Genomic DNA, 125,908 nt, shown 5'->3' on the forward strand with positions numbered 1-125,908 from the left:
TGCTAACTTGCTGACCCTATTTGTATTTATTAGGGATCCCCATTAGCTGCTGCCAAGGCAGCACCTACTCTTCCTGAGGTCCAAACATATTAAAGCACGTACATTACATATAAAACAAAATATAAAACAATACATCATATAACATTTTTTCACCACTACATATCTACAATACAAAATGTATAAAACCACAATACAAAAATATCACAATGTATGTGTCTGTACCTTTATGGGGGTGTCTCTTCACAGTCCCCGTTGTTCCATAATGTGTTTTTTACCTGTTTTTTTTTTAAATCGGATTCTACTGTTTCAATCAGTTACCTGATGTGGAATAGAGTTTCATGTAGTCATGGCTCTATGTAGTACTGTGCACCTCCCATAGTCTGTTCTGGACTTGGGGACGGTGAAGAGACCTCTGGTGGCTTGTCTTGTGGCGTATGCATGGGTGTCTGAGCTGTGTGCAAGTATTTTAAACAGACAGCTCGGTACATTCAACTTGTCAACACCGCTTACAAAAAGAAGTAGTGATGTAGTCAACCTCTCTTCCACTGTGAGCCATGAGAGATTGACATGCATGTCATTAATGTTATCTCTCTATGCACTTTTCAGGGCCAGCCTTGCTGCCCTGTTCTGAGCCAACTGCAGTTTTCCTAAATCCCTCTTTGTGGCACCTGACCACAATACTGAACAGTAGTCTAGGTGTGACAAAACTAGGGCCTGTAGCGCCTGCCTTGTTGATAGTGTTGTTAAGGTTATGTAGCTGTGTCAGTGATTGTCACTATGCCAGTTATTCTGTAGCTAGCAAGTATTCTGGGCTTCAAAATCAAATCAAATCAAATCCAATCAAATGTTATTTGTCACATACACATGGTTAGCAGATGTTAATGCGAGTGTAGCGAAATGCTTGTGCTTCAAGTTCCGACAATGCAGTAATAACATAAGGATATATGAATGAGTGATGGTACAGAGCAGCATAGGCAAGATACAGTAGATGGTATCGAGTACAGTATATACATATGAGATGGGTATGTAAACAAAGTGGCATAGTTAAAGTGGCTAGTGATACATGTATTACATAAGGATACAGTCGATGATATAGAGTACAGTATATACGTATGCATATGAGATGAATAATGTAGGGTAAGTAACATTATATAAGGTAGCATTGTTTAAAGTGGCTAGTGATATATTTACATAATTTCCCATCAATTCCCATTATTAAAGTGGCTGGAGTTGAGTCAGTGTCAGTGTGTTGGCAGCAGCCACTCAATGTTAGTGGTGGCTGTTTAACAGTCTGATGGCCTTGAGATAGAAGCTGTTTTTCAGTCTCTCGGTCCCAGCTTTGATGCACCTGTACTGACCTCGCCTTCTGGATGATAGCGGGGTGAACAGGCAGTGGCTCGGGTGGTTGATGTCCTTGATGATCTTTATGGCCTTCCTGTGACATTGGGTGGTGTAGGTGTCCTGGAGGGCAGGTAGTTTGCCCCCGGTGATGCGTTATGCAGACCTCACTACCCTCTGGAGAGCCTTACGGTTGAGGGCGGAGCAGTTGCCGTACCAGGCGGTGATACAGCCCAACAGGATGCTCTCGATTGTGCATCTGTAGAAGTTTGTGAGTGCTTTTGGTGACAAGCCAAATTTCTTCAGCCTCCTGAGGTTGAAGAGGCGCTGCTGCACGTTCTTCACGATGCTGTCTGTGTGAGTGGACCAATTCAGTTTGTCTGTGATGTGTATGCCGAGGAACTTAAAACTTGCTACCCTCTCCACTACTGTTCCATCGATGTGGATAGGGGGGTGTTCCCTCTGCTGTTTCCTGAAGTCCACAATCATCTCCTTAGTTTTGTTGACGTTGAGTGTGAGGTTATTTTCCTGACACCACACTCCGAGGGCCCTCACCTCCTCCCTGTAGGCCGTCTCGTCGTTGTTGGTAATCAAGCCTACCACTGTTGTGTCGTCCGCAAACTTGATGATTGAGTTGGAGGCGTGCGTGGCCACGCAGTCGTGGGTGAACAGGGAGTACAGGAGAGGGCTCAGAACGCACCCTTGTGGGGTCCCGGTGTTGAGGATCAGCGGGGAGGAGATGTTGTTGCCTACCCTCACCCCCTGGGGGCGGCCCGTCAGGAAGTCCAGTACCCAGTTGCACAGGGCGGGGTCGAGACCCAGGGTCTCGAGCTTGATGACGAGCTTGGAGGGTACTATGGTGTTGAATGCCGAGCTGTAGTCAATGAACAGCATTCTCACATAGGTATTCCTCTTGTCCAGATGGGTTAGGGCAGTGTGCAGTGTGGTTGAGATTGCATCGTCTGTGGACCTATTTGGGCGGTAAGCAAATTGGAGTGGGTCTAGGGTGTCAGGTAGGGTGGAGGTGATATGGTCCTTGACTAGTCTCTCAAAGCACTTCATGATGACGGAAGTGAGTGCTACGGGGCGGTAGTCGTTTAGCTCAGTTACCTTAGCTTTCTTGGGAACAGGAACAATGGTGGCCCTCTTGAAGCATGTGGGAACAGCAGACTGGTATAGGGATTGATTGAATATGTCCGTAAACACACCGGCCAGCTGGTCTGCGCATGCTCTGAGGGCGCGGCTGGGGATGCCGTCTGGGCCTGCAGCCTTGCGAGGGTTAACACGTTTAAATGTCTTACTCACCTCGGCTGCAGTGAAGGAGAGACCGCATGTTTTCGAAGGAGAGACCGCCTGTTTTCGTTGCAGGCCGTGTCAGTGGCACTGTATTGTCCTCAAAGCGGGCAAAAAAGTTATTTAGTCTGCCTGGGAGCAGGACATCCTGGTCCGTGACTGGGCTGGATTTCTTCCTGTAATCCGTGATTGACTGTAGACCCTACCACATGCCTCTTGTGTCTGAGCCGTTGAATTGAGATTCTACTTTGTCTCTGTACTGACGCTTAAACATTCACTATCAGTTTTCACACAGCCAGAAAGTAGCTAGTTATATAAAACATAGCGTTAACTAGTTAGATAAAAACTGACACAGCTACAAATAACTTAAACCGTAAAGCTACTAGTCCGGAGAAAACTCACGTCCGTTCTAACATATCAAAGTTTATTCACATTCATACATTTTTTATTTTAACTTACTTTGTTCTTGCCAACTTTCCTCGGTGTGGTGCGAAATGATGGTGATGCTGCACAGTACTTTTTCTCTTACTCACACACTGCTTGTAACAACCGAGAGTGAGAATGAAGCAGTCAGTGGAGGTGGGGGTAGTGACTCACATTCCAGCAGCAGAGACCTTTACAAAACAAAAGTTCCTCAATGAGTCTGAGGACTCGTTTTTAAAAAAAAGAGTCTAGTGAAATAAAAATTAAAATATTATTATTGTGGCAGGGGGGAGGGTATTTTAACTGCTTCTAACATTGGGGGACTCCCCTCCTACGTCCATGCGCACACACACACACACACACACACACACACACACACACACACACACACACACACACACACACACACACACACACACACACACACTGGACACTGGACACAAAAGCTAGCTCGCTGTTGCTAAATAATTTGACCTGGGATATAAAGTTCATCTCTAAAAGCGTGCATCTTTTCCTTTAAGGCTCTGATATTGGCAGTCTCTGTGTCAAGTGAGATTTTTCCTGTCTGGAGAATCACATTCCTGTCCTCAATGCATTGCAGTACCTGCAATTATGGCAACTGGCATGTAATTCAACACAATGCTGCTCACCTCCTTCTTCAGTTGGGAGTAGGGCTGGTTCAGGGGCATGAGGATGGGGATGGGTAGACAGGGCTGCTGAGCCTGAAGCTGCGACTGTTGGGCCTGGCACCAGGCAGGGGCAGGGACAACTGATTTAGTATGAAAAGCTTGCTAAAAGTTTGCCTGCATTGATTAAATGTCAGCTAAAAGAGGAGCGAAATGTAAACACAGAATATTCTGTGAAGATATTCAGTAACTAATGCCTATTTCACTATGGACTAAGCTAACAGGTTAATTTCCACCACTCACGGACTACACCCACCTTCCTTTGTGAAAAATTGTGTGACATACTGTCGCCCTTTCTTTTCTCTCTCATGTCTTTCTTTTCTTTCTTTTCATTTTTGGAAGCCAGGTTTTTCAATAGGAAGCTGAGACATGATGCTTCACCGGCACTCCTCACTCGCAATTCACTGCTAGCAATACAGAGGCTCACTGGATTTTAACTTTTGGCCAAAAACAAGAAAATAAAAAGAAACGTTAGTTTTATTTGTACATTGTGATTTAAATATTATATTAATTATGATAGGTTAATCATTTAATATTTTTTTAAATGTACCTAATGTTCTAATAATATTTTAGGGCCCCTGTCAGTACCTCATCCCCATACTGTTTTTATTTATTTATTTTTCTGCTCTTTTGCACACCAATATGTCTATCTCTACCTTTACATAACCATCTGATCATTTATCACTCCAGTGTTAATCTGCATAATTGTAATTATTTGCCTACCTTCTCATGCCTTTTGCACACAATGTATATATAGACTCCCCTTTTTTCTACTGTGTTATTGACTTGTTAATTGTTTACTCCATGTGTAACTCTGTGTTGTCTGTTCACACTGCTATGCCTTATCTTGGCCAGGTCGCAGTTGCAAATGAGAACTTGTTCTCAACTAGCCTACCTGGTTAAATAAAGGTGAAATAAAAAATAAATAAAAAAGTCACAGGCCCTTAGAATCATCCTAACTTTCCCCCCATACGGCGCCCCTGACCATGCTGTTTAATCAGCTTCTTGATATGCCACACCTGTCAGGTGGATGGATTATCTTGTTTACAAAATTTGAGAGAAATTAGCTTGTTGTGCATATGTAATATTTCTGGGATCTTTTATTTCAGCTCATGAAACAAGTATACAGTGCCTTCGGAAAGTATTCAGACCCCTTGACTTTTTCCACATTTTGTTAGCTGTATTATAACATTTATTGAATTGTTTTTCCCCCCTCATCAATCTACGCACATTAACCCACAATGACAAAGCAAAAACTGTTAATCAATTTTAGCAAATTTATTACAAATAAAAAACAGAAATGTCACAATTTCAGGGCTCTCCAGAGATGTTCGATTGGGTTCAAGTCCGGGCTCTTGCCGGGCCACTCAAGGACATTCAGAGACTTGTTCTGAAGCCACTCCTGTGTTGTCTTGGCTGTGTGCTTATGGGAGTTGTCCTGTTGGAAGGTGAACCTTTGCCCCAGTCGGAGGTCATGAGTGCTCGGAAGCAGGTTTTTATCAAGTATCTTTCTGTACTTTGCGCCATTCATCTTTGCCTCATCCTGACTAGTCACCCAGTCCCTGTCGCAGAAAAACATCCCCACAGCATGATGCTGCCAACATCCTTTAATTTATTTACAATTGAACCTTTATTTAACTAGACAAGTCCGTTAAGAACAAATTCTTATTTACAATGATAGCCTACACCGGCCAAACCCGGACGGCGCAGGGACATTTGTGCGCTGCCCTATGGGACTGCCAATCACAGCCTGGAATTGAACCAGGGTCCATAGTAATGCCTTAGACCGCTGCGCCACTCGGGAGCCCAATGCTTCACCGTAAGCATGGTGCCAGGTTTCCTCCGGATGTGACGCTTGGCATTCAGGCCAAAGAGTTCAATTTTGGTTTCATCAGACCAGAGAATCTTGTTTGTCATGGTCTGAGAGTCTTAATTTGCCTTTTCGCAAACTCCAAGCAGGCTGTCATGTGCCTTTTACTAAGGAGTGGCAGAGATGGTTGTTCTTCTGGAACGTTCTCCCATTTCCACAGAGGAATTTTGGAGCTCTGTCAGAGTGACTATCGGGTTCTTGGTCACCTCCCTGACCAGGTCCCTTCTCCCCTGACAGCTCAGTTTGGCCGGGCGGCCAGCTCTCGGAAGAGTCTTAGTGGTTCCAAACTTCTTCCATTTAAGAATGATGGAGGCAACCAGGGACCTTCAATCTGCAGAAATTGTTTGTACCCTTCCCCGGATATGTGCCTCGACACAATCATGTCTCGGAGCTCTACAGAAAAATCCTTCAACTTCATGGTTTGGTTTTTGCTCTGCCAACTGTGGGACCTTATATACTATTGCCAGGTCTAAGTCTTTCCTTCCCAAATGTGTAAAAAAGGTGCAGTTTACAGAAAACACTTCTGCTCGTAAGGCTTTTATGTTCTTCTTTAACTTCAGGCTTTAGTCGAGTCGACCAAAAGCAAGAGTGTTTCCTGGTCCATCTCTTCCGCTGCAAAAGAAAGGGTAAATGGGAAAGGGTGTACCTAATCAGATGCACAACTGAATGCATTAAACTGAAATGTTTCTTCCGATTTAACCCAAATGCTCTGAATCTGATGTGCAGGGGGCTGTCTTAAATCGACATCTTCAGTGCCCGGGGAGCAGTTGTTTTTGGGGGTTAACTGCTTTGCTCAAGGGCAGAATGGCTGATTTTTCCACCTTGCCGGATCAGGGATTCGAACAAGCGACCTATCAGTTACTGGCCCAATGCTCTTAACAGCTAGGCCTAAACAGTAGGGGTAAGGTTTTAAGGGATAGTTTCACCCACATTTCTAAATTAAATACTGTGGCAAAGAAGGGTGATGAAGAGTGATAAATGGCAGATATGTGAGAGCAGAACTAATAAACGGGCTCTGCCCGATCACTAAAATGGCCACCCCTGTCAGAACTACAGATCACAAATTGGCCGACCGCCAAAACTACAAGTCCCAGAAGCAAGGGGAACCCTCAGAAGGTGGAGCCGACCCACAGATAAACGGTCAAGAAAAACCAGGAAGAGAGAGAGAGAGTGCTGGAAGGATCTATGAACAATAGAGAAAAAGACAATAGAGATTGGCTGGATGTACCGTGTATGAGCTGGATTGTTTTGGACTTACCTGTTGGCGTTTGGACCTGGACCTACCGAGAACCCGATTCGTGTACCGAACCCTGCTATCCTTGACCTCGCCTACGGCCTGGGTGGACCAGGACGGAGAAACAAACACACAGGTACTGTCCTGTTCGAAATAACTTTCATTCTTGGGTGATTTGGTGACAGTTTACCACTTAATTTGTGACAAACGCTCCTAACCTTGAAGAGGTTTGCCACAATTCTTTGAGAGAGGGTTGTAACACTCGGCCAAATGGTTGAACAAAGGCAAGGGAGTGAAAATGAATAGGGGCGGCAGTGACTTCAAGGTTAGAAAGGCCGGACAATATTTAAACTCCCAAGCTGCCTCAGGGGAAATTTACAGGGAGTGATCCGTCAGCCAGAAGAGGGAGTGAACCACCCTACTGCTGTTGTGTCCTTGAGCATGGCACTTTACCCCTGAGTGTCCATGAACTGTTCCCTGCCTGTGATGTGTGTGTTGTGTGTCAGGTTGGTCACCGTGACAGAATATCTGTGCAAATAACCAATAAAGCAAGTAACATGCTGTCAAGACTGGGCACACAAGTGCACCATTGTGTGCATGTTGATTTTGTACATCCACACCAGATTCGCATCTGACATGCAGGTTGAAATATCAAAACAAACTCTGAACCAACTATATTAACTTGGGGACAGATTGTAACACATGAAAGATTCATGGACATTTAGCTAGCTAGCTCGCTGTTGCTAAATAATTTGTCCTGGGATATAAACAGTGGGTTGTTATTTTACCTGAAATGCACAAGGCCCTTTTTTTTTGATCTTTGTGTCATTTTGACCCATTTTGAGTCACACAAAATCGTGTTTTCTCTACTCCGACATTTAATCCACAGATAAAAGGGAAAACTAATAGTTTCTAGTAATCTCTCCTCCTTCAGTAGCAGTTCTTCTTCTGTGGACTTTATATCTCAACCAACTTTAAGGTGTATTACTAACACCAACTAGACTGGAGTGTGGACCTCAATTCATCTTTCAATCACCCACATGGTTATATGCTCCTAAAAACCAATGAGGACATGAGAGTCTTGCAATGCGTCAAGTGTCAAAAATAGAACCAAATTCTATTTTAGCGGTTGGCTACACAGACGCGCGAGAGCAGTGTCAATGAAATTATTGAATAACACGTACGTGTACATTTATTTTGCAACACTCGAGCACGTAAAGTGAGCGGTGTGGTCAACATGTAAGGTAAAATTAAGGCCTATCTCTGGTGGCTGTGTATGTAATGTATCTAGTCCCAAAGTGGCTGCATGGTTCTAAGAGGCTCTAGTGAAGCTAAGTCTTTCAAGTTTCCATTAAGGTTGTACTAATGGTTATTGATGAAAATGTGTAAGACGTAGATGCTGTCAACCAAAATCTGTGTTTTTTACCCCCAAAGCTCTGTCCTGATTCAGTCAGCTGGCGTCACGAGCGTGGTCGCGAAGCTAACGCTAGCTAGCTAATGTTACCACAGCCAGAGATATTAGCAAACAATGGCTAGATAGCTCATGTTCAAGCTAACATTAGCTAGCTACTTAATTATGATAGTACAACCTATTTAAAACCTGATTGACCATCAAATTAATAATTCATAACATTTGTTACTTACAATTCTCATGGTTTTCAGTCAGCCAAAACACCCGTAGTCTGTCAAAATAACGTTAGCCGTTCGTCAGCCACTCAGTTGCAATAAAACTAGAATACTATTCTGGCGGACTTCACGCGCTGGTGGCGGGAGAATTAACCCACTAGCTGGGTTAAATGTCCATAGCCCAACCTTAATAACCTAGCACCAACAACCCAACCTTGCTGTATTTATAGAAAACAACCCAACTATTGACTCATTGCCTGCAACCCAGCATTTGGGTCATTCAAACAACCCAGCATGTTCTATAGTGTAACTTACATCTCACAGCCATGCATGCAAGAAGCCATGACCTGTCTTTTGCACACTCATTTCTCAATCCTCAGTTTGATTGAAGACCTCAAATTTGTATTTTTGCCCTGAAACTGATTGCTTCTAGAAAGAGAGAAGGAACAACAAATCAAATCAAATTTGATTGGTCACGTACACATGGCTAGCAGATGTTATTGTGAGCGTAGCGAAATGCTTGTGCTTCAAGTTCCGATAATGCAGCAATATCTTACTGAGGTCCTTTGTTACTTGTGTCCCCGCTCTCCGCTATAGTCCCAGCAAGATGTGCTTCTTTCTACAGCTTAGTCAGCTGAGGGACAGCAGTAGACTAGCCCATTCACTGATCCAGGAGACTGTAGCTGGCTGTTACATCCTGTGGTCATGCATTTGTGTAAAGGGAAGGGACGAAGTGTGTCCGAGTCCACGTCCACCCCGTTCTCACACTTAGGGAGGGAAGCCCTAAGTGTGAGAATGGGCTTCCCGGAATCACCTCTTCACTGTTGACGTTGAGATTGGTGTTTTGCGGATACTATTTAATGAAGCTGCCAGTTGAGGACTTGCGAGGAGTCTGTTTCTCAAACTAGACATTCTAATGTACTTGCACAGTTGTGCACCGGGGCCTCCCACTCCTCTTTCTATTCTGGTTAGGGCCAATTTGTGCTGTTTGGTGGAAGGGAGTAGTACACAGCGTTGTATGAGATCTTCACTTTCTTGGCAATTTCTCACATGGAATAGCCTTAATTTCTCAGAAGAATATACTGACGATTTTCAGAAGAAAAATTGAGCCTGTAAAATCGAACCCACAAATGCTGATGCTCCAGATACTCAACTAGTCCTAAGAAGGCCAGTTTTATTGCTTCTTTAATCGCACAACAGTTTCCAGCTGTGCTAACATAATTGCAAAAGGGTTTTGTAATGATCAATTAGCCTTTTAAAATGATAAACTTGGATTAGCTAACACAATGTGCCATTGCAACACAGGAGTGATGGTTGCTGATAATGGGACTCTGTACGCCTATGTAGATATTCCATAAAAAATCTGCTGTTTCCAGCTACAATAGTCATTTACAACATTAACCATGTCTACACTGTATTTTTGATCAATTTGATGTTATTTTACTGGACAATAAAATGTGTTTCTCTTTCAAAAACAAGGACATTTCTAAGTGACCCCAAACGTTTGAACGGTAGTGTAAAATATAATTTATAAGTCCAAAAATGTATGTAGTAACTACAGATAGACTTCATGGGAAAATCAAAAGTGTGCAAGTTTGAGTCCATTAGGCCTATGGATTTTTATCATTATAACCAGCGGGAATTAGATTGAGCAATAAAAGCCCCACTTTTATTCCATAGGCTGGGATATGCACTATGCAGCTGTTGCAAGAGCGCATTTTCTTTACACTGGCTGTCCACTGGTTTCAAAAACAATGATTGATAGGAAGCTTACACTTCTTGGATTCAACCATTATTGGGTTCAAATATATATTTAGATTTGTGAACAGCCATCCACAACAACCACAATCTGTAAGGTGCAAATTTCTAAATGAAAGAGCAGCAGTGTGATTCACATCAATGCGCTATGTAGATATCAGTGATATCCGTATCGCCATAGACTACCCCACTGCTGCCGTCCCCTCCGCTCTGAAATCGGAGTAGATGGCCAGACTGAATTTACGAACGTAACCAAAATGGCTACTTGCATTGTGGAGTCTTTTGTTAACACATGTAGCTAGCTAGCTAAAAAATTAACCATAATCCCAGTTACTACCCTGCATGAATCTGCAGGTATTTAACCAACTAGGTTCAATGTTAGCTAGCTAACATTAGGCTATAACTAGCAAAGCAAATGGCTCTGAGATACGAATAATAAAGTCATACACGAAACGTTAGCTAGCCAGCAATACACTAACTTGAAATGAATGAATGAATTTTCTGTCAAAATTAGAAACTTGTAATATCTGAAAATGTAGCTAGCTAGACTATCTTACCCATAGACATCATGGATGGACGCATCTCCTGTCAGATGCCATTGTTGCCCTTAGTTAGAAGATGTTATCCGGAGACAGGTGTTTTCTCCATCTCCTTAGACATCATACTCGAATTCAGTTGATTTCAAAACTAGGTCCTCCAGAAAGTGGAGAGCAACATCTATGCAGTTTTTTTACCCAATAAAAAAATTAAAGCTGCATTAACAGGATTACCTAGACATTCTGACCAGCTCAAATAGACAGAAGCATGATATATGGCAGACAAATCCAAACTCATCTCTCAGCCAATCATGGCTAGCGGGAAGGTTGCTGACTTTTTCTGAGGCTAAACCAACTAGGCTTGTAATTTACCTCTTAAGGATCATACCCTTTTTTTTTTTTTTTTTTTTTTTCACCTAAAATGACATACCCAAATCTAACTACCTGTAGCTGAGGACCTGAAGCAAGGATATGCATATTCTTGGTACCATTTGAAAGGAAACACTTTGAAGTGTGTGGAAATGTGAAATAAATGTAGGGGAATATAACACATGAGATCTGGCAAAAGATAATACAAAGAAAAAAACATACATTTCAAAAAAACATTTGTTCCATCATCTTGGAAATGCAAGAGAAATGCCATTATATGACTTAGGAGTCTAGGCACAATTTAGATTTTGGCCACTAGATGGCAGCAGTATATATGCAAAGGTTTAGACTGATCCAATGAACCATTGCATTACTGTTCAAAATGTTGTATCAAGTCTGCCCAAATGTGCCGAATTGGTCAATTGATACATTTTCCAGTAGATAACTGCAGAGAACATACAAAAATGATATGGTAATAAAACATTTAAGTTTACACACTCCCAGGAATGTCATAAATGATGAATAATTAGCTTTCCTTCAGAAAACACACTAACCTTCTAGCCAGACACAGCAGGGGTTTAAACTGTAGAACCCAGTTCCTAGATCTGAATATAAAAAGTTATTTATCAAACAAAACTATGCTTCATTTTTTCTCTGGGACCCTCAGGAGGACACATCAGAGCAAGATTACTGAATGTAAGTACGTTATTTACCTTCAGAGGTGAATGTATCAAACCAGTTGCCATTATACGTTTTTGTTGGTGTGCACTCTCCTCAAACAATAGCATGGTGTTTTTGGACAGTGCAGTAAATTGGACAGTGCAGTTAGATTAACAATAATTTGAGCTTTCTGCCCATATAAGACATGTCTATGTCCTGGGAAATGTTCTTGTTACTTACAACGTCATGCTAATCACATTAGCGCACGTTAGCTCAACCTTCCCGCAGGGGGGGACACCGATCCCATTGAGGTGCTAACAATTGTATTCATCGATGGCATACAAGTTTGTTATTAAGGCACATGAAAGTACACATGTTTTTTGAAGGCATTTCTGCCAAAACACGCATTCTGATGATTTTTTTTTTTAAAGCTTACGTTTAAACGGCTCTCCTGTGAAGTAGTGACCCGCGATGTACGCCTAGTTTCCTGAAATGGGTCACAAATAAGCATCAATCAGTGGGTCTTGCAACGGCTATACAGAGATGAACAGTTTACAGATGAGTATAGTGATGTGTCCTATAAGAAGAATTGGTGGCAAATCTGATGGCCGAATTGTAAAGAACATCTTGCAGTTTGAGAGCACCCTTACCTGCCGATCTATAAATTACGTCTCCGTAATCTAGCATGGGTAGCATGGCCATCTTAATCAGGGTTAGTTTGGCAGCTGGGGTGAAAGAGGAGCTATTATGATAGAGGAAACCAAGTCTAGATTTAACAGGTTTGATATGTGCTGAGAGGAGGACAGTGTACCGTCTAGCCATACTCCCAAGTACTTGTATGAGGTGACTACCTCAAGCTCTAAACCCTCAGAGGTAGTAATCATGCCAAACCACATGACCTTTGTTTTGCAGGTGTTCAGAACAGGGTCAAGGGCAGAGTTTATTTTATCTTATTTAACGTTTATTTAACTAGGCAAGTCAGTTAAGAACAAATTCTTATTTACAATGACTACCCAAGCCAAACCCTAACCTGGACGAAACTGGGCCAAATTTGTGCTGCCCTATGGGACTCCCAATCATGGCTGGTCGTGATACAGCCTGGAATCAAACCGGGGTCTGTGGTGATGCCTCTAGCACTGAGATGCAGTGTCTTAGACCACTGCATACCTCGGGAGTTCGACTAAATCTTGCAAAATCTGTTGTGAATGCATTGTAATGTTTTTAAAATTGTATAACTGCCTTAATTTTTATGGACCCCAGGAAGAGTAGCTTCTGCCTTGGCAGCAACTAATGGGGATCCATAATAAATACAAATAGTCAGGCAAGAGCAAGGACAGACTGGTATCAACAATGTTGTGTCTAAATGGCACCCTATATTATAGGGAATAGGGTGCAATTTGGGACACATCCAGCTGGATCCAGGTATTACAAGGATTAGCTCACCACCGCATGCCTCAAGGTCTTCAAAACGTCATGCTAGGAGACTGACTGACTGACAGTGTTTACAGATTAGAAATCACTATCACTAGAAACTCTATTGAAAAATGTATCATTTAATCTACTGACGAAGGGATAATATGTCAAAGGGGTACCAACTGAATGGACCTCCAGTTACAAACAAAGTGTAATCACATAATCGCAAAGTGTAATCGCATAATTGATATCTTTGATAAGCGCTTCACAGTTACACAGTGAACATTAAAGGAGAACATAAAACACAGGTGACATTTTCTGCATCCAAATGGCACATTCATTCTTAAATATAATGCACTACTTTTGACCAGGGTCAAAGTAAGTGCACAATGTAGGGAATAGGGTGCCATTAGGGATGTAGCAATGGACTGGAGATAGACACTTGACGACAGGTTAAACAGGAGGTAAAAACAGTGTTGTCTTACTAATCCGATCATTCTCATCTTTATAAGTTGTTCTGCCCACTCTTATACACCCCATACTTGCTTTGTTTACATTGCTGTAACACCCCTCATGAAAATATAATTTTAATACAATTTCCATATCATTTATGGCCCACTATAATCGTTTATGGCCCACTAACACCTTGCGTGTGGGCTGATCTATTTGTGACCAACTGGGTATTGAACCCGCGTTGTCTGGAGTGATTTAAGACTGTTATCCCACTGAGCTAAGGCCTACCGTTTTTACAAAAAAAATACTGCAACTTTGCTGTCTCCATTGACCACACTGTCTTCTATAACGCTGGCTGCAACACAGTCATCCACAAGGAGTGTCTGTTGAAACGACCCCTTGGGAAAAACACGTTTCGACACCTCTTGGTGCAGAATCTGACTCAAGCAGATATTACGATATCTTGTTACATTCAATCAGTAAACCTGATTGACTATTTTTTTTCATGATTTCTAGCCAGCTGTCTCTGTGAGTGAGAAACTTCCCTCCTCTTTGGAGTCATGTGATACTGTAGCTAAGATTAACTTCTCTTGTCCTTCTCAAAACGAAAGCATCTATGTGCAGAGTAGACTCTACATCCGATGATACATTTTCCGCTTTGAGAGGGACTGAAACCCCTTACACCGAAACTAACGGAGTCAATTCCACCACTGACCCGATGACTCCCACTGAAACACTGTGCAATATTGCAGAAAGATATCCTCATCTCAGTTCGCAGGGCCTGGAATGGATGCCATATGTGGACACTGTGGTGACTGGCAGGCCACGACAGCCACAGAGTTTTGAAGCACAAACACCAGGAGATTTGGTTGAAATGTTAGTCAGAAAGGTTAGCGGCTGCTGACAACTCACACAAAGTGTCCGACCTTTTCGCTTGTGCCTTGGACACCAACTGCTGGTGGGGGAGTCCCGAGACACATGATGAGCCAGTGGGGGGAGGGGGGGGGGGGTCTAGACTACGTGCAACACTAAGGCCGCCCGATAAGGAAACAAATCAAGTTGTAAATGTCCCCACGAGATCGGAGAGGAGCCGACAAGCCCCTCAAAGGGGATAAGCTTAGAATACAGTTGAAGTCGGAAGTTTGCATACACTTAACCTATTTTTGGGTAGGTGGAGGGAGTCTAGAAGTGCATCTAGGAATCTTTGGGTTGCCCGAGAATTTATAACACAGCTTTTGATGATCCTTGGTTGGGGTCGAAGCAGATTATTTGTTGTAATTGCAAACGTAATAAAATGGTGGTCTGCGAGTCCAGGATTATGAGGAAAAACGTTAAGATCCACAATATTTATTCCACGGGACAAAACTAGGTCCAGGATATGACTGTGGCAGTGAGTAGGTCCTGAGACATGTTGGACAAAACCCTCTGAGTCAAGGATGGCTCCGAAAGCCTTTTGGAGTGGGTTTTCCATGTGAATATTAACTTCTTGACGCGGTGATCCCTTCTTGACGCGGTCATCCCTGTCGCGGGATCATTTTCGTCAGCAACCACTGAATAGCATAGCGCAACAGTCAAATAATATTACTAAAACATTTTCATATTCATGAAATCACAAGTGCAATATTGCAAAACACAGCTTAGCCTTTTGTTAATCCACCTGTCGTCTCAGATTTTGAAATTATGTTTACAGCGAAAGCAATCCAAGCATTTGAGTAAGTTTATCGATAGCCTAGCATAGCATTATGTACACTTAGCATCAGGAAGCTTGGTCACGAAAATCAGAAAAGCAATCAAATGAACCGTTTACCTTTGATGATCTTCGGATGTTTTCACTCACGAGACTCCCACTTACTCAACAAATGTTCCTTTTGTTCCATAAAGATTATTTTTATACCCCAAAATACCGATGTTTGTTTGTCGCGTTATGTTCAGAAATCCACAGGAAAGAGCGGTCACGACAATGCAGACGGAAATTCCAAATAGTCTTCATAATGTCCACATAAACATGTCAAATGTTTTTTTAATCAGGTAGTTTTTAAAATATATATTCGATAATATAGCAACCGAGTGTGTAGGTTTTTCAATAACAGTGGGAGGAACAATGGCGGCTTTACTCTGTAGCACAAAAACTTACTCTGAGAGCCCCCACCTATCCACTTACGCAATGTGATCTTTCACGTTAATTTTTCAAAATAAAAGCCTGACACTATGTCTAAAGACTGTTGACACCTTAGTGAAGCCAGAGAAAAGGAATATGGTTGATATCCCTTTAAATGGAGGATAGGCATGCAAAGGAACAGAAGGGTTTCAAAATAAGAGGCACTTCCTGATTGGATTTTCCTCAGGGTTTCCCCTGCAATATCAGTTCTGTTATACTCACAGACAATATTTTGACAGTTTTGGAAACTGTTTTCTATCCTAACCTGTCAATTATATGCGTATTCTAGCATCTGGTCCTGAGAAATAGGCCGTTTACTTTGGAACGTTATTTTTCCAAACATAAAAATAGTGGCCCCTAGCTTCAAGAGGTTAAAGTCAAAAACGTGAAAAAAAAAATGTGAATATTATCTGACTACAAGGTCAGATTAGAAATTCATGTAACTCAGTGAAGAACGCTGTATACGGCCCAGGAGGCCTGTAAACAGTAGCTATAAAATGTGATTGAGTAGGTTGCAGAGATTTCATGACTATAAGTTTTTTTGTAAATTGAATTATGCTATATGCAAATGTTAGCAACACCTCTGCCTTTGAGGTATGCGCGGGTGATATATGGTCACTAGTGTAACCAGGAGGAGGGGCCTCATTTAACAAAGTAAATTCATCAGGCTTAAGCCATGTTTCAGTCAGGCCAATCAAATCAAGATTATGATCAGTGATTGGTTCATTGACTATAACTGCCTTGGAAGTGAGGGATCTAACATGAAGTAGCCCTATTTTGAGATGTGAGATATCACAATCTTTTTCAATAATGTCAGGAATGGAGAGGTCTTTATTCCAGTGAGATTGCTTAAGCTAACACCTCCATGTTAAGTTTTGCCCAACCTAGATCGAGGCATATACACGGTCTAAATGGCGATATCTGAGCTGATTAAGTTTTAGGCAGACTCCACTAAGCTGTCAGCCTGGCCTGCACCGTGCTGCCTGGCCTGCACCCTATCTTATTATAAGATGAGATCACCCCCTCCCAGTTAGGATGGAGTCCGCCACTCCTCAGCAGGCCAGGCTTGGTCCTGCTTGTAGATGAGTCATATTTCGGGAGGGCAGGAAACAGTCTTCAACCAACAATTAAGTTGTGAGACTCTGCTGTAGAGCTCATCACTCCCCGTAACTGGGAGGAGGCCAGAGACAATTACTCGATGCTGACACATCTGTCTAGTTAATTTACACACTGAAGCTATGTTGTGCTTGGTGACCTCTGACTGTTTCATCCGAACATTGTTGGTGCCGACGTGGATAACAATATCCCTATTCTCTCTACATTTGCCAGTTTTAGCCTTAGCCAGCACCCTCTTTAGATTAGCCTTTACGTTGGTAGCCCTGCCCCCTGATAAACAGTGTATGATCGCTGGATTAATTTTTAAAAGTCTAATACTGGCGGTATTGGAGTCGCCAATGACTAGGGTTTTCAATTTGTCAGAGCTAATGGTGGGAGGCTTCGGCGGCTCAGACCCCGTAACGGGTGGAGGAGAGACTGGAGAAGGCTCGGAACCGGTTGAACGTTTCTGTCAGCTGAATGAGCGACACCGGTTGAGCAATCCGACAGCATTTCCTTCCAGAAGTCTTGAGAAAATTGTCCAGCTGCGGGGACTGTGCGACGGGATTTATACTACTATCTGTACTTACTGGTGGCAACGATGCTGTTTCATCCTTTCCTACTCTTAAATCACCACTGCCTAACAATTGCGTCTGAAGCTGGGCTTGCAGCACGGCTATCCTCACCATAAGGAAATAGGTTTCCTGTGTATTATGAGTACAGCGACTGCAACTAGATGGCATAGTGTTAATGTTCATGTTACTACTTAGCTTCGGCTGTTGGAGGTAGAACCATGTCCAGATGAAGTGTTCAAAAGTTGTATGAAAAAAGTTGAGCGAGGGGGAAAAAAAAACTTAAGACATTGGTAAAATGTGTAAAATAAAGATTTAGATTAAATGGTTATTAAAAATGAAAAAGTAAAACCGTAAAGTAGGCAGGAGGCAAAGTACCAACAAAGTATCCAAACAATGTATACATTTTTTTTAATTGAGTTAACAAAAACTCTCTTTTTTGCTATCTTGAGTAAGCCAGCTCAAAAATGCAGGTGTTTCAGGTTAGCTCAGTGCTTTCTGTGGTGGTGGGGCAGCAGGCGGAAAATACAGAGTGTAGGGCCACGAAAGACTGCCACGCCGCCTTCCAGTTCAAGTGAGCACAGCATAACAAGGTGAGTCCAAAAATGTCTTGAATTCTGCTGCATAAATGATGTAATATGCCAGGAAGACATGTACAGTTGAAGTCAGAAGTTTACATATACCTTAGCGAAATACATTTAAACTCAGTTTTTCACAATTCCTGACATTTAATCAGAGTAAAATGTCCCTGTCTTAGGTCAGTTAGGATAACCACTTTATTTTAAGAATGTGAAATGTCAGAATAATGGTAGAGAGAATGAAAGAATCCACAAGATTCCCACAATAAGTTGGGTGAATTTTGACCCATTCCTCCTGACAGAGCTGGTGTAACTGAGTCAGGTTTGTAGGCCTCCTTGCTCGCACACGCCATTACCTTGAACAGGAAAGTTCAGGAAAGTTGTTGAACTGCCATGTAGGCGAGTGAGTGTTCCTATCGACTGGCTCGGAGTGGGCCGTCTACCTAGCAGCTGTTAACTTATAACATTGGGCCATGTGACCTGACCAGGAACAACTCTGGGCCCTAATGATGGGCTATAAGGAGGAGCAGGTTACAAGGTCAGGAAAAACATGTTAATTCTTATAAATAGTGTAGCTACAAATAACTCCACAGTGGATCAGGCCAGAAATAACTTATTCCCACAACAATGTTTAGAAGACATGAAATTGAATACCAATTAATGTAATCTATGTCTATTTTTTTTTCTAAATCCGCAGGGGATCCCACCACAGGTAGAAGATGCATGGCAAGCACATAAACACCCCACGACCACCCCTCTTGCCCTACCAACCCCCACCTCACCCCCAAACATACACTATGGCACAAATCACTTCCTCATTATAGTTCTGATGTAATGTAAGCTACTACCCCCCCCTTCCTCCCCACTGGTAATGGCCTTGACATTAAAAACTGATAAGACAACAACTGACTTAAATGTTTTCCTCTCATGGTATAGGTCTTCATTGGTGTTGTGATTGCTAACTGCTGACAATACAGTTTACACACATACTTACAGAAGACTAAGAGTAAAGTTGAATTGATTATATTTTAATTCACAATTGACTAGATTTTAATCCACAATGTCGAAAGCACATGGACATGGTTAAATTGTCAATTCCCCTGCAGAAACATTTAATCTGACACCAATGCTGGTAGCTATGGTCTGAGAGGGATCAAGAAGAACAGAACCTCAGTAACACAACAGCATTTCAATGCCTTCTCAAAAAATGTGGTTATTTCATTATCAATTTTACCATCCATGATAATGTCAAGGAAATACAAAATAATACTGGTCAATGCCATGTGCAAATTATAAAACATCATTAGATGACATGTGCAGTATGTCCCTACTCTTATATGTTAGGGGTAACTTGTCAGATATAAATGGCTACAGCATTATATGGGTTTAGGAGTACAGTTTGTATCTGAGAGCACATGAATGATACATTGGAGTTTATCATATAAGAATGCACAAGGATTTCAAGTCGAGTTTGACATGGAATTGCTTGTCATCGGGACGTAATTGACACGATCATATAAAATATAAGGGCTTATGAGTGTGATAAGATGAGGTTGGAGTGTATTGTTGGAGTACAATAATTAATGATCAGCTTTTCAGGTATCATGTGTGGAGATAATTGGAGATAATCTTTTGAATTCATAATAGAAAATAAAAATATAATGTTGGGTGGTGTCAATTTAAAGGTTTTAAAGAATTATATTATTTCATCATCCAACTCATCTCCTAATTATAGCTGAATTTAAATGAACTTGATCCCCAACCCTGAAGAGAGGAGTTATGAAGGGGAAAGGGGACGAGGGTGCACAGGAGACCGAGGACATGAGACGTGGATAGGGGACAGGTTGAACAGAGGGGAATGATACATTGGAGTTCATCATATAAGAATGCACAAGGATTTCAAGTCGAGTTTGACATGGAAATTGCTTGTCATCGGGATGTGACTGAGCCCCCTTATTCCCTCTCACCACCACGGCCCCGTCCCCAGTTGGCTCTGCAACCAATCGGCGTAGTTGGCCACCCGGGTGTAAACTCCATAAACCCTCTGGCTCCCACACTCCTCCGGGCCCCCCCATGACACCAGGCCTTGGGCCACCCAGCGCCCGCTTCCGGGCTCCTCCATCACGAACGCCCCCCCGCTGTCCCCCAGGCACGTGTCGCGCCCACCCTCGTAGAAGCCGGCACAGAACATGTTGTCAGTGATGTTGTAGTTGATGGAGCGTGATGCATAGCTGGCCTTACACTCCTCCTGTGCCACCACAGGCAGCTTGACATACTGCAGCACGTCCGACACCATGCCCAGGTCAGAGGAGAGTGCGGTGATGTCGGCGGCCACAGAGGCATTGGGGTTGGAGATGCCCCAGCCGGCCACCAGGCCCAGGGTGTTGAGCTGGGGGCTCTGGGGCCTGTCTTTGCCCTGGGGAGGGGGCAGGCAGATGGGCCGCACCAGCTCCCCCACTGGCACCGCCTGACTCAGCTTGACCAAGGCGATGTCGTTGTTGTAGTTGCGAGGGTCGAAGTGAGGGTGGAGGATGACTTGTTCCACAGAGCGGTTGGTGGCGTTTTGCTTGGCACGGACATCGTGCAGGCCTAGGTAGACTCGGACGTGTTCGGGCGCCACAGGCACTACGGTGGCGCCGCGGCGTTGGGAGCGCAGGACGTGAGCGGCGGTGAGGACCCAAGACTCAGAGAGCAGGGCACCGCTCCCGAACCAGCGGTCCTCCGGGACACGGGACATGTCTTCCACGGTGAGGAGAACCTGCCAGGGGAAGAGACCTGGCACAGTGCTGCGCCCCCCGACGATACGCTTAATCTGTGCTGGGAAGGGCTGGGACGGCTCCCCACATGCTGAAACACACAGACATAGACACACAGTGTGTGATTTGGACTCATGCTCTCGTGATGAGGTAGCCCTGTTTGCAACTTAAAACCAGTGGCACGCTCGGTCCAAGAAAGAATTTTGAAATAGTTTAGACGATGGTTTCCCGAACAGGAGACCGGAACTCGGATCCCTACAGATCGGATCCATACACGCTTACTGTACAAATTCAACAGTTAGGCCTGCAGTTGTGAAGCTTACCTGGCAAACAGGTAGGAGTTTTAGTCCCATGTTCTGAGTTGGTCCACTCTCCCTTCTCTCCACAGGTGTACATACCTGCACAGACAGTCAATAAATGACATACAGTTGAAGTCGGAAGTTTACATACACCTTAGCCAAATACATTTAAACTCAGTTTTTCACAATTCCTGACCTTTAATCCTAGTAAACATTCCCTGTCTTAGGTCAGTTAGGATCACCACTTTATTTTAAGAAGTGAAATGTCAGAATAACATTTCACAGCTTTTATTTCTTCTGACCCACATTCCCAGTGGGTCAGAAGTTTACATACACTCAATTAGTATTTGGTAGCATTGCATTTTAATTATTTATCTTGGGTCAAACGTTTTGGGAAGCCTTCCACAAGCTTCCCACAATAAGTTGGGTGAATTTGGCCCATTCCTCCTGAAAGAGCTGGTGTAACTGAGTCAGGTTTGTAGGCTTCCTTGCACGCACACGCTTTTTCAGTTCTGACCACACATTTTCTAAAGGATTGAGGTCAGGGCTTTGTGATGGCCACTCCAATACCTTGACTTTGTTGTCCTTAAATAATTTTGCCACAACATTGGAAGTATGCTTGGGGTCATTGTCCATTTGGAAGACCCACTTGCGACCAAGCTTTAACTTCCGGACTGATGTCTTGAGATGTTGCTTCGATTTAATCTTAATCTGTATTGACGTTTTGCTTGTTTGATGGTTCGTCTGAGGACATAGTGGGATTTCCTATAAGCACCCTGATTAGTCTCCCGCCCCTTGAAAGCGGCAGCTCTAGCCTTTAGCTTGATGCGGATGTTGCCTGTAATCCATGGATTCTGTTTGGGATATGTACGTTGTATGTACAGTCACGGTGGGGATGATGTCATCCATGCACTTATTGATGAAGCCAATGACTGAGTTGGTGTATTCCTGAATGCCATTGGATTAATCCCGGAACATATTCCAGTCTGTGATAGCAAAACAGTCCTGTAGTGTAGCATCCGTGTCATCTGACCAATTCCGTATTGAGTACCGGTACTTCCTGCTTTAGTTTAGCTTGTAAGCAGGAATCAGGAGGATAGAATTGTGATCAGATTTGCCAAATGGAGGGTGGGGGAGAGTTTTGTATGCATCTCTGTGTGTGGAGTAAAGGTGGTCTAGGATTTTTTTTCCCCTAGTTGCATATGTGACATGCTGGTAAAAATTTGGTAAAACTGATTTAAGTTTGCGGTCACTAGGAGCTCCACTTCTGGGTGAGCCTTTTCTTCTTTGCTAATGGCCTTATAGAGTTGGTTGAGAGCGGTCTTAGCGCCATCTTCGCTTTGTGGTGGTAAATAGATTGCAACGAGTAATACAGATGAGAACTCTTGGTTGATAGTGTGGACGACAACTTATCATAAGGTACTCTACCTCAGGCGAGCAATACCTCGACACTTCTTTAATATTAGACATCGCACACCAGCTGTTATTGACAAAAAGACACACACCCCCTCCCCTCGTCTTACCAGAGGTAGCGTCCCTGTTCTGCCGGTGCATGGAAAATCCCTCCAGCTCTATATTGTCTGGTTATTCATTCAGCCACGTCTCAGTGAAACATGAGATACTACAGTTTTTAATGTCCCTTTGGTAGGATAATCTTAATAATAGGTCATCAATTTTGATTTCTCACGATTGCACGTTAGCAAGGAGAATGGAAGGAATTGGGAGTTTACTCGCTCGCCTCCAGCTTCTCAGAAGGATCCCCGATCTGTGTCCCCCTTTCCCAGCATATTTTCTTCACGCAAAAGGCGTGGATCTGGGCCTGTTCCAGTGAAAGCAGGATATCCTTCTCATCGGACTCGTTAAAGGAAAAAGTTTCTTCCAGTCCGTGGTGAGTAATCTCTTTTCTGATGTCCAGAAGTTATTTTCGGTCATAAGAGACGGTAGTAGCAACATTATGTACACAATAAGTAAGCTTGTTGGCGCCTGCGAGCAGTGTGGGTGCAATAATTGAATAACATAGATTTCTAAATTTATTTTGCAACGCTCGCTCACACGACGCGAGCTGTGTGGTCAGCCTGTAAGTGGTTTCTCATGGTTTTTGTATGCAATGTTCGATTATGTCAATTCTACATTTCTTCAATTTGTGTAAACTGTGAGCAAGAATAAATAAAGTCAAAGCTGCTCGTTCCCTCAATTGCCATTTAGAAAATATCAACGTGACCTAAAAATAGCATATGATGATAATGATTTTCGTAATTGCTCAACAAATCAATGTAGCCTAATGGCAGGCAGGAATTGAGTTTCAAGTAGGCCTACAGATATTCCACAATTTGTATTTGTATTTATTAAGGATCCCCATTAGCTGCTACCGAGGCAGCAGCTACTCTTCTTGCGGTCCAGCAACATTAACACAGTTATATACCGTTTAAAATAATACATTTCATAACACTATACCCAATACATTAAGTGTGTTCCCTCAGGCCACTACTCAACGATCACATATTTACAATACAACATACATGTGTACGTGTGTAGAGTGCAGGTCTTATCATGTGTGCCTGTGTGTGTGTCTCTTCACAGTCCCATAAGGTGTATTTTTATCAGTTTATCTGATTCTACTGCTTGCATCAGTTACCTGATGTGGAATAGAGTTCCATGTAGCCATGGCTCTATGTAGTACTGAGAACCTCCCATAGTCTGTCCTTGACTTGGTGATTGTTAAGAGAACTTTGGTCGCATGTTCTGTGGGGTATGCATGGGTGTCCGTACTATGTGCTAGTTGTTTAAACCCCTTGGTGCATTCAGCATGTCAACACTTCTTACAAAAACAAACACTGAAGTCAAGCTCTCCTCCACTTTGAGCAATGAGAGATTTACATGCATATTAATAATGTTAGCTCTCCATGTGCATTTAAGGGCCAGCCATGCTGACCTGTTCTGAGCCAATTGTAATTTTCCGAGGTCCCTCTTTGTGCTACCTGACCACACAACTGAACAGTAGTCCAGGTGCGACAAAACTAGAGCCTGTAGGACCAGCCTTGTTGTTAGTGTTGTTAAAAGTGCAGAGCAGTGCTTTATATGAAAGTGTTAATTATTTGAAGTGAAGTTTTTAAACTCGTTTTAATTGTTAACTTAACTATTATTCATGATGAACTAGTGTCAATGTTGATTAATCCCAGGTCACAATCCTGCAATAAAGAGCAGAAGGGAATCTGTCTCTAATTTGTATTTTTCTGTGTTTTATTCTCAAATGAACACTACCTTTTTGTTCAGTTGTAAGCTCTCCAATTAGTTTAATTTGATTATCACTCTTTTTTCAGAATATCAGCCATGTGAACCCATTAAGCAAATGATATTGGCATGCAACGGCAATTCAGCCATAGGCCTACAGCAGTGGTTACCAACACCAGTCCTTGAGTAACCCCAACAGCACACTTTTGTTGTAGCCCCGGACAAACATACCTGATTCAACTCATTGAGGGGCTGATGAGTAGTTGACAAGTTGAATCAGGTGTGCTTGTCTGGGGGTACAATAAAAATGTGTACTGTCAGGGATACTCATGGATCGGAGTTTGGAACAACTGGCCTACAGTATGATGGCATTTGCCTTATGGCCATTTGCAATGCACCCATTGACATTGTGCATCTGAAGCAAAGAATAGCTTAACTCACACATTGTTTACATAGTGTTGAGCTATATGTTCTCAATTTAAAAATGATACCAGTAAACAATGCATATGAGGCTAATCACTATACTCGTTTTTGTACATGCATTGTGCTGACATGAAATTGTTTAGTGCAAATCCAACCCCTAGGTAGTGAAATGTCTGGAATCAGATGATAGGCTGTTTAGTTTAAAACATACACACAACTACTACAACCACCAAGTTCAATGACAGATACTTTTCTCCCAGAAGGTCTCATTGGCACTTGGAGTTGCCACTATGATAATGAATATGGTTTGCCTAAAGTGTTTAAACTGTAAAGAAAGAATAGTTAGGCTATAAGAAATATATTTTATTCAATGGGGCAAGAAAAAGCAGAGATGACACACAAAATACTTTTCATTTCACCCATACAACAATATAGACTATTATTGAAATAAAGTATGTTCACAAACATATATCCAAATGACATGTTATATAGTCATACAGTATAAGGGGCATGAGGACAAGGTGAAGGTACTTTGTACTCAAATGGCACAACAGAATCATTTAGATTGACCAAAGCACAGCATAATACAACCATCTTGTACCATCTTGTATTGTATTGAGGGATGTCTCCTTTCATATCTGGAAAAGGACAAAGTAGTAAACTGCTGCAGCATTGCTCAGCTTCACAGTGGGAATCAAGTCGATGGGTGTCTTGATAGAGGTCAACTGGTGAACCTACAGTACATAAACAAATGAAAAGCACACCTGATGTTAGAATATCCTGTAAATTCATTAGGTAATCTATATCATCAGGGCTCTTGATTGTTTAGTTGTGTTTAATTCATTCAGGTGTTTTAGTGTTATATAAAGATTCAATCTATTGTTGGAACAACCAATAGTCAACACAGCAGGTTGTCCTACCCCATTGAGGCCTTTTTCCTATGACTGTAATGTCCATACATTTCCCCTCTTATGAATAAAGTGCTCAACAAATTATCATTGGGTCAGTACCACTGGAGTCTTTCTAGACAATAATATCCTCTTCTAGGCTATTTGGATGTCATATTGTAGAATTTGTTTATCCCCTTTTCATGGTCATGGCTAGAAGGATCCAGCTTTTGTCAAATTAACATCAAATTTGACTTTTTTAGCAGGTTAGTAGTAATTACACAGCAGGTTACGATAATTAGGTTAAGGTTAGGAAAAGGTTCAGCTAAAATGCAAAAAAATATATACTTAACATTAATTTGACAAAAGCTGGATCCCTTCTAGCCATTACCCCTTCTCATAAGTCTAGATTGCATGGTTGCATCTAAGAAAAGGTTGTTTTATTGTTCTGTCATCAGAGTAGGCTTAGGCTACCGTCATCTTAAAAAAGATTCTGCTAATGTCTCCAGTCATATAAAGTGTAGTAGAATTTCATTAAATGTTTATCAAAGGCCACATTTTTCCTGTGCAAAGGAAATAAACCTGTAGGCCTATTCCACTACACACTCATTAATAGCCTAAATTATGACTATCCAATCTACTCATCACATTAGGAATAGTAGGCTTACATTAGTTTGCAAATGCGATGATAGATGCATACAATCCTTCGTTATAATACAGCATTTTTATGGTAAAAAAAAATTGCTTCCTGAAATACTTGAAACTCACTCGCCGCCTATGTAAGAGACATGGTAATCGCTAGACTAAAAGCTATATAGCTAGCTAATGTTGGCTAACTTAGTCTTGTTCTTAACGCCTGTTTAGCATAACAGCCAAACTAAAAATAAAAAAAACTATCATACTTACCAGTGGGTTCAGGTCTTCACGAGCAAAAAGGTTTCTTTGCTTTTCTGACAGTTCTTGAGTCTTGTCTCGTTGGTGTTTCATGATTGCAGGTCATCTGTAAAAAAAAAAAATCCTGTTGTCTTTCCTGCTTTGTTAGAGCAGCTAAATACTGCACAGAAATTGACCGTGATAATTAATCAACTTATTTTAGGCACTGTTAACATGCAGCATGGGGTAGCCACTTGGCTGTAGTTGTCCATATAATTGATGTGGTGGGCTTCCAACATGGCCATCAGGATGTGTCATACATCAACTGGCAACCCTCTATGTTGACCTTGAGATTATTGGTTAGGCTACAGTGAAATGTATGAGCTTTCAGGCCTATAGGCCTAATATACGAATATTGAAGCGGCTCAGGTGTAGCTCAATGGTTTAATACTCGGTAGGTTTATTGATTGTACATACATATGAAAGTAATGTCAATATGTAGCCCAATCTAGCTATCATATAATTTGGTGCATTTTACAATTTGGTGCATCTCGTTTTCATAAAAATAAAATTGAATCCTTGCTTCCCTTGTATACAACATTGCAAACTTTTTAGGCTATTTATATTTAACAATTACGTTTTCAGCGTTCACAGAGAGACAGAAACATCGTCATTCTATGTTTAGCGGAAATCTAACGACGCACTTTGCTGTTCTAAATCAACTAAAATTTTATTTGTCACATACACATGGTTAGCAGATGTTAATGCGAGTGTAGTGAAATGCTTGTGCTTCTAGTTCCGACAATGCAGTAATAACCAACAAGTAATCTAGCTAACAATTCAAAAACTACTACCTTATAGACACAAGTGTAAGGGAATAAAGAATGTGTACATAAGATATGAATGAGAGATGGTACAGAGCGGCATAGGCAAGATACAGTAGATGGTATTGAGTTCCGTATATACATATGAGATGAGTATGTAAACAAAGTGGCATAGTTAAAGTGGCTAGTGACACATGTATTACATAAATATGCAGTAGATGATAGAGTACAGTATATACATATACATATGAGATGAATAATGTAGGGTATGTAAACATTATATTAGGTAGCATTGTTTAAAGTGGCTAGTGATATATTTTACATCAATTCCCATTATTAAAGTGGCTGGAGTTGAGTCAGTGTTTTGGCAGCAGCCACTCAATGTTAGTGGTGGCTGTTTAACAGTCTGATGGCCTTGAGATAGAAGCTGTTTTTCAGTCTCTCGGTCCCAGCTTTGATGCACCTGTACTGACCTCGCCTTCTGGATGATAGCGGGGTGAACAGGCAGTGGCTCGGGTGGTTGATGTCCTTGATGATCTTTATGGCCTTCCTGTGACATCGGGTGGTGTAGGTGTCCTGGAGGGCAGGTAGTTTGCCCCCGGTGATGCGTTGTGCAGACCTCACTACCCTCTGGAGAACCTTATGGTTGTGGGCGGAGCAGTTGCCGTACCAGGCGGTGATACAGCCCAACAGGATGCTCTCGATTATGCATCTGTAGAAGTTTGTGAGTGCTTTTGGTGACAAGCCAAATTTCTTCAGCCTCCTGAGGTTGAAGAGGCGCTGCTGCGCCTTCTTCACGATGCTGTCTGTGTGGGTGGACCAATTCAGTTTGTCTGTGATGTGTATGCCGAGGAACTTAAAACTTACTACCCTCTCCACTACTGTTCCATCGATGTGGATAGGGGGGTGTTCCCTCTGCTGTTTCCTGAAGTCCACAATCATCTCCTTAGTTTTGTTGACGTTGAGTGTGAGGTTATTTTCCTGACACCACACTCCGAGGGCCCTCACCTCCTCCCTGTAGGCCGTCTCGTCGTTGTTGGTAATCAAGCCTACCACTGTTGTGTCGTCCGCAAACTTGATGATTGAGTTGGAGGCGTGCGTGGCCACACAGTCGTGGGTGAACAGGGAGTACAGGAGAGGGCTCAGAACGCACCCTTGTGGGGTCCCAGTGTTGAGGATCAGTGGGGTGGAGATGTTGTTGCCTACCCTCACCACCTGGGGGCGGCCCGTCAGGAAGTCCAGTACCCAGTTGCACAGGGCGGGGTCGAGACTTGTTTGGAGACGAGCTTGGAGGGCACTATGGTGTTAAATGCCGAGCTGTAGTCGATGAACAGCATTCTCACATAGGTATTCCTCTTGTCCAGATGGGTTAGGGCAGTGTGGAGTGTGGTTGAGATTGCATCGTCTGTGGACCTATTTGGGCGGTAAGCAAATTGGAGTGGGTCTAGGGTGTCAGGTAGGGTGGAGGTGATATGGTCCTTGACTAGTCTCTCAAAGCACTTCATGATGACGGAAGTGAGTGTTACGGGGCGGTAGTCATTTAGCTCAGTTACCTTAGCTTTCTTGGGAACAGGAACAATGGTGGCCCTCTTGAAGCATGTGGGAACAACAGACTGGTATAGGGATTGTTTGAATATGTCCGTAAACACACCAGCCAGCTGGTCTGCGCATGCTCTGAGGGCGCGGCTGGGGATGCCGTCTGGGCCTGCAGCCTTGCGAGGGTTAACACGTTTAAATGTTTTCCTCACGTCGGCTGCAGTGAAGGAGAGTCCGCATGTTTTGGTTGCAGGCCGTGGCAGTGGCACTGTATTGTCCTCAAAGCGGGCAAAAAAGTTATTTAGTCTGCCTGGGAGCAAGACATCCTGGTCCGTGACGGGCTGGTTTTCTTTTTGTAATCCGTGATTGACTGTAGACCCTGCCACATACCTCTTGTGTCTGAGCCGTTGAATTGAGATTCTACTTTGTCTCTATACTGACGCTTAGCTTGTTTGATTGCCTTGCGGAGGGAATAGCTACACTGTTTGTATTCGGTCATGTTTCCGGTCAGCTTGCCCTGATTAAAAGCAGTGGTTCGCGCTTTCAGCTTCACGCGAATGCTGCCATCAATCCACGGTTTCTGGTTTGGGAATGTTTTAATCATTGCTATGGGCATCTTCAACGCACGTTCTAATGAACTCGCTCACCGAATCAGCATATTCGTCAATGTTGTTGTTTGATGCAATACAAAACATATCCCAGTCCACGTGATGGAAGCAGTCTTGGAGTGTGGAATCAGATTGTTCAACGCTGGTCCGACCAGACCTCAGCGCGGGAGCTTCTTGTTTTAGTTTCTGTCTGTAGGCAGGGATCAACAAAATGGAGTCGTGGTCAGCTTTTCCGAAAGGAGGGCGGGGCAGGGCCTTATAAGCGTCGCGGAAGTTAGAATAGCAATGATCCAAGGTTTTTCCAGCCCTGTTGCACAATCGATATGCTGATACAATTTAGGGAGTCTTGTTTTCAGATTAGCCTTGTTAAAATCCCCAGCTACAATGAATGGATTCCAGTTCCATATGGATTCCAGTTTGCAAAGAGTCAAATAAAGTTTGTTCAGAGCCATCGATGTGTCTGCTTGGGGGGGGATATATATACGGCTGTGATTATAATCGAAGAGAATTCCCTTGGTAGATAATGCGGTCGACATTTGATTGTGAGGAATTCTAAATCAGGTGAACAGAAGGACTTGAGTTCCTGTATGTTGTTGTGGCCACACCACGTCTCGTTAACCATGAAGCATACGCCCCCGCCCCTCTTCTTACCAGAAAGATGTTTGTTTCTGTTGGCGCGATGCGTGGAGAAACCAGCTGGCTGCACCGACTCCGATAGCGTCTCTCCAGTGAGCCATGTTTCCGTGAAGCAAAGAACGTTACAGTCTCTGATGTCCCTCTGGAATGCTACCCTTGCTCGGATTTCATCAACCTTGTTGTCAAGAGACTGGACATTGGCGAGTAGAATGCTAGGGAGTGGCGCGCGATGTGCCCGTCTCCGGAGCCTGACCAGAAGATCGCTTCGTTTCCCCCTTTTACGAAGTCGTTTTTTTGGGTTGCCGGCTGGGATCCATTCCGTTGTCCTGGGTGAAAGGCAGAACACAGGATCCGCTTCGCGAAAGTCATATTCTTGGTCGTACTGATGGTGAGTTGACGCTGCTCTTATATTCAGTAGTTCTTCTCGACTGTATGTAATGAAACCTAAGATGACCTGGGGTACCAATGTAAGAAATAACACGTAAAAAAACAAAACTGCATAGTTTCCTAGGAATGCGAAGCGAGGCGGCCATCTCTGTCGGCGCCCGAAGTTCTGAATTAGATAAGAGTGCTCTGAGGCAGGCGTTATAGTACGAGCGTTTTCAAGTGCAACGTTAATAAAGACGATTTTGGGAAGCCGCTCGGAAATTTTAAGATTACCTTATGAAGGTTATATCGATGAATTTAGCCTTAAAATGCTTTTTGGAAACCGGGCCCTGGCTCTTATAGGAACCAGAGTTTTTCCTGGTCAGGTTGCATGGTCAAGAACACTTTGGGCCCTAAGATGGGAACATACTGTTGATCTTGGGGTGAATCTGGTACATGGACTCCCTGCAGATGTACTGGATTATAGAACCGAACAGGGTGCTGTTGCTAGAGCTCTCGAAGATGACGTCACCCATGGCAACCTCCCCAGGAGTCCCACAATCCACAACTGAGAGAGGAAGGAGAGGAAAAAGAGTATTAGCAAATACTGTATGGTTTGAAGAAATGGATCGAGAACTGGACAAGGGTTAAAGAGGAAACATGGGACATGAGCAGCACAAACATGTCATTAGATCGGCAGATATAATTTATTCTCCATGTACTTGATAATATTAATAATTTTTTTAATGACTTCAGGGTTCTCCACAGGATTTTTTAAAACACAATCAGTCCCACCGCGACGCCGGCGCGATTTGGACTTCTAACCCCAAATCTAACCCTTGTGTGTTTGAGCTAAAGACTTCTGGTTTATACCATTGGATCTTTTATTCTGCATCTGTTGGTACCAACCATTAGTCTGTGTGATTAAGGGGGGCTGAGCTAGAGTGGTGTTTGTGAGACAAGGAAAATGACGGATCCCGAAAATGACATACCCAAACTGCCTGTAGCTCAGGACCTGAAGCAAAGATATGCATATTCCTGAAACCATTTGATTGAAACACTTTGAAGTTTGTGGAAATGTGAAATTAATGTAGGAGAATATAACACATTAGATCTGGGAAAAAAATAAAATAATTGTACCATCATCTTTGAAATACAAGAAAAAGGCCATAATGTATTATTCCAAACCAGGCACAATTTAGATTTTTCCCACTAGATGGCAGCAGTGTATGTGCAACGTTTTAGACTGATCCAATGAACCATTGCATTTATGTTCAAAAGTTTGTATCAAAACTGCCCAAATGTTCCTAATTGGTTAATTAATAACTTTTTATGTTCATAACTGTGCACTCTCCTCAAACAATAGCATGGTATCCTTTCACTATAATAGCTACTCTTTATTGGACAGTCAGTTAGATTAACAAGAATTTAAGCTTTCTGTCAATATCAGATATGTCTATGTCCTGGGAAATGTTCGTATTATTTACAACCTCATGCTAATCGCATTAGCCTACGTTAGCTCAACCATCCCGCTGAGGACACACCGATCCTGTTTGAGTTTAAAAAAAAACATCAGTAGAGTCCGAAATGGTTTGTGCTACAAACTATTAATGAAAAGCAGACTCTCACGAACATGCACATGTAACTTTTAACAAGAAACACCTGTTAATTGAAATGAATTCCATGAACCTCATGAAGCTGGTTGAGATAATGCCAACAGTGTGCAAAGCTATCATCAGGGGAAAGGGTGGCTACTTTGAAGAATCTCAAATATAAAATATATTTTGATTTGTTTAACACTTTTTGGATACTACATGATTCCATATGTGTAATTTCATAGTTTTGATGTCTTCACTATTATTCTACAATGTAGAAAATAGTAAAAATAAAGAAAAACACTTGAATGATTAGATGTGTCCAAACCTTTGACTTGTACTGTAAATTCATTTTTATTAGGTTTTTGCTTTGACTGACCTATTTCAGTCAAAATTCATAAATGTAACTGTTTATGTAAAAACTTTGAGGCTAAATATAATGGCTGGAAATGCAGATAAATTAAAAGCGCAAAGATTTTTGCATTTTTGAACACCTGTAACTGCCATTTCCTTCTTTCAATTTTGACATAGTGGTGCAGCCAGTCCACAAGGTGACGCAGCGCCTTTCTTACATTCTTTGGGGAAAACCCAGACTATTATAGACTACCGAATGGATGGGAGTCTGATGATCACCAATAACATGACTGATAGAAGAGAGATGAGCCAATGGGAGAAAGCATATTGTAGTGGAACTGTACCTCTCGTCATGTGCTCATGACGCTAAAGAATTCAGTCCTCCATAGTGCTAAATATGGCATGCTTCTCTTTCTGCTCTGAGATTCTATTTTCTAGGCTGTGGTTATTCAATTGAATTTGTATTGGGCTCCCGAGTGGCGCACCAGTCTAAGGCACTGCATCTCAGTGTAAAAGGGATCACTACAGTCCCTGGTTCAAATCCAGGCTGTTTCACATCTGGCTGTGATTGGGAGTCCCATAGGGCGGCGCACAATTGGCCCAGCGTTGGTCAGGGTAGGCTGTCATTGTAAATAAGAATTTGTTCTTAACTGGCTTGCCTAGTTAACTCAATTAATTATTACAGTGAAATAAACACAAACACACTGAATAAGAAAGATTCCAGAGTTTATTGCAGTGTGTGATGTCACACTCCAGAGTCAACAGTACAGTGTGATGTGGGAGACAAGGGGAAAAGATTCCTTATGACTTCCTACAATTGCTTTTCTCTCCTTGTCAATGCCATAACCTTGTGATCTAGAGAAGCACTGAACTTGAAGACAACAAGTCTGTACAGGGACACTGGTTAGATGTCACTGCATGGCTTTAGTACAGTATCTGATTTCTTAGAATGCTGGGCAGAGATCGACGGCTCCTCCGAGATTCAATTTCTGGATGGCGGTGGATGAGAGGAGTAAGGAAAGAGGGAGAGGGAGAATATGGAGAGAGGGAAAGAGGAGACAGAGTACTGTACAATGGAAATATATACACAGAAGGCAGAATACAATGAAAGGACCAGGAAGTTCCTATGTGATATAGAGGCCTCATTAAACATTACATTAATATGATACTCAGATTGAAATCCAATCTACACTGAACCAAATTCTATGCCATACAACACACAAACACATGCAGGCGCACACACACATTACATTATCACTTACTTTCACAAAGTGGGACAAAACTGTTCCATGAGCCATCTTTCTGACACTCGATCTGAAAGTGCTCCAGTTCCTCTCCATCCTTTCAGAAAGAGAGAGAGAGGAAAAATACAATTGATCAACAAAATGTAGCATTTTTCAAACAGCTAAAACAGCTTTTTCCTGCATCACTATGCATAATTCTATGTAAAAAAAAGTTTTATATATATATATATATAGTGGGGAGAGCAAGTATTTGATACACTGCCGATTTAGCAGGTTTTCCTACTTACAAAGCATGTAGAGTGTCACGGTCGTCCTCCTCTTCATCTGAAGAGGAGAGGCGAGAAGGATCAGAGGACCAAAACGCAGCGTTGTATGTGTTCATAGTGAATATTTAATTAAAGAAAGTACTGAACACTGCATACAAAAACAATAAACAAATAACAACCGTGAAGCTACAAATGAGACCTGTGCTGACACAAGCCACTAACATAGACAATCACCCACAAACAAACAGTGCAACCCAGGCTACCTAAGTATGATTCTCAATCAGAGACACCTAATGACACCTGCCTCTGATTGAGAACAATACTAGGCCGAAACATACAACTCCCCAAATCATAGAAAAACAAACAGACTGCCCACCCAACTCACGCCCTGACCATACTAAATAAATACAAAACAAAGGAAATAAAGGTCAGAACGTGACAGTACCCCCCCCCACCCCCCCCAAAGGTGCGGACTCCGGCCGCAAAACCTTAACCTATAGGGGAGGGTCTGGGTGGGCGACTGTCCGCGGTGGCGGCTCTGGCGCGGGATGCAGACCCCACTTCACCATCGTCTTAGTCCGCCTCATTGTCCGCCTCCGTGGCTTCCTAACCACGGCAACCCTTCCAAATGACCCCACTGGACAGAGGGGCGGCAGCTCGGGACAGAGGGGCGGAAGCTCAGGACAGAGGGGCGGAAGCTTGGGCACCTCTGGGCTGAGGGGCTCTGGCGCCTCTGGGCTGAGGGGCTCTGGCGCCTCAGACTCCGGCAGCGCCGGACAGGCGGGAGGCTCCGGCAGCGCCGGACAGGCGGGACCACCTGTAGGGAGACAACAGAGAAACAGCCTGGTGCGTGGGGCTGCCCCAGGACCCACCAGGCTGGGGAGACCTCCAGGAGGCCTGGTGTAAGGAGGCACCTGAAGGACCGGGCGGTGGGGGAGCACTGGAGCTCTGGTGCGCAGCCTTGGTGCCAAGGCTCCACTCCCCCAGGCTGGATCCCTACTCTAGCCCGGACCCTCCAGAGTGCAGGCACAGGTTGAACCGGGCTGTGGGTAAGCCCGGGAGATCTAGTGCCTACTACGCGCACCTCTCCCTTAGGCTCCACTCCCACATTTGTCCAGCACGAGCGGAGCACAGGCATAGGACGCACTGCACCCTCCCAGCGCCCCGGAGACACAGCACGCAGAGCCGGCGCAGGATACCCTGGCCCGAAACGGCGTACCGGCGACCAGACACGCTGAGCAGGCACCATACGCCCTGGCTGGATACCCACACTCGCATGACACTCTCGGGGGGCTACCCTATAGCGCACCGGGCTATAGGCACGTACTGGCGACACCGTCCCTCTCCGTTCAATATCTCCTGCCATGTCCAGGAGTCCTGTGATGCTGGCTGCTGTTGTTGCTGCTGCCGCTGCTGCCGCTGCTGCCGTCGCTGTCCTTTACCACGCCGCTTGGTCCTTGGTTGGTGGGTGATTCTGTCATTGTGTTTGTGGCACCAGATAGGACTGTTTCGTTTTTTTCACGTTTCTTGTTTTGTAGATTGTTGTACTTTCATCTTTATTAAAGATGTACAAAACTAACCACGCTGCATTTTGGTCCGCCTCTCTTTCCCCAGAAGAAAACCATGACAGAGTTCTTCAATTTTTATCATAGGTACACTTCAACTGTGAGAGACGGAATCTAAAACAAAAATGCAAATGAATTACTTAAAAATCATACAATGTGTTTTTCTGGATTTTTGTTTTAGATTCCATCTCTCACAGTTGAAGTGTACCTATGATAAAAATTACAGACCTCTACATGCTTTAGTAGGAAAAGTAGGAAAACCTGCAAAATCGGCAGTGTATCAAATACTTGTTCTCCCCACTGTATATATACACACATGTCTTTTTTTCTGCATATCTAAGCATATCTCTTGAGCTGTCAGTGTCCTCCTGACAGGTTATTTTTTTAAAGAAACAAAATATGCATCTCTATTAAAATCTGGGTAAAATACTGAAAGGAATGTGAGTCTTATTCAGTACATTCAGTACTAAAGTCTACCAACCTTGTCAGCAGGCATGCCAGCTAAGATAGTTAGACAAGCTTGCTACTCTAACTTGATTGATAGCCTGAATTGCTTCTTGATAGCTAGTTATGAGCTGGGAACCTATCTGGGCTAGCTAAAGCCGACTAGCTAAAATTGCTAAGTGGCTAACAGTATTACATACTGTAAGTCAAATCTGAGGGGGCCCCTGTGCACACCTCTGGTCATGGGGTCGATTCCTACTGGAGCCACCCATACGAAAATGTGTGCAAGCATGACTGTAAATCACTTTGATAAAAATGTGTGCTAAGTGGCATTCATATACAGTTGGTTCCAAAATAATTATCACCCTTGATAAAGATGAGCAAAAAAGACTGTACAAAATAAATCATACAAATACTGAGCTATATTAAATGCTCAAAGAAATGTGGGATTTTTAAAATTATTTATACTAATACAATTGCTCAGAGAAGGAGACAAGTAATAGAAAAATACATAAAAAAGAAAGGGACCCATATTTTCAATACTACACCACCTTCCCCGTGTGAGGACAAGGGCACTGAGCCTTTTTCTAAAATGTTTTATGAGATTGGAGAACACATTGGGAGGGATCTTAGACAATTCCTCCATACAGAATACTTCCAGATCCTTGATATTCTTTGGCATGCGCTTATGGACTGTCCTCTTTAATTCAAACCCCAGGTTTTCAATGGGGTTGATGTACGGAGACAGCCCAAAGGCTGGCAGATAGCGATATTAAGTCATTTAATCTAAACCTCCAAAGGGAATGTGTGCAACCACTCAAGGTCCTAAACGATATCATAACTGCCATCGATAAAAGACAGTACTGTGCAGCCGTCTTCATCGACCTGGGCAAGGCTTTCGACTCTGTCAATCACCGTATTCTAATCAGCAGACTCAACAGCCTTGGTTTCTCTAATGACTGCCTCGCCTGGTTCACCAACTACTTCTCAGATATAGTTCAGTGTGTCAAAATGGAGGGCCTGTTGTCAGGACCTCTGGCAGTCTCTATATGGGAGACACAGGGTTCAATTCTCGGGCCGAATCTTTTCTCTGTATATATCAATGATGTCGCTCTTGCTGCAGGTGACTCTTTGATCCACCTCTATGCAGACAACGCCATTCTGTGTACATATGGCCCTTCTTTGGACACTGTTAACAAACCTCCAAACGAGCCTCAATGCCATACAACACTCCTTCCGTGGTCTCCAACTGCTCTTAAATGCTAGTAAAACGAAATGCATGCTCTTCAACCGATCGCTGCCCGCACCCGCCCGCCCGGCTAGAATCACTGCTATGGACGGTTCTGACTCAGAATATGTGGACAACTTTAAATACCTAGGTGTCTGGCTAGATTGTAAACTCTCCTTCCAGACTCATATTAAGCATCTCCAATCCAAAATGACATCTAGAATCGGCTTCCTATATTGCAACAAAGCCTCCTTCACTCATGCCAAACATAACCTCGTAAAACTGACTATCCTACCGATCCTTGACCTGTATGCTCTCGTTGGCTGATCCTCGCTACATAATCCTCGCTACATATTCGTCGCCAAACCCACTGGCTCCAGGTCATCTATAAGTCTTTGCTAGGTAAAGCTCTGCCTTATCTCAGCTCACTGGTCACCATAGCAACACCACCCGCGCTCCAACGGGAATATTTCACTGGTCATCCCCGAAGTCAACACCTAATTTCGCCGCCTTTCCTTCCAGTTCTCTGCTGCCAATGACTGGAACGAATTGCAAAAATCTATGAATTTGGAGACTAACTTTAAAGCATCAGTTGTTAGAGCAGCTTACCGATCGCTGCAGCTGTACACAGCCCATCTGTAAATAGCCCATTCAACCAACTACTTACCTCATCCCATATGTTTTTTTTCTGCTCTTTTGCACACAAGTATTTCTACTTGCACATCTATCACTCCAGTGTTAATTGCAATTACTTCACCACTATGGCCAATTTATTGCCTTACCTCCTTACTTAATTTGCACACAGTGTATACAGATTTTTCTATTGTGTTATTGACTGTACGTTTGTTTATCCCATGTGTAACTCTGTGTTGTTGTTTTTGTCACACTGCTTTGCTTTATCTTGGCCAGGTCGCAGTTGTAAATGAGAACTTGTTCTCAACTGGCCAACCTAGTTAAATCAAGGTGAAATAAAAAATAAATAAATAAATACACTCGTATCCATGGACCGGTTTGTAAATAAAACATTCTCCATTCAGACTGCAAAGGCTATAGTTTCCTCCTTAACCTGATTTAAAAGCAAGAAGTCCAGTGTGTTGTGTACCGTGTTTAGCCAATCAGGTTTTCCCCCTGGCTTGATAAAAGATGTCCTTATTGAACAGTTTTTAATGACACGTATTGGATTTGTTGGCATGAACTCATTTACAGAACATTATTGATAGTTTCACAGAAAGTGAAATTATAAAGTAGAATTCATATATTCTTTCACTCCAGATGCAATTCATGTAATGATTATTTGAACAGGTCTCTCTCTCTCTGTCTTAACTATGCAAGGATAATAAACAGAGTAGCAGCAGCGTAAAAATGGGGGTGGGGTGGGGACAATGCAAAGAGTCCAGGACGCCATTTGATAAATTGTTCAGGAGTCTTATGGCTTGGGAATAGAAGCTGTTAAGAAACCTTTTGGACCTAGACTTGTGCTCCCGTTACCGCTTGCCGTGCAGTAGCAGAGAGAACAGTCTATGACTAGGGCGGCTGGAGTCTTTGGCAAATTGTTGGGCCTTCCTCTGACACCACCTGGTATAGAGTTTCTGGACGGCAGGAAGCTTGGCCCTAGTGATGTACTGGGCCGTATGCACTACCCTCTGTAGTGCCTTGCGGTCAGAGGCCGAGTAGTTGCCATACCAGGCGGTGACACTCTCGATGGATTGTATCGAACACGTTCGATTGGAGAACCATCTAATGAGTGAACATGTAGCTCATCTGAAACATTCTTACAAGAGATTAAAAACATGTATTTAGTTTTGCCAGTATAAAGAAAAAGTTTTAAATCTGCAAGGGATTCCTGTATAGCTATAAAATCTAACTAATTTTGACAAAGCCAGATCAACAGTCGGGGTAATAGCATGTATAGCATGTATAATAGTATCATAAAAAAAGATACGTCCCTTTATCAGAACCCTGTTTCTGTGTTATATTCATATGCTTTTCTAATAATCCATTTCTGTGTTCATGAAATGACTGACTGAGCGAATCCTCACTATCAGTATCTGCAATTTGGCAGTATGCCCAGAACCTTGTTTTGAGAAAGGGATATCTCAGTTTCAAGGTCTCAGCTTAGAGAGAAGAAGCCTTGTGAGGTATTGGTCTGTCACACGCATGACCCTGTATGGGTCGGTCACTTGAATGAAGCAAATGTTAATGATGAATTAATTATGAATCATGAATATGCTAAATCCTGGAAATATAACTTGTCTGTATATAAGGGAACTAATGGGACTGCCCCGGGAATTGCTCCTGATCGACATGTGTACTTGGTGCATTGAGTTGGTTGGAACCTCCCCACCATGCTGATAATAAAGAATTATTCATTTAAGATTGACTTCGAATGTCCCTATGTAGAATTTCCACAACAATAGTCTTAAAGAAAAGCTTTGACTGTGATTTCTCTGATCATTCAGCAGGTTTCCCCTATCAGCATCCAGCCCAATATCATTGTGAATAAGCTTAGAAGTTCTTTCAAAGAGATAGCCCGCTGAAATAAAATGGTGATTAAATGCATCAATGATGGCATTTTTTCCCATAATGAGACCAGTGTCTGAATTAATTTGTTGTGGCAGAGAGGAGGAAGTCAATCCCTTCAGGGTTTAGCCAGGTTCCCATTACAATCCGAAAGAGCGCTTACATAATAATCAGATTTAGCCTTTTTGATTTGTGACTCACCATCCGGATTCAGTCTCATGTAGCAAAATGTGAAGTTGTGTTTTTGACAATGGATAAAAGTAGAGACTCAGAGGTACAAAATGGTAAAACATACACTGCATTTGAGGAACAATGGGAAAGTTGATCACCTTGTAAACTCACTTTTGAGAAAATCGCATTTGAATGTTTTGCTATCGAGTGAAGAGATCTTCTTTGTCTATACACATTCAGCATTGTTCACACCCTCTTAAGCTTTAGCCCCACCCATCTCAGAGCACTCTCTGAGTGCACACTTGATGCTCTGGCCGATGATTTGTTTACCTCTGGACAACATGAAAACAGCCTAAACAGCTCAGCTGGCAACTTTTTTGCAGATGTTTACTGACACCAGACATATTTAACGGGTGTTGTACACAAGTCATGTAACGTTAGCTAACGAGCCAGCCAGATAACGTTAGATAGTTAAACAACAATGAACAAAGTGCCAACAATGCCTAACATTAGGCTCTAACTAGAAAAGCAAACAGCTCTGGGAAACTAATAATAACATCCGCTAGGGAGCCAGCCAGCTAAAGTTAGCCAGCTAGCTAACAGTTCACATTAGCTTAAGATATATAGCTAGCTGGATAGCTAGTAAGCTAAACAATGAATCAGAAGGCTTCAGATAATAACTACAGAACGAAGCCAACCTCAGTGTAAGCTTTGGTTGCGATTGGTATGAACTTTGAACTCTTATTCGCTACAGAAGTGATACCTCCTAGCCGTTGAGTTAGCAACAAAAAAAAACGCGGGCTAGGAAAGAATAGACAGAGTATTCCGTCTACCACACAACGATGTTACTACAACGTATTTAATTTACCACACCACCAGAGACATTCTTCCGAGGACAGGAAGATCTGTTGGCCAACATGACCAGCATCTACGGCCAACAGCTCAGAGTAAATATTTATTGCATTTTCCTTTTCCAAATGGGCGGGAATTTAGAAAGCATAAGATTCTGTATTTACAATAAAGTAGCTGCCTAGACATCGCTTCTCCCTTTGTTCTTCAGTCTTCCTGCTCTTTCACTCAAACGCAGCCCCCTTTTCTTTGTGTAACCAGCTGTCATATCTGTTCCATCCGCTAAGGACGTTTTCCTTTATGACATAATTTGTAATCAAGGTATGATTCATTCTGTGTATATGTAATTCTGTATGATTAGTTAGGTATTTAGTAAATAAATAATTAAACCCAATTTTGTATTGCTGACTCAACTTGTTAGCCAGGGTTCGTGAAGATAACCAAGAATTTACAAATTTCAGATGAGGCTAAAATAAGGTGACAAATAATATTGACTGCTATTGATGTAAAATATTACTAGGTCTTTAAGAGTTTATTCGGAAGATAAAAGCTCTATAAATATTATTTTGTGGTGCCCCGACTTTCCAGTTAACTACATTTACATGATTAGCTCAATCAGGTAATATTAATTACAGATAAAGGATAGCCAAAGACACGACATATATGAAAGGTTTTATTTTAACAAATCTTTGGGCTAATCCAGAGACTGAGGTGGCCTTTTCAAATCTTGACGTTATGGTCAATGAACTATTTCTGTGGATTTCGATGTGTGTTGGGGCTATTGTTTTACAAGAAGATCCACTTGGGGCAAAGTTTCAGCCTCCTGGCAGAGGTAACCAGGTATTTGGCTAAAATGTCTTGGTACTTGGTGAAGTTCCTGATGCCATTTACCTTAACAATGGCCCTAGGACCAGTGGAAGCTAAATATCCCCACGACATAAAAGATGCACCACCATATTTTACAGTAGAGTTATGAGGTTATTTTCTGCATAGCAGCGTTCTTTTGACACCAAACCCACCACTGGCATGCGTCGCCAAATAAATGTATTTTCATGTCATCTGATCTGTCACGCCTTAGAGATCCTTTTTATGTCTCTATTTTGGTTTGGTCAGGGCGTGAGTTGGGGTGGGCATACTATATTTTGTGTTCTATGTTTTCTATTTCTTTGTGGTTGGCTGGGTATGGTTCTCAATCAGGGACAGCTATCTATCGTGGTCTCTGATTGGGAACCATACTTAGGTACCCTTTTTCCCACCTGTGTTTGTGGGAGGTTGACTCTGTTTAGAGCACTTTGCTTTTGAGCTTCACGGTTTATTTTTGTAGTGTTTAGTGTTTTTTTTGGCGTCATTTTGATTAAAATAAAGAAAATGCACGCTCACCACGCTGCACCTTGGTCCTCTCCTTCCAACAGCCGTGACATGATCATAGGACCGATTCCTATTGAAGTGCCAATGGCATTCAGCAAACTCCTGGTGTTTACATTTGTTGGTTGCGCTCAATAAAGTATTTTTCTTTCTTTCTGGCAACCCTTACAAAGAGCCTATTGGCATGGAGGGGGTGTCGAATTGTACATTTAGAGACTTGGTGACCTGAAGATGCGACCAAATTCTGTAAAGCTCAACAGTGGCCCTTGGACTTTTCTTTGACTCCCGAACGATCTTCCTCATTGTTGTGCGTGGGGACAAGAAACGCATACGTCCAATACCAGGAAGATGTGGTGTGTGTGACCCGAGATAGAGATAGCCTGGAAGAGTTATGAATAATGCCTCATTGTCTCATCTTCCTGGCATCTGGGAAACTAAGCCGGGTTGGGGGTAAAACATGTGTAGATAACCAAGGTGGCTTATGGGAAATGGAACCAGTCTAACTAAACATTTTTAGGTCCTATATCATATCAGTTTTTAAAATTTCAGTTAGGCTGCTCAGCTCAACAGTCGAGACTGTGACCAATGACCAAGTCTCTCTCAGTACTGAATTTCCACGACACACATCCAGCCATGATTGGGAATCCCATAGGGTGGCGAACAATGGGCGCAGCGTCGTCTGGGATTGGCCAGGGGTAGGCCGTCATTGTAAATAAGAATGTGTTCTTAACTGACTTGCCTCTTGTAACTACCCATCCCGGATCCGGGAGCGTAATCATCAACTGACACTAATTAGCATAACACAACGGACATAAATATTACTAGAAAATATTAATATTCATGAATTCACAAGTGAAATATATTGAAACACAGCTTAGCCTTTTGTTAATCACCCTGTCATCTCAGATTTTGAAAATATGCTTTACAGCCAAAGCAAGACAAGCATTTGTTGTGTAAGTTTATCGATAGCCTAGCATAGCATTATGCCTAGCTAGCAGCAGGCAACCTGGTCACGAAAATCAGAAAAGCAATCAAATTAAATAGTTTACCTTTGATGCGCTTCGGATGTTTTCACTCACAAGACTCCCAGTTAGATAGCAAATGTTCCTTTTTTCCAAAAATATTATTTTTGTAGCCGAAATAACTCCGTTAGTTCTTCACGTTTGGCTGAGAATTCGACCGGAAATTGCGGTCACGACGCCGAAAAATACTCCATAATATCGACAGAAACATGGCAAACGTGGTTTATAATCAATCCTCAAGGTGTTTTTCAAATATCTATTCGATAATATATCAACCGGGACAGATGGCTTCTTAGTAGGAAAGAGAGAAACAATGGCCACATTTGTCCTTTACGCACAAAACACTCTGAGAGACTTCAGCTGACCACTGATGCAATGTTGACGTTCAGGCTAATTTTTCAAAATAAATGCCTGAAACTATGTATTGTGACACTAGACACATTAGGGAAGCCATAGAAAAAGGAATCTGGCTGATATCTCATTCACTGCTCAATAGGGACGCATAGGAACGCAGAGGTTTCTAAATAAGAGTCACTTCCTTATTGGATTTTTCTCAGGCTTTCGCCTGCAATATCAGTTCTGTTATACTCAGATAATATTTTTACAGTTTTGGAAACTTTAGAGTGTTTTCTATCCTAAGCTGTCAATTATATGCATATTCTAGCATCTTGTCCTGACAAAATAGCCCGTTTACTTAGGGAACGTTATTTTTCCAAAAATGAAAATAGTGCCCCCTAGATTCAAGAAGTTAAATAAAGGTTAAGTAAAAATATATCAAATAAATAAGACAGGGCCTTTAACTGCCTATTGAACGTATTGCGTTTGAGTTGTGGACTCCATGTGACTTTAAAAATCACAAAGGACTTAGGTTGATGCATCTGATAATGAGGACCTTACTTCCTAGACTAGATCCCATCAAGATCTGGTTTATGCAGATGAATCCGAACATTGACTGAAACTTGGATCTCTGGGGACATTCTGGATTGATAATAATATTGATGGTTATAATGTGTTCATAACTGACAGACGGGGTACAGTTGGTGGAGTGGCCATTCTTATAAAACATTATTTATTTGTCTTATTACTGAAATTCATTTCCTTTACCAAAATAGTTTATCTACTATCTTTAAGTCTTTGTCTGGGGAACAATGTATCCATAACTGTTACAGGAATCTACCGTCCTCCCTCAGCTAACCTTTGTGCACCAGAGGAGTTAACTAGTTTGTCATCTTCTTTTACTAAATCCAAGTTATTATCCTTGGTGACCGCTTTTTGACATCTCACACCTGGTCATAAATGTTATGCAGCAAAGGACTGTCTGGCTCTCTAGTATGAACCAAAGGAATATCTTTGTTCAGACTTTTGCCAGCCAAAAACTCTAACGTCCAAAAAGTTAACTTTGGAACAATATTTCTAACATCCAAATGTGGGAAATGGTCAGTGAGTAGATGTAGAAATATAATGTCATATTGTGAGGTCATTAGAAAGGTTAGAAAGGAAATATTGTCATTTGAAAAGTATTTATAGGTATGAAGTCTCCATCCAATACGTTGTGTAGACAATGTGAAAAATGACGAAGACATTTGTGTTAATATGGGAATGTGATTTTAGGAGCCATAAGAGAATATGCCAAAGATATGATTAGATGTTAAGTAGCCACACCCTGAGTGTGTCAGAAGGACGTAGCCGTCCCCTTTTGCCAGAGTGCTTAAAAGGACTGGCAAAGAATAAACATCAGACCAGAAAGACTTAAACGTGTGGACCACAGTCTCACATGGTTAGAAGAACTTAATCTCAACACGAGGTGAAGAAAATTAATTTGCCAGACCACCGCCAGGCTGCAGTTTCGTGTGAAAAGTGGTTTGGAACTTTGACCATCTACCCGAGGAAGAGGAGAAGAAAACTCCCCTCTCAGACAATCACTGTACAGCTAATTAGCTGTTCTTAGGAAACAGCCCATTGGAGACCGGACAACTAAGAAGAAGGACATTGTGACCTCTGGTGGACAATCAGAGCATGTACTAGTGGCCCACAGGAATGGCTCACCAAACCAACATTCTTCCGGAGGCGGGCTAGTTCCGACAGAGAAACGGCGAACGGCATTCACACGTAAATACATTCATTATATTTTCCAAACGTATATCCACAATCATGTCCCTTTCTCTCACTCTTTTCCCCACCCTCTCTCCATAAGCCGTCATATCTTGTCAGTCCACTAGGGACCTTTGTCTCATGTAAGTGTATTCTGTGTTATTATTTAGTTAGTTAGTAAATAAATAATTAAACCAATGTGTGTAGGACTGAATGATGAGCAAAGCTGGGGTTCTTGCAGATCCAAGAAGATTACAACTGTTCAGAATGAGATTGATATGAGGTAATGATTAATAAGTGACTTATTGATATAACTTATACATCTTCTAGAGTTTAATTCAGGAGATGGTAACTCGTTTAACTTCTTATGGATAGGGGGCAGCATTTTCAAATTTGGATGAAAAGCGTGACCAGAGTAAACTGCCGCCTACTCAGTCCCAGGTGCTAATATATGCATGTTATTAGTAGTATCGGATAGAAAACACTCTGAAGTTTATAAAACTGTTTGAATGATGTCTGAGTATAACAGAACTCATATGCCAGGCAAAAACCTGAGAAAAAAAATCCAACCAGGAAGTGGGAAATCTGAGGTTTGTAGGTTTTCAACTCAGCCCCTATTTCAAATACAGTGGGATATGGGTCATCTTGCACTTCCTAAGGTTTCCACTAGATTTCAACAGTCTTTAGAACATTGAAAGTTACCTCTCGTTCCATTGCTTATCTACAGACAAATGAATTCTCCGGTTGGGACATTATTGAACATTTATGATAAAAACATCCTAGAGATTGATTCTATACATCGTTTGATTTGTTTCTACGACCAGTAATAACTTTTTGGAATTTTCATCCGACATTTCCGCTGGACTTGCCCGCGCCTCGTGAGTTTCGATTTGTTTACTAAACGCCCTAACAAAAGGAGGAATTTGGACACAAATTATGGACTTTATGGAACAAATCAAACTTTTATTGTGGAACTGGGCTTCCTGGGAGTGCATTCTAATGAAGATCATCAAAGGTAAGTGAATATTTATAATGCTATTTCTGACTTATGCTGACTCCAACATGGCGGATATATTCTTGGGTTGTGTATGTCGTCTGAGCACCGTACTCAGATTATTGCATGGTTTGCTTTTTCCGTAAAGTTTTTTTGAAATCTGACACAGCGGTTGCATTAAGGAGAAGTATATCTTTAAATCTGTGAATAACACTTGCATCTTTGATTAATGTTTATTTTGAGTATTTCTGTGATTTGATGTGGCTCTGTGCAAATTCACAGGATGTTTTGGAGGCAAAGCCAACGCCAGTAGGGATGACAAAGCGTTATATTTACAGGTGCCATAATTCTGTCCTACTCGAGCATACTAAATGTAACGAGTACTTGTGTGTCAGGGAAAATGTAAGGAGTAAAAAGTACATACATTTTCTTCAGGAATGTAGTGGAGTAAAAGTAAAAGTTGTCAAAAAATATAAATAGCAAAGTACAGATACCCCAAAAAACTACTTAAGTAGTACTTAAAAGTATTTTTACTTCAGTACTTAATACAACTGGAAATCAGCTCTTGCACTGCCACTCCATAATGGCGTGGATAGTAGTGATATTAATAATTATCACCCCATATGAAGGCAATTACGGACTACAAAATGAAAACCAGCCACGTCATGGACATCGACATCTTGCTTCCAGACAAATCACACAACTTCTTTGCCAGGGATAATACAGTGCAACCGACGCCACCCCCTACCAAGGAGTGCAGGCTACCCAGACACGAGTAAGACATTTAAACGTGTTTAACCTCGCAAGGTTCCCGGCCCAGACGGCATCCCAAAGCCAACGCCAGTAGGGATGACAAAGCGTTATATTTACAGGTGCCATAATTCTGTCCTACTCGAGCATACTAAATGTAACGAGTACTTGTGTGTCAGGGAAAATGTAAGGAGTAAAAAGTACATACATTTTCTTCAGGAATGTAGTGGAGTAAAAGTAAAAGTTGTCAAAAAATATAAATAGCAAAGTACAGATACCCCAAAAAACTACTTAAGTAGTACTTAAAAGTATTTTTACTTCAGTACTTAATACAACTGGAAATCAGCTCTTGCACTGCCACTCCATAATGGCGTGGATAGTAGTGATATTAATAATTATCACCCCATATGAAGGCAATTACGGACTACAAAATGAAAACCAGCCACGTCATGGACATCGACATCTTGCTTCCAGACAAATCACACAACTTCTTTGCCAGGGATAATACAGTGCAACCGACGCCACCCCCTACCAAGGAGTGCAGGCTACCCAGACACGAGTAAGACATTTAAACGTGTTTAACCTCGCAAGGTTCCCGGCCCAGACGGCATCCCTAGCCGCTTCCTCCGAGCATGTGCTGACCAGCTGGCTGGTGTGTTTACGAACATATTCAATCTCTCCCTGCTATACCCACATGCTTCAAGATGGCCACCATTGATCCTGTAACCAAGAAGACAAAGATAACTGAACTAAATGACTATCGCCCCGTAGCACTCACTTCTGTCATCATGAAGTGCTTTGAGAGACTAGTCAAGGATAATATTCCCTCAACCTTACCTGCCACCCTAGACCCACTTCAATATGCATAACGCCCAAAAAGGTCCCCAGACGATGCAATAGCCATCACACTGCACACCGCTCTATCCCATCTGGACAAGAGGAATACCTATGTAAGAATGCTGTTCATTGACTAAGGCTCATTCATAGTACACTCCAAGCTCATCATTAAGCTTGAGGCCCTGGGTGTCAATCCCGCTCTGTGCAATTGGGTCCTGGACTTTCTGATGGGATAACTCTTTCTGAGTTGGCCATCTCCACTTCGCTGATCCTCAACACTGGGGCCCCACAAGGGTGCGTGCTCAGCCCCCTCCTGTACTCCCTGTTCACCCATGACTGCGTGGCCATCCAACTCAATCATCACGTTAGCCGACGACACAACAGAAGTGGGCTTGATTACCAACAATGACGAGACAGCCTCTCACTCAACATCAACAAAACAAAGGAGATGAACGTGGATTTTAGGACACAGCAGAGGGAGCACCCCCCTATCCACATCGACGGGACAGCAGTGGAGAAGGTGGAAAGTTAAGTTCTTCGGCGTACACATCACGGCCAAACTGAAATGGTCCATCCACACAGACAGTGTGGTGAAGAATGCGGAAAGGTGCCTCTTCAACCTCATGAGGCTGAAGAAATATGGCTTGTCACCTAAAACCCTCACAAACTTTTACAGATGAACAATTGAGAGAATCCTGTCAGGCTGTACCACCGCCTGGTACGGCAACTGCACCACCCACAACTGCAAGGCACTCCAGAGGGTGGTGCGGTCTGCACAAAGCATCACCAGTGGCAAACTACCTGCCATCCAGGACACCTACAGCACCGGATGTCAAAGGAAGGCCAAAAAGGACAACAACCACCCGAGCATTGTCTGTTCACCCTGCTACCATCCATAAGGCGAGGTCAGTACTTAACTGACTTGCCTAGTTCAATAAAGGTATAAAAAAAACGAGAGATTGAAAAACAGCTTCTATCTCAAGGCCATCAGACTGTTAAACAGCCATCACTAACACAGAGAGGCTGCAGCCTATATACAGACTCGAAATCACTGGCCACTTTTATAAATGGATCACTAGTCACTTTAATAATATTTACATATCTTACATTACTCATCTCATACGTACAGTCATGGCCAACAGTTTTGAGAATGACACAAATATTAATTTCCACAAAGTTTGCTGCTTCAGTGTCTTTAGATATTTTTGTCAGATGTTACTATGGAATACTGAAGTTTATTTACAAGCATTTCAAAAGTGTCAAAGGCTTTTATTGATAATTGCATGAAGTTGATGCAAAGATTCAATATTTGCAATGTTGACCCTTCTTTTTCAAGACCTCTGCAATACCGCAGGGGCATGCTGTCAATTAATTTCTGGGCCACATCCTGACTGATGGTAGCCCATTCTTGCATAATCAATGCTTGGAGTTTGTCAGAATTCGTGGGTTTTTGTTTGTCCACCCGCCTCTTGAGGATTGACCACAAGTTCTCAATGGGATTAAGGTCTGGGGAGTTTCCTGGCCATGGACCCAAAATATTGATGTTTTTTTCCCCGAGCCACTTAGTTATCACTCTTTCCTTATGGCAAGGTGCTCCATCATGCTGGAAAAGGCATTGTTCGTCACCAAACTGTTCCTGGATGGTTAGGAGAAGTTGCTCTCGGAGGATGTGTTGGTACCATTCTTTATTCATGGCTGTGTTCTTAGGCAAAATTGTGAGTGAGCCCACTCCCTTGGCTGAGAAGCAACCCCACACGAATGAGCTCAGGATGCTTTACTGTTGGCACGACACAGTACTGATGGTAGCGCTCACCTTGTCTTCTCCGGACAAGCTTTTTCCCCGATGCCCCAAACAATCGGAAAGTGGATTCATCAGAGAAAATGACTTTACCCCAGTCCTCAGCAGTTCAATTCCTGTACCTTTTGCAGAATATTAGTCTGTCCCTGATGTTTTTACTGGAGAGAAGTGGCTTCTTTGCTGCCCTTCTTGACACCAGGCCATCCTCCAAAAGTCTTTGCCTCACTGTGCGTGCAGATGCACTCACACCTGCCTGCTGCCATTCCTGGGCAAGCTCTGTACTGCTGGTGCCCCGATCCCACAGCTGAATCAACTTTAGGAGACGGTCCTGGACTTTCTTGGGCGCACTGAAGCCTTCTTCACAACAATTGAACTGCTCTGCTTAAAGTTCATGATGATCCGATAAATGGTTGATTTAGGTGCAATCTTACTGGCAGCAATATCCTTGCCTGTGAAGCCCTTTTAGTGCAAAGCAATAAAGGCATATGTTTCCTTGCAGGTAACCATGGTTGACAGAGGAAGAACAATAATTCCAAGCTCCACCCTCCTTTTGAAGCTTCCAGTCTGTTTTTCAAACTCAAACAGCATGACAGAGTGATCTCCAGCCTTGTCATCATCAACACTCACACCTGTGTTAACGAGAGATTACTGACATGATGTCAGCTGGTCCTTTTGTGGCAGGGCTGAAATGCAGTGGAAATGTTTTTTGGGGGATTCAGTTAATTTGCATGGCAAAGAGGGACTTTTAAATTAATTGCAATTCATCTGATCACTCTTCATAACATTCTGGAGTATATGCAAATTGCCATCATACAAAACTGAGGCAGCAGACTTGAAAATTGTGAAAGTTAATATTTGTGTCCTTCTCAAAACTTTTGGCCAAGACTGTATACTGTATTTTATACCATCTATTACATCTTGACTATGCAGCTCAGCTTTAGCATAGCACTATGACAGCAACCACTATAGTTGTTAGTGATCTTGTCAATGCTTTAGACACTAAAATCAAATGTATTGCTTTGTTTTTGGACCTGTCAAAAGTTGTTGATACTGTTGATCATGCTAATTTATTGTCCTGAGATGGTTTGGGATGAGTTGGACCACAGAGTGAAGGAAAAGCAGCCAACAAGTGCTCAGCATATGTGGGAACTGCTTCAAGACTGTTGGAAAAGCATTTCAGGTGAAGCTGGTTGAGAGAATGCCAAGAGTGTACAAAGCTGTCATCAAGGCAAAGGCTACTTTGAAGAATCTTGAATATTGTTTTACACTTTTTTGGTTACTACATGATTCCATAGTTTTGATGTATTCACTATTATTCTATAATGTAGAAAATAGTACAAATAAAGAAAATCCCTTGAATGAGTAGGTGTGTCCAAACTTTTGACTGGTACTGTCAAACATGCAGATTGATATCTTCAAGAGTATAGTTTTTCTCAACATGGTGACTGGGTGGTTGCCAGATGGTCATTCCTTCATATAAATAAAGAGCATTGTTACAGTGGAGAACAAGACTTTAACAAGAGTGTTTTGTCCCAACCTGTCTGTCAGTCTCACCCTTATCAGTCTGTATCCTGGGTCACAGGATACCAGGACGTGGTCTTTGAAGGAGTACTGGATCTGGACCGGATCCAGCTTGCCATAGAGGGGCTTCACAGGGACTGGACACGGACTCCTTCCTGAAAACAAACAGGATACAGGCTAGATAATTAGACCAGGAAACGATTTATTTGCTTACAACGGACTTCATTAACTCATTGATTATTTAAGATATTACAGTTTTATAATTTCCATTGTTGTATTCTACTTGTATTGCGTGTGTGTTCATTTCCACATGTTTTGTTGGGGTGGCTAGACCAAAACCATCAGTGAAGTGGTATTTTTTTTCAGAAATCCTGGTTGGACGACTCTGAATTTTCTGCTTATTCTCTGTAGTGTTCTAGGAATGTTCTGGAAAACCATGGAATTTTGTGAAAGTTACAAGAATTTTAGAAAACACAGAGGAAAACACAAAACACAGGCTAGAACGATAAAATGTTCCCCTATGGTAAGGCTGCCCAATTCCAGTCCTGGAGAGCAGAAAAATACTTCTGGTTCTTGTTTCTACCTGGTAGTCAATTGCACTCACCTGCTGTCCCAGGTCTGAATCAGTCCCTGATTAGAAGGAGAGGATGAAAACCAGAAGTGTTTCGGCCCTCCAGGATCGGAATTGGGCAGCCTTGCCCTATGGGGACAAGCCGAAAAACCCTCTGAGTGTACCGAATGTACGTAATGCCTATCCCAACCCTTTTAGATGTACATGGTTGGGAGAAGTCATGGGCCCTGGTCAAAAATAGAGCACTAAATAGTGATTAGGGTGCAATTTGATACGCAACTAATGTTTCCCCTTCTTCCTTCACACAAATGAAGACATTCAACAGAGTTCCAAAAATGCAACGTTTTTAAAAGTGGACACAATGACATATGAATATTTAGAGTGAGGCTGACCTGAAGAGGTGTAGGAGAGCCTCCAGCCGATGTTCTCTCCAGAGTTATCACTGTGGAAGAACACCTGGACCTTGTTGCTCTCTGTCTGGATCTTGCCTGGTGGCCGGTCACCACAGAACGGACCGTACACCTTCTCTCCAGCCTGGATCTGCAGGTCAAAACACACCACCACTTCATCATCATCATCATAATTTATACAGTGCTTTTCAAAGAATCTCAAAGCACTTCAAAGCACAAAACAATACACGTAATTTAGAAAAACAACACCACAACATCATGAGATGGACAGTCATTAGAAGGTTCATGCCTTGAGTGGTCATCTGAGGGAGGTGGTCAAGCGGGGAGAGAAAGTCCGGATGCAGGCAGGAAAGTCCGGATGCAGGTCTCATCAAGGTGTCTCACTTTTATCATGACCATCATCATAGTCGTCATCACTACAATCATCACTGTCATGGTCATCGATCCTCCTCTTCATCTCATTATCATCATTACTACACAACCCCATGACCAAATACCCTACCCAAACCCTTCCAAAGAAACACTAATACAGTAATTCAATCAGCTTTGGCTTGCAGTCACTCCCTCCCAAGTCTCCTTCAGTGTAAGTTGATTAATTGTGTGCAGGTTGTGAGGCGACATTGACTGGCTCGGTTGTAAAATCTAAGCGTTCCAGATTTTCCAAAGCTGTGGCTGAGGGTGATGGTGGGAAAGCCCAATGTGACCCTGTCTGACTTGGCCATGGTCTGGCCTGGGCTAGCCTGGTCTGGTTGGTTATTCTTGGCGAATGGTATAACAGCTTTTAGGAGCAGAGGCTAAGCCAGCTGTGTGTGTGTGTGTGTGTGCTGCCCACTGATGCTGAAACATTGGCCGGGATTGTATCACCTACATTTTTTTTAATGGTTTGGCTAAATTGGCTCACATATACTGTATACAGATCAGTGGGTCAACAAATGTATGTTAATTGCCTTCACATGGTAATTAAATGATAAACTGTGGTAGTGAATGGCTGTTGTTTACAGATAAATGATGTACCTAAATCTTAGTTTGAACGTTTGGTATGACCAGTTCAGTTCAGTATATCTTCACTGCCCCAGAAGTGCAATTTGAGTTAAATATACACTGCTCAAAAAAATAAAAGGGACACTAAAACAACACAATGTAACTCCAAGTCAATCACACTTCTGTGAAATCAAACTGTCCACTTAGGAAGCAACACTGATTGACAATACATTTCACATGCTGCTGTGCAAATGGAATAGACAACAGGTGGAAATTATAGGCAATTAGCAAGACACCCCCAATAAAGGAGTGGTTCTGCAGGTGGTGACCACAGACCACTTCTCAGTTCCTATGCTTCCTGGCTGATGTTTTGGTCACTTTTGAATGCTGGCGGTGCTTTCACTCTAGTGGAAGCATGAGACGGAGTCTACAACCCACACAAGTGGCTCAGGTAGTGCAGCTCATCCAGGATGGCACATCAATGCGAGCTGTGGCAAGACGGTTTGCTGTCTCTGTCAGCGTAGTGTCCAGAGCATGGAGGCGCTACCAGAGACAGGCCAGTACATCAGGAGACGTGGAGGAGGCCGTAGGAGGGCAACAACCCAGCAGCAGGACCGCTACCTCCGCCTTTGTGCAAGAGGAGCAGGAGGAGCACTGCCAGAGCCCTACAAAATTACCTCCAGCAGGCCACAAATGTGCATGTGTCTGCTCAAACTGTCAGAAACAGACTCCATGAGGGTGGTATGAAGGCCCGACGTCCACAGGTGGGGGTTGTGCTTACAGCCCAACACCGTGCAGGACGTTTTTAATTTGCCAGAGAACACCAAGATTGGCAAATTCGCCACTGGCGCCCTGTGCTCTTCACAGATGAAAGCAGGTTCACACTGAGCACATGTGACAGATGTGACAGAGTCTGGAGACGCCGTGGAGAACGTTCTGCTGCCTGCAACATCCTCCAGCATGACCGGTTTGGCGGTGGGTCAGTCATGGTGTGGGGTGGCATTTCTTTGGGGGGGCCGCACAGCCCTCCATGTGCTCGCCAGAGGTATCCTGATAGCCATTAGGTACCGAGATGAGATCCTCAGACCCCTTGTGAGACCATATGCTGGTGCGGTTGGCCCTGGGTTCCTCCTAATGCAAGACAATGCTAGACCTCATGTGGCTGGAGTGTGTCAGCAGTTCCTGCAAGAGGAAGGCATTGATGCTATGGACCGCCCGTTCCCCAGACCTGAATCCAATTGAGCACATCTGGGAAATCATGTCTCGCTCCATCCGCTCCATTTCACCACAGGCTGTCCAGGAGTTGGCGGATGCTTTAGTCCAGGTCTGGGAGGAGATCCCTCAGGAGACCATCCGCCACCTCATCAGGAGCATGCCCAGGCGTTGTAGGGAGGTCATACAGGCACGTGGAGGCCACACACACTACTGAGCCTAATTTTGACTTGTTTTAAAGACAATACATCAAAGTTGGATCAGCCTGTAGTGTGGTTTTTCACTTTAATTTTGAGTGTGACTCCAAATCCAGACCTCCATGGGTTGTTAAATTTGATTTCCATTTATAATTTTTCTGTGATTTTGTATTTAAGAAAAAGTATTTAATAAGAATATTTCATTCATTCAGATCTAGGATGTGTTATTTTAGTGTTCCCTTTATTTTTTGAGCAGTGTATAAAGGCAGGTATAAATAACACATTATAAAACCATATAATGCTACAACATTGGAAAGGTGCGATAAGTACGATAAGCAGTGGTGTAAAGTACTTAAGTCGTCTTTTGGGGTATCTGTACTTTACCATTTAGATTTTGACAATTTTTATTTTTACTTCACAAGATTTCTAAAGAAAATTATGTACTTTTTACTCCAAACATTTTTCCTGACACCCAAAAGTACTTTTTACATTTTTAATGCCTAGCAGGACAGGGAAATTGTGCAATTCACGCACTAATCAAGAGAACATAGCTGGTAATCCCAATTGCCACTGATCTGGAGAACTAACAGACCCACAAAACATACATTCTTTGCTGGTGAACTATGTCTGAGTGTTGGAGTGTGCACCTGGCTATCCATAAATTAAAAAGCTTTGCTTAATATAAGGAATTTGAAATGATTTATACTTTTACTTTTCATACTTAAGTATATTTAAAACTAAATACTTTTAGAATTTTAGTCAAATTGTACTTTACTGGGTGACTTTCACTTGAGTCATTTTCTACTAAGGTATCTTTACTTTTACTCAAGTATGACAATTGGGTACTTTTTCCACCACTGACGATAAGTGCAAAATGCAAGTGGTGCAAATGTACAAAGGCCAAAAATCAATCAAGCAAGGTTAATCACACTTTAGAATTCACTGCAGCTATTGCCTTGGGGATCAAAGATGCTTGCACAGTCCACGTGCGGCAAAACTTGTGCCTGTGGGACCTGCCTTGTTGATAGTGTTGTTAAGGAGTAATCAGATCAGATTACTTAAGTGTTCTGAGCCACACAGGTCGGAAGTCACCTTTCAGTGGGAATGGAAGCTCTTCTATTTGAAATCTCCAAAACGGAAAAATGTGCTCTCCTTGCTTACTTTCCACAGAAACTTTTTAACCAAATAAGTCAGATCCCCCCACTTACTGAATCATCTCACATTAACAGGATTTGTTTGTTAAAAGGACATTTATGATTAGTCAACACAGCTCCATCCTGTTCACTTCAAGCACTAGGATGAAACTCATGACAAATCAGCTGCTTACTAAACTAACCCTATTTTCAGTAGAAACGAGTACACCAAAAATTGTGTTTCTGCAAACTTTGCATAGTATTTGCATAATTGATACTCCAACTCATGAAATAATTTGATTTATATTTTCAATTGAAGTCTGTCATATCAGACTGTTATGTTAGAAACAAATCAAAATGTACTTGTAACATGATTCGTAAACAACAGGTATAGACTAACAGAGAAATGCTTACTTACAAGTTTCAAAATATGCAGAGTGACTTGAGATATGGCTTTTGCTTTGCAACTCTGCCTAGAAGGCCAGCATCCCGGAGTCACCTCTTCACTGTTGACGTTGAGACTGGTGTTTTGCGGGTACTATTTCAAGAAGCTGCCAGTTAAGGACTTGTGAGGCGTCTGCTTCTCAAACTAGACACTCTAATGTACTTGTCCTCTTGCTCAGTTGTGCACCGGGGCCTCCCACTCTTTCTATTCTGGTTAGGGCCAGTTTGCTCTGTTCAGTGAAGGGTACACAGCGTTGTACCAGATCTTCAGTTTCTTGCTGATTTCTCGCATGGAATAGCCTTCATTTCTCAGAACAAGAATAGACTGAAGAGTTTCAGCAGAAAGTTATTCTGGGCCATTTTGAGCCTGTAATCAAACACACAAATGCTGATGCTCCAGATACTCAACTTGTCTAAAAGTCGGACAGTTTTATTGCTTCTTTAATCAGAACAACAGTTTTCAGCTGTGCTAACATAATTGCAAAAGGGTTTTCTAATGATCAATTAGCCTTTGAAAATTATAAACTTGGATTAGCTAACACAATGTGGCACTGGAACACAGGAGCGATGGTTGCTGATAATGGGCTTCTGTACGCCTACAGTGGTTCCTCCTTTAAAAGTTGTGTCATACTGCGGCACACCTTGCGTGCTGCTGCAGCATTCTGTGGCACATCATTTAATTCTGAGAAGCATTTGATAGTATTCTGTATTGTCATTACCAGAGAATTTAAAACCTTTTTTTGTAATAAGATAGTATATGGGATTGATAAAGAAATTTGGCTTAATTAATTTGATTAATATTATAGCGCTTCAATTGGTGACGTCACTCGCTCATCGATCGCTAGACCATAAATAGTCAGAAGTTTCTATTTTTTCCCTACTTTTCATTACACAGACATAAGCACAGTTAACACCATCGATGTGCGGATGTTTACTTTCTACATCCGCCGTGGAGACCATATTTCCCAGCATGTCTGTCTATTTCGCCAAATATCTCGCAAAGAGCATATTTAGATTTTTTTCAAGTCGGGTGTAACCAGTGTGAAATGGCTTTCCTGTTAGCGGGGTACGTGCTAATAGTGTTTCAATCAGTGACATCACTCGCTCTGAGACCTGGAAGTAGTTGTTCCCCTTGTTCTGCAAGGGCCATGGCTTTTGTGGAGCGATGGGTAACGATACTTCGAGGGTGGCTTTTATCTATGTGTGTAGAGGGTCCCTGGTTCGAGCCCAGGTATTGGCGAGTAGAGGGACGGAAGCAAAACTGTTACACGGGCACCATTTTAAATCAGGATAATCTCCTCTATGTAATTATATATGTCTGGGCAGCGAGCTCGTTTGTCATAGATCGCTAGACCAGAAATAGTCAGAAGTTTTTATTATTTCCCTACATTTTGATTACGCAAACATAAGCACACAGTTGACACCATTGAGGTGCGGATGTTTACTTTCTACACAAGTAGTTTTTTTCCAGTTTCGTCTGACGAACAGATTGTAGTGGTAAAAAAAAGGGGATACATTTTTTCAAAACAGGCTCATGCGAAAGTTTGATTCCATTAATTTGCTATGGGCTCGCGCTAGTGTTCCAGTTCAGCCAATGTTCTTAAGCCGTTTTGACTCGTTCTATTGTCCAGCGTATAGATAGCCAGAGCGAATTTACGAAAGCACCCGAAAGTCCATTGAGAAAGCACAACGACTATGCCATTTAGCTAAGCTAAGAATGACGAGAATAATCAAGTGGGTAGTTAGATAGCCTATAGTTAATATACTGGCAAGTTTGATGTATAACTACTAACATTAGGTAGCTAGCTAACATACTGCAGTAATGATATGCTATGTGGTTCGCAAGGACAGTGTAGCTAACAAATTGTCAGCCAACATAACGTGTAAGGTAACTTACTTGAAAAGTCAGTGCTTTATTACATTGAGTAGCAAGCTACCCCTTGGTCGTTAGGGCAAATCTGGTCTGTGATAGGAGGGGGGGGGGGGGGGGGGGGTTCACACCTAGCTTGGCTATTAGACTATTCTTTAGTAAAGGTTGAATTGTCTATTGTTCAGCTATTAGACCTCCTCCCCAACTTGCAAGAAATTTCTGTTCCCATCTCATTCCATTCCCTCTTCCACGCGTCATCTTTCTGCTCCTGAGTGGCTCGCTTGTGGGCGTGCTGGCAGGATATGGCAGCAGCTTTGGTTGTGCATCAAGAATTCTGCATACAGTAGCACGTTTGTATGAAGGTGTGGTTATTCACAGGCAAATTGTTATATGCTATGGAGGTACATTTGTGTCTTTTGTCGAGAGCAAAACCTTATTTATTTTAAATAAAAAATAATTGTTCTGAAAGCAACTTTTTTCCGACACAAAGGAAGTCAAAGTGGACACCTATGAAGATGGCATCTCAGGTAAGCAGCACTGGGCTGTATTGACGTATCCTAAAAATGACATCTGCTGCTTTAGATTGAATGGTCATATCTCAGTTATTGTTTTCATATCTATAAAGAAATACGCTGTTTTCTTTACTTTCAGAGAGCGAGCTGATCAAGGGGTCGAAAATGAAGATATTGACAGATGTTCACTGTCCCAGGAACAGGCCGTGGAAACTTTATTGCTGGCAAGTGTCCATAACCAGAGGTAATTAAACTGTTCTGTGTTCTTTTTCTCCATCTATGCCTGTCTTTTTTTTTACATGGAACCTGTCTCACATGCATTAATTTAAAAAAACTTCAATGTCACCTGCTAATTTTCAGATTTACAACACAAACACAGCCATTTTCACTGGAATATCTGTTCTGTCAAGTCATGATTTCCCTGGGAGTTAGCCTTGCAATAACCAAGTGGTGAGACACATAGCCCTATATATTTAAGTGTTTCAGGTACACTCCGATAGGTGTCTGCGTCACATACAGTATCTTCTATTGACATGTCCTCATGTCTGTTTTCCAGCATAAAGTACTCTGTAGCCACTTAGAGTGGACACCAGGTGAGACCACACTCACACAATAACAGTCTCTCTTCTTCACTTCATCCCTCTCCCCCTTCTCCCTAAATCTTCTAGGTTATATCAGCTGTTCTGGTGAACCCCTCCCACATCTGAACTGGCTGACACAGAGGGCACAGCATGATCATAGGTGAGATGTCACTTGGTCGGATCAACAGGAAGTATTATTAAAGAGATGCTTTACATTGAAATACAGAGAGAGATGTAGTAGTCCCAGAGTTAATGATCCAAGGTCAGTTTTGCATCCTGATTTAAGATGACTGAAAAAAAAGAACAAGGCGTAATCATGCTCTCTCGAGTTTGAGAGAGGAAGCCAGTCCTGTCATCGCCACCTCACCCGCTCTTGAGATAACCTTCGGGCCAACTGGGGGCCCAAGGCTGATTAGGAGACACCACAATTGTGATGAACTAAGAGCATATTAGGGTTGCACTGTAATTCATGAATCACATGCTCTCTGCCGCTGTTCTTACTTCTTTCCCTTTCTGTCTACACCTCTCTCCGCACCTGGTCTTTCTTCCTCGTTTTATAATGCACACCATATGTGCATTGAAGTAGAGATTGAACTTGTATTGATAATTTTACAATTATCATAACTATAATGCATTTATGTATTTATAACACCTGGATAATGAATTTCTTTCAATAAAGCTTTTCACATTCTCCACTGGTTGAAATTAAGTATCTCATTGAAATACTATCCCGTGTCTTCAGATTAATAGAGATGAAGGGAGTTAGATATGCATTTTTGTTGTTTTTTACAGTATATATATATGAATTGCAAATCACCCCCTTGTGGTGGTCTGGAGTAATGAAGTCGTGACGCTGGGTACCTCTAAGTACCTCTACAACTTTTAAAAGGAGGAACAACAGTATATAGATGGTACACCTACTGGAGAGCTTTTCTTTGTCTGCACCCATTCATCATTGTTCACATCCTCTTAAACCTTAGTCCCACCCATCTCTTTAAGGATTAACATGTGAGGCCGTGTGTTCAACACATGCTAAATCAAATAAAATCTAAATGTATTGTCACATGCACAGGATATAAAAGGTGTAAACGGTACAGTAAAGTGGTTAATTGCATAGTAGCAATATCAAAAAAATAATGTTTCCAGATAAAAATATTTTATCAATATTTAATCAATATTAGATGACGCTTACCCGACACACTTGTCTAAATTGATGGGTCATGTGAAGGAAATGGTATAACCACCCCCCAGCCACATCTAGTGGGTCACTATTGTCTAGACATGTTCACATGTTAATGAAATAAAATAGATGGCTGTCACACCCTGACCATAGTAAGCTGTTTTTTCTCTGTGTTGGTTGGGGCGTGATAGTGACTTGGGTGGGTCATCTAGGTGTTTTTATATTTCTATGGTGGCCTGATATGGTTCCCAATCAGAGGCATCTGTTTATCGTTGTCTCTGATTGGGGATCATTTAGGTAGCCATTTCCTCATTTGTGTTTGTGGGATCTTGACTATATGTAGTTGCCTGTCAGGACTATTTTGTATAGCGTCACGTTTCGTTTGTTCATTTTGTTGGTTTGTTCGGTGTTCATTCATTAAAAGAGAATGTACGCATACGACGCTGCGCCTTGGTCTACTCATTACGACAACCGTGACAGAAGATCCCACCAACAAAGGACCAAGCAGCGTGCCCAGGAGGAGGAAGTATCCTGGACTTGGGAGGAAATCCTGGCAGGACAAGATCGCCTTCCTTGGCGGGAGTCGCCTAAGAGCATGAGAGGACAGCAACGACGTCGGGGAGGAAGGCCACAGAAACCACAAGAAATTGTTTTTTGGGGGGCACATGGAGCAGTCGATGGAGCCGAGGAGTGAACCAGAGCCAGTCAGGGAGTCGAGTGAGGAGCTTGACGCAAGATTCTGGAGAGAGTTGCTGGCGTTGAGAGCGCTGCAGAGCGGGCGTGCGTCCAGTGCGCCTTCACAGCCCAGTGCGTCCTGTTCTAGCTTCCCGCACTTGCCGGGCTGGAGTGAGCATCCAGTCAGGGAGGGTTGTAGCTAGCTAGCTAGCTCAACAATGAACTGGCATAATCCCAACTCATACTACTACCAATACAATCATTGTCACAGCTGTAGTATGAATCTGCAGGTAGCTAAAGCTAACATACTAGGTTCAATGTTAGCTAGCTAACATTAGGCTACAATTGATTTTAATAATATTACTACACAGATCATACACGTAACGTTAGCTAGCTAGCCAGCAAGCTAAAGTTTGCTAGCCTACTAACAGTACCTTGCAATAAAAATAACTTTCTGACAAAATTATAAACTTGTCTGAAATGTATCTTACATGGATGACCGCTTCACGGCAGACTGTAACCATTTAACTCTGTTTTGTTTGTAGTTACATCTTGTTAAGCCAGCGTTGTGTGTAGTCACTACCATTCACACTGACCGTGGCGTGTGCAGAAAGTAGCCCATCACTTTTTCCAACTGATCTGTCAATAGCGCCTGCTAAATTCAGGACATCAATGTTGTTGAGAAAAGTAGCAAAATGTTTGTAGTTCTTGATGGATAACGTTATATCTTTCAAAAACGGCGCTCACTTTACAGACAGACGCACGCTACATGGCTGACCAATCCAAACTCATCTCCCGGCATATCCAAACCATCCATTATCTCAGCTAGTGGGAAGGTTCCAAACTTTTTCCGTGGCTAAACAAACTAGCCTCATAATTTAACAATTGTAGTCATATTTATTGATGGAATACAAGATTGTTAAGGCACATGAAAGTTAACATGTTCCATAAGGTATTTCTGCAGAAAGAATGCATTTTGATAAAAAATGTCATGTTTACGTTCAAATGCTGCTCCTGTGAAGTAGTGACGTGCGACATACGCCTACTTTCTATATGTTTGATATGGTTCCATTCATTTCATTCCAGTCATTACAATGAGCCTGTCCTCCTGTAGCTCCTCCCACTAGCATTTACTGGTACACAGTCTTTAGCGGTTTTTGAACACCCATACTAACACACTGTATACTACATGCTTAATGAGTATATGCTACATACTATTAGTTCATTTTAGTATACTGTAAATGAACGGTATCCTTTCAGTGGCGCATACTAGTGCTACGCCTGTCTACCGAAAGTTGATGCTGTTGCTATGCAACATTTTGCAAGCATAAAAAATTCCTAGTTAGAGATCTTACGACTTCAATCTGGAGTGCGCTCAATGTGCTCTCTGGGCGTTCGTAAATTCAGAGCGTTGTCAGATTGTTAGTTAGGAAATTCATAGTGTTTCACTCTCGGGGAAATTCAGAGCGAACACTGGATGCTGGCCAAGAAGTAGGGTTGATGCGAGCGTTCTGACCTTACAACGACAGTCAAGCACCCAAGCTAACTGGTTGGCTAGCTTTCTAGCTACTTCCAGACACAAATGAGAGAACACCTCACTCTGACCATTTTACTCGCCCTAGCATAGCTAGTTCGGCTGTTTTCCATATTTAAAAAAAACATAGTTACCCTTTTCTTGCGAAACAGAACTTTGTTAAACGTGGTTTCCCCAATTAGCCAGCTAGATTGCTAGCTAATGATATGGCTATGTTAGCAAACGGGTTGCTATAATCAGAATACAGCAACAATACTATACTATTCTACTATACTAATAGCACCTAGACAGTTTGCTAGCTAACAAATCTTACCACCACCAGCTAGGGAAGTCAGTTAGTGAACAAGATATAACATTTCACTTTATTTGTGAGATTAGAATAGAAACAACTTTCAAATGAGAAATACAATTATCTATAAAAACATAATCATGCAATAAATCACTTATAAATGCTCACTCACCGTGTTCTCTCATTTGTGTCAAATGTCCTCCCAGAGCATGCAGACTGTTTGAAATGTAAGCTCAGCCATCACCATTGAGTCAACCAATCACATAATTCTACCTTCGAGGCAGAGCTGCCTCCAGAACAGGATTTATGACGAAAAACGCTAACCTGTGAGGGGCAAGCTTTAAATTAAGAGCATTCAATGTGTTCTGATAGATGAGACGTCAAGGATTAAAATAAATACAGCTTTGAGTCCAAAGTGCCCTTTACTTTTCCATATAACAAAATACATGTAATTTACAGTAGGCCCATCGACATTCATGATCGCTATTTCACAGTTACAGGGATGACATTGCATCATACCCCGGGTTGTTCTGAACAGAATGTTCGCCACTATGGTGAAGTAAATTAACAGTGGAAAACTCCATTCTTGGCAAACCAAAAGCACTACCAAAAGTGTATTTCTCTGAAGTGCCTTGTGAAAGTAAGATTGTATTTTATAATTGGCTCAGGAATGGGCAACTTTGATGGCGGTGAGAACCACAAACAAATTATTATGGGCCCCAATGGCTTGCGGGTCTGCGTACCCACATCCATACCCACACATGCAGTCAGAGCCGGCCCTAGCCTTTTGGTGGCCCTAAGCAAAATCATCTTGCCAGCAAAACATTTTAGCGGCCCCCCTCTTGACCACAAAGATAAACAAAATAAGTTTTAGAGCAGGGATGGGCAATTTGGATGGGGTTGGGGCCAACAAAACTCAGAACTCATTATGAGGGGCTGCAGTGGCTCACTGGTCTGTGTACCCACATCCATACCCAGTCAGAGCCTGCCCTAGCCTTTTGGGGGCCCTATGCAATAAAATAAAAAAGTTTAATTAAGATTTAGAGTTAATTTCCTGCTGTTCTACACATTTTTCCAGGAGGCGTAGAGAATATGTTGCAGTTTTAAAGCAAGCTTGCTGCAATTCTACACATTTTGCCATAGGGTGGAGATAAATATTAGCAGATTTTAATAAGCTATCTGTGTGAGAGTGACAAACAAAATCAATGGGGGCCCGCCGGTGGGTCATTTGACCATGATTAATACATGTTTAGATTGCTGGCCAATTGACTAACTTAGCAGTCTAAGAATTTTTTTACTGACATGGGCTAATTGAGTGACTATCTGATGCACATCCAAAAAAAATTTTAAACGACTATTCTAACTCTCAACAGAAGGTTGAGAGCCCGACTTAGTTCCATTATTTCAATATTAAAAAAATATATTTTGGGGAAATTGATCCACACATGGGTGGCAGCCCACAGGCAACCAGTTGCCCATCCCTAACTTAGATAGTCATGTTGCCAATAAAGTTAGATTTCAAATAATGCCCACCTGATGCAGTTTGCGATTTGTAATGGAACGTTTTTGGATTGTATAAAATAAAACAGTGGGGATGGAGGGTTGTATTCCAAACAACACACTACAAGTGTGCTCGCTTCAGTTCCTTAAAGGCATAGCAAGAGAGCTAAAAAAAAAAAGCACCTAATAGTTGAAAGCTCTTTCCTTGAGTCATAAAAGTGCATTGAAATTACTTAGGAACTGTGCACACTTTGGAGAGGTGTGTGGCCACTTGGAGACATCCGTTACCTTCTGTTCATTTACACGGCTTCTAACATACAGAAGAACAAAATACCTCACTCGCTCCCAGGAATGGCTAATTCTTGAAATTCCTTTTGTTGCTACTGATCTAGGTAAAATGTCCTTTAGTTTGTACACTCCACATACATGGAACGAATTTCAGGACACAGATTACATTTCCTAGTGCCTTCCGGTCACTTAAGGCATTGCTGAGTGACCTGTTCACAGAGGAGTGTTTTTTTAAATGTTTATTGTCTTGTTGGGGTGGAAAATTGGGAAACTGATTGTTATTGCTATTATTATTATTACTATTGTTATTACTATTATTTATTGATACATTTCATATTTAATGTGTATTATTGTATTACAGGGCTCATTTGGAAAAAAGACATGGATCTCAATATGACTCCCTTTAAATAAAGGTTGAATACAAATAAAAGTAAATAAAAAAACCTTGACATAGTCGTAGGGACAGGTGACGTCAGGGTGGTCCTCAATGTCGAAGGTGTCATCAAACTCCAGGCTGAGCAGGAATCCATCTTCCAGCTCAATGTGGTACAGGCAGTCAGAGCTTTTGGGGTAGGGGTTGGGGAAGTCGGAACTGGAAAGCACCCCTGACCGCTCCGTATACACATTATCACTGCACTCCACTGGAACACACACACACACACACACACACACACACACACACACACACACACACACACACACACACACACACACACACACACACACACACACACACACAGACAATTAATCAATGAATACATTCTATGCACACACTAATAAAATAGGATTTATGATCATGTGTGATAAATACTCCACAAGTTTCATGAAAATCCACCATACACACATACTGTAATAACCCATTTATAGACAGTGCATAGAACACACACTTATTTCCAGTGACAGTTTTGAACATGTACAGTGAACCATCTGGAGCAGTAAGAGAAGATTATAGCATCTGCAACACATACTGTAACTCTCTGAACTAGACAGACATTTTTCACATATCTTCAGCTGCTTGAATGTAAATATTTGTCATCAATCAGTGACGGCTATCAGTGAGATAGAAAGAGGGGAGTGAATGGATACAAAACAGACCTTCCTAACTATAACACAATCACTCATGCATTCATGCACAAATGCATGTGAGCGGTCGCGCACACACACACAGGATTTGGGTGCGTAGAAGGTTGCTTAATGTCCCAGAGGTGCCATAGAAGGGTGATGACATGTGGTCAGTGTTGGTCCACAACACAACCAGTTCACTTGTGGCACAGAACAAGGAATCTAGAACTAATAGTGTGGAAAAGGCTCACATTTTTCTCACACTTTTTGTTAACTGTCCCTTTGAATGCAGGTGCCTCTAAGCCATAGAGATGTATCAGTCCTCAAATAGCGCTTCCCATGTTTTACAGGCTTTTGGGCACTATAGATCTCAATACATCTCTATGCTCGGTGCACACCTTCAACCAATTTCCTTTGTTAAATACCTGAGTTCCTTTGTCTTTTAGTTCAGTGACAAACAATCCAGTCAGTTGTAAAGAACCTCTCCAGCATTATCAATTTTATTTATGTTATCTGTGTGTCCAATACCCTGTGGATGATTTAAAGGGATTAAATAAATGGGAGTTCAAACTCTAAAACACAACCTAAATTCTCTCTCCCCATCTTTGTCCTGTAACCGAGACACCTGCACCTGAATCAGCTCCTACCTCACCCAGTGCATTCAAAATAGGCAAGCTGCCATAACAAGTGGTCCTTTGGCCGGATATGGAGTGGGATACAGGTGTTACCATGGATGGGGACCTCAATGGCAAACCTCAACCTGACTCTCCCATAGCTAGGCCAGGCACACGTGAGCTGCAAGCAAGTGGAACCTTCACTGTCTCACAGTCAAGTCCAGCAACAGCTATGCCTAAAGAGAAGCCGGTTTTGGGAGGAAATAGCTGGATGGGGCCCTCGACGCATTTGAGAGACAATGAGGTTTACCCCCACATAACCCGATCTCAGAAGAAAATATTCAACAACCACAGCAGATATCTGTCTCAACACTCTCCATCCAAGCGCTCTTCCTTAGAGCCGATGGAGGCCTCAACACATGAAGGCCTGCTATTTCACCAGTCTCTGGAAGACACTTCATGGAAGAGGCACAATGGGGGATCAAAACAATGTTCTGTAAATCTCTAAGTTCCACTAAATCATCTCATTCAATGAGTATGGAGGGCCACTCTTCATACCAGTCATCTCAAAGGATGGGGTGGAGTCCCATCAGAGGCCCTGAGTAACTCAAGCTGCTGCTCTCAGAAAGTGTATGACGCTCCTTGAACTAGAGGAGGTCAAACACCAAATCATAGAGGACACTCAAGCTGATGAAGAGTGTAGGCATTTGGACACTCAAACATGACAAGCATTTGAAGCACATGAAACCATAGCCAAACGTCTAGAAGGACAGTGACGTCTTACTGCATGCTGAAAGAGATCTGGAGGATGCTCGGATGATATCAGCCTTCATAGAAAGGAACCAACAGGAAAGCCCTGAACCTGACCCAGAGCAACAACCACAAAGGATTGTGCCTGACCCCCACCATAGAACTCATGGCCCTCTTCAACAGCGTGAGGAGGGGCTTACAGGAGCAGGCAGAGCATCACAACCTGTCATGTTGTCAATCTCCTCTGCCAGTGAGGAGACAGAGGGGGAGCCACAGGTTCAAGATCCAGGTCCGGATCAGGAGGAGTTCAAGATGAGTCAGAGACGGAGGTTCAAGATCCGGATGGATCACAGTATCAGTCACCATTACCACGATCTCCTTCTCCATCACCTTATCGGCCTCTTCCTAAACCTGCCCCGAAACCACCACCTCGTCCACAGACTAATGGGTTTCAAACCCAAACCCCACTTTCTCCTGCGCCATACCCAGCTCCTTATGGTCAGCACCGAAAATGGGGGTTCTCTACCTTTACTGCCCAAACTGCTCACTACGAGTGATTTTAAGCAGTCAGTCATCCTACATCATGGTGAGGAGGCAAGAGACATTTGGCTACCAGCTTTCTGAGATTGTGTCATTATGTGTATGAGAAGGATTTATGTTGTAAAATGTGCTGAAGCGAATGTTTTACTGTTTATTTTTAGCACATAAGTCAATGGAATTAAGTAAAATCTCTCTCTATACTTGTCTGGGACACCTGCACCTGTATCAGCTCTTACCTCACCCAGTGCATTCAAAATAGGCAACCTGTCATAACAAATAGCCTAAGGGAAGTAGCCTTGTCCAAGCCAAAACAGCCCATAGGGCAGGAATATATCTCCTGTTTCTGTAGTGTGAGGCAGCTTGATGTACAAGTACACCCCCGGCCTGGACAAAATGCTAGTTTAACGCAGGGCCTTACCCCCAATCTAATCTATGTCCTTAATGCTGAGTGCTAAGCATAGAGGCCTTAGTGCAGTGGCCTATAATGCCAGAATTAGGCCCAATTAATTGTGTGGCAATTGCCTGCTTTACATAACAATTCCGAATCCTTTAAATCTAAAAGAGATTGTGACCTTAACTATCTTAAAGTAGGAATTCCAGTTCCTAACCCTAATACAAGTCATTGAGGAGTTTACCACAGCAGTCACGGGTTTCATTAATAAGTGCATCAACGATATCGTCCCCACAGTGAAAGTACGTACATATCCCAACCAGAAGCCATGGATTACAGGCAATATCCGCACTGACCAAATAAAATCAAATTGTATTTGTCACATACGCTGAAAATAACAGGTGTAGAACTTACATGCTTTCTTCCAAGCCCTTAACCAACAATGCAGTTAAGAAAAATATGTGTTAAGTAAAAATAAAAACAAATTGGTTAGTCGAGGTAATATGTACATGTAGGTAGAATTAAAGTGACTATGCATAGATAATAAACAGAGAGTAGCAGCAGCGTAAAAGAAAGGTAGCCATTTGATTAGCTATTCAGGAGTCTTATGACTTGGGGGTAGAAGCTTTTAAGAAGCCCTTTGGAGCTAAACTTGGCGCTCCGGTACCGCTTGCCATGCGGAAGCAGAGACAACAGTCAGGGTGGCTGGAGTTTTTGACAATATTTAAGCCTTCCTCTGACACCGCCTGGTAGAGGTCCTGGATGGCAGGAAGCTTGGCCCAGTGATGTACTGGGCCGTACGCACGACTCTCTGTAGTGTCTTGCGTTTGGAGCCGAGCAGTTGCCATTCAGCCAGTGATGCTCTCGATGGTGTAGCTGTATAACTTTTTGAGGATCTGAGGACCCATGCCAAATCTTTTCAGTCTCCCGAGGGGGAATAGGCTTGGACCATGTTAGTTTGTTGGTGATGTGGACACCAAGGAACTTGAAGCTCTCAACCTGCTCCACTACAGCCCCGTTGATGAGAATGGTAGCATGCTCGGTCCTTCTTTTCCTGTAGACCACAATCATCTCCATTGCCTTCATCATGTTGAGGGAGAGGTTGTTATCCTGGCACCACACAGCCAGGTCTCTGACCTCCTTCCTATATGCCGTCTCATTATTGTCGGTGTTCAGGCCTACCACTGTTGTGTCATCTGCAAACTTAATGGTGTTGGAGTCGTGCGTGGCCATGCAGCGAGTATAGGGAGTACAGGAGGGGACTGTGCACGCACCCTTGAAGGGCCCCCATGTTGAGGATCAGTGTGGCGGATGTGTTGTTACCTACCCTTACCACCTGGGGGTGGCCTGTCAGGAAGTCCAGGATCCAGTTGCAGAGGGAGGTGTTTCGTCCCAGTACCTTAGCTTAGTGTTGAGCTTTGAGGGCACTATGGTGTTGAACACTGAGCTGTAGTCAATGAATAGCATTCTCACACAGGCATTCCTTTTGTCCATGTGGGAAAGGGCAGTGTGGAGCGCAACAGTGATTGCATCATCTGTGGATCTGTTGGGGAAGTATGCAAATTGGAGTGGGTCTAGGGTTTTTGAGATAATGGTGATGATGTGAGCCATGACCAGCCTTTCAATGCACTTCATGGCTGCAGACGCGAGTCATTTAGGCAGGTTACCTCAGTGTTCTTGGGCACAGGGACTATAGTTATCTGCTTGAAACATGTTGGCATTACAGACTCAGTCAGGGACAGGTTGAAAATGTCAGTGAAAACACTTGCCAGTTGGTCAGTGTATGCTCTGAGTATAAGTTCTGGTAATCCGTCTGGCCTTGTGAATGTTGACCTGTTTAAAAGGTCTTACTGTTACACCCTGATCTGTTTCACCCATCTTTGTGCTTGTCTCCACCCCCCACCAGGTGTCTCCCATCATTATCTCCTGTGTATTTATACCTATGTTCTCTGTCTGTTGCCAATTCGTTTTGTTCGTCAAGCCTATCAGCATGCTCCTGTCTTTTTTATTGTTCCTGTTTTCTAGTTTTCCCGGTTTTGACCATTCTGCCTGCCCTGACCCTGAGCCTGCCTGCCGGCCTGTACCTTGCCCCGCCACCCAGGATTACTGACCTCTGCCTGCCCTTGACCTGCCGTTTTGCCTGCCCCCTGTTCTAGTCATAAAATGTTGTTACTTCGACACTGTCTGCATCTGGGTCTTCCCTAAAACGTGATACTTACTCACATCGGCTATGGAGAGCGTGATCACAGTCGTTCGGAAGAGCTGATGCTCTCATGTATTTTTCAGTGTTGCTTGCCTCGACGTGAGCATTGAAGGCATTTAGCTCGTCTGGAAGGCTCGTGTCACTGGACAGCTAGCGGCTGTGCTTCCCTTTGTTGTCTGTAATAGTTTGCAAGCCCTGCCACATCCGTCGAGCGTCGGAGCCGGTCTAGTACGATTCAATCTTAGTTCGTCGGAGGGCAGAGCGGGATTTCTTATAAGCTTCCGGGTTAGAGTCCTGCTCCTTGAAAGCGGCAGCTCTACCCTTTTGCTCAGTGCGGATGTTGCCTGTAATCTATAGCTTCTGGTTGGGGTATATACCTACAGTCACTGTGGGAACGAGGCCATCGATGCACCAAAAGGCTAGAGCTACCACTTTCAAGGAACTGGAACTAATCCGGACACTAAGAAATCCCACTATGCCCTATGACGAACCATCAAACAGGCAAAGCGTCAATAAAGGACCAAGATTGAATCTTACTACACCAGATCTGACACTCATCAGTTGTGGCAGGGCTTGCAAACTATCACGGATTACAAAGGGAAACCCAGCAGTGAGTTGGCCAGTGACGCGAACCTATCTAAAACTAAATACCATGTATGCTTGCTTTGAGGCTAGCAACACTGAAGTATGCATTAGAGCACCAGCTGTTCCGGACGATTGTGTGATCACTCTCCGTAGCCGATGTAATACCATTAAACAGGTTAACATTCACAGGGCCAGACTGATTACCAGAACGTGAACTTAGAGCATGCGCTGACCAGCTGGCAAGTGTCTTCCCTGATATTTTCAAACCTGACCCAGTCTGTGATACCTACATGTTTCAAGCAGACAACCATAGTCCCTGTGCCCAAGATCACCAAGGTAACCTGTCTAAATGACTATTTCCCTGCAGCACTCAAATCTGTAGCCATGACATGCTTTGACAGGCTAGTCATGGCTCACAACATGCTAGTAAGACAAAGGAGCTGATCGTGGACTACAGGAAAAGGAGGGCCGAGCAAGCCAACATCCATATCAAAAGGTTCTACAGCTGCACCATTGAGAAAATCTTGATTGGCTGCATCACCACTGGGTATGGTAAATGCTTGGCATCCGACAGCAAGGCGCTACAGAGGGTAATGGGTACGGCCCAGTACATCACTGGGGTTGAGCTCCCAGCCAGACCAGGCGGTGTCAGAGGAAGGCCATAAAAATTGTCCAAGACTCCAGCCACCCACTTCATACTGTTATCTCTGGTACCGCACGGCAAGCGGTACAGATGCACCGAGTCTGGAACCAACAGGACCCTGAACAGCTTCTACCCCAAACCAAAAGACTCCTAAATAGTTAGTTAACCTGTCTTGGCCAAGCGTTCTGCTAGCGGCTCAACATTCCGCTGAAAAGGCAGCGCGCGAAATTCAAAAATATTTTTTATAAATATGTAACTTTCACACATTAACAAGTCCAATACAGCAAATGAAAGATAACATCTTGTTAATCTACCTATGGTGTCCGATTTCAAAAATGATTTACAGCGAAAGCACCACATGTTAGATCATAGTCAAGTCACAAAAAACACAGCCATTTTCCAGCCAAAGAGAGGAGTCACAAAAAGCAGAAGTATGGATAAAATAAATCACTAACCTTTGATGATCTTCATCATATAACACTCATAGGACATCATGTTACACAATACATGTATGTTTTGTTCGATAATGTGCATATTTATATCCAAAAATCTCAGTTTACATTGGCGCGTTATGTGCAGTAATATTTTGATTCCAAAACATCCGGTGATTTTCCCAGAAATACTCATAAACATTGATAAAAGATGCAAGTGTTATTCACAGAATTAAAGATAGACTGATCCTCTATGCAACTGCTGTGCCAGATTTTAAAAAAACTTTACAGAAAAAGCACAATCTGAGAACGGCGCTCAGTACCCGTTTATAAACAATTAGACAATTCCACCATCTTGGAGTCAACATTAGTTAGAAAAAAACACTATAAATATTCAGTTACCTTTGATGATCTTCATCAGAAGGAACTCCCAGGAATCCCAGTTCGACAATAAATGACTGATTTGTTCCATAAAGTTCCATAAAGGCCATAATTTAGCCACCTGTTAGCGTGTTCAGCCCAGTAACCCATCTTCATGTAGGCGCGACCATTTTCTCCATGACAAAATCTCAAAAGTTCCGTTACAGGTCGTAGAAACAAGTCAAAACATGTCTGCAATCAATCTTGAGGATGTTTTTAACATATATCATCAATAAGGTTCCAACCGGAGAATTTCATTGTCTGAATAAAAGCCCTGGAACGAGAGGATACTCTCTCGGGAGCACGCTTCATGAGACTGAGGCGCTCTGCCAGACTACTCACTAAAAGGGGTCTCATGAGCCCCTGCTTTATAGTATAATCTTAAAACTAGGATCTAAAGATGCATATTATTATTAGTATTGGATAGAAAACACTCTGAAGTGTCTAAAACTGTTTGAATGATGTCTGTGAGTATAACAGAACTCATATGGCAGGCAAAAACCTGAGAAGAAATCCAAACAGGAAGTGGGAAACCTGAGGTTGATTGATGTTCAACCCATCCCCTATCGAATACACAGTGTGATATTGGATATGTTGCACTTCCTAAGGCGTCCACTAGATGTCAACCGTCTTTAGAAACTTGAATGAGGCTTCTACTGTGATGTGGGGCCGGTTGAGAGCTTTTTGAGTCAGTGGTCTGGCAGAGAGCCAGGTTCTGGTCATGCGCATTTCACATGATAGCGACCTGTGTTCAATGGCATTTCTACAGACAAAGGAATTCTCCGGTTGGAACGTAATTGAAGATTTATGATAAAAAAAACATCCTAAAGATTGATTCTATACCTGTAATATAACTTTTTGAAGTTTTCGTCCGACGTTTCGGCTGGAACTGAACGAGCGTTTGGATTTGTGTTCTAAACGCCCTAACAAAAGTAGCTACTTGGACATAAATAATGGACATTATCGAACAAATCAAACATTTATTGTGGAACTAGGATTCCTTTGGAGTGCATTCTGATGAAGATGAAAGGTAAGGGAATATTTATAATGTTATTTCTGATTTCGGTTGACTCCAACATGGAGGATAAAAAAAATAATTCTGAGTGCCGTTCTCAGATTACTGCATGCTTTGCTTTTTCTGTAAAGTTTTTTTGAAATCTGACACAGCGGTTGCATTAAGGAGAGGTATATCTATATTTCCTTATCTAACAATTGTATTTTCATCGACATTTATAATGAGTATTTCTGTAAAATGGTGTGGCTCTCTGCAATATCACTGCATGTTTTTGGAACTAGTGAACGTAACGCGCCAATGTATACTGAGATTTTTTTATATAAATATGAACTTTATCAAACAAAACATACATGTATTGTGTAACATGAAGTCCTATGAGTGTCATCTGATGAAGATCATCAAAGTTTAGTGATTAATTATATCTCTATTTGTGCTTTTTGTGACTCCTCTCTTTGGCTGTGTTTTTCTGTGAGTTGGTGGTGACCTAACATAATCGTTTGTGGTGCTTTCGCTGTAAAGCCTAATTTAAATTGGACACTGTGGTGGGATTAACAACAAAATTACCTTTAAAACGGTATAAAATACATGTATGTTTGAGGAATTTTAATTATGAGATTTCTGTTGTTTTGAATTTCGCGCCCTGCACTTTCACTGGCTGTTGTCATATCGATCCCGTTAACGGGACTGCAGGCCTAAGAAGTTTAAGTCTCCTTTTTCTGCCAAAAAGTAATGCTTTTTCAGGGCAGACCTTGTTGATTGAGGACCTCTATGTAGATGAATGTGATTGCTTTGGTTTATTGTTTGCTGAATTATATTGTTTTATTATTCTGCTTTTATTGTAATGTAGACAGGGCTCTCTTGTAAAAAATAAAATAATAAAAAAAATAATCATTCTCTATGTTTTTCCCCAATTATGTTGATGACATCCTGAAAAATGTGTCACAGTCTGTGCGTGTTCCCTTCCTATAAATACGTATGGATTGATGTTTAAAAAACATAGATGACCTGGTAAAGAAGCTAAAAGCTTTTTCTTCAGAAACAGATCATGCCTTTATTTAATCAGTAGGTAGCAGATTAAAACAGTCAACCTTCATCTGTTCTTAATTATGGTGATTATTATTTATTAAAGTCGAGCTGATAATTCTCTTAAAACTTTTGGAAGCCATCTACTGCAGTGCCCTTAGTTTTGTTATAGGTGACAGTTTTGATTCTCAACACTGCATCCTGTATTAAAAGGTTTGCTGGACTTCGCTAAAGACCCGTAGACCTCTACATTGCTCCCATTCTGCTGACATGGCTCTACTTCACAAACTTCCGTCTTATCTAACTTTGCTGTTTAAGTAGACACCTGAGTTGTCCAACCCGTTCACAGGATTGGTTAACTTTTGAGGTTCCTAGGGTCTCCAAGAAGCTAGGTGATTCTTAATGTTCTGGTGCCGTTCAGGATATTTAAAGTATTCATTGGGGACTTATTTTTGGAGGAATGTAGCTGTTTTTCTGGGTGATGTGCTTCCCACAACAGTTTTTAATAATACAACAAACACAATATACCCAAACGATATATTACAGTACCAGTCAAAAATTTGGAAACACCTACTCATTCCAGGGTTTTTCTTTATTTTTACTATTTTCTACATTGTAGAATAGTGAAGACATCAACACTTGGAAATAACACAAATGGAATCATGTAAACTCCGCAAAATATAAATGTCCTCTCACAGTCAACTGCGTTTATTTTCAGCAAACTTAACATATGATGAAATGGTAGCAGTTTTACGGGCGCCCAACCAATTGTGCTATGCTTTTTTGCGTTATTTGTACCTGAGGTCGACCGATTATGATTTTTCAATGCCGATACCGATTATTGGAGCACCATAAAAGCTGATTTTTTTTATATTCTTTATTTATTTGTAATAATGACAATTACAACAATACTGAATGAACACTTATTTCAACTTAATATAATACATAAATAAAAATCTATTTAGCCTCAAATAAATAATGAAACATGTTCCATTTGGTTAAAATAATGTGAGAAGAAAGTAAAATTACAATGTGCCATGTAAAAAAGCTAACGTTTAAGTTCCTTGCTCAGAACATGAGAACATATGAAAGCTGGTGGTTCCTTTTAACATGAGACTTCAATATTCCAAGGTAAGAGGTTTTAGGTTGTAGTTAATATAGTATTTATAGGGCTCTTTCTCTCCATACCATTTGTATTTCATATACATTTGACTATTGGATGTTCTTATAGGCACTTTAGTATTGCCAGTGTAACAGTATAGCTTTTGTCCCTCTCCTCGCCCCTACCTGAGCTTGAACCAGGAACACATCGACAACAACCACCCTCGAAGCTTCGTTACCCATCGCTCCACAAAATCCGCGGCCCTTGCAGAGCAAGGGGAACAACTACTACAACTACTCCAAGTCTCAGAGCGAGTGACGTTTGAAACGCTATTAGCGCGCACCCCGCTAACTAGCTAGCCATTTCACATCGGTTACACCAGCCTAATCTCGGGAGTTGATAGGCCTGAAGTCATAAACAGCTCAATGCTTGAAGAATTGCGAAGAGCTGCTGGCAAAATGCACGAAAGTGCTGTTTGAATGAATGCTTACGAGCCTGCTGCTGCCTACCATCGCTCAGTCAGACTGATCTATCAAATATCAAATCATAACATAATAACACACAGAAATATGAGCCTTTTGTCATTAATATGGTCGAATCCGGAAACTATAATTTCGAAAACAAATGTTTATTATTTCAGTGTAATATGGAACCATTCCGTATTTTATCTAACGAGTGTCTAAATATTCCTGTTACATTACACAACCTTCAATGTTATGTCATAATTACGTAAAATTCTGTCAAATTAGTTCGCAACGAGCCAGGCGGCCCATACTGTTGCATATACCCTGACTCTGCGTATGTACCCTGATTTCTGTGAGTTTTTTGTTCTTGTTGTTTTGTAGTTTTCTATTCAATACCATTACAGTATCCATTGACTTAGGACTCAATTTGCAGTTCCTATGCCTTCCACTAGATGTGAGCTGCCCAGTGACACGAGCCTACCAGACAAGCTAAATCACTGAGGCATGCATGAGAGCATCAGCTGTTCCGGACGTTTGTGTGATCACGCTCTCAGTAGCCGACGTGAGTAAGACCTTTAAACAGGTCAACATACACAAGGTTGCGGGGCGAGACGGATTACCAGGACGTGTGCTCCGGGCATGTGCTGACTAACTGGCAGGTGTCTTCACTGACATATTCAACATGTCCCTGATTGAGTCTGTAATACCAACATGTTTCAAGCAGACCACCATAGTGCCCAAGAACACAAAGTAAACCTGCCTAAATGACTACCGACTCGTAGCACTCACGTCCGTAGCCATGAAGTGCTTTGAAAGGTTGGTAATGGCTCACATCAACACCATCATCCCAGAAACCCCTGACCCCCTCCAATTTGCATACCGCCCAAACAGATCCACAGATGATGCAATCGCTGTTGCACTCCACACTGCCCTTTCACACCTGGACAAAAGGAACACTTATGTGAGAGTGCTATTCATTGACTACAGCTCAGCGTTCAACACCATAGTACCCTCAAAGCTAATTTCTAAGCTAAGGATCATGGGACTAAACACCTCCCTCTGCAACTGGATCCTGGACTTCCTGACGGGCTGCCCCCAGGTGGTGAGGGTAGTTAGCATGGCCAGGCACGACTCTAACACCATCACTAAGTTTGCAGACGACACAACAGTGGTAGGCCTGATCACAGACAACGACGAGACAGCCTATAGGGTGGAGGTCAGGAACCTGGCCATGTGGTGCCAGAATAACAACCTATCACTCAACATAGCCAAGACTAATGAGATGATTGTGGACTACAGGAAAAGGAGGACCGAGCACGCACCTATTCTCATCGACGGGGCTGTAGTGGAGCAGGTTGAGAGCTTCAAGTTCCTCTGTGTCCATATCAACAACAGATTAGAATGGTCCAAACACACCAAGACAGTCGTGAAGAGGGCACAACAAAACCTATTCCCCCTCAGGAAACTAAAAAGATTTGGCATGGGTCCTGAGATCCTCAGAAGGTCCTACAGCTGCAACATCAAGAGCATGTTTGCACGTACTGCCTGGTACGGCAATTGCTCGGCCTCTGACCGCAAGGCACTACAGAGGGTAGTGCGACGGCCCAGTACATCTAAGCTTCCTGCCATCCAGGACCTCTACACCAGGCGGTGTCAGATGAAGGCCCTAAAAATTGTCAAAGACCCCAGGCACATCAGTAATAGACTGTTCTTCTACTACCGCATGGCAAGAGGTACCGGAGTGCCAAGTCTAGGACAAAAAGGCTTCCCAACAGTTTTTACCCCCAAGCCATTACACTCCTGAACATGTAATCAAATGGCTACCCGGACTATTTGCATTGTGTGCCCCCCCTAACCCTATTTTTATGCTGCTGCTACTCTCTGTTTATCAAATATGCATAGTCACTTTAACTATATATTCATGTGCAAACTACCTCTATTGGGCCGACCAACCAGTGCTCCCGCACATTGGCTAACCGGGCTGCATTGTGTCCCGCCATCCACCACCCGCCAACTCATTTTTTACGCAAATATTACTCTTTGTTCATCATATATGGATAGTCACTTTAACCATATCTACATGTACATACTACCTCAAATCAGCCTGACTAACAGGTGTCTGTATGTAGCCTCGCTACTGTATATAGCCTGTCTTTTTACTGTTGTTTTATTTCTTTACTTACCTATTGTTCACCTAACACTTCTTTGCACTATTGGTTAGAGCCTGTAAGTAAGCATTTCACTGTAAGATCTACACCTGTTTTATTCAGCGCACGTGACAAATAAACTTTGATTTAATGTGTAAATATTTGTATGAACATAACAAGATTTAACAACTGAAACAAACTGAACAGGTTCCACAGACATGTGACTAACATAAATTGAATAATAAGTCCCTGAACAAAGGGGGGGGGGGGGGGGTCAAAATTACAGAAAAGTAACAGTCAGTATCTGGTGTGGCCACCAGTTACATTAAGTACTGCAGTGCATCTTCTCCTCATGGACTATACTAGATGTGCCTGTTCTTGCTGTGAGATGTTACCCCACTCTTCCACCAAGAGTTCCCAGACATTTCTGGGGGGAATGGCCCTAGCCCTCACCCTCCGATCAAACAGGTCCCAGACGTGCTCAATGGGATTGAGATCCGGGCTCCTCGCTGGCCATGGCAGAACACTGACATTCCTGTTTTGCAGGAAATCACGCACATAACAAGCTGTATGGCTGGTGGCAAAGTCATGCTGGAGGGTCATGTCAGGATGATCCTGCAGGAAGGGTACCACATGAGGGGAGAGGATGTCTTCCCTGTAACGCACAGCATTGAGATTGCCTGAAACTACAAGCTCAGTCTGATGATGCTGTGACACATCACACCAGACCATGGCGGACCATCCACCTTCAAATCGATCCCGCTCCAGAGTACAGGCCTCAGTGTAACGCTCATTCCTTCGAAGATAAACGCAAATCCGACCATCACTCCTGGTAAGACAAAACCGTGACTCGTCAGAGAAGAGCAGTTTTTGCCAGTCCTGTCTGGTCCAGCGACGATTGGTTTGTGCCCATAGGCAACACTGTTGCCGGTGATGTCTGGTGAGGACCTGCCTTACAACAGGCCTACATGCCCTCAGTCCAGCCACTCTCAGCACTGATGGAGGGATTGTGCGTTCCTGGTGTAACTCGGGCAGTTGTTGTTGCCATCCTGTACCTGTCCTGCAGGTGTGATGTTCCGATGTACCAATCCTGTGCAGATGTTGTTACACGTGATCTGCCACTGCGAAGACGATCAGCTGTCCGTCCTGTAGCGCTGTCTTAGGCGTCTCACATTACGGACATTGCAATTTATTGCCCTGGCCACATCTGCAGTCCTCATGCCTTGCAGCATGCCAAAGGCATGTTCACGCAGATGAGCAGGGACCCTGGGCAGAAAGGCCTCTTTAGTGTCCTAAGTTTTCATATCTGTGACCTTAACAGCTTACAGACGGTGTCTTAACGACCGTTCCACAGGTGCATGTTCATTACATGTTTTATGGTTCATTGAACAAGCATGGGAAACAGTGTTTAAACCCTTTACATTGAAAATCTGTGAAGTTATTTGGATTTTTACAAATTATCTTTGAAAGACAGGGTCCTGAAAAAGTGATGTTTCTTTTTTTGCTGAGTTTATGAATGTGCAATAAATGTTATTCAAAGATTAGATTCCACGTGGTTTTTGCTGTTAACACATTGGGGGAAAGATCCGATAGGCCAATACATTGGAATCGTACTGCCTTCATAAATACATTCGTATTTCGCAGAGCATTAGCTGCTAAACACTTTGTTTCCCCCTCCCAAAATATATTGCCGACACACAATACAAATTTCAACATCAAAAACAGTTGGCATGTAGGGAAGGAGGTTGGAATGCACTCAAAAAAGGGCGTGGAATGGGGAATCTTCAATATATAATGCATCATAATTGACAGTTATTGACAAATACAGTAGGTCGTGTGTGTAACACAGTGCTCTATCGTCTCCTAGTGAGAGCGTGTCATAAAAAATGAACTCTTTAGTGTCTCCAACTGTACTTTGCAAAGATGAAAATCCTAGAACCTCTGGCTATGAGTTTGGGGAGACGGTAAACAATACCTCGACATGTCCTGTTATCAGAATGCAGCAGGTAGCCATAGCGACAGGAGCAGTAGTAGCCACCAATGTAGTTGTGGCAGAAATGGTCACAGGCCAGATCCTCATCGTTCCTGTCCCTACACTCATCCACATCTAGAGAGAAAGACAGAAAGAGAGAGACTTTTTACTCAAGCCCTGCACTAACATACCTGATTCAACTAATCACCTAACCCTTGATTAGCTGTGTTAAAATAGAATACAAATTAACTTTTATTAACTATTACAGTGCCTTGCGAAAGTATTCGGCCCCCTTGAACTTTGCGACCTTTTGCCACATTTCAGGCTTCAAACATAAAGATATAAAACTGTATTTTTTTGTGAAGAATCAACAACAAGTGGGACACAATCATGAAGTGGAACGACATTTATTGGATATTTCAAACTTTTTTAACAAATCAAAAACTGACAAATTTCACACCAGGCAGGTCCGAGATACTGTTGTGAAGAAGTGTAAAGCCGGATTTGGATACAAAAAGATTTCCCAAGCTTTAAACATCCCAAGGAGCACTGTGCAAGCGAACTTTAAACGACACTTTTTATGGATATCTTTAAGAAATGGCTTTCTTCTTGCCACTCTTCCATAAAGGCCAGATTTGTGCAATATACGACTGATTGTTGTCCTATGGACAGAGTCTCCCACCTCAGCTGTAGATCTCTGCAGTTCATCCAGAGTGATCATGGGCCTCTTGGCTGCATCTCTGATCAGTCTTCTCCTTGTATGAGCTGAAAGTTTAGAGGGACGGCCAGGTCTTGTTAGATTTGCAGTGGTCTGATACTCCTTCCATTTCAATATTATCGCTTGCACAGTGCTCCTTGGGATGTTTAAAGCTTGGGAAATCTTTTTGTATCCAAATCCGGCTTTACACTTCTTCACAACAGTATCTCGGACCTGCCTGGTGTGTTCCTTGTTCTTCATGATGCTCTCTGCGCTTTTAACGGACCTCTGAGACTATCACAGTGCAGGTGCATTTATACGGAGACTTGATTACACACAAGTGGATTGTATTTATCATCATTAGTCATTTAGGTCAACATTGGATCATTCAGAGATCCTCACTGAACTTCTGGAGAGAGTTTGCTGCATTGAAAGTAAAGGGGCTGAATAATTTTGCACGCCCAATTTTTCAGTTTTTGATTTGTTAAAAAAGTTTGAAATATCCAATAAATGTCGTTCCACTTCATGATTGTGTCCCACTTGTTGTTGATTCTTCACAAAAAAATACAGTTTTATATCTTTATGTTTGAAGCCTGAAATGTGGCAAAAGGTCGCAAAGTTCAAGGGGGCCGAATACTTTCGCAAGGCACTGTATATCATATTTTTTTTTTTATTTTTTTTATTTCACCTTTATTTAACCAGGTAGGCTAGTTGAGAACAAGTTCTCATTTGCAACTGCGACCTGGCCAAGATAAGGCATAGCAGTGTGAACAGACAACACAGAGTTACACATGGAATAAACAATTAACAAGTCAATAACACAGTAGAAAAAAGGGGAGTCTATATATACATTGTATGCAAAAGGCATGAGAAGGTAGGCAAATAATTACAATTATGCAGATTAACACTGGAGTGATAAATATAAAAATATTGGTCCTGGGCTAGAACAAAAGCCTGAACAACCCATGGGTCTAGCCTGGCCCAGTATTGAAGAACACTGATTAACAATGTTAGATGGTTCCTCACCCTAAAACTAGTCTATGGGTCATAAAAGACTGTCATCCAAGGTCCGGTTTCCTTTAAACAGCCAACACCATCTAACCAGCTAACTTTAGCGACCATTAGCTAACAATGAATGGAAGTGACAGTACAGGCCGCTCACCGACAGCGCTGTAGTGGGACTCGAAGCCCAAGAAGCGTTCCTCATTGGAGAAGTCGGACCGGAAGGAGACACTGAAGGAGCTCCTAGGGGAGCTCATGACCTGCTCTCCTGGGACCTGCTCTGTGTCACTGTCCTCGCGCCCACAGAACACTGCCAGCTCCTCTCCATTAGCCTCCACCTGCAGAGAAAGAGTAGAATGGACGTGTGAGCACAAAGTCACATACAGCTGCACGTATGCAGACACATACACAAAAATATGTAGGCCTACAGTACATGGCATTGACATGAATTGACACCTTTATCAGCTATTGACTTGATTTTCTCATGTAAAGCTTTTCATAAATCGCATTTCAGATTAATGTTGGAATGTTTTAATGGAATGTTTTTGTTGAAGTTTTCTAATGATTACCGATAAATGGCCTTTTTGTCCACTAATTAATCCATTCCAAATATCTCCCCCGTGTCTGTCTGTCTGACTGTCTGTCTGTCTGTCTGTGTCTGTCTGTCTGTCTGTCTGTCTGTCTGTCTGTCTGTCCAGATGTACGCACAAACACTTTTTAGAACACCAGTCTTATCTGGGTCTCTGATAGCATGTTTACACTGAGTGTGTCATTGAACGTTCGGTTAACCCCAGCTACAACAGAGCAGCATGTGGGAGATTAAGAGACACTTTTGTATAGCCACACTGGCCACAGTCCCAATACCACACAACACTAGAACATTTCTACAACTACAAGCAAAGAAACAATCACAGTAATACCACAGATATTATAAAGCACTTCTCGTGTGCTTATTCACTCCGATGTAAATGTGCAAGCATACATTCACAAACACACAGGCACACACATTCACAGATCAGCATCAGACATATACAGTAAATCTTCATTCAAGAAGAGGACAACACAATGTTATCTGTGTCGGTCACCGGTCGCAGGACTGAGAACTGTGGGTAGATGAGCAGTGTTATGTATGTGAGCGTCCGAGTGTGTGTGTATGCACAAGGATCTCTATGCATTCTGCACCCCAGGGGGTGGGGGTCTGGACAAGGTGGTGGAATTCAAGCAGACGCCTCACAATGGAACTTATTGATGAGCTGTGAATTTGGCAGTGGGAAGTGGGAGGCTACTTATGCCATTATTAGAGTTTGGACGCGTTCCGGGGTAAAGTTTCCACTAGATACAGATCCAATTCTAACCTTAGCCATTAGTGGGGAAAATGCCAAACTGACCCAAGATCAGCATCTAGTGGCAATGCATAAAAAGGTTACATTTTTTGGGGGGGGGCATTGGAACACGTGATTTCCGAGATAAGTAATGTGTGGCGTGGCAGTGACGGTAATGATCAAGCCTTACAAACATAAAAACAAGCGCATACACACAATCACCCCCCACCCCGACACAAACACAAAACCACCCCCTTGTAAAACACAGACACATTGCATTGTGGAAAAGCAGTCATCTGGTTCCTCTGTTGTTCTTTTGTGTCTGGCTGCTGGTGTGGTGCTGGGTGCATTGCGGTGGTGCCCTGTAGGGTTATTTGAATATGAATATGAGCTTGGTGGGAAGTGAATGCTTCAGAGTCGCAGTGGAATGAATGCTAATTTATTTATTTTTTATTTTATTTCACCTTTATTTAACCAGGTAGGCTAGTTGAGAACAAGTTCTCATTTACAACTGCGACCTGGCCAAGATCAAGCATAGCAGTGTGAACAGACAACAACACAGAGTTACACATGGAGTAAACAAAAAACAAGTCAAAAACACAGTAGAAAAAGAAAAAAAAGTCTATATACATTGTGTGCAAAAGGCATGAGGAGGTAGGCGAATAATTACAATTTAGCAGATTAACACTGGAGTTTGCAAAAGAGGGTTTGCAAAAGAGCAGAAAAGTAAATAAATAAAAACAGTATGGGGATGAGGTAGGTAAATTGGGGGGCTATTTATCGATGGACTATGTACAGCTGCAGCAATCGGTTAGCTGCTCAGATAGCAGATGTTTAAAGTTGGCGAGGGAGATAAAAGTCTCCAACTTCAACGATTTTTGCAATTCGTTCCAGTCACAGTCAGCAGAGAACTGTAAGGAAGGGCGGCCAAATGAGGTGTTGGCTTTAGGGATGATCAGTGAGATACACCTGCTGGAGCGCGCGCTACGGGTGGGTGTTGCCATCGTGACCAGTGAACTGAGATAAGGTGGAGCTTTACCTAGCATGGACTTGATTCTAGATTTGATTTTGGATTGGAGATGTTTGATATGAGTCTGGAAGGAGAGTTTACAGTCTAGCCAGACACCTAGGTGCTTATAGATGTCCACATATTCTAGGTCGGAACCATCCAGGGTGGTGATTCTAGTCGGGCGTGCGGGTGCAGGCAGCGAATGGTTGAAAAGCATGCATTTGGTTTTACTAGCGTTTAAGAACAGTTGGAGGCCACGGAAGGAGTGTTGTATGGCATTGAAGCTCGTTTGGAGGTTAGATGGCACAGTGTCCAAGGAAGGGCCAGAAGTATACAGAATGGTGTCGTATGCGTACAGGTGGATCAGGGAAGAGCAACATCATTGATATATACAGAGAAAAGAATCGGCCCGAGAATTGAACCCTGTGGCACACCCATAGAGACTGCCAGAGGAGCGGACAACATGCCCTCCGATTTGACACACTGAACTCTGTCTGCAAAGTAGTTGGTGAACCAGGCAAGGCAGTCTTTAGAAAAACCGAGGATACTGAGTCTGCCGATAAGAATATGGTGATTGACAGAGTCGAAAGCCTTGGCCAGGTCGATGAAGACGGCTGCACAGTACTGTCTTTTATCGGTGGCGGTTATGATATCGTTTAGTACCTTGAGCGTGGCTGAGGTGCACCCGTGACCGACTCAGAAACCAGATTGCACAGCGGAGAAGGTACGGTGGGATTCGAGATGGTCAGTGATCTGTTTTTTGACTTGGCTTTCGAAAACCTTAGATAGGCAGGGCAGGATGGATATAGGTCTGTAACAGTTTGGGTCCAGGGTGTCTCCCCCGTTGAAGAGGGGGATGACCGCAGCAGCTTTCCAGTCCTTGGGGATCTCAGACAATATGAAAGAGAGGTTGAACAGGCTGGTAATAGGGGTTGCAACAATGGCGGCGGATAGTTTCAGAAATAGAGGGTCCAGATTGTCAAGCCCAGCTGATTTGTACGGGTCCAGGTTTTGCAGCTCTTTCAGAACATCTGCTATCTGGATTTGGGTAAAGGAGAAGCTGGGGAGGCTTGGGCGAGTAGCTGCGGGGGGCGGAGCTGTTGGCCGAGGTTGGAGTAGCCAGGAGGAAGGCATGGCCAGCCGTTGAGAAATGCTTGTTGAAGTTTTTGATTATCATGGATTTATCGGTGGTGACCGTGTTACCTAGCCTCAGTGCGGTGGGCAGCTGGGAGGAGGTGCTCTTCTTCTCCATGGACTTTACAGTGTCCCAGAACTTTTAGGAGTTAGAGCTACAGGATGCAAATTTCTGCTTGAAAAAGCTGGCCTTTGCTTTCCTGACTGACTTCGTGTATTGGTTCCTGACTTCCCTGAACAGTTGCATATCGAGGGGACTATTCGATGCTATTGCAGTCCGCCACAGGATGTTTTTGTGCTGGTCGAGGGCAGTCAGGTCTGGAGTGAACCAGGGGCTCTATCTGTTCTTAGTTCTGCATTTTTGAACGGAGCATGCTTATCGAAGATGGTGAGGAAGTTACTTTTAAAGAATGATTTGTGTGAGATAGAGGGCATCTACCTTAGATTGTAGAACTGCCGGGGTGTGCAAATAACACCATCGGCAGGACACCAGCACCCTGCCCACCCCCCCACACACACACAACATTAGTGTAACTTGTTTACCCCCAGCGGGAGATTGGCTCTGCAGAAGAATTATCCATACAATTTGCAACTCTCTCTCAGCTATTTTCTGGTTATCATAGGGGATGTAATGACACTCTGGTTGTGTTCCAATTCTCTACCCTTCACTTCCTCATGCATTGAAAAGCATTTGATTGGTGCTTCTTGAAAATGTTCTTTCCTCCAAGAAAACATTAGACAGTGGTTGAAGTACTGTATTGCAAACAGGTAAGTATTTTGTGCAAATGGGGAATATGATGACACCCTTCATAAAAACATAAGATGCTGCCATTTGTCGTTACCGAGAAGAACAAAAATAAAGGAATATATTTCCTATATATTTCATTTTTATAACCATTGCAGAATAAATTCCTCACCTTTTCTGGCAGTGATGGGTTCATATTTCTGAGGTAGCCATACAACAAATTACCATACGCATCTCTTTTCATTGGGGCTATGTAAATACAGTGCCTTCAGAAAGTATTCATACCCCTTGACTTATTCCACATTGTGATGTGTTACAGCCTGAACTCAAAATGGATTAAATATAAAAACAAATTTCACCTATTTACACACAATACCCCATAATGAAAAAGTTAAATCATGTTTTTAGAAATGGTTGTAAATGTATTGAAAATGAAATACAGAAATCTAATTAAAGTATTCACACGTTCGAATCACCTTTGGCAGCGATTTGCACACCTGGATTGTACAATATTTGCCCATTATTCTTTACAGAATTATTCAATCTCTGTCAAATTGATTGTTTGTTATTGCTAGACAACCATTTTCAAGTTTTGCCACAGGATTTTCAAGCAGCTTTAAGTAAAAACTGTAACTTGGCCACTTGGGAACATTCTTCATGGTAAGCAACTCCACTGTAAATGTGGCCTTGTGATTTAGCTTATTGTTCTGCTGAAGGTGAATTCATCTCCTAGTATCTGGTGGAAAACAGACTTAAATAGGTTTTCCTCTAGGATTTTGCATGTGCTCCATTACGTTTCTTTTTTTAATACTGAAAAAGTCCACAGTCCTTAACGATTGCAATCATACCCATAACATGATTCAGCCACCACTATGCTTGAAAATATGGAAAGTGGTATTCAGTAATGTGTTGTATTGGATTTGCACCAAACATAACACTTTCTATTTCAGAACAAAAAGTGAATTGCTGTGCCACATTATTTGCAGTATTACTTGAGTGCCTTGTTGGAATATTTTTGTTCTGTACTGGCTTCCTTTTCACTCTGTCAATTAGGTTAGTATGGTGATGTAACAACACTGAACAAAAATATAAGCGCAACATGTTTAATGAGCTGAAAACACATATCCCAGAAATTTTCCATACTCACAAAAAGATTATTTCTCTAAAACTTATGCAAAGATTTTTTTACATCCCTGTTAATGTGCATTTCTCTTTTTCAAGATAATCCATCCACCTGGCAAGTGTGGCATATCAAGAATCTGATTAAACAGCCTGAGGCATATTGCACAGTCTGAGGCATATTGCACAGGTGCACCTTTAATTGGGGACAATAAAAGGCCACTCTAGAATGTGCAATTGTCACACAACACAATGTCATAGATGTTTCAAGATGAGGGAGCATGCAATTGGTATTCCGACTACACGAATGTCCACCAGAGCTGTTTCCAGATAATTAAATTATAATTTCTCTACTATAAGACGCATCCAACATCGTTTTAGAGAAGTTGACAGTTTGTCCAACCGACCTCGCAACTGCAGACCACATGTAGTAAACACACCTTCACATCTGGATTCTTGAAATTAATGAAATTGTGGGTTTTCACCACCAAAGAATTTATGCAAACTGTCAGAAACCATCTCAGGGAAACTCATCTGCATGCTTGTTGTCCTCACCAGGATCTTGACCTGACTGCAGTTTGGCATCCTAACTGACTTCAGTGGGAAAATGCTCATCTTCGATGATGACTGGCCCGCTGGAGAAGTGTGCTCTTCACGGATGTATCCCGGTTTCAACTGTACCCGGCAGATGGCAGACAGTGTGTATAGCATCGTATTGGCGAGCAGTTTGCTGATGTCAACATTGTGAACAGAGTGGTGGTGTGGTTATGGTATGGGCAGGCATAAGCTACGGACAACGAACACAATTGATCTATAGCAATTTGAACGCACACAGATACCGTGACGAGATGCTGAGGCCCATTGTGTCATTCATCTGCCGCCATCACCTCATATTTCAGTATGATAATGTACCGCCTCATGTCTCAAGGATCTGTACACAATTCCTGGAAGCTGAAAATGTCACAGTTCTTCCATGCCCTGCATTCTCACCAGAAATGTCACCCATTGAGCACGTTTGGGATGCTCTGGATCGATGTGTACGAAAGGTTGTTCCCGCCAATATCCAGCAACTTCACACAGCCATTGATGAGGAGTGGAACAACATTCCACAGGTCACAATCAACATCTTGATCAACTCTATGCGAAGGAGACATGTCGCGCTGCATGATGTAAATGGTGGTCACACCAGATACTGACTAATTTTCTGATCCACGCCCCTACCTATTTTATAAGGTATCTAACCAACAGAGAATATCTGTATTCCCAGTCATGTGAAATCCATAGATTAGGGCCTAATTAGTTTATTTCAATTGACTGATTTCCTTATATGAACTGTAATTTAGTAAAATCTTTTAAATTGTTATTTTGCATTTATACTTTTGTTCAATGATAATCCATCTTCAGTTTTCTATCACAGACATTAAACTCTAAGCTGTTTTAAAGTCACCATTGGCCTCACGGTGAAATCCCAAAGCAGTTTCCTTCCTCTCCGGCAACTGAGTTAGAAAGGACACCTGTAGATTTGAAGTGACTTGGTGTATTGATACACCAATCCAAAGTGTAATTAATAACTTCACCATGCTAAAAAGGGATATTCAATGCCTGCTTTTTGTATTTTTACCCATCTACTAATAGATGCCCTTCTTTGCAAGGGATTGTAAAAACTCCATAGTCTTTGTGGTTGAATCTGTGTTTGAAATTCACTACTTGACTGAGGGACCTTACATATGATTTTATTTGTAGGGTACAGAGATGAGGTAGTCATTCATAAATCATGGTAAACACTATTATTGCTCACAGTGTGAGTCTATGCATCATCATTTGACTTGTTAAGCACATTTTTACTCCTGAACCCATTTAGGATTGCTATAACAAAGAGGTTTAATACTCATTTCAGCTTTACATTTTTTATTAATTTGTTTTAAAAAATTAAAACAATTCCACTTTGACATTGTGTTATTGTCTGTAGGCCAGTGACCAAAAAAATTCTACATTTAAATCAATGTTACATTCAGGCTGTAACAGAACAAAATGTTAAAAAGTCACGGGGTGTGAATGATCCCATAGGCAGTGCATCAAGAAAGTGTTTATTTAACTTAGATGTATGTATGTTACTACTCTACTGTAATTTTAAGCCTAGACAATGTTTCAGAACTCGCGGTCAGTCCAGCATATTCAGGTTGGGGGAAAAGTAAATGTAAAACATGTTTTCAGTCAAACGTTGTGCTGACAGAATGTGCCATTGGTTTCTATTTCAGAAACTGTCACAATCCATAAATTACTGAATACTTTTTTTTTACATTCTGCAAACACAGTAGATAGACTGGTAGTATGTAAAATATTTGACAGTACATGTAGGCTACAGTATTGCTGTGCAATAGGAGCGCAACATCATAAGCCCATTTAATCTCTGAGTCTATACCAAGACAGGACATGAAAACACAAACATCTATAGATAAACAAAATATCAAAACAACAATTCATTGTTTGCATATAAATGTGGTCTGTAGTCTACTTTTAAATTGTCTCCAATATACAATCAATCTTGAAGAATGTGTTGACAGGGTAGGTAACAACACATCTGCCATGCTGATCCTCAACATGGGGGCCCCCTCAGGAGTGCATGCTCAGTCCTCTCCTGTACTCCCTGTTGACCCATGACTGCATGGCCAGGCACGACTCCAACACCATCCTTAAGTTTGCCGACGACACAACAGTGACAACGATGAGACAGCCTATAGGGAGGAGGTCAGAGAACTGGCCGTGTGGAGCCAGGATAACAACCTCTCCCTTAACATGATCAAGACAAAGGAGATTGTGGACTACAGGAAAAGGAGGACCGAGCACGCCCCCATTCTCATCAACAGGGCTGTAGTGGAGCACATTGAGAGATTCAAGTTCCTTGGTGTCCACATCACCAACAAACCATCATGGTCCAAACACACCAAGACAGTCGTGAAGAGGGCACGACAATGCCTATTCCCCCTCAGGAGACTGAAAAGATTTGCCATGGGTCCTCAGATCCTCAAAAAGTTATACAGCTGGTATGGTAACTGCTCAGCGTCCGACCTCAAGGCACTACAGAGGGTAGTGCGTACGGCCAGTACATCACTGGGGCCAAGCTTCCTTTTCTCAAAAGTGCATTGTTGGTTAAGGGCTGTAAGTAAGCATTTAACTGTAAGGTCTACACCCAATGTATTCGGCGTATGTGACATACAATTGGATTTGACAGGCACTTGCTATGTTTAGTTTGAAAAGGTCACTGCAAAATATCGAAACATTCTGCCCGCACCTACAGAAATGTGATCAAAAATGCCATTGCTCTTTCTTTTACAAACTGCCGTGGCCTAATTCCATTATTGCCAAATTACACAGGAAATAAAGGGTGCTATAGTGACTACAAAAGGCGAATGGAGTGCATTTTTCAGGTGGAGTTAATGCACACAATTTTACGACAGATCATAAAGTATACAAGAGCACACTTCGGGGAGTGTTCATGAGCACATTTTGGGAAAGGGTAGAATTGGACCATGGCCGAAGATACTATGTCAGACACAGCAGAGGACGGGAGCATTTCCCCGGAATGCTTTGCTGCAGTAAGAGCACTCCACACTACAGTTCCATGCTGCTTATGATGTTGCCATGCTAAACCCTGTTCAGAATTCCAACCATTCTGGCATAACTCTGGTTCCTAGAAATCAAGAGATGGGTCGGGCACCAAAGCCTGGCAAACCAACCCGAACTGGCACCAGCTCCGACCAGGCTCCTGTGCCAGTGCCGCCTGGCACATCATCCATTATCATTCTCTTCACTGGCATAGCATATTACACTGGCCCATGCTGGCACACTGACATATTTGGCTGGCTAAACCCATGCACCTTCTCAGGGACAAACTAATGCCAAATAGTTTGGCAATATGCCAGGGTCTATTGTGCCAGGCAGGCAAATCTATTACAAAAAAAGCTCTTCCAAGAATAAAAATGTTTGTCATGAGAGTTGAATATTCATTTACATTCCTAATTGAATTGACTGAACTAAATCAAGGTGGGACATGTGAATTGTGTCCCTTTTCGAGGCATTTTCTCCGTGTGAATGGCTGGCCACACACATACGCAGTCACGATTCACTTACCTTGACATAGTCGTACTCACAGAGGTAGGAGGGTTCTAGGTCGAAGTGCAGGAAGTAAAGTCTGATTTGGAACCCGTCGGGAACGCTTATGTTCCAGCGGACCTCGGACTCTTTAGGGTAGGGTTCTGGAAAGTTCGGGGAGTTGATCGTGCCATACATGTCACTCAGACAAATTACCTGAGCTCCAGCGGGGACCATGGACAGTAGGTCTAACAGGAACGGTAATAATCTGGAGAGAGAGGTATTATGATAAATCTATCTTTATCGACATGTTATAATAAAAACTAATTGTCACAATGGAAAGTAAATCGCAACTCAAATGACTATGACATAGATGGAAAAACGTTCCTTTTTGGGTATATTTTTCTTAAGGTTATTTCTGATCGTTTCCCCCAACAAAATGTGTATCCTAGTTTAAGACTAAAGTAGGCTAAATCACAAAGCTCGTTGGATACAGCAATTTTAAATTCACAACCCTCCCCCATGCAGCGACAGAATAAACAGTTATTCATTTAAAACAAACAATAACAATCCCATAAACATTTTAGGTTATTGCTACTGTGGGTTACAGAGGACAATTCGTATAAGTAGTATATACTAGCCTACACCTACCCCATCATTGCCGAAGTTGCAGCCATGATACGCTTACTGTGCGAAACAGCTGAGCTTCTTTGAACAAGACATCCCTGCACAAACACGAACACACTTTCCCAACCAGTGTGTGTGTACGTCATTTCTACCAACCGCATGCGCAACATTCAGAATGGGATCAGCTGGAGATTGGGACAACACGGCAGTTGTGTAACCAATATTCCACTTCTAGCAGAGGCAGTGGTCTATTGCTATAACACATCGTGTTATAATCGTGTAATAACCAAAAAAGACTGCACTTGAAGAAACTTTCAAAGTTTTTGAAATGTTCCAGATTGACTGACTTAAAAAATATACATTATGATTCTGGGTTTCAATTACCTTGTGTCATGCTATGGAAATGTGATAAGCATGATGAGTTTGCCATTTGTGAAGAAAATAAAACGTTTATTCTATCAAGACATGAGAAGTGTGCATGACAAGGACAGCAGGAGGGCACCTGATTGGTAGTGCTAAACATGAAGTCATTGACAATTGTGAAAAACATATCCTACCACATTCCCATTAAAGTGAGATGAGAAAACGATGGTTAATATAGCTATTTTGTGATCATTTTAGTAGAATTAATATTGTAAGGCAAAATATTGGGGTTGAGCAACATTGCCATGTTGACACATGGTTCATTTTCATAAATTTCGACCCTATAGCATTCATTACTCAAAAATTGACAAAAACATGAAATGATGGCTGATAATGCGTTACTTTCAGCAAATGTACTAAAACCAGAAATATGGAGATAAGACAGATATTGTGCACTTCTCGCCAGCTGTTACTTCCGTCCCAATGCTGCGTGTCCATCTGTGCTACCGGCAGGAACAAAAGTAACATTGCAGTAGTTCTGTTCAAGGTCTATTTAATTTAAACTAATTTACCCTATACATTAAATTACAGTAGCTAATAGTAGAAGACATAAATTGTTTGTCATGGAATGTTGTCTCAAGCTCTGTCGATTTCATAGTAATAAAAAAACAAAAGTGTCACTTTCGTCCCGGTTCTCCCATACTTCCCAAAAATCTAAAAGCATTGGATTGGTGGAGGCAGGGGCTAGAGAGTGGGCTTAGTAGGCTCGTGCTGTACCAGTATTTTCCTTTCAAATAAATGAATGGAAGTGAACAAGTGGTTCCGTCGTTGTCATAGCGCCGTGAGGTCACCTAGGCAGAGAGCTCCTGTACATTTTGTAAATATTTGTCATAATTGTTTTTATAGCATTTTTCCCTACAAACTTTATTTTATTAATTAACTATTCGCTGAATTGTTTCTAATCCAGTACGTTTTCAAGACTGAAGTTGGCGGTTGATTTTTGGCTACCTAGCTAATGTTAGCTGGCTAGCATGCAATGTTTTGATTTCATTATGCCTACTGTCCGGAGGTTGAAGATGGCGAGAAGCCCGAAAACATACAGTTGAAGTCGGAAGTTTACAGGTTGGAGTCATTAAAACTCGTTTTTTCAACCACTCCACAAATTATTTGTTAACAAACTATAGTTTTGGCAAGTCGGTTAGGACATCTACTTTGTGCATGACACAACTCATTTTTCCAACAATTGTTAACAGACAGATTATTTCACTTATATATCACTGTATCACAATTCCAGTGGATTAGAAGTTTACATACACTAAGATGACTGTACCTTTAAACAGCTTGGAGAATTCCAGAAAATGATGTCATGGCTTTAGAAGCTTCTGATAGGCTAATTGGCATCATTTGAGCCTATTGGAGGTGTACCTGTGGATGTATTTCAAGACCTACCTTCAAACTCAGTGCCTCTTTGCTTGACATCATGGGAAAATCAAAAGAAATCAGCCAAGACCTCAGAAAAAAATGGTGTGCCTCCACAAGTCTGGTTCATCTTTGGGAGCAATTTCCAAACGCCTGAAGGTACCATGTTCATCTGTACAAACAATAGTATGCAAGTATAAACACCATGGGACCACGCAGTCGTCATACCGCTCAGGAAGGAGACGCGTTCTGTCTCCTAGAGATGAACGTAATTTGGTACGAAAAGTGAAAATCAATCCCAGAACAACAGCAAAGGACCTTGTGAAGATGCTGGAGGAAACAGGTATGAAATTATCTATATCCACAGTAAAACGAGTCCTATATCGACATAACCTGATAGGCCGCTCAGCAAGGAAGAAGCCACTGCTCCAAAACAGCCATAAAAAAGCCAGACTACGGTTTGCAACTGCACACGGGGAGAAAGATCATACTTTTTGGAGAAATGTCCTCTGGTCTGATGAAAAAGTATATATATAACTGTTTGGCCATAATGAACATCATTATTTTTGTAGGAAAAAAGGGGGAGGCTTGCAAGCCGAAGAACACCATCCCAACCATGAAGCACGGGCATGGCAGCATCATGTTGTGTGGGTGCTTTGCTTCAGGAGGGACTGGTGCACGTCACAAAATAGATGGCATCATTAGGCAGGAGAATTATGTGGATATATTGAAGCAACATCTCAAGACATCAGTCAGGAAGTTTAAAGCTTGGTCGCAAATGGGTCTTCCAAATGGACAATGGCCCCAAGCATACTTCCAACGTTGTGGCAAAACAGCTTAAGGACAACAAAGTCAAGGTATTGGATTGGCCATCACAAAGCCCTCACCTCAATCCCATAGAAAATTTGTGGGCAGAACTGAAAAAGCGTGTGCGAACAAGGAGACCTACTAACCTGACTCAGTTACACCAGCTCTGTCAGGAGTAATGGGCCAAAATTCACCCAACTTATTGTGGGACGCTTGTGGAAGAATAGCCAAAACGTTTGACCCAAGTTAAACAATTTAAAGGCAAGGCTACCAAATACTAATTGAGTGTATGTAAACTTCTGACCCACTGGGAATGTGATGAAAGATATAAAAGCTGAAGGAAATAATTCTCTACTATTATTCTGACATTTCACCTTCTTAAAATAAAGTGGTGATCCTAACTGACCTAAAATGTCAGGAATTGTGAAAAACTGAGTTTAAATGTATTTGGCTAAGGTGCATGTAAACTTCCTACTTCAACTGTAGGTGTACAGAGTTGAAAGAGAGCATGACTGTATGGAGTACTACGTAATAAGGCTACTTCTGAATTTACTATAGAAGTGTGGTGTGATTTCTGGCGCCTCGTGACTGCCGTAGCATCACCAAAGTGGGTGCTGCATTTTGGTAGTAGTGAAGAGTAGCTAGCTAGCTCAGTCCTGAATCCTGTGTGTTTAGAGAGGTAGTCACATGAAACAGAAGTCAAAAAGTTATTTTTAATTTCACCTTTATTTTATAAGGGAGTCCCATTTAGACCAAGACATATTTTACAAGGGAGCCCTGCATGAACACAATTTATAATATGTATAACATAGCACACAAAGCTATAATCAATTTAAGAAGCAAGCATGGTCCTCCATTAACAACGTGAACTGCCTTAGAGGCACCAGAACATGAAGTTGCGGAGAGCTCTGGAAATCATTCCCTATAAGGGTAGCAAATAAACTGAATGCAGATTTACCTAATTCCATAGAGTTCAACAGGACCTCTAGAGTTAGCCATCCTTGTGATCGGTCTGGTGACTCGGATGTCTGTAATTTAACAATGAAGTAAGGTATGGCAGAAGTTTGCACAATAAGGCTATACAGTATAAACCAAAAAAGAGGGCAGTGCATTGATCTACCAGACTTAAGAGGGGGCCAGCCTACTTTCTGATACAAAATGAATAAAGTGCATTCACTATGATAAACTGCGTCCAATGGTTTCAATACAGCGGCAGCCACATTCATATACTGTAGATGATACCACCATAGTTTATAACCAGTATGAATGTCGACTGAATTATTTGTTTTCTGCTATTTAACAAAATGCTTGCCCTATTCCTATAAAGGAAGCCCATTTTAATTATTAACTTCTTAAAGAGATGTTCTGGAACCAATTCGTCAGGATTTTTTGTACCCTCCCACTTCGGCTGGTTGTGTCAATGTATAGTTCGTACATGCATAATCTATGAGCAGAATAACTGTTTTACATCCATTAGTCATGAAATCTCTAGTTTGAAAGCAACTGTTTTCTACACACATTTTGGCCCACGTGGGCCAGCCAATGAGCTTAAGCCCCTCACCATTTGAGTGACAGCTAGCAAGATACACATTGATGCGAGACAGACAGTAACTAGGAAACGGAGTCATTGCATGGATTGTGTAAACAATTGCCATATTCATCATGTCAGCCGAAGAGGTAAGGTATGCAAGCTCTGCAAGCTATGCGTAGTGAATTTATGAACTGACTTACGAACTAATGTATTTTATAAAAATCATTGTTTTTTTAGTTGAGCTAGGCTAGCTAGTAAGCTATAGCCACAGCCACATATAGAGTCATGTATTTAGAAACATGAAATACATGGCTATAGCTAGCTAGCTAGATTATATTAGAAGATTCGAAAAAGGAAAATCAGCCACAGTCGATATATTGCAAATGCAAATATTAAATTGATAAAGCTACAGGATAAGCAGTACCCATTCATAACGTAGTAATTACTTCTTATTTAACCTTTATTTAACTAGGCAAGTCAGTTAAGAACAAACTGTTATTTACAACGATGGCCTGACAAAAGGAAAAAGGCCTCTTGCGGGGACATATGAAATCTAAAAATCGTAAGTCTATTATTAGCTTCCCATATATTGACAATAAACTTGAGGACGTGGTCCATGGATGACAGGACGATGACGGGCTGTGCAAGGTACATACACCCTTAGACAACTGAAGTACTGGGCCAGCCACTCTTAAATATCACCTGGGTCAACACAGGTGAAACAATTTCCCACTAACGAGATGACAAGCTAGCACAAGCACTGACTAATGAGGTGACACCAATCTGCACCCCTTGTGCTAACGTGCAACTACAAAATATAAATGGAAAAAAACAAAGCCTGTAACATGGACTATGTCTTCTAGGAAGTAAGCCACATTCTTACACAAGAATAATACAGAACTACAGTAGCAGTTAAAAGGTTGGACACACCGACTCATTCAAGGGTTTTTCTTTATTTTTACTATTTTCTACATTCTTTTCAGATTATTCAAAGTAGCTTCCCTTTGCCATGATGACAGCTGTGCACACTCTTGGCATTCTCTCAACCAGCTTCACCTGGACTGCTTTTTAAGCAGTCTTGAAGGAGTTCCCAAATATGCTGAGCACTTGATGGCTGCTTTTCCTTCACTCACCTCCTTCCAAACCATCTCAATTGGGTTGAGGTCGGGTGATTGTGGAGGCCAGGTCAACTGATGCAGCACTCCATCACTCTCCTTCTTGGTCAAATAGCCCTTAGACAGCCTGAAGGTGTGTTGGGTCATTGTCCTGTTGAAATACAAATGATAGTCCCACTAAGTGCAAACCAGATGGAATGGCGAATCGCTGCAGAATGCTGTGGTAGCCATGCTGGTTAAGTGTGCCTTAGATTCTAAATAAATATATATTTTTTAAAATCACCGTTATTTAACCAGGTAGGCTAGTTGAGAACAAGTTCTCATTTAGAACTGCGACCCGGCCAAGATAAAGCAAAGCAGTGCAAAAAAAACCCCCAACAAAACAGAGTTACATGGAATAAACAAATATACAGTCAATAATACAATAGAGAAAGACTATATGCAGTGTGTGCAAATGAGGTAGGATAAGGGGGGTTGAGGCAATAAATAGGCCATAGTGGCTAAATTATTACAGTATGGCAAATTAAACACTGAGGTGATAGATGTGCAGTTGATGAGTGTGCAAGTAGCGGTACTGGGGTGCAAAGGAGCAAAATAAATAAGAATATGGTGATGAGGTACAGTGCCTTGCGAAAGTATTCTGCCACCTTGAACTTTGCGACCTTTTGCCACATTTCAGGCTTCAAACATAAAGATGTAAAACTGTATTTTGTGAAGAATCAACAACAAGTGGGACACAATCATGAAGTGGAACGACATTTATTGGATATTTCAAACTTTTTTAACAAATCAAAAACTGAAAAATTGGGCGTGCAAACTATCGGTCGGATAGTCAGTTTTACTAAAGTATGTTTGGCAGCATGAGTGAAGGACGCTTTGTTATAAAATAGGAAGTCGTTTCTAGATTGAATTTTGGATTGGAGATGCTTAATGTGAGTCTGGAAGGAGAGTTTACAGTCTAACCAGACACCTAGGTATTCGTAGTTGTCCACATATTCTAAGTCAGAACCGTCCAGGCTGGGTAGGTTTTGGCAACGATCGGTTGAAGAGCATGCTTTTAGTTTCGCTTGCATTTAAGAGTAGTTGGAGGCAACGGAAGGAGTGTTGTATGTCATTGAAGCCCGTCTGGAGGTTAGTTAACACAGTGTCCATAGAAGGGCCAGAAGTACACAGAATGGTGCCGTCTGCGTAGAGGTGGATCAGAGAATCACCAGCAGCAGGAGAGACATCATTGATGTATACAGAGAAAAGAGTCTGCCCAAGGATTGAACCCTGTGGCACCCCCATAGAGACTGCCAGAGGTCCGGACAACAGTCACTTCGATTTGACACACTGAACTCTGTCATAGAAGTAGTTGGTGAATCAGGCAAGGCAGTCATTTGAGGATCCAAGGCTGTTGAGTCTGCAGATAAGAATACGGTGATTGACAGAGTTGAAAGCCTTGGCCAGGTCGATGAATACAGCTGCACAGTATTGTCTCTTATTGATGGCAGTTATGATATCGTTTAGGACCTTGAGCGTGGCTGAGGTGCACCCGTGACCAGCTCGGAAACCAGATTGCATAGGGGAGAAGCTACGGTGGGATTCGAAATGGTCGGTGTTCTGTTTGTTAACTTGGCTTTCGAAGACCTTAGGACGGCAAGGTAGGATAGATATAGGTCTGTAGCAGTTTGTGTCTAGAGTGTCTCCCCCTTTGAAGAGGGGGATGACCGTGGCAGCATTGCAATCTTTGGGGATCTCAGACTATACGAAAGAGAGGTTGAACAGGCTAGCAATAGGGAAGGCAACAATTTCGGCAGATCATTTTAGAAAGAAAGGGTCCTGATTGTCTAGCCCGGCTAATTTGTAGGGGTCCAGATTTTGCAGCTCTTTCAGAACATCAGTTATTTGGATTTGGGTAAAGGAGAAATGGGGAGGCTTGGGCAAGTTTCTGTGGGGTGCGCAGGGCTGTTGACCGGGGTAGGGATAGCCAGGTGGAAAGCATGGCCAGCCGTAGAAAAATGCTTGTTGAAATTCTCAATTATAGTGGATTTATTGTTGACAGTGTTTCCTAGCCTCAGTGCAGTGGGCAGCTGGGAGGAGTTGCTCTTATTTTCCATGGACTTTACAGTGTCCCAGAACTTTTAGGAGTTTGTGCTACAGGATGCACATTTCTGTTTGAAAAAGATAGCTGTTGCTTTCCTAACTGCCTGTACATATTGTACAGATAACTTTCCTGAAAAGTTGCATATCGCGGGGGCTGGTCAAGGGCAGTCAGGTCTGGAGTGAACCAAGGGCTATATCTGTTCGTGGTTCATCGCTATAACATCGCTATTACATCTACTAAATTTGTGTGACCAATAAAACCATGTCTTTGTTGATTTGAACATTAAGTTGTTAATTACACTTTGGATGTTGTATCAATACAAAGATACAGGCGTCTTTCCCAACTCAGTTGCCAGAGAGGAAGGACATCACTCAGGGATTTCACCATGAGGCCAGTGGTGACATTTAAAACAGTTACGAAGTGTAATGGCTGCGATAAGAGAAAACTGAGGATGGATCAACTACATCTAATTGACAGGGTGAAAAGTAGGAAGCCTGTACAGAATTAAAATATTTCAGAACATGCATCCTTTTTACAACAAGGCACTAAAGTAATACTGCAAAAAGTGTGGCAAAGCAATTAACATTTTCTTCTAAATACAAAGTGTTATGTTTGGGGCAAATCCAATACAACACAATTGAGTACTACAGTACTCTCTAAATGTTCAAACAGGATGGTGGCTGCATCAAATAAAATAAAAAAATCTTGTCACAATTTTTTGTCACGAAATGCTTGTGCTTCTAGTTCCGACAATGCAGTAATATCCAACGAGTAATCTAACCTAACAATTTCACAACAACTACCTTATACACACAAGTGTTAAGGAATGAATAAGAATATGTACATAAAATATATATATGAATGAGCGATGGTATAGAACGGCATAGGCAAGATGCAGTAGTTGGTATAGAGTACAGTATATATATACTGTAGATGTGTCACGTCCTGACCTTAGTTCCTTTTTTTTGTCTCTATTTTAGTTTGGTCAGGGCGTGAGTTGGGGTGGGCATTCTATGTTTTTGTTCTATGTTTTGTATTTCTGCTTTTGGCCTGGTATGGTTCCCAATCAGAGGCAGCTGTCAATCGTTGTCTCTGATTGAGAACCATACTTAGGTAGCCTGTGTTCCCACTATGATTTGTAGGTAGTTGTTTTCTGTCTTTGTGTGTCTGCACCAGACAGAACTGTTTTGTTTGTTCCACTTTGTTTTTTGTTCTTGTGTTCAGTTTCTTTATTAAATTTACCATGAACACGTACCATGCTGCACCTTGGTCCTCTTCACCTTCTTCCACCTACGAATATCGTTACAATATGAGATGAGTAATGTAGGGTATGTAAACATTATATGAAGTGACATTGTTTGAAGTGGTTAGTGATACATTTATTACATACATTTTTCCATTATTAAAGTGGCTGGAGTTGAGACAGTATGTTGGCAGCAGCCACTCAATGTTAGTGATGACTGTTTAACAGTCTGATGGCCTTGAGATAGAAGCTGTTTTTCAGTCTCTCGGTCCCTGCTTTGATGCACCTGTACTGACCTCGCCTTCTGGATGATAGCGGGGTGAACAGGCAGAGGCTCAGGTGGTTGTTGTCCTTCATGATCTTTATGGCCTTCCTGTGACATTGGGTGGTGTAGGTGTCCTCGAGGGCAGGTAGTTTGACCCCGATGATGCGGTGTGCAGACGTCACCACCCTCTGTGAGAGCCTTACGGTTATGGGCGAAGCAGTTGCCGTACCAGGCGGTGAATACAGCCCGACAGGATGTTCTCAATTGTGCATCTGTAAAAGTTTGAGTGTTTTTGGTGACAAGCCGAATTTCTTCAGCCTCCTGAGGTTGAAGAGGCCTTCACCACGCTGTCTGTGTGGGTGGACCATTTCAGTTTGTCCGGGAACTTAAAACTTTCTACCCTCTCCACTACTGTCCCGTTGATGTGGATAGGGGGGTGCTCCCTCTGCTGTTTCCTGAAGTCCACGATCATCTCCTTTGTTTTGTTTATGTTGAGGTTATTTTTGAGGTTATTTTCCTTGCACCATACTCCCAGACCCATCACATCCTCCCTGTAGGCTGTCTCGTCGTTGTTGGTAATCAAGCCTACTACTGTTGTGTCGTCTGCAAATTTGATGATTGAGTTGGAGGCATGCTTGGCCACACAGTCATGGATGAACTGGGAGTACAGGAGGGGGCTGAGTATGCACCCTTGTGGGGCCCCAGGGTTGAGGATCAGCAAAGTGGAGGTGTTGTTTCCCACCTTCACCACCTGAGGGCGGCCTGTCAGGAAGTCCAGGACCCAATTGCACAGTGCGGCATTCAGACCCAGGGCCTCAAGCTTAATGATGAGCTTTGAGGTTACTTGGTGTTGAATGCTGAGCTATAGTCAATAGACAAGTTTTCCTCTTGTCCAGATGGGATAGGGCAGTGTGCTGTGTGATGGCGATTGCATCGTCTGTGGACCTATTGGGGCGGTTAGCAAATTTAATTAGGTCTATGGTGACAGGTTAGATGGAGGTGATATGATCCTTGACTAGTCTCTCGAAGCACTTCATGATGACAGAGGAGTGCAACGGAGCTAAAGTCATTTAGTTTAGTTACCTTTGCATTCCTGGGTACAGGAACAATGGTGGCCCTCTTGAAGCATGTGGGGACTGCAGACTGGGATACACATCTGCCAGCTGGTCTGCGCATGCTCTGAGGACGCGGCTAGGGATGGCGTCTGGGCCGGCAGCCTTGCAAGGGTTAACATGGTTAAACGTCTTACTCACTCGGCCGCGGAGAAGGAGAGCCCACAGTCCTTGGTAGTGGGCTGCGTCATTGGCACTGTGTTATCCTCAAATCCTCAGATCCTCAAAGCGGGCAAACAAGGTGTTTAGCTTGTCTTGAAGCAAGACGTCGGTGTCGGCGACGTGGCTGTTTTTCCTTTTGTAGTCCATGGAATGTCTGTAGACCCTGCCACATACGTCTCGTGTCTGAGCCATTGTCTCTATACTGACGTTTTGCCTGTTTAATTGCCTTGCGGAGGGAATGACTACTTTGTTTGTATTCTGCCATTTTCCCAGTCACCTTGCCATGTTTAAATGCGCTTTCAGTTTTGTGCAAATGCTGCCATCTGTCCACGGTTTCTGGTTAGGCTAGGTTTAAATAGTCACAGCTGGTATAACATCTCCTATACACTTCCTGATCAAGGCAGTTACCATTTTAGTATATTCGTCAATGTTATTCCCAGAAGCCACCTGGAATATATCCCAGTCCTCATGATTAAAATAATCTTTAAGCGTGGATTCCGATTGGTCAGACCAGCGTTGAATAGTCCTTAGCACGGGTATTTGCTGTTTGACTTTCTGCCGATAGGAAGGGAGGAGCAAAATGGTGTCATGGTCAGATTTGCCGAAATGAGGGAGGGGGAGGACCTTGTATGCATCCCGGAAGTTGGAGTAACAGCGGTCTAGTGCTTTAGCTGTGCGAGTACTACAGTCGATATGCCTCTAGAATTTAGGCATCCTTTTCTTCAAATTTGCTTTGTTAAAATCCCAATAAATAAAATAAATAAATAAATACAATACAATAAATGCAGGCTCAGGATATATGGTTCCCAGTTTGCATAAATTTCAGTGAAGTTCCTTTAAGGCTGTCGTGGTATTTGCTTGAGGGGGGATATACACAGCTGTGACTATAATCAAAGAGAATTCTTTTGCGAGATAATACGGCTGGCATTTGATAATTAGGTATTCTAGGTTGGGTGAACAGAAGGACTTGAGTTCCTGTATGTTATCACAATAACACCATGATTTGTTAATCATGAAACATACACCCCCTTCTTCTTCTTCCCAGAGAGATCTTTATTCCCATCGGCGTGATGAACTGAGAATCCAGATAGCTGGACCAACTCCGACAGTATGTCCCGAGAGAGCCATGTTTCTGTGAAACAGAATATGTTACAATCCCTGATGTCTCTCTGAAAAGAAACCCTTGCCCTGATCTCGTCAACTTTGTTTTCCCGGAACTGAACATTAGCGGGTGGTGTGCTTGCCTCCTAAGTCGGACAAGAAGATTGCTCCGATTCCCACCGGCGTTGTTTTGGATCGGATTCTGGAATCAGTTCAAATGCCCTGGGTGGTTGTATTCCTGGTCGTAATGCTGGTAGTGCTGGTGAGTTACAGCCGCTCTGATATCCATTCGTTCTTCCCGGCTGTACGTAATAACACAAGATTTTCTGGGCTAACAATGTAAGAAATAATATATTTAAAAAAAATACTGTGTGTGTGTGCATGTGCTTTCTTGTGCGTAAGGATATACACCGTTTTTTTCAAAGAGCATTTTCTTCCATTTTCTGGGAATTTCTGGGAATATGACTAAATAGGACTGTCTGACAATACAGCTTCCAGTTAGGTGTGAGCTCAGTGTGAGTTTGTGTGTGTGTGCATCAACAGCATAGATCTCATGAGACTAGCGGTTAAAAAGTTGTTCCTATGAATTAAATATTACCCTATGAATGATTGTATACATTCCATTTGGAAAAGGTCCATGTATATAGTAATAGTAAAGAGAAAGGACATGCACCTTGGTAGACAGAGTACATCTGTGTTTGAATCACTAGGGGGTGCTGGTCATCCTCTGTGCAGCGGTCTGTGCCTTAAGGTTCCTATTGTCACTGCTAGGCTGCACAACCTAATTCCCTACCATTCACCTTGAATTGTATCCCAATTGTAGGGGGCCCTCAAGCAGTAAAGGAGCATGTCCCATACAGGCAGTTTTTTACATAAACGCAGCTGTTAAGTGGTCAATTCTGAGGAATCCTGGGAGGCTTCGACCTATGACCAGGGTGGAATTAAAATGCTTTGATTGAAGTACTAAAAGGACAAAAAAAGATACACACACACTCTCTCTCTCTCACTCTGCTCACCCTTGTCTACCTGGGTTCCTCCCAATTCCTCACTTGTCAACGCCATCGCCATGAGTAAGGACTGTGTTCAATCTCCCATTGTTATAAAACAATGGGAGAGCTATTGCTCTTTGCACATTAAGAGTAGGCTCATTCTCGTTAGCTTACCCCACTAATCAATACATGCAATACATGCTTAATATGATCCACTGCCGCCCCTCGCAACACAATGGACCATTTACTTTGGTCGGCTTCTCAACAACAAACCTCAACACTAATGAGGGAGAAAGGGAGCGAGAGGGAGAATTTGTTAAGTGCATTAACTAAACAATTGAATCCGGCATTAGTCAGATATTAACTTCTGATGAAATCATACACAAAATGAATATCGATCAGATTTGTCCGTCTGTTACAAGTCATGCAAGTACTTTGCATGACTCTACAATATCTGTCAGTCTGATATTGAAATGTTACGGTGACATCAACTTCTGGCAGACACTTAAAATAAGCTGCTTGTTTTGGGTTTGTGTATTTGCTCTGACAGGAAAGTGCTTCAGTCTCTTAAGTGTAATGTCAATGTGGTTAGTCAGTTTTTAGCACAGTGTCTGGTTGTATAATGGGCCCATTCTATGCATTCTCATAGCATCTTGCCCATAATGTGACAATCAGCAGTTGAAACAATATCAAAGTGTTTGCCTGCCACTGTTTCGCTAAAAAGCTGAGGGATAGGCCTGGAGAAATGTAACCATTCTCAAATTCAATGTCAAAGCTATGGATGCAGGGACTGACCATCCATGATATCAAAAGTATAGTAGTAATCATGTTTCGAGCCTATACAGTGATTGTTTACATTTACTTTGTTTACAAACATTGGAGTAAAAAAAGCTGATATTTTGGGTTCTGACAGTGAATGACAGTTGAACCAAAGGGTACATAACAAGAATGGATGCAGCTACTGCAGATCACCCCTTTAACATGTAATCCTTGTTGAAATGATCAGTGTTGTCTCAGTGCACATTACGTGGCATTGGTTTTTGGAGGCTCACAGTTTGAGAGGTAAGTTAATGCTGTGTATTTATGCTGTGGCATTCACTGTTGTGCTGTATCGTGGCTGTATGGCCAGTGTATGGGACTCTGTGTGTGTGTGTGTGTGTGCGTGCGTGCTTGGGGGCTTATTGTAGAGGGATTGTCAGGCCGGGGATGGGGGGATTGTTACTGCGTAGTCCGGGGGTTAAGAGGGTCCGCTATCTACACAGACCATATTCCCTCTGCCGCTTTGTTTTCCTGAATGACAGAATTAAGAGACTTTGTGTCCTTTGTGTTGGTAATGGCATCATTCATACGGACAACAATAAACCAGAAAACCGTTTATCAATCTCTCCCTTAATTTATTCATCCTTTATTCCTTCTTCTTCTGCCTGCTCTCTCCATCAGGGTATACCACAAGATATTACGGGACAGTAGGGACTCACTCTATCCCGACCTCTCTTACATCTTCGCTCCTCGTCCTCCTTTTTGCCCATGTCCCCCAAGGCAGTTAAACCCTTGCACTCTTCACAGCTCTTTGGGATTTTAACAGGAGACCAAAGTAAAAAGCTGCCGGTGTGTGTGACATGATGTCCTTTAGCACCTTCCAAGTGTTGATTGAGTGAGAACAGAGGTGGGAGGAAATGAGGGCCAGGTAATCTCACATGAGCATCTTCAAATAAATCCCTTCGGGGGGGGGGATGTGGCGTCCAATGCGATGCCTATCACACTCTCTTCATTCACTTCATCCTTAGAGAATTGTGAACTGCCGTAGCGAAGTGGTCTGAGCAGCACAGTTTGACACTACGCATCATGAGTTCACTCCCAATGCCAGACAATCATTTGGCGCTCCCGAGTAGCGCAGCGGTCTAAGGCACTGCATCTCTGTGGAAGAGGCGTACAGACACCCTGGTTTGATTCCAGGCTGTATCACAAGAGGCCGTGATTGTGAGTCCCATAGGGTGGCGCACAATTGTCCCAGTGTCGTCTGCGTTTGGCCGGTGTAGGCCATCATTGTACATAATAATTTGTTCTTAACTGACTTGCCTAGTTAAATGAAAGGTTCAATAGTTTTTTTTAAATATCCTCACTGCCAGGGTTTCGCTGTCGTTACAATCGGAGAAGCATCTTCAGACAGGGAGGGATAAGGCCAGCAATCGATTGGCTCCTCTCATCAAGGGTTGGGAATGAGTGACATCATCGGGCGGTGTAGTATAATAAATGACAATGTGCTGTGGGAGGTGAATGGTAAATAATGTCAATTGAGGTTCTTCAATTCATCTCATCACCTGAAAGTAGGGTGGCGACTCTCTCACTCTGTTAATGCTCTGAAACACACAAACATACACCTTGGTTATGACTGTCCATCGATGTTGATGATGACCTTGCTCCCAGTTGTGGTAATTGAGAGCGGTTGAGTTTATGCCATTGCAAGACCCGCATGGTTTGCCATATGAGGGGCAGGTGAATTCTCCACCAGAGATGGGTGCCCCTGCTGCATGCTGGTGTCGTTGCACATACAATTCTATTCTCTTCTCTCTGATTATGTCCTGGAGGTGTGTGACACACAGGTGGTCTTCCAGTCCATTCTTCAGCTGGCCATAAAGGATTTGCAGAGGGAGGAGCTGAGGAGGCATGTGCATCACATGTACCAGCCACCGCAGGTTTCTTTGGGCAAGGAGTGCATCAATGCTGATGGATTGTGTTCAGTTGTAGCTTTCTCATATGTATATACTGTTTTCTATACGGTATTCTACGGTAACTCATTCACTTAATAATGCTTACATATCTTGCATTACTTATATGTACGTATATACTGTTTTCTATACTATTCTACTGTATCTTAGTCCGTTCCGCTCTGACATCGCTCGTCCATATGTATATAGTCTTAATTCATTCCGATTTAGATTTGTGTATTGGGTATATGTGTTGTGTAATTTGTTAGATATTACTGCACTGTCGGAGCTAGAAGCACAAGCATTTCTCTACCCCCGTAATAACATATGCTAATCATGTGTATGTGACCAATGCAATTTGATTTGTAGGGTACCCTGTCCTCCCATTTTAGGCCAAGAATTCGTTGTGGACATCAGATGTTAAAGGCTTCAAGTTTTTGATGTACCTTCTGTACAGTGTCCAGGCTTCAGGTTGATATGCACACTGCCTTGTATAATGTGGTCTTGGTGGGATTGTCCGTTTCCTGTTCTGGAATACCCTGGACTTGAGGTGAAGCGAGGCACATCTTTGAGTTGTGGAATGTCGATCTGGAAGGTGGGCAATTCTTGACGGGGGGTGAGTTGTTGCACAATGATTTGAACCTTTTTGATGTTGATGGTGAGGCCGATGGAGTTGTAGATGGAGACCACGTTTAGTTAGTGCTGCATGGAGAGGGGAGCACAGTCATCTGCATATTGTAGATTAACATTTGACAAAGAGCTGCCGTTAGTTTCAGAGTGGGTGGCATCCTAAATATTTCTAAAAATAAAAGCATTGGGGACAAATCATTGACAAAATATTTTAATAAATCATGTGGAAATTGAGCAAGTTGAGGTGACTAAAGTAACCCTGGATTGTAAAATTATATACTACAATGTAGAAAGTAGTCCAAATAAAGAACAACCCTTGAATGAGTAGGAGTTCTAAAACTTTTGACCAGTAGTGTATATTTGTCTTTATATAACAAAATATTGTTAAATAGGAATAAATCATTTAAGCTGTTTTTAGATTGATTTTATATTGACATTGCTAGCTACTTATTTATCTCAGCCAGACAGTTTTATTTAGCTAACGTTATCTTGCTTGCTAACTGTTATTGTTGCTGCTTTCTGTTTATCTAGCTAGCTAACTAACTGTTATTGTAGTTGCTTACTGTTTGTATGTAGCTTGCACTTTAATGGCATCCCTAAAGAGATTTTATTTTTTCTTTCCAACCAGGCGAAGTACTGTGAAGGCACCACTGATCTTGACAAGAGGTGCAACAATCGTAGGGGGCAGTAAAATTCACAATTCAAGGTAATGTTAAGCAGTTAATTTCTATTACTGTTACTGTTAGATGACTGGAAAGATTTATGTCCAACCATTTAACAACCATTTTCCATCTAGCTAACGTTAGTTGGTCATCTAGAGTGGTTGCTCAACTAAAAGTTTTGAGATTATGCTGCGGAATTTAGAGGTAATTTGTGGTTTAGTATGGTACCCTGGGTCACTGCTTCATTGCTCTAGACCAGCGCAAGGGGGAGTTAGAGCACTGATTATGCTTTTGGGTCCCAAGGCGCTAATGTGTCTCTAACTGACAATGAATGGGTGACATAAACTAAATAGAAACTGATAATTGAGCACAACATTTATTTTCAATTAACTGAATGATGAGGATGAAGAAGGTGATTGAATTTAGAATTTACACTTATTTTTTTGTTTCTACTCGTCAGTATTACTTACTAAAACTGTTGTTACAATAAGGTTTTTATTCTAAGAGAAACTAAAATGTTCAATTATATTCCATGATATTCTTAAGATATATGTGTTGTCTGAATATAAGAAAGTGATGTCTGCTAAATAATCAAGTTGATGGCGCAGTCATATAGCCTCGGCACATACATGAAGTTGACTGACTTATTCATAGCTTTGGATTAAAATAAATAAGTACCCACATTCTTTCTGATAGTCTTTAATAAAAATGTAACAATTTGGAGAATACATTTTTTTATTTAGCCTAACAGCCAACATTAGGTACAATATTAGAAATATACATGCAAATAGGCCTAAACATAACAAAATATTGCTATAATCCTACCTTGATAGAAACAATGTGGTCCCAGAAACACCTCTCTGACATAGTGACCAATATCTCTTGATGATTTATTCCTGAAAGAAATCTTCAGCCATGATACCTGAAAAATGAGGCAACAGTGAATTATTGTGGAACACATAGCAGTCCCCCCCCCCCCCCCCCCCCCCCCCCGCCCACACACATGGCGTTTGAGCGGATGATTTTGACTTGGCTTGCTTGATCTTCTTCCTTTTTTTCTGTAGCAATTTTTTGAAAATTGCGCAAGGGCCACGGTTGATTTGTCTGTGAAGATGACGTCATTGAATGTCTCACCAGCTTTGATCCATGCCTGGGCCTGCAGAGTGCAAAACAGTACAAAACAAGCGAACACACTGTTTTGCGTTGCCACCCACTCTGAAACTAACGGCAGCTTTTGTACTGTTTAGCGTGCACAATTATTAGGCAAGTGAGTATTCTGATCTTATCATTATTTCTATGCACATTTTCCAACTCCAAACCATATAAACATGAATGCTTATTGGATTTAATCATTTTCAGGTGATATGTATTTGTGTAATGGGGGAGGGTGTGGCGGAAGTGAATAACACTTTATATCAAGGCAGCTTCATTACCTCAGGTAAAATGGTCCAAAAAAGAGATTTAACTGACACTGAAAAGTCAAAAATTGTATAATGCCTTTCAGACAAAAAAAACACTCTTGAAATAGCTAAACTATTTATTTATTTAACTAGGCAAGTCAGTTAAGAACAAATTCTTATTTTCAATAACGGCCTAGGAACAGTGGGTTAACTGCCTGTTCAGGGGCAGAACGATATATTTGTACCTTGTCAGCTCAGGAGTTTGAACTTGCAACACTTCCAATTACTAGTCCAACGCTCTAACCACTAGGCTACCCTGCCGCCCCCCTGGACAATCAAATGTTTTGTTGTGAATAGTCAACTGGGGCGCAAAAAACGCATGGAGAATAAAAGGCGCAAATCAGCTGCAAAAGACTAAATAAACGTCAAGCTACCAGGAACCCATTATCCTCCAGTGCCACCATATTCCAGAACTGCAACCTACCTGGAGTGTCCAGAAGTACAAGGTGCTCAGAGACATGGCCACGGTCAAGAAGGCTGAAACACGACCACCACTGAATAAGATTCACAAGTTGAAGCGTCAAGATTGGGCAAAGAAATACCTGAAGACAGATTTTTTTAAAGGTTTTATGGACAGATGAAATGAGAGTGACTCTTGATGGACCAGATGGATGGGCTAGTGGCTGGATCAGTAATGGACACATTCCACCACTTCGAGTCAAGCGGCAGCAAGGTGGAAGAGGGGGTACTGGTATGGGCTGCTATCTTTTAAGGATGAGCGAGTTGGACCTTTTCGGGTTGAAGATGGACTGAAACTCAACTCCCAAACCTACTGCCAGTTTCTGGAAGATACTTTCTTCAAACAGTGGTACAGGAAGAAGTCCTCAGCATTCAAGATGGCCATGATCTTTATGCAGGACAATGCTCCATCACATGCATCTAAGTACTCCACTGCTTGGCTAGCCAGCAAGGTTCTCAAAGATGTCTGAATAATTACCTGGCCCCCTTCCTCACCTGACTTAAATCCTATTGAGAACTTGTGGGCCCTTCTCAAACATAAGACGTGCAGTGAGGGAAGACAATGCACCTCTTTGAACAGCATTTGGGAGGCTGTGGTTGCTGCTTCAGCGAAAGTTGATTGTGAACAGATCAAGAAACTGAAAGACTATGGATGGAAGACTCATGGCAGTTTTTGAAAAGAAGGGTGGCTATATTGGTCACTGAATATTTTTGTTATTTAATTGTAATTTTGTGTTATTTATTTGTTGCACTTACTCTAAAAATGTAGAATAACAAGTGAGTTTGGAGAAATGATTTTTGTAGGTGCCTAATAATTGTGCACACTTATATATTCCCCTGAGAAAGACAAAACTCCCTTTTCCATTGTTAATCATTCAGGTTTGAGGTTCAATAACATTTTGGACTGACTGAGAGCATTGTGTTTGTTCAACAATAAAATTAATCCTGAGGAATACAATTTCCCTAATAATTGTGCATAATATATACACTGCTCAAAAAAATAAAGGGAACACTATAAAATCATCCTAGATCTGAATGGATGAAATATTCTTATTAAATACTTTTTTCTTTACATAGTTGAATGTGCTGACAACAAAATCACACAAAAATGATCAATGGAAATCAAATTTATCAACCCATGGAAGTCTGGATTTGGAGTCACACTCAAAATTAAAGTGGAAAACCACACTACAGGCTGATCCAACTTTGATGTAATGTCCTTAAAACAAGTCAAAATGAGGCTCAGTAGTGTGTGTGGCCTCCACGTGCCTGTATGACCTCCCTACAACGCCTGGGCATGCTCCTGATGAGGTGGCGGATGGTCTCCTGAGGGATCTCCTCCCAGACCTGGACTAAAGCATACGCCAACTCCTGGACAGTCTGTGGTGCAATGTGGCGTTGGTTGATGGAGCGATACATGATGTCCCAGATGTGCTCAATTGGATTCAAGTCTGGGGAACGGACGGGCCAGTCCATAGCATCAACGCCTTCCTCTTGCAGGAACTGCTGACACACTCCAGCCACATGAGGTCTAGCATTGTCTTGCATTAGGAGGAACCCAGGGCCAACCGCACCAGCATATGGTCTCACAAGGGGTCTGAGGATCTCATCTCGGTACCTAATGGCAGTCAGGCTACCTCTGGTGAGCACATGGAGGGATGTGCGGCCCCCCAAAGAAATGCCACCTCACACCATGACTGACCCACCGCCAAACCGGTCATGCTGGAGGATGTTGCAGGCAGCAGAACGTTCTCCACGGCGTCTCCAGACTCTGTCACGTCTGTCACATGTGCTCAGTGTGAACCTGCTTTCATCTGTGAAGAGCACAGGGTGCCAGTGGCGAATTTGCCAATCTTGGTGTTCTTTGGCAAATGCCAAACGTCCTGCACGGTGTTGGGCTGTAAGCCCAACCCCCACCTGTGGACGTCGGGCCCTCATACCACCCTCATGGAGTCTGTTTCTGACCGTTTGAGCAGACACATGCACATTTGTGGCTTGCTGGAGGTCATTTTGCAGGGCTCTGGCAGTGCTCCTCCTGCTCCTCTTGCACAAAGGCGGAGGTAGCGGTCCTGCTGCTGGGTTGTTGCCCTCCTACGGCCTCCTCCACGTCTCCTGATGTACTGGCCTGTCTCCTGGTAGCGCCTCCATGCTCTGGACACTACGCTGACAGACACAGCTCGCATTGATGTGCCATCCTGAATGAGCTGCACTACTTGAGCCACTTGTGGGTTGTAGACTCCGTCTCATGCTACCACTAGAGTGACAGCACCGCCAGCATTCAAAAGTGACCAAAACATCAGCCAGGAAGCATAGGAACTGAGAAGTGGTCTGTGGTCACCACCTGCAGAACCACTCCTTTATTGGGGGTGTCTTGCTAATTGCCTATAATTTCCACCTGTTGTCTATTCCATTTGCACAACAGCGTGTGAAATGTATTGTCAATCAGTGTTGCTTCCTAAGTGGACAGTTTGATTTGACAGAAGTGTGATTGACTTGGAGTTACATTGTGTTGTTTAAGTGTTCCCTTTATTTTTTTGAGTAGTGTATATATATATATATATATATATATATATATATATATATATACAGTATATATATATATATATATATATATATATATATATATATATATATATATATATATATATATATATATATATATAAATGTCTTACCGAGCCTTTCCATAAGTCCACGCTAGTTTCTTCAACTGTCTTCAGACTGTGATTAGAGCAATGTTGATGTTGTGCCGTGATGCCAGCAGATTACAGATGGCCTTTGCCGATCGCTCATCATCTTCATTCATCATTCATCAGAGAGTGGATGGCTTGAATAGTCTCGCTGGAAATCGAATACAATGTAAAAATGTGCAGCATACAGTAAAGACCAGCAGTCGATTTATTTCAGCATTATTAGGCCTACTTTAGCCTATTGTCGCCTACTGTACCTCTTCATTTTCCTGGCCTCTCGCGTTTGGCGTAACACAGGAATCTGATGATAGTGTTTGCGAATAACACTGTCCGTGACAAAAATCCCAAAGTGTACCAGTATTTTTGAAATGTCTCCAGTAGTTTTTCCGTTCCTCCTGAAAGCCCTAATCTGCTCACTTAAATTAATAGAGTTCCTGGTCATGGTGCTACAGTATGTTGTTACAGCGTAATCAAAGTGAGGACAATTGGCGACAAACTGTATACTTATAGCCACTTTATTGTAATGTGAAAGTCACACCTTTCCAGTACTCCTCACCCCATCCCAATCATCTAAATTGTATTATTGATGGAGAGCCATGTAGATTGCAAAATAGTTGGGAAGCGATTCCATGGAACATGGTTTATGATTGGACAAGCAATTTTCCGTTCCTCCTGAAAGCCCTGACAGTCAAATGCATTCTCTGCGTTGCTACAGATGCTACAGATGCTGGTTCGATACCTGTGACGGCCACGACTGGGAGACCCGTGAGGCAACACACAATTGTCCTGGTTAGGGGAGGGTTTAACCGGCAGGCCGGGATGTCCTTGTCCAATAACCAACAGATAGAGAGAACCTACACCAGTCGAGCAATTAATTTCAACAATAATCTTCATTTTTATTTGACTTTACAAACAACAAGAGGACTTAATTGGAGTCTATTTCTTCAGAACCTAGACCTATATAAAATAACTTAACTGGCTGAGGTAGGCTATGAGGCTTAACATATACACAGATAAAACAAAAACACTAGCACTGCAAATACTCAAAACAAAGAGCAGCAGTGCCTGGATTTCGGGGTAAGTAACTGCCAATCTGATGTTCAAGAGTTCTTGTCAGTTGTAAAAAATAGTAGCGGATAAATTTAGTGAAAATATAGTTTAAATAAACAACCAAATAATCCCAAAATAGCAGTTGGGTCTGAGCTTGCAAAACAGCGGCCATCCAGCATGACGCCATGTTGTGGTGTGAGAAGGTGCTATATCGGCCTCTTGATGTCGAATGATTGAAATGCTGGATAGGAAAAAAAACATGCTATTAGCCAGAGCACCTTGAACTGTGACGAAACTCTGAACTTTCCAAGACGTTCCCACAGGACCTTGCGGTTTACAGATTTGAAAGCCTTGGAGACGTCGATAAAGGTATAGATTTTGATTCTGTTGTTGCACCTGCCTTACCATAAATATCATATCTGAAGCCACACTGCAGCCACACTGCGTACAGCAAAATCCTGGCCAGGACTTTGCCCGCGACCGTGATGAGAGAGACTTCTCTGCTGTTTCCACAGTCTACTTTGTCACCCTTTCTCTTGAAAATGGTGACGTTGTTGGCATCCTTCTACTCTTGAGGTATAGCTTCGAGGGCACCAGGTACTTATAGATCTCAGCCAAGATTTCATCTGGGCTTGGGCTGTTTTTGATGACCTGTAAAGCCTCAGAGAAGCGGGGGGGTAAGTCCAGTTGCTGGACAGGAGGGATGTTGAGCAGCTCGTCGAGTGTGTTGTTCTCTGATGGGGTTCCCTTGTTGAAAAGGATTCTGAGGTGCTCTGCCCACCTTTCCAGGATCTCATGTTTGTCCTTAATGAGCGTGGCTCCATCTGCTAATCTCACTGAACCTCCCCATGTTTGATTGTAGGGACGGCGTTATTTTCTTTGAATTCTTTGAATGCTTGTCATCGGAAAACATAGCGCTGAACTGCATTGCCAAAGAACTCTAATTTTGTTTCATCAGTCCACAGAACATTTCGCCAAGATTTAGGTGGGATTTTGCAAAATTGATACCGGGTTTTCTTGGTTCTCTCTTCAAGCAGTGGGATCTTCCTATGTTTAATGACAACCAAATGAAGCATTCAAAGAAAATAACACCCTCCCTGGGAACATTAAGTTTAGTCACCAATACAACAGAGGCTCACCAATTAGTTGTTCTAACTAACATTTCATCTAATAGCACAAAATACATTTCAAAACTGATCTTTTCGAAGTGCTGAATAGAAGGAAAAACAGAGGTTGAATACCATTTCCCATACAGTATTTAGCTACTGTATGTACCGGTATATACCATTTGTATATACCATTTTTATATATTTTTTTGTATACCATGTAAAGATTGGAGGATGTCAGTCTTACCATTTGTATATACCATTTTTATATATTTTTTTGTATACCATGTAAAGATTGGAGGATGTCAGTCTTACAGTTTCAGTATCCTTTTACATAGAAGAACTCATCAGATACATGGGTATTGTGGCATATATTGTAAAGAATAAGCAAACAATGAAAAGGTATTGGTGTAGCCTGGCATATTAGTTAAATAAAGGTTAAATAAAAAAATATGCATACCATTTCTGACCCACGCAACATTGCACAAAATCAACTTTGCCATGTAAGTTATTTAACTCTTACAGTATCATAAGCTAGAAACATCAGCTTGCAGTGTAACAATGAAATTCAGATAATGAGTGGAATATACTGTAATTTACACTACACCATTTCAAATAGTAGCACATAGAACTATTTCGCACACTGTAATGAAGCAGACTGGCTGATGGATAATAATGATGGAGTATTTAGAGCCATATCATATGATTTGGTTTTACCGTCCAACCTCAATGTATGTCAATTGACACATTCATTATGTAAAAATATTGCATCTCTGCAGTTGTCAAACTGTATATGTAAACTAGGCAATCCACAATTTTGGTTCAGTAGTAATCAGTTTTGAACAGTTTAATTAATTGATAGTTAAATGCATTGTTAACAAATGACAAGAAAATCTTGCATTGTGAAAATAAATATTTTGATATTTTTACTGAGGAATATGATTGTTTTTCGTGAGTGTGTTTGTATTTTTGAAATCTCTTGTAATTTGTCAATTGTGTGCAATTGTAAAATCCATTGCTCCCTTGCAAAATAAACTAACCAAAAAAAGAAATGTCCTCTCACTGTCAATTGCGTTAATTTTCAGCAAACTTAAGATGTGTAAATATTTGTATGAACATAACAAGATTCAACAACTGAGACTTAAACTGATCAAGTTCCACAGACATGTGACTAACAGAAATTGAATAATGTGTCCCTGGACAAAGGGCGGGGGGTCAATATCAAAAGTAACAGTCAGTATCTGGTGTGGCCACAAGCTGCGTTAAGTACTGCAGTGCATCTCCTCCTCATGGACTGCACCAGATGTGCCAGTTCTTGCTGTGAGATGTTACCCCACTCTTCCACCAAGGCACCTGCAAGTTCCCAGACATTTCTGGGGGGAATGGCCAAGGCCATCGCCCTCCGATCCAAGAGGTCCCAGGCGTGCAAAATGGGATTGAGATCCGGGCTCTTTGCTGGCCATGGCAGAATACTGACATTCCTGTCTTGTAGGAAATCACGCACAGAACGAGCAGTATGACTGGTTCCATTGTCATGCTGGAGGGTCATGTCAGGATGAGCCTGGAGGAAGTGTTACCACATGAGGGAGTAGGATGTCTTCCCTGTAACACACAGCGTTGAGATTTCCTGCAATGACAACAAGCTCCGTCCGATGATGCTGTGACACACCGCCCCAGAACATGACAGACCCTCCACCTCCAAATCGATCCCACTCCAGAGTACAGGCCTCGGTGTAACGCTCATTCCGTTAACGATAAATGCGAATCTGACCATCATCCCTGGTGGAACAAAACCGCGACTCGTCAGTGAAGAGCACTGTTGGGTTTGTGCCCATAGGCGACATTGTTGCCGGTGATGTCTGGTGAGGACCTGCCTTACAACAGGCTTACAATCCCTCAGTCCAGCCTCTCTCAGCCTATTGCGGACAGTGAGAGCACTGAGAGCATTGTGCGTTCCTGGTGTAACTCGGGCAGTTGTTGCTGCCATCATGTACCTGTCCCGCAGGTGTGATGTTCGATGTACCGATCCTGTGCAGGTGTTGTTATACGTGGTCTGCCACTGCGAGGACGATCAGCTGTCTGACCTGTAGCGCTGTCTTAGGCGTCTCACAGTATGGACATTAACATTTATTGCCCTGGCCACATCTGCAATGCCTTCTTGTAGCATGCCTAAGGCACATTCACGCAGATGAGCAGGGACCCTGGGCATCTTCCTTTTGGTGTTTTTCAGAGTCAGTATTAAGGCCTCTTTAGGGTCCTATTTTTTCATAACTGTGACCTTAATTTCGGGATAGGGATAGGGGGCAGCGATGGAAAGTTTGGATGAAAAGCGTGCCCAAAGTAAACGGCCTGTTACCCAGGCCCAGAAGCTAGAATATGCATATAATTAGTATTAAAAAAAGAAAACACTCTAATGTTTCCAAAACTGTTAAAATAATGTATGTGAGTATAACAGAACTCATATGGCAGGCGAAAACCTGAGAAAAATCCAACCAGGAAGTGGGAAATCTGAGGTTTGTAGTTTTCAAGTGAATGTCTATTGAATATCCAGTGTCTGTGGGGTCAGATTGCAGTTCCTAAGGCTTCCAGTAGATGTCAACAATCTTTAGAAGTTGTTTCAGGCTTCTATTGTGAAAGGGGAGTGAATAAGAGCACTGAGTAAGTGACTCAGCTGATAGCCATGAGTTATTTATCGCGGGTGGCCGTGAGCGCGAGCTCCGTTCCCTTTTCTTTCTAATGAAAACAGTATTGTCCGGTTTAAACATTTTTTAATATTTATGATAAAAACACCCTAAGGATTGATTAGAAGCATCGTTTGACATGTTTCTATGAACCTTAATGGATGTTTAAAAACTTTTCATCTGGACTTTGTGCCCGCGGATTACTGGACTAAATGCGCAAACAAAAAGGAGGTATTTGGACAAAGATGAACTTTATCGAACAAAAATAAAACATGGAGTCCTGGGAGTGCCACCAGATGAAGATCATCAAAGGTTAAGGATTCATTTTAACGCTATTTCTGAATTTTGTGACACTTCTCCTTGGCTGGAAAATGTCTGTATGTTTTTTTGTGGCCAGGCTCTGTCCTAACATAATCACTAGTAAAATAGCATGTTGTGCTTTCGCCATAAAGCCTTTTTGAAATAGGACACTGTGGTCAGATTAACAATAAGTTTATCTTTACAATGGTGTATAATACTTGTATGTTTAATTTTAATTATGAGATTTCTGTTGTTTGAATTTGGTGCCCTGCAATTTTACTGGCTGTTGGCCAGGTCTTCCGCGAGCGGAACCCCCTTCCCAGAAAGGTTTTAAAGACCATTCCACAGATGCGTGTTCATTAATTGCTTATGGAGTGGCAGGTAGCCTAGTGGTTAGAGCGTTGGACTTGTAACTGAAAGGTTGCAAGATCGAATCCCTGAGCTAACAAGGTAAAAATCTGTTGTTCTGCCCCTGAACAAGGCATTTAACCCACTATTCCTAGGCCACCATTGAAAATAAGAATTTGTTAACCTCTACTGACTCCCCAGTCGTCATGCTGGAGCGTAATCGCCTGACACTAATTAGCATAACGCAACGGACATAAATATTCCTATTCATGAAAATCACAAATTAAATATACTGAGACACAGCTTAGCCTTATGTTAATCACCGTCATCTCAGATTTTCAAAATATGCTTTACAGCCAAGCTGCTACATGCATTTGTGTAAGTTTATCGATAGCCTAGCATAGCATTATGCCTTGCTAGCAGCAGGCAACCTTGTCACGGAAATCAGAAAAGCAATCAAATGAAATCATTTACCTTTGATGAACTTCAGATATTTTCACTCACGAGACTCCCAGGTAGATAGCCATAGTTAATTTTTTTCCCAAAAGATTATTTTTGTAGGCGAAATAGCTCCGTTTGTTCTTCACGTTTGGCGAAATTTTTTCAAAATTAGCTCCATAATATCGACAGAAACATGGCAAACGTTGTTTATAATCAATCCTCAAGGTGGTTTTCTAATATCTATTCGATAATATATCATTCGGGACAATTCGTTTTTCAGTAGGACCGATTGGAGTAATGGCTACCTCTGTATTTTACGCGAGAATCTCTCTCGGAGCCACCATGTGACCACTTACGCAATGTGGCCGCCTACGGCTATTCTTCAACAGAAATGCGTAAAACTACGTCACAATGCTGTAGACACCTTGGGGAATACGTAGAAAGCATAAGCTCGTTGATGGCACATTCACAGCTGAATAGGGAATCATTGGAACGCAGCGCTTTCAAAACCTGGGGCACTTCCGGATTGGATTTTTCTCAGGTTTTCGCCTGCAACATCAGTTCTGTTATAGTCACAGACAATATCTTTACAGTTTTGGAAACGTTAGAGTGTTTTCTATCCAAAACTGTCAATTATATGCATATTCTAGCATCTTGTCCTAAAACGGGAACGTTTTTTTTCCAAAAATGAAAATACTGCCCCTAGAGTCTTTGAAAGACAGGCTCCTGAAAAAGGGACGTTTCTTTTTTTGCTGAGTTTAGTCCTTGGTCTCAATGGGACTCCCTGTTGAAATTTTGAGATCTGTGACTTTGTGACTTTGTTTGTTGTACTGAAAATTTGCTGATAGTTTTGATGATCTGATTAGATGTCTGTGTTAAGAGCTGTGAAAATGTAACACATACTTGTGAAAAATTTATATTTTACTAGTGATTATTTTTTTTTTATTATTCTCAGCAGTGACGATTGCATTGTATCTTTATTTTGTTAACTTATCAAAGCAAAATGCTCTTTAGATTGTCACAACATTATTACATTTGTCTTTCTTTAATCACTATAATTACTATTATTACCATTATTGTTATTGTTATTGTTGTTGTTCATATCATGATCTGCCTAACTTTGCTTTAGCAACAGTGGCCTTGCCGTTGATGCTAATAAAGCTTATGTGAATTTGAGAAAGAGAGAGAGCGAGCGAGGGAGAAAGTGGTTCTGGTTCTGGTCGACCACGAGATCTTAATTAGTTCTCATTAGGAATTCTGAGTGGTGATAGGTAAACAAACAGAGACTTCATTACAGCACAAGCAACAGCCCTATAATAGTCATTCTTATCACTTAAACACACACTGCGCAGAAATGAGCCTTTTACTTCTCCACATTATCTTTGATTTCTTTGAATGCTGCATAATGCCTTTGTAATCTAGGATAATGGTTTATGTAAATGAAATGTATATAGTAGTTAATGGATGTATTTCAGTTCAGGGGGTTAGACAGGTTGAGGATTTTGAGCATGTGTGGATTTCAATGAATTTCTCCTAAATTTTTTGCATTCCTTCCACTTCTTCTTTCCGTAATCACATCACCATACATGGACTCTTCTTAAATAAGATGGAGCCCAAGTGTGGTGATGTGAACTCTGCACCATTCCGAAATTTTCTCAAAATCAATGCTTTCGTTCTATTTCCTCCACGGCAAACTTCAATGGAATGGCATGTTGCCTAGTTGCATTTACAGTGCCTTGCGAAAGTATTCGGCCCCCTTGAACTTTGCGACCTTTTGCCACATTTCAGGCTTCAAACATAAAGATATAAAACTGTATTTTTTTGTGAAGAATCAACAACAAGTGGGACACAATCATGAAGTGGAACGACATTTATTGGATATTTCAAACTTTTTTAACAAATCAAAAACGGAAAAATTGGGCGTGCAAAATTATTCAGCCCCCTTAAGTTAATACTTTGTAGCGCCACCTTTTGCTGCGATTACAGCTGTAAGTCGCTTGGGGTATGTCTCTATCAGTTTTGCACATCGAGAGACTGACATTTTTTCCCATTCCTCCTTGCAAAACAGCTCGAGCTCAGTGAGGTTGGATGGAGAGCATTTGTGAACAGCAGTTTTCAGTTCTTTCCACAGATTCTCGATTGGATTCAGGTCTGGACTTTGACTTGGCCATTCTAACACCTGGATATGTTTGTTTTTGAACCATTCCATTGTAGATTTTCCTTTATGTTTTGGATCGTTGTCTTGTTGGAAGACAAATCTCCGTCCCAGTCTCAGGTCTTTTGCAGACTCCATCAGGTTTTCTTCCAGAATGGTCCTGTATTTGGCTCCATCCATCTTCCCATCAATTTTAACCATCTTCCCTGTCCCTGCTGAAGAAAAGCAGGCCCAAACCATGATGCTGCCACCACCATGTTTGACAGTGGGGATGGTGTGTTCAGAGTTTTGAGCTGTGTTGCTTTTACGCCAAACATAACGTTTTGCATTGTTACCAAAAAGTTCAATTTTGGTGTCATCTGACCAGAGCACCTTCTTCCACATGTTTGGTGTGTCTCCCAGGTGGCTTGTGGCAAACTTTAAACGACACTTTTTATGGATATCTTTAAGAAATGGCTTTCTTCTTGCCACTCTTCCATAAAGGCCAGATTTGTGCAATATACGACTGATTGTTGTCCTATGGACAGAGTCTCCCACCTCAGCTGTAGATCTCTGCAGTTCATCCAGAGTAATCATGGGCCTCTTGGCTGCATCTCTGATCAGTCTTCTCCTTGTATGAGCTGAAAGTTTAGAGGGACGGCCAGGTCTTGGTAGATTTGCAGTGGTCTGATACTCCTTCCATTTCAATATTATCGCTTGCACAGTGCTCCTTGGGATGTTTAAAGCTTGGGAAATCTTTTTGTATCCAAATCCGGCTTTAAACTTCTTCACAACAGTATCTCGGACCTGCCTGGTGTGTTCCTTGTTCTTCATGATGCTCTCTGCGCTTTTAACGGACCTCTGAGACTATCACAGTGCAGGTGCATTTATACAGAGACTTGATTACACACAGGTGGATTGTATTTATCATCATTAGTCATTTAGGTCAACATTGGATCATTCAGAGATCCTCACTGAACTTCCGGAGAGAGTTTGCTGCACTGAAAGTAAAGGGGATGAATAATTTTGCACGCCCAATTTTTCAGTTTTTGATTTGTTAAAAAAGTTTGAAATATCCAATAAATGTCGTTCCACTTCATGATTGTGTCCCACTTGTTGTTGATTCTTCACAAAAAAATACAGTTTTATATCTTTATGTTTGAAGCCTGAAATATGGCAAAAGGTCGCAAAGTTCAAGGGGGCCGAATACTTTCGCAAGGCACTGTAGGTATGTTTCGTCCGATCTTTTCAAAATTCAACATAATATATGTCTAACGAGCGTCTTTCTGGAAATGACCGGACCAAGGTACAGCGTGGTGAGTGTACGTTTTCCTTTATTTTATATAAATGTCGCCAAGAAACAAAGAAACGACCCTGAAGCTTCCTAGGGCTATAGTGCCTCTAACAAAGTAAACTACCCACAAAATACAAAGGGAAAAATGCTGCCTAAGTATGATTCCCAATCAGAGACAACGATAGACAGCTGTCTCTGACTGAGAACCACATCCGGCCAAAACATAGAAACAGAAAACAGAGACAAGATCAGCTACAGGCCCCTCAAAACCTGACTTTAAAGGAGAGGGTCCGGGCGGGCATCCCTTACGGCAGCGGCTCTGGTGCGGGACGTAGACCCTCCTCCGCCTCTGGCTCCCCCCACTTTGGTGGTGCCTCTGGTGCGGGAAACCTCGTTAAGGGCCCCAGACTGGGAAACCTCGTTGCGGGCCCCGGTCTGGATACCCTCACTGCTGGCCCCGGACTGGGGACCCTCGTAGCCGGCCCTGGACTGGGGACCCTTGTTGCCGGCCCCGGACTGGGGACCCTCGCTGCCAGCCCTGGACTGGGGACCCTTGTTGCCGGCCCCGGACTGGGGGACCCTCGCTGCCGGCCTGGGACTGGGGGACCCTCGCCGCAGGCCCCGGACTGGGGGACCCTCGCCGCAGGCCCGAGAATGGCCCGTGGAGCAGGCACAGGACTCACCATGCTGGGGAGACCTACTGGAGGCCTGGTCCTTGGAGGAGGCACAGGATGATCCGGGCTGTGGGGAGCACTGGTGATCTGGTGCATATCCTTGGCACCACTCTTACAGGCTGAATAGGGGGCAGAATTTTCACTTTTGGATAAATAGCGTGCCCAATTTCAACTTCCTGCTACTCATGCCAAGAATATGAGATATACATATTATTCATAGATTTGGATAGGAAACACTCCGAAGTTTCTAAAACTGTTTGAATCATGTCTTTGAGTATAACAGAACTTATGTAGCAGGCAAAACCCAGAGGACTAACTGTTCAGAATGTTTTTCTCCCATCTCTGTTCCCTAATTTGTCTTTGCCATGGGATATTTCATAGGAACCTATTTTCAGTTCCTACCGCTTCCACTGGATGTCGCCAGTCTTTGGAATTTGGTTGAGGTTATGCCTTTGTGCAATGAAGAAGTAGGCCAACTCGGAACTGGGGACACTTTTGTGAGTTGCGTGAAAAGCAGTGCTGGTTTCTTTTCTTTACTGTATTGAATACAGATTGCCCCGTCTACAATTTGATTGATTATTAACGTTTAAAAATACCTAACGTTGTATTACAATAGTAGTATGAAATATTTTAGGCAACTTTTGAAATATTTTGTAGTGACGTTGCGTTTTGTAAGCTGTTTTTTTCTGGATCAAACACGCTTTATAAATGGACATTTTCGATATATATGGACGGAATTAATCGAACAAAAGGACCAATTGTGATGTTTATGGGACATATTGGAGTGCCAACAAAAAAAGCTTGTCAAAGGTAATGCATGTTTTATATTTTATTTCAGCGTTTTGTGTAGCGCCTGCAGGGTTGTAATATGCTATCTCCTTTGTTTACTGCTGGTGCAGATGGCGCAGGCTATCAGATAATAGCTTCTTATGCTTTCGCCGAAAAGCATTTTTTAAATCTGACATGTTGGCTGGAGTGTAGCTTTAATTGAGTATCTTACATGTGTGATTTAATGAAAGTTTGAATTTTATATCATTTGAATTTGAATTTCCCCCAGCAATTGGCCAGTTGAGACGTTAGCGTCTCGCCTATCCGTAAGAGGCTAGTAAATGCAGCCAGCTAGCCTACTCAAACACCCGGCTCAAACAGAGAGGGATGCTATGTTAGCTAGCTGGCTATTGCTATCCAACATTGGAACTCTTCCAAGGTAAGCTTTGGACCAGCAAATAATGTGTATGTGCCACCTAAGAGTTTCAACACCAATCATGTCTGTGGGTGTTCATTCAGGTTGAAGTTCACTGTGGAAGAGATGCAGGGGTTCATTGTGACCATGGAGGCAGACACTGGCACTGCAGAGAGCCAGAAAAGACAGAAATATAAATATAATATAAAACCAAATAAGTGCAAAGGTACATGGACCTATCTTACATTTTTCACTGACTATTTTATTTTTTCCATTGCCCACAGTACAAGTCTGGGCTGTCATTTCTATAGTACAGCACATTATCTTAGTTTTTTCCAGGAAGTTCTGTCAGTATAGTCAATTCAATCATCAATTGAGAACACTTGGGCATTTAGGAAAAGGTGTTGAAAATTACACAAAACCACAAAGTAAGCAATTGCAAATATATATATTTTTTACATCTGTTCATAAAGGGCCAGAGAGAATTAATCAAATGGAAGCCATGCTCCTGGTAAGTAGGCTGCTATGCCACTATTACTATCTATTGGGAAATATGCAGTGCATGACTTGGGTTGGAGCTCACCACAGCTGAGCACCGGCACCTCAGATTTACACTTGCTTAAGATCCTGTTCCTTTTATAGAATATTAGCTCAAAAGTATTGTGGAGTTTCTGCAACTAAAAATAAACAGTACCAGCACCCAAAATGAGTACCAGCACTTACTTTAATCCCACACACTTATCTAAATATAATACAACCTCTTCAGTTTCCAATGTGTGGTCTGTGCTTTATGAAGACATTGCTAAGAATGATTAGGATCCAATGTAATCCTATATTATTGTTTAATGGCATAAACATATACATGCAGTATGACAGATCTACAAGTTGTACAATGAATCAGGAAAGAAGCAGATATGGAAATTGGCAGAGCCTGGATGACACAGGGAGGACAACAAGGTATTCCTCCATGACACTTGTTGTAATCTACCCAATTAATATTGGTTTATCAATTGTTATTACATGTGTATGCCTAATATGAAAGTTAGTCTGCAATTATGGTTAGGCCTAGTAGATGTTTTATATTTGTATTAACCTTTATTTAAACAGTCACATTGACATCCAAATATTTTTCAAGAGAGCCCTGTATACGTTTACAAATAAAACCCAGTACATACATAAAACACAACAGCCCTTCATATACATTACAAATAAAACACACTATAATAAAATGCATAATTCACATAAAATATATTTCATATTTATGAAAAGGAATCACATTCTTTATCAAAGTCTCCAAACAATAATTTAATAAGGCACCAGAATATCTAATTACAAGGAATTATGTGTATTGTGTCGTGGTTATTTCTGTATTATCAAATTAGGAGAGACAAACTTATCACACAAGTCAGAGTTATATTTAAACTAAATCTTTATTAACTTAATAAGGAAAGCATGCCACACCATTACACACAAGTGAATGATGTGAGTGCTCTACAATAACGATGACTGGTCGACTAACCACCTTTAGATGATTAGTTGAGATCCCCGACACAAAGGATACAAAGATATTTTATAGCAAAGATACTAAGTCTATATGACAAACAACAGATGGATCGAATGGGTCACAAGGTTAGGATTCGTATGAAAGAAATGAATGACAGTGTCTGCTGTAAAAACTGTTCTCATTGTGTGGAAACCAGGGCCTTGGCCCCAAAACAAGGATCCCCTCATAATTATTCATACCCGAACTATCTCTCTCTGGTACCTTCCAGTCAGACAGCTTGTTAGGTTTATCACCTAAGGCACCGTAAATCTACTGTCAGCGTTAAGCCCCAGAGGACCACTCTCAGTTCACACAGACACAATAGAGTTCTAAGAACCCTATTCTGTTGCATAAAACAGCTTTTTGATGCAATAACAGTATTATAACATAATCTTGTAATTTTGCTCTCACAATTGTTACAAACTTAAGAACTTTACTTCCGGCGCCGACAGAGATGGCCGCCTCGCTTCGCGTTCCTAGGAAACTATGCAGTTTTTAGTTTTTTTACGTGCTATTTCTTACATTAGTACCCCAGGTCATCTTAGGTTTCATTACATACAGCCGAGAAGAACTACTGTATATAAGATCAGCATCAACTCACCATCAGTACGACCAAGAATATGTTTTTCGCGACGCGGATCCTGTGTTCTGCCTTACAAACAGGACAACGGAGTGGATTCCATGCAGCGACCCAAAAAAAAACAACTCCGAAAAAGAGGGAAACGAGGCGGTCTTCTGGTCAGACTCCGGAGA

The 125,908-nt window shown here is 42.2% G+C and overlaps 1 protein-coding gene across 1 annotated transcript; it reads right to left on the reverse strand.

Annotated features, from left to right (window-relative positions):
* Nucleotides 1-20,137: 20,137 nt before the first annotated feature.
* masp1 (mannan-binding lectin serine peptidase 1) lies at nucleotides 20,138-91,680 on the reverse strand (the record flags this gene model as incomplete). Its single annotated transcript, NM_001160478.1, is given in 13 exon segments — nucleotides 20,138-20,155; nucleotides 20,157-20,184; nucleotides 20,187-20,909; nucleotides 21,142-21,216; nucleotides 30,932-31,069; nucleotides 33,713-33,791; nucleotides 51,149-51,270; nucleotides 52,079-52,226; nucleotides 64,937-65,133; nucleotides 79,858-79,989; nucleotides 81,714-81,891; nucleotides 91,014-91,242; nucleotides 91,626-91,680. Coding segments are annotated over 13 exon segments (2,093 nt in total), but the record flags the coding sequence as incomplete, so codon positions are not given.
* Between the last annotated feature and the right edge of the window lie 34,228 nt (nucleotides 91,681-125,908).

This window comes from Oncorhynchus mykiss, chromosome 15, assembly GCF_013265735.2.
Source record: "Oncorhynchus mykiss isolate Arlee chromosome 15, USDA_OmykA_1.1, whole genome shotgun sequence".
Taxonomy (NCBI): domain Eukaryota; kingdom Metazoa; phylum Chordata; class Actinopteri; order Salmoniformes; family Salmonidae; genus Oncorhynchus; species Oncorhynchus mykiss.